This window comes from Salmo salar, chromosome ssa24 (genome assembly GCF_905237065.1).
Source record: "Salmo salar chromosome ssa24, Ssal_v3.1, whole genome shotgun sequence".
NCBI classification, from domain to species: Eukaryota; Metazoa; Chordata; class Actinopteri; order Salmoniformes; family Salmonidae; genus Salmo; species Salmo salar.
The window spans coordinates 48,026,041-48,170,219 of record NC_059465.1 but is presented as its reverse complement, the minus strand read 5'-3'; the positions used below and the strand labels follow the sequence as shown (position 1 = coordinate 48,170,219).

Here is a 144,179-nt window from a genome sequence, read left to right as displayed (position 1 = left end):
GCATACATTTCATACATTTTTTATTTATTTTTTCTGTGCTGGCCCCCCGTGGGAATCAAACCCACAACCCTGGTGTTGCAAACACCATGCTCTACCAACTGAGCTACAGGGAAGGCCTGGTGAGAAGTAATGTAATTTAATGGCCCTGGTGAGAAGTCATGTAGTTTAATGACCCTGGTGAGAAGTCATGTAATTCTTCAAGGAATACCTGGGATAGGATAAAGTAATCCTTCTAACCCCCCCTTAAAAGATTTAGATGCACTATTGTAAAGTGGTTGTTCCACTGGATATTATAAGGTGAATGCACCAATTTGTAAGTCGCTCTGGATAAGAGCGTCTGCTAAATGACTAAAATGTAAAAAAATGTAAATGTAATTTAATGGCCCTGGTGAGAAGTCATGTAATTTAATGGCCCTGGTGAGAAGTCATGTAATTTAATGTCCCTGGTGAGAAGTCATGTAGTTTAATGGCCCTGGTGAGAAGTCATGTAGTTTAATGACCCTGGTGAGAAGTCATGTAATTTAATGGCCCTGGTGAGAAGTCATGTAGTTTAATGACCCTGGTGAGAAGTCATGTAATTTAATGGCCCTGGTGAGAAGTCATGTAATTTAATGGCCCTGGTGAGAAGTCATGTAGTTTAATGGCCCTGGTGAGAAGTCATGTAATTTAATGGCCCTGGTGAGAAGTCATGTAGTTTAATGGCCCTGGTGAGAAGTCATGTAGTTTAATGGCCCTGGTGAGAAGTCATGTAATTTAATGGCCCTGGTGAGAAGTCATGTAGTTTAATGGCCCTGGTGAGAAGTCATGTAGTTTAATGGCCCTGGTGAGAAGTCATGTAGTTTAATGGCCCTGGTGAGAAGTCATGTAGTTTAATGGCCCTGGTGAGAAGTCATGTAATTTAATGGCCCTGGTGGGAAGTCATGTAATATTAGCGTAGCAATGTCCCCCTACCTCTATCCTCAGTTGACCCTCTGGTCTCTCCTCCAGGGTAAATACGCGGTGTGTTTTGATCCTCTGGTCTCTCCTCCAGGGTAAATACGGGGTGTGTTTTGATCCTCTGGTCTCTCCTCCAGGGTAAATACGTGGTGTGTTTTGATCCTCTGGTCTCTCCTCCAGGGTAAATACGGGGTGTGTTTTGACCCTCTGGTCTCTCCTCCAGGGTAAATACGTGGTGTGTTTTGACCCTCTGGTCTCTCCTCCAGGGTAAATACGGGGTGTGTTTTGATCCTCTGGTCTCTCCTCCAGGGTAAATACGTGGTGTGTTTTGACCCTCTGGTCTCTCCTCCAGGGTAAATACGTGGTGTGTTTTGACCCTCTGGTCTCTCCTCCAGGGTAAATACGGGGTGTGTTTTGATCCTCTGGTCTCTCCTCCAGGGTAAATACGTGGTGTGTTTTGACCCTCTGGTCTCTCCTCCAGGGTAAATACGTGGTGTGTTTTGATCCTCTGGTCTCTCCTCCAGGGTAAATACGTGGTGTGTTTTGATCCTCTGGTCTCTCCTCCAGGGTAAATACGGGGTGTGTTTTGATCCTCTGGTCTCTCCTCCAGGGTAAATACGCGGTGTGTTTTGATCCTCTGGTCTCTCCTCCAGGGTAAATACGGGGTGTGTTTTGATCCTCTGGTCTCTCCTCCAGGGTAAATACGGGGTGTGTTTTGATCCTCTGATCTCTCCTCCAGGGTAAATACGGGGTGTGTTTTGATCCTCTGGTCTCTCCTCCAGGGTAAATACGCGGTGTGTTTTGATCCTCTGGTCTCTCCTCCAGGGTAAATACGGGGTGTGTTTTGATCCTCTGGTCTCTCCTCCAGGGTAAATACGTGGTGTGTTTTGATCCTCTGGTCTCTCCTCCAGGGTAAATACGCGATGTGTTTTGATCCTCTGGTCTCTCCTCCAGGGTAAATACGCGGTGTGTTTTGATCCTCTGGTCTCTCCTCCAGGGTAAATACGGGGTGTGTTTTGATCCTCTGGTCTCTCCTCCAGGGTAAATACGCGGTGTGTTTTGATCCTCTGGTCTCTCCTCCAGGGTAAATACGTGGTGTGTTTTGATCCTCTGGTCTCTCCTCCAGGGTAAATACGGGGTGTGTTTTGATCCTCTGGTCTCTCCTCCAGGGTAAATACGTGGTGTGTTTTGATCCTCTGGTCTCTCCTCCAGGGTAAATACGTGGTGTGTTTTGACCCTCTGGATGGCTCCTCTAACATCGACTGCTTGGCTTCCATCGGCACCATCTTCGCAATCTACAAAAGGGTGAGTATGTCTGTAGTACAAATACACAGCATGTCAACACGTGAAATCATTTTTAGACATTTGTGTGTTCCACTATACAGTATGGAAAGACTTTTGAAGAAACAGATATACCTGACAGAAGTGTAGAAACAGATCAAATCAAATTTTATAGGTTACATACACAGTCTGATGGCCTTGAGACAGAAGCTGTTTTTCAGTCTCTCGGTCCCAGCTTTGATGCACCTGTACTGACCTCGCCTTCTGGATGATAGCGGGGTGAACAGGCAGTGGCTCGGGTGGTTGATGTCCTTGATCTTTTTGGCCTTCCTGTGACATCGTGGGGTGTAGGTGTCCTGGAGGGCAGGTAGTTTTCCTCCGGTGATGCGTTGTGCAGACCTCACTACCCTCTGGAGAGCCTTGCAGTTGTGGGCGGTGCAGTTGCCGTACCAGGCGGCGATACAGCCCGACAGGATGCTCTCAATTGTGCATCTGTAGAAGTTTGTGAGGGTTTTAGGTGACAAGCGTACATTTTTTCAGCCTCCTGCGGTTGAAGAGGCGCTGTTGCGCCTTCTTCACCACACAGTCTGTGTGGGTGGACCATTTCAGTTTGTCCATGATGTGTGCGCCAAGTAGCAGAAGTGTAGAAACAGATATGCCTAACAGAAGTGTAGTGTAATTGTGACTTTCAATACATGCTGAGTGGCAATTTAGTGGCAATCTGTTGCTGTTCATATGCACTCTGTCTGTGTCTGTTCTCTGACGTGTGTCTTTCTCCATGTGCCTCTCCAGATTGACGAGGTAACTGCCCCACTGATCGCCAGCCTGATCATATGCACCAGCTAAGCTATGGAATTCATTTATGGAACTGTTAAAGCTAGGATTGACACATTCTTTAGACATTAGACACTAGCATGGACACATTCTTTAGACACTAGCATGGACACATTCTTTAGACGTATCAGGACTCAGGCTAAGACATAGATGCAGACACAGGAGGCGTATAGTACGAGCCTCAGAGTTTGTTACAGTACAAAGGGGCAGGCAGAAGGTAAGTCAAGGCAGGCAAAGGGTTGTAATCCAAATCAGAGTCAGGCAGGTACAGGACGGCGGGCGGGATCAGGATCAGGGTCAGGACAGGCAGAAAGGTCAGAACTGGGAAGACTAAGAAAAACAAAAACACATGAACACGCTGGTAGGACTTGACGGGACAAGACGAACTTGGAACAGACAAACAGAAAACGTTGGTATAAATACACAGGCGATAATGGGGACAAACGTTGGTATAAATACACAGGCGATAATGGGGACAAAATGGGAGACACCTGGTTGGGGGGTGGAGACAAGCACAAGACAGGTGAAACAGATCAGGCTGTGACAAGACATTAGACACGAGGATTGACTCCATTCTTTAGACATTAGACACGAGGATTGACTCCATTCTTTAGACATTAGACACGAGGATTGACTCCATTCTTTAGACATTAGACACGAGGATTGACTCCATTCTTTAGACATTAGACACGAGGATTGACTCCATTCTTTAGACATTAGACACGAGGATTGACTCCATTCTTTAGACATTAGACACGAGGATTGACTCCATTCTTTAGACATTAGACACGAGGATTGACTCCATTCTTTAGACATTAGAGACAAACAACATGATTCTCAGTGTCATATAGGACACAGAGAAATTCAGTGGTTAGGGTTAGGGTTAGGAAATTCAGTGGTTAGGGTTAGGGTTAGGAAATTCAGTGGTTAGGGTTAGGGTTAGGAAATTCAGTGGTTAGGGTTAGGGTTAGGAAATTCAGTGGTTAGGGTTAGGGTTAGGGTTAGGGTTAGGGTTAGGAAATTCAGTGGTTAGGGTTAGGGTTAGGAAATTCAGTGGTTAGGGTTAGGGTTAGGAAATTCAGTGGTTAGGGTTACGGTTAGGAAATTCAGTGGTTAGGGTTAGGGTTAGGAAATTCAGTGGTTAGGGTTAGGGTTAGGAAATTCAGTGGTTAGGGTTAGGGTTAGGAAATTCAGTGGTTAGGGTTAGGGTTAGGAAATTCAGTGGTTAGGGTTAGGGTTAGGAAATTCAGTGGTTAGGGTTAGGGTTAGGAAATTCAGTGGTTAGGGTTAGGGTTAGGAAATTCAGTGGTTAGGGTTAGGAAATTCAGTGGTTAGGGTTAGGGTTAGGAAATTCAGTGGTTAGGGTTAGGGTTAGGAAATTCTGTAGTTGAGATGAAGGATCCATCCATGCTCCAGCACCGGCAGGCTCTGAAGACTGCAGTTTCAATAACCAACAATAGAGGGTGCTGTTGTCCCACGGATCTGACATGCAACAATCATATCACGCTCAACATTTACCCAAATACTTTATTTTATGATAGGGTACAGTAGTAGATTTTATTTCACCTACTCATGTTAGCATGTTATATCCAGTGTGTATAGGTCTATTAGGGGGAATATTCAGCTGAACCATGTTAGCATATTAGCATGTTATATTCAGTGTGTAAAGCTCTATTAGGGGGAATATCCAGCTGACCCATGTTAGCATGTTAGCATGTTATATTCAGTGTCTATAGCTCTATAAGGGGGATATTCAGCTGAACCATGTTAGCATGTTAGCATGTTATATCCAGTGTGTATAGCTTGATCAGGGGGGAATATTCAGCTGACAAATGTTAGCATATTAGCATGTTATATCCAGTGTGTAAAGCTCTATTAGGGGGAATATCCAGCTGACCCATGTTAGCATGTTAGCATGTTATATTCAGTGTCTATAGCTCTATAAGGGGGATATTCAGCTGAACCATGTTAGCATGTTAGCATGTTATATCCAGTGTGTATAGCTTGATCAGGGGGGAATATTCAGCTGACAAATGTTAGCATATTAGCATGTTATATCCAGTGTGTATAGCTCTATCAGGGAGGAATATTCAGCTGAACCATGTTAGCATATTAGCATGTTATATCCAGTGTGTATAGCACTATCAGGGAGGAATATTCAGCTGACCCATGTTAGCATGTTAGCATGTTATATCCAGTGTGTATAGCTCTATCAGGGAGGAATATTCAGCTGAACCATGTTAGCATGTTAGCATGTTATATCCAGTGTGTATAGCACTATCAGGGAGGAATATTCAGCTGACCCATGTTAGCATGTTAGCATGTTATATCCAGTGTGTATAGGTCTATTAGGGGGAATATTCAGCTGAACCATGTTAGCATATTAGCATGTTATAACCAGTGTGTATAGCTCTATCAGGGAGGAATATTCAGCTGAACCATGTTAGCATATTAGCATGTTATATCCAGTGTGTATAGGTCTATCAGGGAGGAATATTCAGTTGACCCATGTTAGCATATTAGCATGTTATATCCAGTGTGTATAGCTCTATCAGGGAGGAATATTCAGCTGAACCATGTTAGCATATTAGCATGTTATATCCAGTGTGTATAGCTCTATCAGGGAGGAATATTCAGCTGAACCATGTTAGCATATTAGCATGTTATATCCAGTGTGTATAGGTCTATCAGGGAGGAATATTCAGCTGACCCATGTTAGCATATTAGCATGTTATATCCAGTGTGTATAGCTCTATCAGGGAGGAATATTCAGCTGAACCATGTTAGCATATTAGCATGTTATATCCAGTGTGTATAGGTCTATTAGGGGGAATATTCAGCTGAACCATGTTAGCATATTAGCATGTTATAACCAGTGTGTATAGGTCTATTAGGGGGAATATTCAGCTGAACCATGTTAGCATATTAGCATGTTATAACCAGTGTGTATAGGTCTATTAGGGGGAATATTCAGCTGAACCATGTTAGCATATTAGCATGTTATATCCAGTGTGTATAGGTCTATTAGGGGGAATATTCAGCTGAACCATGTTAGCATATTAGCATGTTATATCCAGTGTGTATAGCTCTATCAGGGAGGAATATTCAGATGATTTAGACTGTTCTCAGGGTAAGCCTGATTGTAGCTAGATATGTTCGAGTCGTGTCGGGGACAATTTTAGCTAACCCTAACTGTTTTCCTACCTAATTCTCCTAACCTGCCACGTTAATTCTTCTAACCTTAACATAATTATCCTAACCTGGCATGTTAATTCTCCTAACCTGACACGTTCATTCTCCTAACCTTAACCTAATTCTCCTAACCTTAACCTAATTCTCCTAACCTGCCACGTTAATTCTTCTAACCTTAACATAATTATCCTAACCTGGCATGTTAATTCTCCTAACCTGACACGTTCATTCTCCTAACCTGCTGCTAAAAGTCAGTGATCATCAAAACCGGCAGACTTGCCCTGAGAGTAGTGTGAATATCCACTAATATGATACAATGTCTATTTTTGTCAGACATCAACTAACGACGCCACAGAGAAGGATGCGCTGCAGCCTGGCAACAAGATTGTTGCCGCGGGATACGCCCTCTATGGTAGCGCCACCTTGGTGGCCCTCTCCACCGGACAGGGCGTCGACTTCTTTATGCTGGACCCTGTGAGTTTGTGGAAGTGATAGCCCCATATTCAAAGTTCATTTACAGGAGTTTACTTAGCACAGGGCAATCCACCACCCATCCTGAGCAACAGTGCTTACTCAGACTGGATGACAGACATAGAGGACAGAGACAGAGGCAGAGACAGAGGACAAGGACAGAGACAGAGGACATAGAGAGGACAGAGACAGACAGAGGTCAGAGACAGACAGAGGACATAGAGAGGACAGAGACAGACAGAGGTCAGAGACAGACAGAGGACATAGAGAGGACAGAGACAGACAGAGGTCAGAGACAGACAGAGGTCAGAGACAGACAGAGGACATAGAGAGGACAGAGACAGAAGAAAGAGGACAGAGACAGACAGAGGACATAGAGAGGACAGAGACAGAAGAAAGAGGACAGAGACAGACAGAGGACATAGAGAGGACAGAGACAGAAGAAAGAGGACAGAGGACATAGAGAGGACAGAGACAGACAGAGGTCAGAGACAGACAGAGGTCAGACAGAAGAAAGAGGACAGACAGAGGACATAGAGAGGACAGAGACAGAAGAAAGAGGACAGAGACAGACAGAGGACAGAGACAGAAGAAAGAGGACAGAGACAGAAGAGAAACAGAGTAAAAAGACAGACAGAGGACAGTGACAGAGGACAGAGACAGGAGACAGTGTCGGTAAAATAACAAGTGAATGTCCTTAACTGTGTTGTTTGGTTTTCAGGCGATTGGAGAGTTTATCCTAACAGAGAAAAATGTGAAGATCAAGCCCAAAGGAAAGATCTACAGTCTGAACGAGGGATACGCCAAATACATGCACAAATCCATCAACGAGTACCTGAAGCACAAGAAATACCCAGAGGTACACACACACACACACACCACACACACACACACACACACACACACACACACACACACACACACACACACACACACACACACACACACACACACACACACACACACACACACACACACACACACACACACACACACCACACAACACAGACACACACAGACACACACACAAACACACCACACACACACACCACACACACACTCATCACCTGACACCTTGAGTTTTGGAACCACAAATATCTTTTAGCTATCTTCCATTTGCCCATTAAACACACTAGCCTTATGGAACCCATTAAACACACTAGCCTTGTGGAACCCATTAAACACACTAGCCTTGTGGAACCCATTAAACACACTAGCCTTATGGAACCCATTAAACACACTAGCCTTGTGGAACCCATTAAACACACTAGCCTTATGGAACCCATTAAACACACAAGCCTTATGGAACCCATTAAACACACTAGCCTTATGGAACCCATTAAACACACTAGCCTTATGGAACCCATTAAACACACTAGCCTTATGGAACCCATTAAACACACTAGCCTTATGGAACCCATTAAACACACTAGCCTTATGGAACCCATTAAACACACTAGCCTTATGGAACCCATTAAACACACTAGCCTTATGGAACCCATTAAACACACTAGCCTTATGGAACCCATTAAACACACTAGCCTTGTGGAACCCATTAAACACACTAGCCTTATGGAACCCATTAAACACACTAGCCTTATGGAACCCATTAAACACACTAGCCTTGTGGAACCGATTAAACACACTAGCCTTGTGGAACCCATTAAAACACACTAGCCTTATGGAACCCATTAAACACACTAGCCTTGTGGAACCCATTAAACACACTAGCCTTGTGGAACCCATTAAATACACTAGCCTTGTGGAACCCATTAAACACACTAGCCTTGTGGAACCCATTAAATACACTAGCCTTATGGAACCCATTAAACACACCAGCCTTGTGGAACCCATTAAACACACTAGCCTTGTGGAACCCATTAAACACACTAGCCTTATGGAACCCATTAAACACACTAGCCTTGTGGAACCCATTAAACACACTAGCCTTATGTATTCTTGCTGACAGTGAGTCCAGTAGTCAGTTACTCTCACCTCGCAGTACCTCTCACTAGCTCATACTACAGGTAAAGGGGGGCTGAACACAACCCCATTCACATCGAGGAGGCTGTAGTGGAGCGGGTTGAGAGTTCAAGTTCCTTGGTGTCCACATCACCAACAAACTATCATGGTTCAAACTCACCAAGAAAGTCTTGAAGATGGCACGACAACACCTTTTCTGACTCAGGAGACTGAAAAGATTTGGCATGGGTCCCCAGATCCTCAAAAATGTTTACAGCTGCACCATTGAGAGCATCCTGACCAGTTGTATGGCAACTGCTCGGCCTCTGACCGCAAGGCACTACAGAGGGCACTACGGCCCAGTACCTCACTGGGGCCAAGCTTGCTTCCATCCTGGACCTATATACCAGGCAGTGTCAGAGGAAGGCCCAAAAAACTGTCACCCAATACTCCAGTCACCCTAGTCATAGACTGTTTTCTCTGCTACCGCACGGCAAGCGGTACCAGAGCGCCAAGTCTAGGTCCAAAAGGCTCCTCAACAGCTTCTACCCCCCAAGCCATAAGACTACTGAACAATTAATCAAATGGCCACCCAGACTATTTACATTGACCCCCTCCGCTGCTATTCTCTGTTTATTATCTATGCATAGTCACTTCACCCCTACCTACATGTACAAATTACCTCAACTAACCTGTACTCCTGCACATTGATTCGGCACCGGTACCCCCTGTATATAGCCTCATTTATATAGCCTCATTATTGTTATTTTATTGTGTTACTTTTTATTTAATTTTTTACTTTATTTTAACTCTATTTTCCTAAAACTGCATTGTTGGTTAAGGGTTTGTAAGTAAGAATTTCACGGTAAGGTCTACACCTGTTGTATTCGGCGCATGTGACAAATAACATGTGATTTGATTTGATTATATTTTATTTATCTGTGTGACTGTGGGAGGATGCATCAATCAAATGTATTTTTAAAGCCCTTTTTACATCAGCCGATGTCACAAAGTGCTATACAGAAACCCAGCCTAAAACTCCAAACAGCAAGCAATGCAGATGTAGAAGCATGGTGGCTAGGAAAAACTCCCTAGAAAGGCCAGAACCTAGGAAGAAACCTAGAGAGGAACCAGGCTATGAGGGGTGGCCAGTCCTCTTCTGGCTGTGCCGGGTGGAGATTATAACAGAACATGGCCAAGATGTTGAAACGTTCATAGATGGCCAGCATGGTCAGATAATAATAATCACAGTAGTTGTCAAGGGTGCAACAGGTCAGCACCTCAAGAGTAAATGTCAGTTGGCTTTTCATAGCCGATCATTGAGAGTATCTCTACCGCTCCTGCTGTCTCTAGAGAGTTGAAAACACCAGGTCTGGGACAGGTAGCACATCCGGTGAACAGGTCAGGGTTCCATAGCCGCAGGCAGAACAGTTGAAACTGGAGCAGCAGCACGGCCAGGTGGACTGGGGACAGCAAGGAGTCATCATGCCAGGTAGTCCTGAGGCATGGTTGTAGGGCTCAGGTCCTTTGGGAGGGAGAAGGAGAGAGAGAGAATTAGAGAGAGCATATTTAAATTCACACAGGACACCGGATAAGACAGGAGAAATACTCCAGATATAACAGACTGACCCTAGCCCCCCGACGCATAAACTATTGCAGCATAAATACTGGAGACTGAGACAAGGGGGGTCGGGAGACACTGCGGCCCTGTCCGACGATACCCCCGGACAGGGCCAAACAGGCAGGATATAACCCCACCCACTTTGCCAAAGCACAGCCCCCACACCACTAGAGGGATATCTTCAACCACCAACATACTACACTGAGACAAGGCAGAGTATAGCCCACAAAGATCTCCTCCACGGCACAAACCAGAAGGGGGCGCCGAACCCGGACAGGAAGATCACATCAGTGACTCAACCCACTCAATTGACGCACCCCTCCTTGGGTCGGGATGTAAGAGCGCCAGTAAGCCAGTGACTCAGCCCCTAGAGGCAGAGAATCCCGGTGGAGAGAGGGGAACCGGCCAGGCAGAGACAGCATGGGCTGTTCGTCGCTCCAGTGTCTTTCCGTTCACCTTCACACCCCTGGGCCAGACTACACTCATTCATAGGACCTACTGAAGATATGAGTCTTCAATAAAGACTTAAAGGTCGAGACCGAGTCTGTCTCTCTCACATGGATAGGCAGACCATTCTGTAAAAATTGAGCTCCATTGGAGAAAGTCCTGCCCCCACCTGTATTCTCAGACATTCTAGGGACAATTAGGAGGCCTGCGTCTTGTGACCGTAGCGTACGTGTAGGTATGTACGGCAGGACCAAATCGGATAGATAGGTAGGAGCAAGCCCATGTAATGCTTTGTAGGTTAGCAGTAAAACCTTGAAATCAGCCCTAGCCTTAACAGGAAGCCAGTGTAGAGAGGCTAGCACTGGAGTAATATGATAATATTTTGGTTTCTAGTCAAGATACTAGCAGCCATGTTTAGCACTAACTGAAGTTTATTTAGTGCTTCATCCAGGTAGCTGGGTAGTAGAGCATTGCAGTAGTCTAACCTAGAAGTGACAAAAGCATGGATGAACTTTTCTGCATCATTCTTGGACAGAAAGTTTCAGATTTTTACAATGTTACGAAATTGGAAAAAGCTGTCCTTGAAACAGTCTTGATATGTCCGTCAAAAGCGAGATCAGGGTCCAGAGTAATGCCGAGGTCCTTCACAGTTTTATTTGAGATGACTGTACAACCATCAAGATTAATTGTCAGATCTAACAGAATATCTCTTTGTTTCTTGGGACCTAGGACAAGCATCTCTGTTTTGTCCGAGTTTTAAAGTAAAACATTTGCCACCATCCACTTCCTTTTGTCTGAAACACAGGCTTCCAGGGAGGGCAATTTTGGGCTCCACCATGTTTCATTGAAATGTACAGCTGTGTATTGTCCGCATAGCAGTGAAAGTTAACATTATGTTTCCAAATGACATCACCAAGAGATTAAATATATAGTGAAAACAATAGTGGTCCTAAAACGGAACCTTGAGGAACACCGAAACTTGTACAGTTGATTTGTCTGAGGACAAACCATCCACAGAGACAAACTGATATCTTTCCCACAGATAAGATCTAAACCAGGCCAGAACTTGTCCATGTAGACCAATTTGGGTTTCCAATCTCTCCAAAATAATGTGGTGATAGATGGGGTCAAAAGCAACACTAAGGTCTAGGAGCACGAGGGCAGATGCAGAGCCTCGGTCTGACATCAAAGGTAATTTACCACCTTCACAAGTGCAGTCTCAGTGCTATGATGGGGTCTAAAACCAGACTGAAGCGTTGGGTATACATTGTCTTCAGGAAGGCAGTGAGTTGCTGGGCAACAAATTTTTCTAAACATTATGAGAGGCCGATAGTGTTTTATATTTTCTGGGTCAAGGTTTGGCTTTTTCAAGAGAGGCTTTATTACTGCCACATTAAGTGAGTTTGGTTCACATCCGGTGGATAGAGAGCCGTTTATTATGTTCAATATAGGAGGGCCAAGCACAGGAAGCAGCTCTTTCAGTAGTTTAGTTGGAATAGGGTCCAGTATGCAGCTTGAAGGTTTAGAGGCCATGACTATTTCCATCAATGTGTCAAGAGATGTAGTATTAAAAAACAATGTTGTCTCAATGTTGAAGTGAAAGCCGTCCTCTCTTGTTGAATGCTGCTTTTTAGTTAGCTTTGCGACAGTATCAAAAATACATTTTGGATTGCTCTTATTCTCCTCAATTAAGTTGGAAAAATAGGATGATCGAACAGCAGTGAGGGCTCTTCGATACTGCGCGGTGCTGTCTTTCCAAGCTAGTCGGAAGACTTCCAGTTTGGTGGAGCGGATTTCCGTTACAATTTTCTTGAAGCTTGCTTCAGGGCTCAGGTATTTTCTGTATACCAGGGAGCTAGTTGCTTATGACAAATGCTTTTTGTTTTTAGGGGTGCGACTGCATCTAGAGTATTATGCAAGTTTACATTTTGTTCCAGGTACAACCCTAAATCCATAACCATGGGCACCCTCATAGATGTCATCCTGACCAACTTGCCCTCTAAATACACCTCTGCTGTCTTCAACCAGGATCTCAGCGATCACTGCCTCATTGCCTGCATCCGTAATGGGTCTGCGGTCAAACGACCACCACTCATCACTGTCAAACGCTCCCTAAAACACTTCTGCGAGCAGGCCTTTCTAATCGACCTGGCCGGGGTATCCTGGAAGGATATTGACCTCATCCCGTCAGTAGAGGATGCCTGGGTATTCTTTAAAAGTGCTTTCCTCGCCATCTTAAATAAGCATGCCCCATTCAAAAAATGTAGAACTAAGAACAGATATAGGCCTTGGTTCACTCCAGAACTGACTGCCCTTGACCAGCACAAAAACATCCTGTGGCGTTCTGCATTAGCATCGAATAGCCCCCGCGATATGCAACATTTCAGGGAAGTTAGGAACCAATATACACAGGCAGTTAGGAAAGCAAAGGCTAGCTTTTTCAGAAATTTGCATCCAGTAGCACAAATTCCAAAAAGGTTCTGGGACACTGTAAAGTCCATGGAGAATAAGAACACCTCCTCCCATCTGCCCACTGCACTGAGGCTACACTGTCTCCACTGATAAACACCACGCGGCACAACGCCGCTCCCCTATTGGACCTAGATAGTTTGTGTTTATGTATTGATATGTAGGCTACGTGTACCTTTTTAAAAATGTATGTAGTTCTGTTTTTGAGCTGTTCTTGTCTAATGATGTTCTGTATTATGTCATTCTGTATTATTTTTCATGTTTTGTATGGACCCCAGGAAGAGTAGCTGCTGCAAATACCAAAATTGCATATTTCCCAGCATGCTTTTCAGGTGAATGTGAGAGATATCCACCCATGACCATGTTTTACTAGTGACAGAGACATAGTTGTTACATTAATGCATCTTCAGCACTGGATCCTTCAGCAAGTGACTGCTTAAGTGAATGTATTTCAATTGAAATTGAACCCTTTGTGACATGTACATTATACATTTCAGAAGGCTTTTAGTTATGGCCTAGTTAATCTCAATATCGTGTTCTGAAAATCCTGGCTCATGGGCCACATCAGACCTGCAAAGTCACAATACGCTGGTTTGTGAAGTGATTAGTTATTCCTATGGGAATCCAGCCAGAGGGAAGATATCCAACAATTGGAATATTTTATCCCCCACCACCTGCATTCAGCCTGACTGTTGTCGTGAAGGACTTCACAACCAATACTACCTAAACCATGTAAACTGGAATATCTCAGTAACAGGTGCAATAAATCCAACCCCTTACAGATTGGATTAGTTTAGAAACATTTAAGTTATTTATCTTTGTATAGTATAAGAGTAATGAATCAATGTGTATGCAGAAACATAGATATTAAAATTAAACAATTCTAAAAATCAACCTGCAACAAAGCATCTTGGGAAATATGATAAAGAGGTCCGTCGATTAACAACAACACCACGCAGTGTTGATCCCACTGTAATTCAAATAACACTTCATTTATTCACCGCAGGTGGTATCAATTTTAATCCCACTGGTGTTAACCCCATTAGAATCAACACTCAGATATAACACTGGTGTTAACCCCATTAGAATCAACACTCAGATATAACACTGGTGTTAACCCCATTAGAATCAACACTCAGATATAACACTGGTGTTAACCCCATTAGAATCAACACTCAGATATAACACTGGTGTTAACCCATTTAGAATCAACACTCAGATATAACACTGGTGTTAACCCCATTAGAATCAACACTCAGATATAACACTGGTGTTAACCCATTTAGAATCAACACTCAGATATAACACTGGTGTTAACCCCATTAGAATCAACACTCAGATATAACACTGGTGTTAACCCATTTAGAATCAACACTCAGATATAACACTGGTGTTAACCCATTTAGAATCAACACTCAGATATAACACTGGTGTTAACCCCATTAGAATCAACACTCAGATATAACACTGGTGTTAACCCCATTAGAATCAACACTCAGAAATAACACTGGTGTTAACCCATTTAGAATCAACACTCAGATATAACACTGGCGTTAACCCATTTAGAATCAACACTCAGATATAACACTGGTGTTAACCCATTAGAATCAACACTCAGATATAACACTGGTGTTAACCCCATTAGAATCAACACTCAGATATAACACTGGTGTTAACCCATTTAGAGTCAACACTCAGATATAACACTGGTGTTAACCCATTTAGAATCAACACTCAGATATAACACTGGTGTTAACCCCATTAGAATCAACACTCAGATATAACACTGGCGTTAACCCCATTAGAATCAACACTCAGATATAACACTGGTGTTAACCCCATTAGAATCAACACTCAGATATAACTGGTGTTAACCCCATTAGAATCAACACTCAGATATAACACTGGCGTTAACCCATTTAGAATCAACACTCAGATATAACACTGGTGTTAACCCCATTAGAATCAACACTCAGATATAACACTGGCGTTAACCCCATTAGAATCAACACTCAGATATAACACTGGCGTTAACCCAATTAGAATCAACACTCAGATATAACACTGGTGTTAACCCCATTAGAATCAACACTCAGATATAACTGGTGTTAACCCCATTAGAATCAACACTCAGATATAACACTGGCGTTAACCCATTTAGAATCAACACTCAGATATAACACTGGTGTTAACCCCATTAGAATCAACACTCAGATATAACACTGGCGTTAACCCCATTAGAATCAACACTCAGATATAACACTGGTGTTAACCCAATTAGAATCAACACTCAGATATAACACTGGTGTTAACCCCATTAGAATCAACACTCAGATATAACACTGGTGTTAACCCATTTAGAATCAACACTCAGATATAACACTGGTGTTAACCCCATTAGAATCAACACTCAGATATAACACTGGTGTTAACCCATTTAGAATCAACACTCAGATATAACACTGGTGTTAACCCATTTAGAATCAACACTCAGATATAACACTGGTGTTAACCCCATTAGAATCAACACTCAGATATAACACTGGTGTTAACCCCATTAGAATCAACACTCAGATATAACACTGGTGTTAACCCATTTAGAATCAACACTCAGATATAACACTGGCGTTAACCCATTTAGAATCAACACTCAGATATAACACTGGTGTTAACCCATTAGAATCAACACTCAGATATAACTGGTGTTAACCCCATTAGAATCAACACTCAGATATAACACTGGCGTTAACCCATTTAGAATCAACACTCAGATATAACACTGGTGTTAACCCCATTAGAATCAACACTCAGATATAACACTGGCGTTAACCCCATTAGAATCAACACTCAGATATAACACTGGCGTTAACCCAATTAGAATCAACACTCAGATATAACACTGGTGTTAACCCCATTAGAATCAACACTCAGATATAACTGGTGTTAACCCCATTAGAATCAACACTCAGATATAACACTCACAACACTTTTTACTTTAACACTGAGATTTTAACACTGCTGTGTAGCTGTGCATAGTCTTCTGTTGCTTGCTACTGTAGCTTCATCTATGGCTCTGGCAAACGAATATGGTTGTGATGGTATCAATCAAAACTGAACATCAATCAATCAGTGCATGGCGATGAGAGTGAGTTCAGTGTCTTTCTGATGACGTTGTCTCTGCCTCTATAGGACGGTAGCGCCCCCTATGGAGCAAGGTATGTGGGATCTATGGTGGCAGACGTTCATCGCACAATCGCATATGGAGGAATCTTCATGTACCCAGCCAATGAAAAGAGCCCTAAGGGAAAGGTATGTTTAGCCTTAACCCTTGACCTTTAACCCCTAACCCCTGACCTTTAGCCATAACCACTATCAACAAGAAGAGCCCCGAGGGCTAGGTAGGCAGGCCCTGACCCTAAAACTAACCCCTGACCTGTAACCCCGCCAGTGAAAAGATGAACTGAATTATACACTCTATAGATTTAACTCATCCACAGACCACAGAAAACATCTGAATTGAATTATAGACTCTATAGATTTAACTCATTACATGTTAATCATTTAGCAGACTCTCTGATCCACTACAGTAGGGAGTCATTTAGCAGACTCTCTGATCCAGAGTCATTTAGCAGACTCTCTGATCCAGAGCCACTACAGTAGTGAGTCATTTAGCAGACTCTCTGATCCAGAGCCACTACAGTAGTGAGTCATTTAGCAGACTCTCTGATCCAGAGCCACTACAGTAGTGAGTCATTTAGCAGACTCTCTGATCCAGAGCCACTACAGTAGTGAGTCATTTAGCAGACTCTCTGACCCAGAGCCACTACAGTAGTGAGTCATTTAGCAGACTCTCTGATCCAGAGTCATTTAGCAGACTCTCTGATCCAGAGCCACTACAGTAGTGAGTCATTTAGCAGACTCTCTGATCCAGAGCCACTACAGTAGTGAGTCATTTAGCAGACTCTCTGATCCAGAACCACTACAGTAGTGAGTCATTTAGCAGACTCTCTGATCCAGAGCCATTACAGCAGTGAGTCATTTAGCAGACTCTCTGATCCAGAGTCATTTAGCAGACTCTCTGACCCAGAGTCATTTAGCAGACTCTCTGATCCAGAGTCATTTAGCAGACTCTCTGACCCAGAGTCATTTAGCAGACTCTCTGATCCAGAACCATTACAGTAGTGAGTCATTTAGCAGACTCTCTGATCCAGAGTCATTTAGCAGACTCTCTGATCCAGAGTCATTTAGCAGACTCTCTGATCCAGAGTCATTTAGCAGACTCTCTCATAAGACAAGGAAAGTAAAGAAAGGTATAAACAACAGCTAATCCAGGTTGAAGCGGTGCATCACTCCTTCACATTCCCTCCCCTAATCTTGGGTGTCCGTATTCCCCTCCCTTCCCCAGCTGCGTTTGCTGTACGAGTGCAACCCCATCGCCTTCCTGATCGAGCAGTGTGGAGGCGTGGCGACTACGGGAGAAGGGCGGGTCCTAGACGTGGTTCCAACCAACATCCACCAGAGAGTTCCGTTTATTGTGGGTTCTCCTGATGACGTCAACGAGTTCCTCGACTTTGTCAAGAAGCACAAGTAGAACGACAACAAAACTTGAATAAAAGATAAATACCAACAACAACAACGACAAAAAACATGTGTAACTACATATCTGTCCATCAGCAAGAAGAGCAAATGGCACCCTATTCCTTATATAGTGCACTGCTTTGGCACCCTATTCCTTATATAGTGCACTGCTTTGGCACCCTATTCCTTATATAGTGCACTGCTTTGGCACCCTATTCCTTATATAGTGCACTGCTTTGGCACCCTATTCCTTATATAGTGCACTGCTTTGGCACCCTATTCCTTATATAGTGCACTGCTTTGGCACCCTATTCCTTATATAGTGCACTGCTTTGGCACCCTATTCCTTATATAGTGCGCTGCTTTGGCACCCTATTCCTTATATAGTGCGCTGCTTTGGCTCCCTATTCCCTATATAGTGCACTGCTTTGGCTCTGTCTTCCTTATATAGTGCACTGCTTTGGCACCCTATTCCTTATATAGTGCGCTGCTTTGGCACCCTATTCCTTATATAGTGCACTGCTTTGGCTCCCTCTTCCCTATATAGTGCACTGCTTTGGCACCCTATTCCTTATATAGTGCACTGCTTTGGCACCCTATTCCTTATATAGTGCACTGCTTTGGCACCCAATTCCTTATATAGTGCACTGCTTTGGCTCCCTCTTCCCTATATAGTGCACTGCTTTGGCACCCTATTCCTTATATAGTGCACTGCTTTGGCACCCTATTCCTTATATAGTGCACTGCTTTGGCACCCTATTCCTTATATAGTGCACTGCTTTGGCACCCTATTCCTTATATAGTGCACTGCTTTGGCACCCTATTCCTTATATAGTGCACTGCTTTGGCACCCTATTCCTTATATAGTGCACTGCTTTGGCACCCTATTCCTTATATAGTGCACTGCTTTGGCACCCTATTCCCTATATAGTGCACTGCTTTGGCACCCTATTCCTTATATAGTGCACTGCTTTGGCACCCTATTCCCTATATAGTGCACTGCTTTGGCTCCGTCTTCCTTATATAGTGCACTGCTTTGGCACCCTATTCCTTATATAGTGCACTGCTTTGGCACCCTATTCCTTATATAGTGCACTGCTTTGGCTCCCTCTTCCCTATATAGTGCACTGCTTTGGCACCCTATTCCTTATATAGTGCACTGCTTTGGCACCCTATTCCTTATATAGTGCACTGCTTTGGCACCCTATTCCTTATATAGTGCACTGCTTTGGCTCCGTCTTCCTTATATAGTGCACTGCTTTGGCACCCTATTCCTTATATAGTGCACTGCTTTGGCACCCTATTCCTTATATAGTGCACTGCTTTGGCACCCTATTCCTTATATAGTGCACTGCTTTGGCACCCTATTCCTTATATAGTGCACTGCTTTGGCACCCTATTCCTTATATAGTGCACTGCTTTGGCACCCTATTCCCTATATAGTGCACTGCTTTGGCACCCTATTCCTTATATAGTGCACTGCTTTGGCACCCTATTCCCTATATAGTGCACTGCTTTGGCTCCGTCTTCCTTATATAGTGCACTGCTTTGGCACCCTATTCCCTATATAGTGCACTGCTTTGGCTCCCTCTTCCCTATATAGTGCACTGCTTTGGCTCCCTCTTCCCTATATAGTGCACTGCTTTGGCTCCCTCTTCCCTATATAGTGCACTGCTTTGGCACCCTATTCCCTATATAGTGCACTGCTTTGGCACCCTATTCCCTATATAGTGCACTGCTTTGGCACCCTATTCCCTATATAGTGCACTGCTTTGGCACCCTATTCCTTATATAGTGCACTGCTTTGGCACCCTATTCCTTATATAGTGCACTGCTTTGGCACCCTATTCCTTATATAGTGCACTGCTTTGGCACCCTATTCCTTATATAGTGCACTGCTTTGGCACCCTATTCCTTATATAGTGCACTGCTTTGGCACCCTATTCCTTATATAGTGCACTGCTTTGGCACCCTCTTCCCTATATAGTGCACTGCTTTTGACCAGGGCCCATATTTCAGGATTCAGATATTATATGCTCACTTTATACTCTAGAGAGCAGCCTGCCGGTAGTGAGACACAGTATCTATAATATCACCCTAAAGCCAAACTAAACTGAAGTATTGAAAGACATCTTCCATGCTCAACAGACCGGGCTGGCTTCTTTGTGTTTTGTGACGTGTGCTAAAGATTAGCCTGCGCCGCCAACGGTCCACCCTGGCCATCAGAGTTTTGATCAGAGAGAGAAGGAAAGCAGGGGGAGAAGAAAATAGAGACAACGCTAAGTCGGCATAAAGCAGAGACAAGGTCCAGACAAAGTAGCAGTTACTTTCATAGGAGCTACACCGTAACACTGATGTAGGTCTGATAAACAACAAGCTCCTCTCCAATGAGGAACTACACCATAACACTGATGTAGGTCTGATAAACAACAAGCTCCTCTCCTCTCCAATGAGGAACTACACCATAACACTGATCTACAGTGAGGGGAAAAAGTATTTAATCGCCTGATGATTTTGTACGTTTGTCCACTGACAAAGAAATGATCAGTCTATTATTTTAATGGTAGGTTTATTTGAACAGTGAGAGACAGAATAACAATCAAAAAATCCAGAAAAACACATGTCAAAAATGTTATAAATTGATTTGCTTTTATAAACCTACCATTAAAATTATAGATTGATCATTTATTTGTCAGTGGGCAAACGTACAAAATCATCAGGGGATAAAATACTTTTTTCCCTCACTGTACACCATAACAGTGATCTAGGTCTGATAAACAACAAGCTCCTCTCCTCTCCAACTAGGAACTACACCATAACACTGATCTACAGTGGGGGGAAAAGTATTTAATCGCCGGCTGATTTTGTACGTTTGTCCACTGACAAAGAAATGATCAGTCTATCATTTTAATGGTAGGTTTATTTGAACAGTGAGAGACAGAATAACAATAAAAAAATCCTGAAAAACGCATGTCAAAAATGTTATAAAATGATTTGCATTTTAATGAGGGAAATAAATATTTGATCCCTCTGCAAAACATGACTTAGTACTTAGTGGCAAAACCCTTGTTGGCAATCACAGAGGTCAGACATTTCTTGTAGTTGGCCACCAGGTTTGCACACATCTCAGGAGGGATTTTGTCCCACTCCTCTTTGCAGATCTTCTCCAAGTCATTAAGGTTTCGAGGCTGATGTTTGGCAACTCGAACCTTCAGCTCCCTCCACAGATGTTCTATGGGATTAAGGTCTGGAGACTGGCTAGGCCACTCCAGGACCTTAATGTGCTTCTTCTTGAGCCACTCCTTTGTTGCCTTGGCCATGAGTTTTGGGTCATTGTCATGCAGGAATACCCATCCACGACCCATTTTCAATGCCCTAGCTGAGGGAAGGAGGTTCTCACCCAAGATTTGACGGTACATGGCCCCGTCCATCGTCCCTTTGATGCGGTGAAGTTGTCCTGTCCCCTTAGCAGAAAAACACCCCCTTAGCATAATGTTTCCACCTCCATGTTTGACGGTGGGGATGGTGTTCTTGGGGTCATAGGCAGCATTCCTCCTCCTCCAAACACAGCGAGTTGAGTTGATGCCAAAGAGCTCCATTTGTGTCTCATCTGACCACAACACTTTCACCCAGTTGTCCTCTGAATCATTCAGATGTTCATTGGCAAACTTCAGACGGGCATGTATATGTGCTTTCTTGAGCAGGAGGACCTTGCGGGCGCTGCAGGATTTCAGTCCTTCACGGCATAGTGTGTAACCAATTGTTTTCTTGGTGACTATGGTCCCAGCTGCCTTGAGATCATTGACAAGATCCTCCCGTGTAGTTCTGGGCTGATTCCTCACCGTTCTCATGATCATTGCAACTCCACGAGGTGAGATCTTGCATGGAGCCCCAGGCCGAGGGAGATTGACAGTTCTTTTGTGTTTCTTCCATTTGCAAATAATCGCACCAACTGTTGTCACCTTCTCACCAAGCTGCTTGGCGATGGTCTTGTAGCCCATTCCAGCCTTGTGTAGGTCTACAATCTTGTCCCTGATATCCTTGGAGAGCTCTTTGGTCTTGGCCATGGTGGAGAGTTTGGAATCTGATTGATTGATTGCTTCTGTGGACAGGCATCTTTTATACAGGTAACAAACTGAGATTAGGAGCACTCCCTTTAAGAGTGTGCTCCTAAACTCAATTTGTTACCTGTATAAAAGACACCTGGGAGCCAGAAATCTTTCTGATTGAGAGGGGTCAAATACTTATTTCCCCTCATTAAAATGCAAATAAATACATAACATTTTTGACGTGTTTTTCTGGATATTTTTGTTGTTATTCTGTCTCTCACTGTTCAAATAAACCTACCATTAAAATTATATATTGATCATTTATTTGTCAGTGGGCAAACGTACAAAATCATCAGGGGATCAAATACTTTTTTCCCTCACTGTACACCATAACACTGATGTAGGTCTGATAAACAACAAGCTCCTCTCCAACGATGAACTACACCATAACACTGATGTAGGTCTGATAAATAAGATGAAAGATAACCTTTCAGAGTTTGCCATGACTTCTGACCTTCTCTACCATAACACACTTTCATCCTGTCAGCTGGCTCGGAGCTCAGCGGTAAGGGAAAACACATCATATGACCACGACAGGGTCATGAAGGCACGAGGGCATGCCGGAGATATCCCACTTACATCTTCAACACTCCACAGCGTGAGAGAGTCTGGACAAGGAAAACCACCGCTTGTATATATACTGTATACATACAGACACACAATACACAAACCCAGTTCTGTTATAACACACACCCAGTTCTGTTATAACACACCCAGTTCTGTTATAACACACCCAGTTCTGTTATAACACACACCCAGTTCTGTTATAACACACACCCAGTTCTGTTATAACACACCCAGTTCTGTTATAACACACCCAGTTCTGTTATAACACACACCCAGTTCTGTTATAACACACCCAGTTCTGTTATAACACACCCAGTTATGTTATAACACACACCCAGTTCTGTTATAACACCCACCCAGTTCTGTTATAACACCCACCCAGTTCTGTTATAACACACACCCAGTTCTGTTATAACACCCACCCAGTTCTGTTATAACACACACCCAGTTCTGTTATAACACACACCCAGTTCTGTTATAACACACACCCAGTTCTGTTATAACACACCCAGTTCTGTTATAACACACCCAGTTATGTTATAACACACACCCAGTTCTGTTATAACACCCACCCAGTTCTGTTATAACACACACCCAGTTCTGTTGTTATAACACACACCCAGTTCTGTTGTTATAACACACACCCAGTTCTGTTGTTATAACACACACCCAGTTCTGTTGTTATAACACACACCCAGTTCTGTTATAACACACACCCAGTTCTGTTATAACACACCCAGTTCTGTTATAACACCCACCCAGTTCTGTTATAACACACACCCAGTTCTGTTATAACACACACCCAGTTCTGCTATAACACCCACCCAGTTCTGTTATAACACACCCAGTTCTCTTATAACACACACCCAGTTCTGTTGTTATAACACACACCCAGTTCTGTTATAACACACCCAGTCCTGTTATAACACACACCCAGTTCTGTTATAACACACCCAGTCCTGTTATAACACACACCCAGTTCTGTTATAACACCCACCCAGTTCTGTTATAACACCCACCCAGTTATGTTATAACACACCCAGTTCTGTTATAACACACACCCAGTTCTGTTATAACACACCCAGTTCTGTTATAACACACACCCAGTTCTGTTATAACACCCACCCAGTTCTGTTATAACACACACCCAGTTCTGTTATAACACCCACCCAGTTCTGTTATAACACACACCCAGCTCTGTTATAACACACCCAGTTCTGTTATAATACACACCCAGTTCTGTTATAACACACCCAGTTCTGTTATAACACACACCCAGTTCTGTTATAACACACACCCAGTTCTGTTATAACACACACCCAGTTCTGTTATAACACACACCCAGTTCTGTTATAACACACACCCAGTTCTGTTATAACACACACCCAGTTCTGTTATAACACACACCCAGTTCTGTTATTATAACACACACCCAGTTCTGTTATAACACACACCCAGCTCTGTTATAACACACCCAGTTCTGTTATAACACACACCCAGTTCTGTTATAACACACACCCATTTCTGTTATAACACACACCCAGTTCTGTTATAACACACACCCAGCTCTGTTATAACACACCCAGTTCTGTTATAACACACCCAGTTCTGTTATAACACACACCCAGTTCTGTTATAACACACCCAGTTCTGTTATAACACACACCCAGTTCTGTTATAACACACACCCAGCTCTGTTATAACACACCCAGTTCTGTTATAACACACACCCAGTTCTGTTATAACACACACCCATTTCTGTTATAACACACACCCAGTTCTGTTATAACACACACCCAGCTCTGTTATAACACACCCAGTTCTGTTATAACACACCCAGTTCTGTTATAACACACACCCAGTTCTGTTATAACACACACCCAGTTCTGTTATAATACACACCCAGTTCTGTTATAACACACACCCAGTTCTGTTATAACACATACCCAGTTCTGTTATTATAACACACACCCAGTTCTGTTATAACACACACCCAGTTCTGTTATAACACACACCCAGTTCTGTTATAATACACACCCAGTTCTGTTATAACACACACCCAGTTCTGTTATAACACACACCCAGTTCTGTTATAATACACACCCAGTTCTGTTATAACACACACCCAGTTCTGTTATAACACATACCCAGTTCTGTTGTTATAACACACACCCAGTTCTGTTATAACACACCCAGTTCTGTTATAACACACACCCAGTTCTGTTATAACACATACCCAGTTCTGTTGTTATAACACACACCCAGCTCTGTTATTATAACACACACCCAGTTCTGTTATAACACACACCCAGTTCTGTTATAACACACACCCAGTTCTGTTATAACACACACCCAGCTCTGTTATAACACACCCAGTTCTGTTATAACACACCCAGTTCTGTTATAACACACACCCAGTTCTGTTATAACACACCCAGTTCTGTTGTTATAACACCCACCCAGCTCTGTTATTATAACACACACCCAGTTCTGTTATAACACCCACCCAGTTATGTTATAACACACCCAGTTCTGTTATAACACACACCCAGTTCTGTTATAACACACACCCAGTTCTGTTATAACACACACCCAGCTCTGTTATAACACACCCCCAGCTCTGTTATAACACACCCAGTTCTGTTATAACACACCCAGTTCTGTTATAACACACACCCAGTTCTGTTATAACACCCACCCAGTTCTGTTATAACACCCACCCAGTTCTGTTATAACACACACCCAGTTCTGTTATAACACACACCCAGTTCTGTTATAACACACCCAGTTCTGTTATAACACCCACCCAGTTCTGTTATAACACACACCCAGTTCTGTTATAACACACACCCAGTTCTGTTATAACACACCCAGTTCTGTTGTTATAATACGTTTTTTCCCAGATTAAGGCAAAAGGAGCACATGTAAGCGCTAGGTTCTCCATGCTAAAGGAGGATGGATGCTCCCAGCTCCTCTTTCTTTGGTTTGGAAAGACAGAGCGGTAAAGCCAAGGGTATGCATTGTCTACGGCTATCGGATGGGCGGGTGGCTTCTGTGGTGGGGGAGATGCGAGAGCGGACTGTGGAGTTTTATATTGAGTTGTATAGGGCAGAACTGTGTGATCCTATGTGTGCTCAGGTCTTATTATCAGGACTCCCTAAGCTCTCTCTGGCACAGAGGGATGAAATGGACATTCCTCTGTTGTTCCATGAACTGGCAGAGGCCGTAACCCAGATGTCCCCTGGCCGTCCACCGGTGGTCGATGGACTCCCAGGGGAGTTTTATCAGAACTTCTGGGGAATAATTGGACTGGACTTATTTTGCGTGTTGCGTGAGCGCGTCGGGGTAGGGGAGAGTTGCCGATGAGCTTGGCAGCTCTGACTCTCCTGCCCAATAAAGGGGACTTGTGTTTACTGAAGAACTGGAGGCCTGTGGCATCGCTCTGCTGCGGAATACAGGATATTTGCCTCATTAACAGACTGATGTCCCATCTGGACTCTATAGTACACAAGGACCAGACATTTTGTTTACCGGGACGATCAATCACGGACAACTTGTTCTTACTCAGGGACATGTTGGACTTGTCGAGAGGTTCTAATGTGAACTTTGGACTGGTCTCTTTAGACCAAGAGAAGGCTTTTGATAGAGTGGACTATGAGTATATGTTTAATGTGATGTTTGGGTTTGGGGAAAGGTTTGTGGCCTGTGTGAAGATGTTATATGCTGGGGTGTCATGTATGGTTAAGGTGGGAGGGGGGCTCAGTAGGCCAGTCTGGGTGAGACGGGGAATTAGACAAGGATGCCCTCTATCGGGGCAGTTATATACACTAGCCATTGAACCTTTTCTGGGCCTTTTACGCAGGAGACTGCAGGGAGTGTGCGGACAGGTATGGGGTGTGTTGACATAGCAGTGTCGGCGTATGCAGATGATGTTTCTGTGATGGTTAGGGATGGGCAGGATATGCAGGCACTAGAGACCAGTCTGAAGGTGTACGAGGGAGCTTCGTCAGCTAAGGTGAACTGGGGCAAGAGCAAAGCTCTGTTATGTGGGGCATGGAGGGATAGGGCCCACCCCTCTTCTTCTAGGAGGTTTGCAATGGGGTTGTGAAGGGCTTAACATTTTGGAGGTGTACCTGGGCTCGAAGAGGTGGGTCAGGAAGAACTGGGAGGGGCTTTCACAGGCAGTGGTGTCAAGACTGGACAGGTGGAGGCGGCTCCTGTCCCAAGTGTCATAATCAACAAACTGGCGGCATCCTCCCTGTGGCATAAACTGGTTGTCCTCAACCCCCCCGCCGGGCGGCTCGCAGACCTGGGACATCACTGGCTGAGGGCGGCAGTGTTGTATATGTCTGTCCACGAAATAGGACAGGGCCTGGTGGAACTAGAGAGCAGGGTGGCTGCATTCCGACTAACGGCGGCAGAAAGACTGCTGTGCCATACTGTTGTCGGCAGGAAGGGGCCCAGCAGGAGAGAGCCCAGCAGGAAGGAACCAGCATGATCGCTGCTGAGGAGAGCTGGTGGATTAGGGTTGGACCGGTGACTGTTCCTCATGAGGCTGGACAGTCTGAATTCAGCAGGTCTTTCTGATTTTTATTCTGCGGTGCTGAGGGCCTGGCAGCTGCTAAGGCCCACACGAGAAGGGGGTGTGGGAGGAGCCTATCTTCCACAACCCAGCCATCCTTTTGAGATCGGTTCAGTCGGCCACCCTGCAGAGGCGACTGATGACAACGGGTTTACTAAGGCTGGTTGACCTGCGGCTGCTGGGGGAGGAGGGGTGGAAAACCCTGGAAGTCCTGGCACAACAAACAGGACCAGAGAGATTTCTGGGGGAGGTCCAGGAGGCACAGTCTGAGCCGGTAAGGGGGGTGTTTGAGCGGCCAAAGAGGGAGGGGGCACCAATGTTTCTACTACTGCAGGTGATGGCGTGGCTATAATACGGTCAGCGCAACAACCCTAGGTGTGACTGGATTATCTGGTGTGACTGGATTATCTGGTGTGACTGGATTATCTGGTGTGACTGGATTATCTGGTGTGACTGGATTATCTGGTGTGACTGGGTTGTAAAGTGTGACTGGATTATCTGGTGTGACTGGATTATCTGGTGTGACTGGGTTATCTGGTGTGACTGGATTATCTGGTGTGACTGGATTATCTGGTGTGACTGGGTTATCTGGTGTGACTGGATTATCTGGTGTGACTGGGTTGTCTGGTGTGCGCTTGCATGTGTATGTGTGTTTGTTCGTGTGAGTACCTACCTGCCTGCATTCATGTGTGTGTTTGTGTGTGACAGATGTCATCTCACGATCAAATGCCGACCGTATTACCTATATTACCTACACTGGACTTTCTGCAAACTGGAAACCACATATCCTGAGGCCGCTTTAAAAGTGTATATATAATGTTACCTTTATTTAACTAGGCAAGTCAGTTAAGAACAAATTCGTATTTACAATGATGGCCTACCCCGGCCAAACCCGTACGATGCTGGGCCAATTATGTGCCGCCCTATGGGACTCCCAATCACGGCCGGATGTGATACAGCCTGGATTCGAACCAGGGACTGTATTTACGGTAGGTGGGGACTTGAACAAAGGAAATATGAGGAAAATGCTACCGAAGTTCAATCAACACATTATCTGTAGTCAACACACGCTTCAAAAACTCTCACCCGTTGTTACTCCCTTCCGGGATGGCTATGAGGCCCTCCCCCTCCCTAACTCTAACCCCCCAACCTCCTCCCTCCCTCCTCCCTCTAACCCCCCAACCTCCCTCCCTCCCTAACTCTAACCCCCCAACCTCCCTCCCTCCCTCCCTCCCTAACTCTAACCCCCCAACCTCCCTCCCTCGCTAACTCTAACCCCCAACCTCCCTAACCTCCCTCCCTCCCTCCCTCCTCCCTCTAACCCCCCAACCTCCCTCCCTAACTCTAACCCCCCAACCTCCCTCCCTCCTCCCTCTAACCCCCCAACCTCCCTCCCTAACTCTAACCCCCCAACCTCCCTCCCTCCCTCCCTAACCTACCTCCCTTCCCTCCCTAACTCTAACCCCCAACCTCCCTCCCTCCCTCCCCCCAACCTCCCTCCCTTCCCTCCCTAACTCTAACCCCCAACCTCCCTCCCTCCCTCCCCCCAACCTCCCTCCCTAACTCTAACCCCCCAACCTCCCTCCCTCCCTCCCTAACTCTAACCCCCCAACCTCCCTCCCTCCCTCCCTCCCTAACCTCCCTAACTCTAACCCCCCTAACCCCCTCCCTCCCTAACCTCCCTAACTCTAACCCCCAACCTCCCTCCCTAACCCCCCTCCCTCCCTAACCTCCCTAACTCTAACCCCCTAACCCCCCTCCCTCCCTAACTCTAACCCCCCAACCTCCCTCCCTTCCCTCCCTAACTCTAACCCCCCAACCTCCCTCCCTCCCTCCCCCCTCCCTCCCTAACTCTAACCCCCCAACCTCCCTCCCTCCCTCCCTCCCCCTCCCTCCCCCCTCCCTCCCTAACTCTAACCCCCCAACCTCCCTCCCTTCCCTCCCTAACTCTAACCCCCCCAACCTCCCTCCCTCCCTCCCTAACTCTAACCCCCCAACCTCCCTCCCTCCCTCCCCAACCTCCCTCCCTCCCTCCCTAACCCCCTCCCTCCCTAACCCCCCTCCCTCCCTAACTCTAACCCCCCAACCTCCCTCCCTCCCTCCCCCCTCCCTCCCTAACTCTAACCCCCCAACCTCCCTCCCTTCCCTCCCTAACTCTAACCCCCCCAACCTCCCTCCCTCCCTCCCCCCTCCCTCCCTAACTCTAACCCCCCAACCTCCCTCCCTCCCTCCCTCCCCAACCTCCCTCCCTCCCTCCCTCCCTCCCTAACCCCCTCCCTCCCTAACCTCCCTAACTCTAACCCCCCTCCCTCCCTCCCTAGCCCCTAGCTGATATTTCTTAGCGGGAACATTGCTCATGAAGGAAGTTGTGTTGCCCGTTACACACCAGTTTCAAGTCCTGTGGCCCGCACATTTAATTTATGTTTTAGGAAGGCCTATAGTTTAATCTATAGGCTCCTTGTCTGAGAAGATAGCAACATGTCGCTCTACCTTACCTGACAAGCACATGGAAGTCTATTGGGTTGAGGGAGATGTTATGAGTCTCCACCAGGAAGGGTGACGCTTCGATCACACCGACGGCGTCATGGCATTTCTGTACACCAGAATTACATTCATTTCCAATGAAACGCTGCGTTTGACCTTGCAGCAGTGCGTCGCAGTGCGTTCTGTGTGGTGCAGATGTTGGATTTATCAAACCGTATGAGTCAAACTGTATGAGCAGACGGCTTGATAGAAATGGTAGCAGAAGGTGAATGCTGAACTTTTGTTGCAGACGTTTCCAGATGACGCTGTCAGCGTGTTGGAAGCAGTAGAAGCTCTCACCTTTCTGGATCAGCGTTCCTCTGAGGCTCTGCCAAGCACTGCATGCATCAAATAACTACATTTAAGAAACATTTAATACCAATAAATTATACTACAGACCTGCTAAACTACTCACAGCATAAAAAACGAACAGAAAAAAAATATGGTTTAGAAGATGGTCCAGTTGTTCATGAAGCAAACATTGGATGACTTGGTGAAGGTCGAGACAAGCTGTCTGCTTCCTTCCTCCATCCGTGGTGCTTGTTCAACACAGCATTAGGAGAGGCCTGTGGACATCAACAGTCATGAACACCAACATCTTCCTAATTGAGAACTTTGACATATTGGCACAATATGAAACCTGATGGGCGACAGAATCACCACCCGTAACCTCAATAAAGTCTAAAGATGTTTTCATTCAAGCATGTTGCCATGATGTGTAGAAGCTGTTATTGACAAAAGGGAATATTAATCATGAATATTTAAAAAACGGTGTTCCATGTACAATAGATTAAGGAATATTCATTAGAAAAGGGGTGGTGGATGGTAGTCATGGATAATGATGGATGGTAGTCATGGATAATGATGGATGGTAGTCATGGATAATGGATGGTAGTCATGGATAATGATGGACGGTAGCCATGGATAATGATGGACGGTAGCCATGGATAATGATGGATGGTAGTCATGGATAATGATGGATGGTAGCCATGGATAATGATGGACGGTTGCCATGGATAATGGATGGTAGTCATGGATAATGATGGACGGTAGCCATGGATAATGATGGACGGTAGTCATGGATAATGATGGATGGTAGCCATGGATAATGATGGATGGTAGTCATGGATAATGATGGATGGTAGTCATGGATAATGGATGGTAGTCATGGATAATGATGGATGGTAGTCATGGATAATGATGGACGGTAGCCATGGATAATGATGGATGGTAGTCATGGATAATGGATGGTAGTCATGGATAATGGACGGTAGCCATGGATAATGATGGATGGTAGCCATGGATAATGATGGATGGTAGCCATGGATAATGATGGACGGTAGCCATGGATAATGATGGACGGTAGCCATGGATAATGATGGACGGTAGTCATGGATAATGATGGATGGGAGTCATGGATAATGATGGACGGTAGTCATGGATAATGATGGATGGTAGCCATGGATAATGATGGACGGTAGCCATGGATAATGATGGACGGTAGCCATGGATAATGATGGACGGTAGCCATGGATAATGATGGACGGTAGTCATGGATAATGATGGATGGGAGTCATGGATAATGATGGACGGTAGTCATGGATAATGATGGACGGTAGCCATGGATAATAGTCATGGATAATGATGGATGGTAGCCATGGATAATGATGGATGGTAGTCATGGATAATGGATGGTAGTCATGGATAATGATGGATGGGAGTCATGGATAATGATGGATGGTAGCCATGGATCATGATGGATGGTAGTCATGGATAATGATGGATGGTAGTGAATAATTTAGATTGAAATATAGTCCACTCCGGACCAGCTAAATGTTCACATTAGCAACATAGGGATATACAACCCCAACACAACACTCACCGTTGTTCCAAATGCATTACTATTGTCTCACGTTAATCAGAAGAGCCCTGATCAACAGCAGGGGTCTGGGACAAGGTAGAACGCGCGGTGAAATCAGGCCAGGTGTCCAAAGCTGCAGTCGGATTGGCTCAGCTCCTCCGGGAGGGGAGGCACAGAGAGAAAAGGCGGGTCTTCCCTGTGGCTCAGTTGGTAGAGCATGGTGTGCGCAATGCCAGGGTTGTGGGTTCGATTCCCACGGGGGGCCAGTACAAAACAAAAAAAATGAAATGTATGTAAGTCGCTCTGGATAAGAGCGTCTGCCAAATGACTAAAATGTAAATGTAGTGTCAGGTCCCACCAGTCAATATAATTTGCTTCATTATGATGTAAAAGTAAAGACTGATCCTAGATCAGCACTCCTACTCTAAGACGCTTTGCGAATACGGGTCCGGATAAGACAAGCTTGTCACTAGCCCACCGGCACGTAAGCTATTGCAGAATAATTACTGGGGACTGAGACAGGGGTTGGGAGACACTATGGCCTAGTCCAATGTCACCCCTGGACAGAGCCAGCCAGGAAGTAGTTTACAGTACAAATAGATTAAAACAAGGTTTGGATGTAACACCGATACAGATGATGTGCATGAGGTAAAAGTAATACAGATAACTAGCTCTATCCATGCTTGACTTAAAAATATCTGATGTTCTAGCTAGCTAGTTGATGCTCTAGCTAGCTAGTTGATGTTCTAGCTAGCTCACCCAAAGCAGGCATTTCTCCTCCTCGCTGCTCTGCAGGACTACATGATCATGATGTTGTGGCTGTAACATTTAATGTACACTAGAACTAGCTAGCTATATCAGATAGACATTTTCAGGAAAAGCAGCTCATTGGTTCGACATTGACATCTAGCCATCAACACAGGGCTTCTACTAATAGGGTTCTGCACAGCTTCCATTTCCTTTATCAATAAACCAACCAAACTTTACAAGAGTGGTGCTATTTTGGACAGGGCCGGTGATAGGACAATGGATAACAAAACCAAACTAATGTAAGAAATATTTTATTTTTTACGTTTTCAAAATTGCATTACATATTTACAATTCTTTGATGTCATGAAAACGGTTGTTCCTACAGTTGACAGCAGTGAACTCCACTTGTTACAGTAATGTAAAACTTACGGTCACTTTCTGGTTTCCCTTTGTAATGTAAACCAATGAGGAGAAAGAGGCAAAGTGGTATAAATCAATTTAAAGTAGAGGTCATCCCTTGTAACAGTTCTACAAGCAGATCATCAACAGTATCATGAGTTTCACAGATTACAAGAGAGGACATTGGAGGTTCCATTGAAAGAATCGTGATTGCTTTATAATGTTTTATCAAAACGTTAAACGAATTAGAATGCGATTTCAAAAAGCCCCCCCCCAAAAAAACCTGTTTATTAAGAAATGCGGACAGAGATGCGTAGTCAAGTTAAGTAAAAGACAGGCCGAGCGAGTGAGTTGCCTCTAAGGACTCGGGAGTTCTGCACTTTCGGTTTGACTCAAAGTTGAACCAGTGAAAAAAGTTGAAATCCTCGATGAGATGCGGTTCACTGAACAGGACCGTCCGAGTGGTATCAGAATTCCTCCTCTGCGTTGCGGCTGCGTGAGGCCTTCAGCTGTTGGAGACGCTTCATACACTCATGGACGCAGCGCTCGCCGTGCACCTTGTTGTCACGCGTGCGCACGTTCACCGTCTCACTGGTCTTCTCCTTCTCTCCCACAACTGGACAGAAAAGAAAGAGAATTTCGTTATCATTTAAAATGTCTTGACTGTTTAGTGATAAACAAAACTGTAAATTGCTTCTCTGTTACGCTTTCAAGTATGGATCTCTGAGATGACCAGTCGATTCCAGCTGTCTATTTAACACATCTGTAGTTTTCTGATCATATTGAAACTCCCTGCTGCATGTTGCTCTGGTTGTCGTCGTCTAATAACATGTGAAAATATATTAAATAGACGCTCAAAAACCTATAGAATGAGATTTAATGGTCAGCTTAACATTTTTTTTTTATGTTGTTCAAGGCTCAAACTCCCATGATTCCATTTGGAAAAACCACTCCCACTATCATCGACCGAAGGTGCAGCTCCGGCAGCCATTGTGCACTTTCTAAACAGCCTAAATTAAACTAAATCTAAACATTTTCACGTCGAATTACTTTTAAACATTCATACATTTTATTAGTTCCAATAGGCCTCCAGTGTTGTTGGATGGCTGCTTGGACAGTTGAGGCTGTATTTGCCAGTTATCGTTGAACACACCATTTCAGATGCAGCAGGTTTAGCTAGCTAGCATTGCTAACGTCACGTTAGCACCAAAGAGAGGCTGAGAGACTACGATTCCGTAATGATTTGCCTGTAAATTTCATAATAAATGTGTTCTTCTAACAGGCCGACGTGTAGTTAGACAGTCGCTAAGATGTAACTCCGCTGTTATTGTTGCAAACACATTTCAGATCTAGCAGTCGGGCTAGCTAGCTTGTTAACTAGTTAGTTAGCAGCTACATACAAATCATTTGAGTGTATTGCAGTTGATTGGTGACAATGACATGAACATAACTTGTTTGGAATGTGGTTTAAAACCTCAAGGAGCCGCCCCTTTTTGCCCTAAAATGACATACCCAAATCTAACTGCCTGTAACTCAGGCCCTGAAGCAAGGATATGCATATTCTTGATACCATTTGAAAGGAAACATATTTTACCACTGTGGAAATGTGAAAGAAATGTAGGAGAACACAATAGATCTGGTAAAAGATAATACAAAGATCCAACCGTTTGGTATTGTTTTTGTACCATCATCTTTCAAATGCAAGAGAAAAGGCTATAACGTATTATTCAAGCACAGCTGCAATTTAGATGTTGGCCACTAGAGGGCAGCAGTGTACATTCAACGTTTTAGACTGATCCAATGAACCACTGCATTTCTGTTCAAAAAGTATCAAGACTGCCCAAATGTACCTAATTGGTTTATTAATACATTTTCAAGTTCATAACTGTGCACTCTCCTCAAACAATAGCATGGTATTATTTCACTGTAATAGCTACTGTAAATTGGACAGTGCAGTTAGAATAACAAGAATTTAAGCTTTCTGCCAATATCAGATATGTCTATGTCCTGGGAAATGTTCTTGTTACTTAAAACCTCATGCTAATCACATTAGCCTACGTTAGCTCAACCGGGACACCGATCCCAAATAAGACATTCGGTTAGATACCCGGACTGTCTGCATTGACCCCCGTTTTCACTAAGAGTTTGCAACTAACCGTTTCATCTTAGCGACTGTCTTAACAATTTTCAATGACGGCCTACCGGGGAACAGTGGGTTAACTGCCTTGTTCAGGGGCAGAACGACAGATTTTTACCTTGTCAGCTCAGGGATTCGATCATGCAATCTTTCGGTTACTAGGCCACCCGCGCCTCCAACCACCCGCGCCTCCAACCACCTAGACCACCCGCGCCTCCAACCACCTAGACCACCCGCGCCGCCAACCAGGCCACCCGCGCCGCCAACCACCCGCGCCGCCAACCACCTAGACCACCCAGGCCACCCGCGCCGCCAACCACCCGCGCCGCCAACCACCTAAACCACCCGCGCCGCCAACCACCTAAACCACCCGGCGCCTCCAACCACCCGGCGCCGCCAACCACCTAAACCACCCGCGCGCCAACCACCTAAACCACCGCGCCGCCAACCACCGCGCCGCCAACCACCCGCGCCGCCAACCACCTAAACCACCCGCGCCGCCAACCACCTAAACCACCCGCGCCGCCAACCACCTAAACCACCCCCGCCTCCAACCACCCGCGCCTCCAACCACCCGCGCCTCCAACCACCCGCGCCTCCAACCACCTAAACCACCCGCGCCTCCAACCACCCGCGCCTCCAAGGGTCTGAATACTTATAAAAAGGTACCCTTTTTTATTATTTTTAATACATTTGTTTTCGCTTTGTCATTATGGTGTATTGTGATGTCATTATGGGGTATTGTGATGTCATTATGGGGTATTGTGATGTCATTATGGGGTATTGTGATGTCATTATGGGGTATTGTGATGTCATTATGGGGTATTGTGTGTAGATTGATGAGGAAAATGTTTTATTTCATCCATTTTAGAATAAGGCCGTAACAAAATGTGGAAAAAGTCACAGGCTCTGAATATATTTCATTCAGGACAATATATTATTTCTAATGATGTACATTTGGGTTGCACAGTACGCTGTGATCAATTGCTGGTAGTTAAAACCAGGAACTGAAAGCGTCCCATTGTTTCCTATAGGAGAAATAGGGGGCATGACTGTCTATTTCACCAAATATCTCACAATGTGTATATTTAGATTTTTTTCCCAAGTTGGTCACCATTTTACAAAAATCAGGAGAATCTCCTTTTGTAATGATGTAAATCTGGCCAGCTGTCATCCATCACTAGACCAGAAACTCAGAAGTGAATATTTATTCCTTACTTCCTCATTACAGTTGACGCCGTCGAGTTGCAGATGTTCACTTTCTACACAGTTTCTCCAGTTGTTTTGTCCTAAGAACAGATTGTAGTGGTAAAATAAAAAGGGATACATTTGTTGGTGCCATTTAGGGGAAATGGAGTTGTAAGCAGCACTCTGGTCAGAAGAGGCTCAGCGAAGTTTCAATTCATTTGGGTTCGCGCTAATGTTCCGGGTTCGCGCTAATGTTCCGGGTTCGCGCTAATGTTCCGGGTTCGCGCTAATGTTCCGGGTCCGCGCTAATGTTCCGGGTTCGCGCTAATGTTCCGGGTTCGCGCTAATGTTCCGGGTTCGCGCTAATGTTCCAGCTTAGCCAACGTTCTTTGGCCGTTTTTCAGCCTTGGGTGAATTTTGACTCGTTCTATTGTCCAGCCTACTTGTGTTATCTTTTTGTTTTTCCCAGGGCCCGTAAGTAAACATTTCTTGTTAGTCTAAACAGGATGTTTACGACGCATGTGACGAATACAATTTTATTAATAAATTTAAAAAAATTATTGAGTGTTTTGCAGTTAGTGACAACGACATTAACATACACTGAGTGAACAAAACATTAGGAACACCTTCCTAATATTGAGTTGCACACCCTTTTGCCCTCAGAACAGCCTTAATTCATCAGGGTAATGGACTCTACAAAGTATCGAAAGCGTTCCACAGGGATGCTGGCCCACCTTGACAAAATCTTCCCAGAGTTGTGTCCAGTTGGCTGGATGTCCTTTGGGAGGTGGACCATTGTTGATACACACAGGAAACTGTTGAACGTGAAAATCCGAGCAGTCAAACCGGTAGGCCTGGCACCTACTACCATAAGCCGTTCAGAGGCACCTAAATATTTTGTCTTGCCCGTTCACCCTCTGAATGGCACACACACACACACACACACACCCCATGTCTCAATTGTCTCAAGGATTAAAAATCCTTCTATAACCCGTCTCTCCCCCTTCATCAACACTGATTGAAGTGGATTTAGCAAGTCACATCAATAAGGGATCATATCTTTCACCTGGTCAGTCTGTCATATTCTGTACACTGTATATTCAGCATCACATTCACGCAAGCATTATAATAGATTTACAACCCAAAAGTAAAGGGAAATGACCTCAACTTATGACATAAGCAATATATTTAGACTAAGCTTCATCTGGGCTTGAGAGCCAGCTAGCTAATATAAACGCAGGCTAACTAGGTGGATCATTGCTTCCTGCGAGATGAAATGCACCCTGGGAATCGTAGTATGTTGCAGATGAGGGCAATACAGAAGCTTCAAAATGACAAAAACGAGGAATCGTCCAGTATGACTAACAAAAACAAAATATGTATTAAATATTTCAGTAGTGTATATACTGTACACTAACAGCATAATAATTGGTTATAAAAAGGTTTAAACTAAAAGGTTTAAGCTAATTAATAGCCACCGGGCTAATTAATAGCCACCGGGCTAATTAATAGCCACCGGGCTAATTAATAGCCAGAGTCCTTGAGCTACCTAGCTAGCCATCTGACTATCTGCCACTATTTACCACTGGTACACTCCTTCCCGAGAGTCAGGGGGGTTGTCTGGGGATGTCTGTTGACACGGCAGGAGTCGAGGAATGTTAAAATAATTTTCACTGTCAGGGGCGTCTCTCTGCTACTTGCCACTGTAGGTCTGGGCTGAGGTAGTTCATTTCACCTCTCAGCCTGTGTCGTGGGCGGAGTTTCTCGTTAAGAGTGTTTAATGACTTGCGCTGTTAACGCGGCAAATACAGGGGAGGATAAGGAGCACACATGAATCATTCATGATTCCACTCGTTCAGCGGTAGAGGCACGATTAGAACGCCGATCAAGAAGTCTTTTGAGCGATGATCAACGCGGGGAAAGAAAGTGGGTAAATTATAAAAAAGCTAACTGGTGTTTTAGTGTGTTTATCCTCCGCTACATCCCTGGCTGGGTCTGGAAAAACACATTCATAAAACATCAATATCCTGCCAGGCAGGATTGAATCTACATTTTTCCGATATTTCAAGTACCAACTTGAGAAAATGTCTGATTTTCAAGGTATTCCAGTACTTGAATTTCAGAGTGTCATAGCGTTTTGCCAGTAACCGAAAGGTTGCTGGATTAAATCCCCGAGCTGACAAGGTAAAAACATGTAATTCTGCCCCAGAGCAAGGCAGCCCCCCGCATTTCTCTGATTCAGAGGGGTTGGGTTAAATGTGGAAGACACATTTCAGTTGAAGGCATTTAGTTGTACAAATGACCAGGTATCCCCCCTTTCCTTATACAAATGACCAGGTATCCCCCCTTTCCCTATACAACTGACCAGGTATCCCCCCCTTTCCTTATACAAATGACCAGGTATCCCCCCCTTTCCTTATACAAATGACCAGGTATCCCCCCTTTCCCTATACAACTGACCAGGTATCCCCCCCTTTCCTTATACAAATGACCAGGTATTCCCCCTTTCCTTATACAACTGACCAGGTATCCCCCCCTTTCCCTATACAACTGACCAGGTATCCCCCCTTTCCTTATACAACTGACCAGGTATCCCCCCTTTCCCTATACAACTGACTACCCTAGACCCCACCACCCAGCCCAAAGCCCATACCCTAGATCCCCCACCACCACTCAGCCCATACCCTAGACCCCCCACCACCACTCAGCCCATACCCTAGACCCCGCCACCACCACTCAGCCCAAAGCCCATACCCTAGACCCCGCCACTCAGCCCAAAGCCCATACCCTAGACCCCCCACCACCACCCAGCCCAAAGCCCATACTCTAGACCCCACCACCACTCAGCCCAAAGCCCATACCCTAGACCCCGCCACCCAGCCCAAAGCCCTTACCCTAGACCCACCACCACCACTCAGCCCAAAGCCCATACCCTAGACCCCCCACCACCCCTCAGCCCATACCCTAGACCCCACCACCCGGCCCAAAGCCCATACCCTAGACCCCGCCACCCCACTCAGCCCAAAGCCCATACCCTAGACCCCCCCACCACTCAGCCCAAAGCCCATACCCTAGACCCCACCATCTAGCCCAAAGCCCATACCCCACAGCCCATACCCTAGACCCCGCCACTCAGCCCATACCCTAGACCCCACCACCACCACCCAGCCCAAAGCCCATACCCTAGACCCCACCACCACCCAGCCCAAAGCCCATACCCTAGACCCCACCACCCAGCCCAAAGCCCATACCCTAGACCCCACCACCACCACTCAGCCCAAAGCCCATACCCTAGACCCCACCACCACCCAGCCCAAAGCCCATACCCTAGACCCCACCACTCAGCCCAAAGCCCATACCCTAGACCCCCCCACCACCACTCAGCCCATACCCTAGACCCCCCCACCCAGCCCAAAGTCCATACCCTAGACCCCGCCACCCCCACTCAGCCCAAAGCCCATACCCCACCACCACCACCACTCAGCCCATACCCTAGACCCCACCACCCCCCCTCAGCCCAAAGCCCATACCCTAGACCCCACCACCACCACTCAGCTCATACCCTAGACCCCACCACCACCACCCAGCCCATACCCTAGACCCCACCACCCCCACTCAGCCCAAAGCCCATACCCTAGACCCCACCACTCAGCCCAAAGCCCATACCCTAGACCCCCCCACCACCACCCAGCACAAAGCCCATACCCTAGACCCCACCACCCAGCCCAAAGCCCATACCCTAGACCCCCCCACCACCACTCAGCCCATACCCTAGACCCCCCCACCACCACTCAGCCCATACCCTAGACCCCGCCACCACCACTCAGCCCAAAGCCCATACCCTAGACCCCGCCACTCGAGCCCATACCCTAGACCCCCCACCACCACCCAGCCCAAAGCCCATACTCTAGACCCCACCACCACTCAGCCCAAAGCCCATACCCTAGACCCCACCACCCAGCCCAAAGCCCATACCCTAGACCCCACCACCACTCAGCCCATACCCTAGACCCCGCCACCCAGCCCAAAGCCCTTACCCTAGACCCCCCACCACCCCTCAGCCCAAAGCCCATACCCTAGACCCCCCACCACCCCTCAGCCCATACCCTAGACCCCCCCACCCAGCCCAAAGCCCATACCCTAGACCCCGCCACCCCCACTCAGCCCAAAGCCCATACCCTAGACCCCGCCACCACTTAGCCCAAAGCCCATACCCTAGACCCCACCACTCAGCCCAAAGCCCATACCCTAGACCCCACCATCTAGCCCAAAGCCCATACCCTAGACCCCACCATCTAGCCCAAAGCCCATACCCTAGACCCCACCATCCAGCCCAAAGCCCATACCCCACAGCCTATACCCTAGACCCCGCCACTCAGCCCATACCCTAGACCCCGCCACTCAGCCCATACCCTAGACCCCACCACCACCACCCAGCCCAAAGCCCATACCCTAGACCCCACCACCACCACCCAGCCCAAAGCCCATACCCTAGACCCCAACACCACCACCCAGCCCAAAGCCCATACCCTAGACCCCACCACCACCACCCAGCCCAAAGCCCATACCCTAGACCCCACCACCACCACCCAGCCCATACCCTAGACCCCACCACCCAGCCCATACCCTAGACCCCACCACCCAGCCCATACCCTAGACCCCACCACTCAGCCCATACCCTAGACCCCACCACTCAGCCCATACCCTAGACCCCACCACCCAGCCCATACCCTAGACCCCACCACCCAGCCCATACCCTAGACCCCACCACCCAGCCCATACCCTAGACCCCACCACCCAGCCCATACCCTAGACCCCACCACTCAGCCCATACCCTAGACCCCACCACTCAGCCCATACCCTAGACCCCACCACTCAGCCCATACCCTAGACCCCACCACCCAGCCCATACCCTAGACCCCACCACCCAGCCCAAAGCCCATACCCTAGACCCCCCACCCAGCCCAAAGCCCATACCCTAGACCCCCCCACCACCACCTAGCACAAAGCCCATACCCTAGACCCCACCACCCAGCCCAAAGCCCATACCCTAGATCCCCCCACCACCACTCAGCCCATACCCTAGACCCCCCCACCACCACTCAGCCCATACCCTAGACCCCGCCACCACCACTCAGCCCAAAGCCCATACCCTAGACCCCGCCACTCAGCCCAAAGCCCATACCCTAGACCCCCCACCACCACCCAGCCCAAAGCCCATACTCTAGACCCCACCACCACTCAGCCCAAAGCCCATACCCTAGACCCCGCCACCCAGCCCAAAGCCCTTACCCTAGACCCCACCACCACTCAGCCCAAAGCCCATACCCTAGACCCCCCACCACCCCTCAGCCCATACCCTAGACCCCCCACCCGGCCCAAAGCCCATACCCTAGACCCCGCCACCCCCACTCAGCCCAAAGCCCATACCCTAGACCCCCCACCACTCAGCCCAAAGCCCATACCCTAGACCCCACCACTCAGCCCAAAGCCCATACCCTAGACCCCACCACCACCACTCAGCCCAAAGCCCATACCCTAGACCCCACCATCTAGCCCAAAGCCCATACCCCACAGCCCATACCCTAGACCCCGCCACTCAGCCCATACCCTAGACCCCACCACCACCACCCAGCCCAAAGCCCATACCCTAGACCCCACCACCACCCAGCCCAAAGCCCATACCCTAGACCCCACCACCCAGCCCAAAGCCCATACCCTAGACCCCACCACCACCACTCAGCCCAAAGCCCATACCCTAGACCCCACCACCACCCAGCCCAAAGCCCATACCCTAGACCCCACCACTCAGCCCAAAGCCCATACCCTAGACCCCCCACCACCACTCAGCCCATACCCTAGACCCCCCACCCAGCCCAAAGTCCATACCCTAGACCCCGCCACCCCCACTCAGCCCAAAGCCCATACCCCACCACCACCACCACTCAGCCCATACCCTAGACCCCACCACCCCCACTCAGCCCAAAGCCCATACCCTAGACCCCACCACCACCACTCAGCTCATACCCTAGACCCCACCACCACCACCCAGCCCATACCCTAGACCCCACCACCCCCACTCAGCCCAAAGCCCATACCCTAGACCCCACCACTCAGCCCAAAGCCCATACCCTAGACCCCCCCACCACCACCCAGCACAAAGCCCATACCCTAGACCCCACCACCCAGCCCAAAGCCCATACCCTAGACCCCCCACCACCACTCAGCCCATACCCTAGACCCCCCACCACCACTCAGCCCATACCCTAGACCCCGCCACCACCACTCAGCCCAAAGCCCATACCCTAGACCCCGCCACTCAGCCCAAAGCCCATACCCTAGACCCCCCCACCACCACCCAGCCCAAAGCCCATACTCTAGACCCCACCACCACTCAGCCCAAAGCCCATACCCTAGACCCCACCACCCAGCCCAAAGCCCATACCCTAGACCCCACCACCACTCAGCCCATACCCTAGACCCCGCCACCCAGCCCAAAGCCCTTACCCTAGACCCCCCACCACCCCTCAGCCCAAAGCCCATACCCTAGACCCCCCACCACCCCTCAGCCCATACCCTAGACCCCCCACCCAGCCCAAAGCCCATACCCTAGACCCCGCCACCCCCACTCAGCCCAAAGCCCATACCCTAGACCCCCCCACCACTTAGCCCAAAGCCCATACCCTAGACCCCACCACTCAGCCCAAAGCCCATACCCTAGACCCCACCATCTAGCCCAAAGCCCATACCCTAGACCCCACCATCTAGCCCAAAGCCCATACCCTAGACCCCACCATCCAGCCCAAAGCCCATACCCCACAGCCTATACCCTAGACCCCGCCACTCAGCCCATACCCTAGACCCCGCCACTCAGCCCATACCCTAGACCCCACCACCACCACCCAGCCCAAAGCCCATACCCTAGACCCCACCACCACCACCCAGCCCAAAGCCCATACCCTAGACCCCACCACCACCACCCAGCCCAAAGCCCATACCCTAGACCCCACCACCACCACCCAGCCCAAAGCCCATACCCTAGACCCCACCACCACCACCCAGCCCAAAGCCCATACCCTAGACCCCACCACCACCACCCAGCCCAAAGCCCATACCCTAGACCCCACCACCACCACCCAGCCCATACCCTAGACCCCACCACTCAGCCCATACCCTAGACCCCACCACTCAGCCCATACCCTAGACCCCACCACCCAGCCCTAGACCCCACCACCCAGCCCTAGACCCCACCACCCAGCCCTAGACCCCACCACCCAGCCCTAGACCCCACCACCCAGCCCTAGACCCCACCACCCAGCCCATACCCTAGACCCCACCACCCAGCCCATACCCTAGACCCCACCACCCAGCCCATACCCTAGACCCCACCACCCAGCCCATACCCTAGACCCCACCACCCAGCCCATACCCTAGACCCCACCACCCAGCCCATACCCTAGACCCCACCACCCAGCCCATACCCTAGACCCCACCACTCAGCCCATACCCTAGACCCCACCACTCAGCCCATACCCTAGACCCCACCACTCAGCCCATACCCTAGACCCCACCACTCAGCCCAAACCCTAGACCCCACCACTCAGCCCATACCCTAGACCCCACCACCCAGCCCATACCCTAGACCCCACCACCCAGCCCAAAGCCCATACCCTAGACCCCCCCCCCAGCCCAAAGCCCATACCCTAGACCCCACCACCCAGCCCATACCTTAGACCCCACCACCCAGCCCATACCCTAGACCCCACCACCACTCACCCAGGATGAAGTTGTACTGTGCCAGTTGCGCGTTGCGTATCTTCTTGTTCAGGGTGCAGCTGGCATCACAGTCTACGTCAGTCATCAAACCTCCACGGTGGAAATCATCACGGATCTTCTGAGCATAGTCATCCAGGGTGGGTCCTACAGGTACCACCATCACCTGACGAGGAGACAGCCACAGCGGCCTGGGGAGGAGAGGAAGGTATCGACGTCTTATTACCACGTTTTTATGCTGTTAAAACTCTCTTAGCAGCTGCTTTGGACCCGGTACCAGCTCCTGCGATTTGTTTTGGGTGAACCCATGCATTTTCTTTTCAAGTGACAATTAAATTTGAAAGCTACAGCCGTCGTCGTTTTGGAAATCAAACTCAAAATCTTACTGATGGAAATGTCATTTTTCAGATTTCTCCTGTAAAATTCTGCATACAGCAGAACTCGGCTAAACAAACGGATGTACTCGCATACTCCCTAAAGATCTTCTCTTGAAAAACAATATTACGGCTGTTTGTCCCTCTCAGTACTAGTATTACCAGCTACAGTAGATTATATATTAGTAGAGTCAGTATTACCAGCTACAGTAGAGTCAGTATTACCAGCTACAGTAGATCAGATAGTAGTCAGATCAGATAGTATCAGTATTAATACAGCCCCTCACCATTTCCCTCCGTAGTTCAGTGAGGATAGTAGTATTAATACAGCCCCTCACCATTTCCCTCCGTAGTTCAGTGAGGATAGTAGTATTAATACAGCTCCTCACCATTTCCCTCCGTAGTTCAGTGAGGATAGTAGTATTAATACAGCCCCTCACCATTTCCCTCCGTAGTTCAGTGAGGATAGTAGTATTAATACAGCCCCTCACCATTTCCCTCCGTAGTTCAGTGAGGATAGTAGTATTAATACAGCCCCTCACCATTTCCCTCCGTAGTTCAGTGAGGATAGTAGTATTAATACAGCCCCTCACCATTTCCCTCCGTAGTTCTCAGTGAGGATAGTAGTATTAATACAGCCCCTCACCATTTCCCTCCGTAGTTCTCAGTGAGGATAGTAGTATTAATACAGCCCCTCACCATTTCCCTCCGTAGTTCAGTGAGGATAGTAGTATTAATACAGCCCCTCACCATTTCCCTCCGTAGTTCAGTGAGGATAGTAGTATTAATACAGCCCCTCACCATTTCCCTCCGTAGTTCTCAGTGAGGATAGTAGTATTAATACAGTCCCTCACCATTTCCCTCCGTAGTTCAGTGAGGATAGTAGTATTAATACAGCCCCTCACCATTTCCCTCCGTAGTTCAGTGAGGATAGTAGTATTAATACAGTCCCTCACCATTTCCCTCCGTAGTTCAGTGAGGATAGTAGTATTAATACAGCCCCTCACCATTTCCCTCCGTAGTTCTCAGTGAGGATAGCGATCATCCTCTCTACTGATCCCAGGATGGCTCTGTGGATGATGACTGGCCTCTGCTTATCGTCTCCGTCATGGCTCACACACACACACACACACACACATATTTCCATCAGACACATCTAGCATAAAAATAAAGTCCTCAAAATGATCTTCAGTTCCACACAGTGACCCTGTTCTCCCCATTTCTAGCCAGTTGACCGACCAACCACAGAGCACCTTTAGAAATAATGCGACCAATCACGATGCTGCTCTGTCAACAAACTCCTGTCTAGCAACCAATCGCAAACTGTGTTACAGAGATGTCAGAGGAAGTGTTACCTGACAAAGGTGAGGTTGAAGCGGATTGGTAGCTGGAAGTCCAGCTGGATGGTGGCACACTGGTGGTATCGACCAATAGCATCCTTGATCTGGATGTCAATCTACAACCAGGAAATAACACACAGCACGGGGTCACGACAGCACGGGGTCAAGACAGCACGGGGTCACGACAGCACGGGGTCACGACAGCACAGGGTCACGACAGCACGGGGTATAAGTACTGTTTCCATTCCTCCATGATGAGTTAGTTTGACAGAGTTGAGACACCATACTCCCCTGTTGATCCTTTATCCAACATGATAACATTGGTAGGTCTTACCTTCGGCCCGTAGAAGGCCCCGTCCCCAGGGTTGAGGACCCACTTCTCGCCAAACTCATTCAGACTGTTCTCCAGTTGCTGCAAATCACACAGGAGAACAGAGTTGAGGTTGGAGCAGGTCTGCTATTTTCACGAGTGATCTTTGAAAGACATGGTCCTGAAAAAGGGATGTTTCTTTTTTTGCTGAGTTTAATATGGTATTAACCTGACCCTGTATATAGTGCGGTATTAACCTGACCCTGTATATAGTGCGGTATTAACCTGACCCTGTATATAGTGCGGTATTAACCTGACCCTGTATATAGTGCGGTATTAACCTGACCCTGTATATAGTGCGGTATTAACCTGACCCTGTATATAGTGCGGTATTAACCTGACCCTGTATATAGTGCGGTATTAACCTGACCCTGTATATAGTGCGGTATTAACCTGACCCTGTATATAGTGCGGTATTAACCTGACCCTGTATATAGTGCGGTATTAACCTGACCCTGTATATAGTGCGGTATTAACCTGACCCTGTATATAGTATGGTATTAACCTGACCCTGTATATAGTATGGTATTAACCTGACCCTGTATATAGTATGGTATTAACCTGACCCTGTATATAGTATGGTATTAACTGACCCTGTATAAAGTATGGTATTAACTGACCCTGTATATAGTATGGTATTAACTGTATATAGTATGGTATTAACTGACCCTGTATATAGTGCGGTATTAACCTGACCCTGTATATAGTGCGGTATTAACCTGACCCTGTATATAGTGCGGAATTAACTGTATATAGTATGGTATTAACTGTATATAGTATGGTATTAACTGTATATAGTATGGTATTAACTGTATATAGTATGGTATTAACTGTATATAGTATGGTATTAACTGTATATAGTATGGTATTAACTGACCCTGTATATAGTATGGTATTAACTGTATATAGTATGGTATTAACTGACCCTGTATATAGTATGGTATTAACTGTATATAGTATGGTATTAACCTGACCCTGTATATAGTATGGTATTAACTGTATATAGTATGGTATTAACCTGACCCTGTATATAGTATGGTATTAACTGACCCTGTATATAGTATGGTATTAACTGTATATAGTATGGTATTAACCTGACCCTGTATATAGTATGGTATTAACTGACCCTGTATATAGTATGGTATTAACTGTATATAGTATGGTATTAACCTGACCCTGTATATAGTATGGTATTAACTGTATATAGTATGGTATTAACTGACCCTGTATATAGTGTGGTATTAACTGACCCTGTATATAGTATGGTATTAACTGACCCTGTATATAGTATGGTATTAACTGACCCTGTATATAGTATGGTATTAACTGTATATAGTATGGTATTAACTGACCCTGTATATAGTATGGTATTAACTGTATATAGTATGGTATTAACCTGACCCTGTATATAGTATGGTATTAACTGACCCTGTATATAGTGCGGTATTAACCTGACCCTGTATATAGTATGGTATTAACTGTATATAGTATGGTATTAACTGTATATAGTATGGTATTAACTGTATATAGTATGGTATTAACCTGACCCTGTATATAGTATGGTATTAACCTGACCCTGTATATAGTATGGTATTAACTGTATATAGTATGGTATTAACTGACCCTGTATATAGTATGGTATTAACTGTATATAGTATGGTATTAACCTGACCCTGTATATAGTATGGTATTAACCTGACCCTGTATATAGTATGGTATTAACTGAATATAGTGTGGTATTAACTGACCCTGTATATAGTATGGTATTAACTGTATATAGTATGGTATTAACTGTATATAGTATGGTATTAACTGTATATAGTATGGTATTAACTGTATATAGTATGGTATTAACTGTATATAGTATGGTATTAACTGTATATAGTATGGTATTAACTGTATATAGTATGGTATTAACTGTATATAGTATGGTATTAACCTGACCCTGTATATAGTATGGTATTAACTGTATATAGTATATATAGTATGGTATTAACTGTATATAGTATGGTATTTAGTATATATAGTATGGTATTTAGTATATATAGTATGGTATTAACTGTATATAGTATGGTATTAACTGTATATAGTATGGTATTAACTGTATATAGTATGGTATTAACTGTATATAGTATGGTATTAACTGTATATAGTATGGTATTAACTGTATATAGTATGGTATTAACTGTATATAGTATGGTATTAACTGACCCTGTATATAGTATGGTATTAACTGTATATAGTATGGTATTAACTGACCCTGTATATAGTATGGTATTAACTGACCCTGTATATAGTATGGTATTAAAACTGACCCTGTATATAGTATGGTATTAAAACTGACCCTGTATATAGCATGGTATTAACCTGCCCCTGTATATAGCTACTGACCCTGTATATAGTATGGTATTAACTGTACATAGTATGGTATTAACTGTACATAGTATGGTATTAACTGTACATAGTATGGTATTAACTGTACATAGTATGGTATTAACTGTACATAGTATGGTATTACCTGTACATAGTATGGTATTACCTGTATATAGTATGGTATTAACTGTATATAGTATGGTATTAACTGACCCTGTATATAGTATGGTATTAAAACTGACCCTGTATATAGTATGGTATTAAAACTGACCCTGTATATAGTATGGTATTAAAACTGACCCTGTATATAGTATGGTATTAACTGTATATAGTATGGTGTTAACCTGACCCTGTATATAGTATGGTATTAACTGTATATAGTATGGTATTAACTGACCCTGTATATAGTATGGTATTAACTGTATATAGTGTGGTATTAACCTGACCCTGTATATAGTATGGTATTAACTGTATATAGTATGGTATTAACCTGACCCTGTATATAGTATGGTATTAACTGACCCTGTATATAGTATGGTATTAACTGTATATAGTATGCTATTAACCTGACCCTGTATATAGTATGGTATTAACTGACCCTGTATATAGTATGGTATTAACTGTATATAGTATGGTATTAACTGTATATAGTATGGTATTAACTGACCCTGTATATAGTATGGTATTAACCTGACCCTGTATATAGTATGGTATTAACCTGACCCTGTATATAGTATGGTATTAACTGTATATAGTATGGTATTAACTGTATATAGTATGGTGTTAACCTGACCCTGTATATAGTATGGTATTAACTGTATATAGTATGGTATTAACTGACCCTGTATATAGTATGGTATTAACTGTATATAGTATGGTATTAACCTGACCCTGTATATAGTATGGTATTAACTGACCCTGTATATAGTATGGTATTAACTGTATATAGTATGGTATTAACCTGACCCTGTATATAGTATGGTATTAAAACTGACCCTGTATATAGTATGGTATTAACTGTATATAGTATGGTATTAACTGTATATAGTATGGTATTAACTGACCCTGTATATAGTATGGTATTAACTGACCCTGTATATAGTATGGTATTAACCTGACCCTGTATATAGTATGGTATTAACTGTATATAGTATGGTATTAACTGTATATAGTATGGTGTTAACCTGACCCTGTATATAGTATGGTATTAACTGTATATAGTATGGTATTAACTGACCCTGTATATAGTATGGTATTAACTGTATATAGTATGGTATTAACCTGACCCTGTATATAGTATGGTATTAACTGACCCTGTATATAGTATGGTATTAACTGTATATAGTATGGTATTAACCTGACCCTGTATATAGTATGGTATTAAAACTGACCCTGTATATAGTATGGTATTAACTGTATATAGTATGGTATTAACTGTATATAGTATGGTATTAACTGACCCTGTATATAGTATGGTATTAACCTGACCCTGTATATAGTATGGTATTAACTGTATATAGTATGGTATTAACTGTATATAGTATGGTATTAACTGTATATAGTATGGTATTAACTGTATATAGTATGGTATTAACTGTATATAGTATGGTATTAACTGTATATAGTATGGTATTAACCTGACCCTGTATATAGTATGGTATTAACTGTATATAGTATGGTATTACCTGACCCTGTATATAGTATGGTATTACCTGACCCTGTATATAGTATGGTATTAACTGTATATAGTATGGTATTAACTGACCCTGTATATAGTATGGTATTAACTGTATATAGTATGGTATTAACTGACCCTGTATATAGTATGGTATTAACTGTATATAGTATGGTATTAACTGACCCTGTATATAGTATGGTATTAACTGTATATAGTATGGTATTAACTGACCCTGTATATAGTATGGTATTAAAACTGACCCTGTATATAGTATGGTATTAACTGTATATAGTATGGTATTAACTGACCCTGTATATAGTATGGTATTAACCTGCCCCTGTATATAGCTACTGACCCTGTATATAGTATGGTATTAACCTGCCCCTGTATATAGCTACTGACCCTGTATATAGTATGGTATTAACTGTATATAGTATGGTATTAACTGTACATAGTATGGTATTAACTGTACATAGTATGGTATTAACTGTACATAGTATGGTATTAACTGTACATAGTATGGTATTAACTGTACATAGTATGGTATTAACTGTACATAGTATGGTATTAACTGTACATAGTATGGTATTAACTGTACATAGTATGGTATTAACTGTACCCTGTATATAGTATGGTATTAACTGTATCCTGTATATAGTATGGTATTAACCTGACCCTGTATATAGTATGGTATTAACTGACCCTGTATATAGTATGGTATTAACTGACCCTGTATATAGTATGGTATTAACTGTATATAGTATGGTATTAACTGACCCTGTATATAGTATGGTATTAACTGTATATAGTATGGTATTAACTGACCCTGTATATAGTATGGTATTAACTGTATATAGTATGGTATTAACTGACCCTGTATATAGTATGGTATTAACTGTATATAGTATGGTGTTAACCTGACCCTGTATATAGTATGGTATTAACTGTATATAGTATGGTATTAACTGACCCTGTATATAGTATGGTATTAACTGTATATAGTGTGGTATTAACCTGACCCTGTATATAGTATGGTATTAACTGTATATAGTATGGTATTAACCTGACCCTGTATATAGTATGGTATTAACTGACCCTGTATATAGTATGGTATTAACTGTATATAGTATGGTATTAACCTGACCCTGTATATAGTATGGTATTAACTGACCCTGTATATAGTATGGTATTAAAACTGACCCTGTATATAGTATGGTATTAACTGTATATAGTATGGTATTAACTGTATATAGTATGGTATTAACCTGACCCTGTATATAGTATGGTATTAACTGACCCTGTATATAGTATGGTATTAACTGACCCTGTATATAGTATGGTATTAACCTGACCCTGTATATAGTATGGTATTAACCTGACCCTGTATATAGTATGGTATTAACTGTATATAGTATGGTATTAACTGTATATAGTATGGTATTAACCTGACCCTGTATATAGTATGGTATTAACTGTATATAGTATGGTATTACCTGACCCTGTATATAGTATGGTATTACCTGACCCTGTATATAGTATGGTATTAACTGTATATAGTATGGTATTAACTGACCCTGTATATAGTATGGTATTAACTGTATATAGTATGGTATTAACTGACCCTGTATATAGTATGGTATTAACTGTATATAGTATGGTATTAACTGTATATAGTATGGTATTAACCTGACCCTGTATATAGTATGGTATTAACTGACCCTGTATATAGTATGGTATTAACTGTATATAGTATGGTATTAACCTGACCCTGTATATAGTATGGTATTAAAACTGACCCTGTATATAGTATGGTATTAACTGTATATAGTATGGTATTAACTGTATATAGTATGGTATTAACTGACCCTGTATATAGTATGGTATTAACCTGACCCTGTATATAGTATGGTATTAACTGTATATAGTATGGTATTAACTGTATATAGTATGGTATTAACTGTATATAGTATGGTATTAACTGTATATAGTATGGTATTAACTGTATATAGTATGGTATTAACCTGACCCTGTATATAGTATGGTATTAACTGTATATAGTATGGTATTACCTGACCCTGTATATAGTATGGTATTACCTGACCCTGTATATAGTATGGTATTAACTGTATATAGTATGGTATTAACTGACCCTGTATATAGTATGGTATTAACTGTATATAGTATGGTATTAACTGACCCTGTATATAGTATGGTATTAACTGTATATAGTATGGTATTAACTGACCCTGTATATAGTATGGTATTAACTGTATATAGTATGGTATTAACTGACCCTGTATATAGTATGGTATTAAAACTGACCCTGTATATAGTATGGTATTAACTGTATATAGTATGGTATTAACTGACCCTGTATATAGTATGGTATTAACCTGCCCCTGTATATAGCTACTGACCCTGTATATAGTATGGTATTAACCTGCCCCTGTATATAGCTACTGACCCTGTATATAGTATGGTATTAACTGTACATAGTATGGTATTAACTGTACATAGTATGGTATTAACTGTACATAGTATGGTATTAACTGTACATAGTATGGTATTAACTGTACATAGTATGGTATTAACTGTACATAGTATGGTATTAACTGTACATAGTATGGTATTAACTGTACATAGTATGTTATTAACTGTACATAGTATGGTATTAACTGTACCCTGTATATAGTATGGTATTAACTGTATCCTGTATATAGTATGGTATTAACCTGACCCTGTATATAGTATGGTATTAACTGACCCTGTATATAGTATGGTATTAACTGACCCTGTATATAGTATGGTATTAACTGTATATAGTATGGTATTAACTGACCCTGTATATAGTATGGTATTAACTGTATATAGTATGGTATTAACCTGACCCTGTATATAGTATGGTATTAAAACTGACCCTGTATATAGTATGGTATTAACTGTATATAGTATGGTATTAACTGTATATAGTATGGTATTAACTGACCCTGTATATAGTATGGTATTAACCTGACCCTGTATATAGTATGGTATTAACTGTATATAGTATGGTATTAACTGTATATAGTATGGTATTAACTGTATATAGTATGGTATTAACTGTATATAGTATGGTATTAACTGTATATAGTATGGTATTAACCTGACCCTGTATATAGTATGGTATTAACTGTATATAGTATGGTATTACCTGACCCTGTATATAGTATGGTATTACCTGACCCTGTATATAGTATGGTATTAACTGTATATAGTATGGTATTAACTGACCCTGTATATAGTATGGTATTAACTGTATATAGTATGGTATTAACTGACCCTGTATATAGTATGGTATTAACTGTATATAGTATGGTATTAACTGACCCTGTATATAGTATGGTATTAACTGTATATAGTATGGTATTAACTGACCCTGTATATAGTATGGTATTAAAACTGACCCTGTATATAGTATGGTATTAACTGTATATAGTATGGTATTAACTGACCCTGTATATAGTATGGTATTAACCTGCCCCTGTATATAGCTACTGACCCTGTATATAGTATGGTATTAACCTGCCCCTGTATATAGCTACTGACCCTGTATATAGTATGGTATTAACTGTACATAGTATGGTATTAACTGTACATAGTATGGTATTAACTGTACATAGTATGGTATTAACTGTACATAGTATGGTATTAACTGTACATAGTATGGTATTAACTGTACATAGTATGGTATTAACTGTACATAGTATGGTATTAACTGTACATAGTATGGTATTAACTGTACATAGTATGGTATTAACTGTACCCTGTATATAGTATGGTATTAACTGTATCCTGTATATAGTATGGTATTAACCTGACCCTGTATATAGTATGGTATTAACTGACCCTGTATATAGTATGGTATTAACTGACCCTGTATATAGTATGGTATTAACTGTATATAGTATGGTATTAACTGACCCTGTATATAGTATGGTATTAACTGTATATAGTATGGTATTAACTGACCCTGTATATAGTATGGTATTAACTGTATATAGTATGGTATTAACTGACCCTGTATATAGTATGGTATTAACTGTATATAGTATGGTGTTAACCTGACCCTGTATATAGTATGGTATTAACTGTATATAGTATGGTATTAACTGACCCTGTATATAGTATGGTATTAACTGTATATAGTGTGGTATTAACCTGACCCTGTATATAGTATGGTATTAACTGTATATAGTATGGTATTAACCTGACCCTGTATATAGTATGGTATTAACTGACCCTGTATATAGTATGGTATTAACTGTATATAGTATGGTATTAACCTGACCCTGTATATAGTATGGTATTAACTGACCCTGTATATAGTATGGTATTAAAACTGACCCTGTATATAGTATGGTATTAACTGTATATAGTATGGTATTAACTGTATATAGTATGGTATTAACCTGACCCTGTATATAGTATGGTATTAACTGACCCTGTATATAGTATGGTATTAACTGACCCTGTATATAGTATGGTATTAACCTGACCCTGTATATAGTATGGTATTAACCTGACCCTGTATATAGTATGGTATTAACTGTATATAGTATGGTATTAACTGTATATAGTATGGTATTAACCTGACCCTGTATATAGTATGGTATTAACTGTATATAGTATGGTATTACCTGACCCTGTATATAGTATGGTATTACCTGACCCTGTATATAGTATGGTATTAACTGTATATAGTATGGTATTAACTGACCCTGTATATAGTATGGTATTAACTGTATATAGTATGGTATTAACTGACCCTGTATATAGTATGGTATTAACCTGCCCCTGTATATAGCTACTGACCCTGTATATAGTATGGTATTAACCTGCCCCTGTATATAGCTACTGACCCTGTACATAGTATGGTATTAACTGTACATAGTATGGTATTAACTGTACATAGTATGGTATTAACTGTACATAGTATGGTATTAACTGTACATAGTATGGTATTAACTGTACATAGTATGGTATTAACTGTACATAGTATGGTATTAACTGTACATAGTATGGTATTAACTGTACATAGTATGGTATTAACTGTACCCTGTATATAGTATGGTATTAACTGTATCCTGTATATAGTATGGTATTAACCTGACCCTGTATATAGTATGGTATTAACTGACCCTGTATATAGTATGGTATTAACTGACCCTGTATATAGTATGGTATTAACTGTATATAGTATGGTATTAACTGACCCTGTATATAGTATGGTATTAACTGTATATAGTATGGTATTAACCTGACCCTGTATATAGTATGGTATTAAAACTGACCCTGTATATAGTATGGTATTAACTGTATATAGTATGGTATTAACTGTATATAGTATGGTATTAACTGACCCTGTATATAGTATGGTATTAACCTGACCCTGTATATAGTATGGTATTAACTGTATATAGTATGGTATTAACTGTATATAGTATGGTATTAACTGTATATAGTATGGTATTAACTGTATATAGTATGGTATTAACTGTATATAGTATGGTATTAACTGTATATAGTATGGTATTAACCTGACCCTGTATATAGTATGGTATTAACTGTATATAGTATGGTATTACCTGACCCTGTATATAGTATGGTATTACCTGACCCTGTATATAGTATGGTATTAACTGTATATAGTATGGTATTAACTGACCCTGTATATAGTATGGTATTAACTGTATATAGTATGGTATTAACTGACCCTGTATATAGTATGGTATTAACTGTATATAGTATGGTATTAACTGACCCTGTATATAGTATGGTATTAACTGTATATAGTATGGTTTTAACTGACCCTGTATATAGTATGGTATTAACTGTATATAGTATGGTATTAAAACTGACCCTGTATATAGTATGGTATTAAAACTGACCCTGTATATAGTATGGTATTAACCTGCCCCTGTATATAGCTACTGACCCTGTATATAGTATGGTATTAACTGTATATAGTATGGTATTAACTGTACATAGTATGGTATTAACTGTACATAGTATGGTATTAACTGTACATAGTATGGTATTAACTGTACATAGTATGGTATTAACTGTACATAGTATGGTATTAACTGTACATAGTATGGTATTAACTGTACATAGTATGGTATTAACTGTATATAGTATGGTATTAACTGACCCTGTATATAGTATGGTATTAACTGTATATAGTATGGTATTACCTGACCCTGTATATAGTATGGTATTACCTGACCCTGTATATAGTATGGTATTAACTGTATATAGTATGGTATTAAAACTGACCCTGTATATAGTATGGTGTTAACTGTATATAGTATGGTGTTAACTGTATATAGTATGGTGTTAACTGTATATAGTATGGTATTAACTGTATATAGTATGGTATTAACTGTATATAGTATGGTATTAACTGTATATAGTATGGTATTAACTGTATATAGTATGGTATTAACTGTATATATTATGGTATTAACTGTATATAGTATGGTATTAACTGTATATAGTATTGTATTAACTGTATATAGTATGGTATTAACTGTATATAGTATGGTATTAACTGACCCTGTATATAGTATTTTATTAACTGTATATAGTATGGTATTAACTGTATATAGTATGGTATTAACTGTATATAGTATGGTATTAACTGTATATAGTATGGTATTAACTGTATATAGTATGGTATTAACCTGACCCTGTATATAGTATGGTATTAACCTGACCCTGTATATAGTATGGTATTAACCTGACCCTGTATATAGTATGGTATTAACTGTATATAGTATTGTATTAACTGTATATAGTATTGTATTAACTGTATATAGTATGGTATTAACCTGACCCTGTATATACTATGGTATTAACTGTATATATTATGGTATTAACTGTATATATTATGGTATTAACTGTATATATTATGGTATTAACTGTATATATTATGGTATTAACTGTATATAGTATGGTATTAACTGTATATAGTATGGTATTAACTGTATATAGTATGGTATTAACTGTATATATTATGGTATTAACTGTATATATTATGGTATTAACTGTATATAGTATGGTATTAACTGTATATAGTATGGTATTAACTGTATATATTATGGTATTAACTGTATCCTTGTTTACTTTGTGTTTTTGTTCTCCCTTGTTAATCATAGTATTAGATTGTTATTGATTATGGCCTTGTTTGGTTAGAGCTGCAAGAGATGCATTTCACTGTACTTGGGCCTGTGACAGTGAAACTTAATAAACCCTTTATAAAGTCTACGTTACCTTCTCAGCCTGATCCCAGACCGCAGGCTCTCCCAGGAACTTCTCAGGCCGGGTGGACAGGTTGAGTTTGAAGGAGAAACCAAAACAGTCGTAGACCGTACGCAGGAAGTCCAGACAACCCTTAATCTCCTCCTCAATCTGGAGGTTGGGGAAAAGACAAAAACACAAAATGTTCCTACAGCTTTAGTCAAGGCCTCATGGTGTCTTATATAGCGTGACAGCTGAAACGGTTCACTGGAAGAGTCTTGGGGATTATCCCAGGAGGTCAACTCGCTAACTGACCCCTGCCGTGTGGCGCTACATGGAGAAGAGGAGTGACCCGCAGGAGGGTTAAGGTCTGACCCGGTCCAGTCCCCATAACGCTAACCTGGTCCAGTCCCCATAACCTGGTCCAGTCCCCATAACGCTAACCTGGTCCAGTCCCCATAACCTGGTCCAGTCCCCATAACGCTAACCTGGTCCAGTCCCCATAACCTGGTCCAGTCCCCATAACGCTAACCTGGTCCAGTCCCCATAACCTGGTCCAGTCCCCATAACCTGGTCCAGTCCCCATAACCTGGCCCAGTCCCCATAACCTGGCCCAGTCCCCATAACGCTAACCTGGTCCAGTCCCCATAACGCTAACCTGGTCCAGTCCCCATAACGCTAACCTGGTCCAGTCCCCATAACGCTAACCTGGTCCAGTCCCCATAACGCTAACCTGGTCCAGTCCCCATAACGCTAACCTGGTCCAGTCCCCATAACGCTAACCTGGTCCAGTCCCCATAACGCTAACCTGGTCCAGTCCCCATAACGCTAACCTGGTCCAGTCCCCATAACGCTAACCTGGTCCAGTCCCCATAACGCTAACCTGGTCCAGTCCCCATAACGCTAACCTGGTCCAGTCCCCATAACGCTAACCTGGTCCAGTCCCCATAACGCTAACCTGGTCCAGTCCCCATAACGCTAACCTGGTCCAGTCCCCATAACGCTAACCTGGTCCAGTCCCCATAACGCTAACCTGGTCCAGTCCCCATAACGCTAACCTGGTCCAGTCCCCATAACGCTAACCTGGTCCAGTCCCCATAACGCTAACCTGGTCCATGGTGCAGAAGATGTGGGCGTCGTCCTGCTGGAAGCGTCGTACACGGGTCAGACCAGTCAGAGCGCCAGACAGCTCGTTACGATGCAGCACGCCGAAGTCAGCCATTCGCAGAGGCAGCTCCCTCCAGGACCGCGGCCGGTGGTCAAACATCAGACTAGAGATGGGGGAGGGGGGGAAGAGAGTCACCGTGAGAGAAAGCGACAGACAGGGCGAGCGACGGACAGGGCGAGCGACAGACAGGGCGAGCGACAGACAGGGCGAGCGACAGACAGGGCGAGCGACAGACAGGGCGAGCGACAGACAGGGCGAGCGACAGACAGGGCGAGCGACAGACAGGGCGAGCGACAGACAGGGCGAGCGACAGACAGGGCGAGCGACAGACAGGGCGAGCGACAGACAGGGCGAGCGACAGACAGGGCGAGCGACAGACAGGGCGAGCGACAGACAGGGCGAGCGACAGACAGGGCGAGCGACAGACAGGGGCGAGCGACAGACAGGGCGAGCGACAGACAGGGCGAGCGACAGACAGGGCGAGCGACAGACAGGGCGAGCGACAGACAGGGCGAGCGACAGACAGGGCGAGCGACAGACAGGGCGAGCGACAGACAGGGCGAGCGACAGACAGGGCGAGCGACAGACAGGGCGAGCGACAGACAGGGCGAGCGACAGACAGGGCGAGCGACAGACAGGGCGAGCGACAGACAGGGCGAGCGACAGACAGGGCGAGCGACAGACAGGGCGAGATAGTTTTTTGCGTCACCTGAACCAAACTGTGCTGCCGCTGATATCTTCTTCTAGGTAGATTGGTAACCAGGGTAATTATGAAAAGCCCCCAAGCTGTACTCACCAGTAGCATGAAAAGCCCCCAAGCTGTACTCACCAGTAGCATGAAAAGCCCCCAAGCTGTACTCACCAGTAGCATGAAAAGCCCCCAAGCTGTACTCACCAGTAGCATGAAAAGCCCCCAAGCTGTACTCACCAGTAGCATGAAAAGCCCCCAAGCTGTACTCACCAGTAGCATGAAAAGCCCCCAAGCTGTACTCACCAGTAGCATGAAAAGCCCCCAAGCTGTACTCACCAGTAGCATGAAAAGCCCCCAAGCTGTACTCACCAGTAGCATGAAAAGCCCCCCAAGCTGTACTCACCAGTAGCATGAAAAGCCCCCAAGCTGTACTCACCAGTAGCATGAAAAGCCCCCAAGCTGTACTCACCAGTAGCATGAAAAGCCCCCAAGCTGTACTCACCAGTAGCATGAAAAGCCCCCAAGCTGTACTCACCAGTAGCATGAAAAGCCCCCCAAGCTGTACTCACCAGTAGCATGAAAAGCCCCCCAAGCTGTACTCACCAGTAGCATGAAAAGCCCCCAAGCTGTACTCACCAGTAGCATGAAAAGCCCCCAAGCTGTACTCACCAGTAGCATGAAAAGCCCCCAAGCTGTACTCACCAGTAGCATGAAAAGCCCCCAAGCTGTACTCACCAGTAGCATGAAAAGCCCCCAAGCTGTACTCACCAGTAGCATGAAAAGCCCCCCAAGCTGTACTCACCAGTAGCATGAAAAGCCCCCAAGCTGTACTCACCAGTGTCCCGGGCAGTTCATGGGTTTGAGGGCGAACACCTCCTTCTCCACTTCGAAGGAGAACATGTTGTCGCTGTAGTGTTGCCAGTGGCCTGATGTCTGCCACAGCTTACTGTTATAGATGTTAGGAGTTACCACTTCCTGGAAGCCTCGCTTACGGTACTCAGTCTGGAGAGACAGAGACGTATAGGATTACACAATGTATATACACGCTACATACACTACGTGACTAAAAGTATGTGGACACCTGCTTGTCGAACATCTCATTCCAAAATCATGGGCTTTAATATGGAGTTGGTCCCCCCCTTTGCTGCTATAACAGCCTCCACTCTACTGGGAAGTCATTAATATGGAGTTGGTCCCCCCTTTGCTGCTATAACAGCCTCTCCACTTGGAAGTCATTAATATGGTGTTGGTCCCCCTTTTACTGCTATAACAGCCTCCACTCTTCTGGGAAGTCATTAATATGGAGTTGGTCCCCCCCCTTTGCTGCTATAACAGCCTCCACTCTACTGGGAAGTCATTAATATGGAGTTGGTCCCCCCCTTTGCTGCTATAACAGCCTCCACTCTACTGGGAAGTCATTAATATGGAGTTGGTCCCCCCCTTTGCTGCTATAACAGCCTCCACTCTACTGGGAAGTCATTAATATGGAGTTGGTCCCCCTTTGCTGCTATAACAGCCTCCACTCTACTGGGAAGTCATAATATGGTGTTGGTCCCCCCCTTTGCTGCTATAACAGCCTCCACTCTACTGGGAAGTCATTAATATGGAGTTGGTCCCCCCTTTGCTGCTATAACAGCCTCCACTCTACTGGGAAGTCATTAATATGGAGTTGGTCCCCCCTTTGCTGCTATAATTTTTGTCTACTGTATCATTGATTGTATGTTGTTTTATTCCATGTGTAACTCTGTGTTGTTGTATGTTGTCGAACTGCTTTGCTTTATCTTGGCCAGGTCGCAATTGTAAATGAGAACTTGTTCTCAACTGGCCTACCTGGTTAAATAAAGGACTTGTTCTCAACTAGCCTACCTGGTTAAATAAAGGACTTGTTCTCAACTAGCCTACCTGGTTAAATAAAGGACCTGTTCTCAACTAGCCTACCTGGTTAAATAAAGGACTTGTTCTCAACTAGCCTACCTGGTTAAATAAAGTGTGAAATAAAAATAAACAAATAAAATAACAGCCTCCTCTCTTCTGGGAAGGCTTTCCACTAGATGTTGGAACATTGCTGCTATAACAGCCTCCTCTCTTCTGGGAAGGCTTTCCACTAGATGTTGGAACATTGCTGCTATAACAGCCTCCACCCTTCTGGGAAGGCTTTCCACTAGATGTTGGAACATTGTTGCAGGGACTTCCTTCCATTCAGCCACAAGAGCATTAGTGAGGTCGGGCGCACTTATGTTGGGCGATTAGTCCTGGCTCGCAGTCGGCGTTCCAATTCATCCCAAAGGTGTTCGATTGGGTTGAGGTCAGGGCTCTGTGCAGGCCAGTCAAGTTCTGCCACCCCGTTCAACCAACCACTTCTGTATGGACTTCACTTTGTCCACGAGGGCATTGTCATTCTGAAACAGGAAAGGGCCTTCCCCAAACTTTTGCTACATAGTTGGAAGCACAGAATCATCTAGAATGTCATTGTATGCTGTAGCATTAAGATTTTCCTTCACTGGAACTAAGGGGCCTGAACCATGAAAAACAGCCCCAGACCATAATTCCTCCTCCACCAAACTTTAAAGTTGGCACTATGCATTCGGGAAGGTAGTGTTCTCCTGGAATTTGCCAAACCCAGATTCGTCCGTCAGACTGCCAGATGGTGAAGCGTGATTCATCACTCCAGAGAACGTGTTTCCACTTCTCCAGAGTCCAATGGTGGCGAGCTTTACACCACTCCAAGCCAACGCTTGGCATTGCGCATGGTGATCTTAGGCTTGTGTGAGGCTGCTCGGCCGTGAAAACCCATTTCATGAAGCTCCCGACGAACAGTTCTTGTGCTGACGTTGCTTCTCGAAGACGTTTCCACTTCACAATAACAGCACTTCCAGTTGACTGGGGGACAGCTCTAGCAGGGCAGAACAATGACTAACTGACTTGTTGGAAAGGTGGCATCCTATGATGGTGCCACGTTGAAAGTCACTGAGCTTTTCAGTACGGGCCATTCTACTGCCAATGTTTGTCTATGGAGATTGCGTGGCTGTGTGCTCGATTTTATACAACCATCAGCAACGGGTGTGGCTGAGATAGCCGAATCCACGAATTTGAATGAGGTGTCCACAAATAGTGTATACAGTGCCTTCAGAAAGTATTCAGACCCCTTGACCTGTACCACATTGTTACAATACAGCCGTATCCTAAAATGTACTCAATTACGCTCCCCCCCAATCTACACACAATACCCCATAACGACAAAGTGAAAACAGGTTCAGAAATGTTTGCAAATACATTTTAAAAAAACACAGAAATACCTTATTTACATAAGTATTCAGACCATTTGCTATGAGACTCGAAATTGAGCTCAGGTGCATCCTGTTTCCATTGATCATCCTTGAGATGTTTCTACAACTTGACTGGAGTCCATCTGTGGTAAATTCAATTGATTGGACATGATTTGGAAAGGCACACACCTGTCTATATAAGGTCCCACAGTTGACAGTGCATGTCAGAGCAAAAACCAAGCCATTAAGTCGAAGGAATTGTCCGTAGAGCTCCGAGACAGGATTGTGTCGAGGCACAGATCTGGGGAAGGGTACCAAAAAATATCTGCAGCATTGAAGGTCCCCAAGAACACAGTGGCCTCCATCATTCTTAAATGGAAGAAGTTTAGACCCGCCAAGACTCTTCCTAGAGCTGGCCGTCCGGCCAAACTGAGCGAGAAGGACCTTGGTCAGGGATGTGACCAAGAAATCGATGCTCATTCTCACAGAGCGCTAGAGTTCCTCTGTGGAGATAGGAGAAACTTCTAGAAGGACAACCATCTCTGCAGCACTCCACCAATCAGACCTTTATGGTAGAGTGGCAGACGGAAGCCACTCCTCAGTTAAAGGCACATGACAGCCCACTTGGAGTTTTTGCCAAAAAGCACCTAAAGGACTCTCAGACCATGAGAAACAAGATTCTCTGGTCTGATGAAACCAAGATTGAACTCTTTGACCTGAATGTCAAGCGTCACGTCTGGAGGAAACCTGGCACCATCCCTACAGTGAAGCATGGTGGTGGTGACAGCATCATGCTGTGGGGATGTTTTTCAGCGTCAGGTATTGGGAGACTAGTCAGGATCGAGGGAAAGATGAACAGAGCAAAGTACTGAGATCTTTGATGTAAACCTGCTCCAGAGCGCTCAGGACCTCAGACTGGGGTGAAGGTTCACCTCCCAACAGGACAACAACCCTAAGCACACAGCCAAGACAACGCAGGAGTGGCTTTGGGACAAGTCTCTGAATGTCCTTGAGTGGCCCAGCCAGAGCCCGGACTTGAACCCAATCAAACATCTCTGGAGAGACCTGAAAATAACTGTGCAGTGATGCTCCCCATCCAACCTGACAGAGCTTGAAAGGATCTGCAGAGAAGAATGGGAGAAACTCCCCAAATACAGGTATGCCAAGCTTGTAGCGTCATACCCATGAAGACTCCAGGCTGTAATCGCTGCCAAAAGTACCGAGTAAAGGGTCTGAATATTTATGTAAATGTGATATTTCTAAAAACGTGTTTTTGCTTAGTCATTGTGGGGTATTGAAGGGTCAACACTGCAAATATTGACTCTTTGCATCAACTTCATGTAATAGGCAATAAAAGCCTATGAAATGCTCATAAGTGTCAAAGGATTTTATTGACAATTACATGAAGTTGATGCTAAGAGTCAATATTTGCAGCGTTGACCCTTGTTTTTCAAGACCTCTGCAATCCGCCCTGGCATGCTGTCAATTAACTTCTGGGCCACATCCTGACTGATGGCAGCCCATTCTTGCATAATCAATGCTTGGAGTTTGTCAGAATTTGTGGGGTTTTGTTTGTCCACCCGCCTCTTGAGGGTTGACCACAAGTTCTCAATGGGATTAAGGTCTGGGGAGTTTCCTGGCCAAGGACCCAAAATATCGATGTTTTGTTCCCCGAGCCACTTAGTTATCACTTTTGCCTTATGGCAAGGTGCTCCATCATGCTGGAAAAGGCATTGTTCGTCACCAAACTGTTCCTGGATGGTTGGGAGAAGTTGCTCTCGGGGGATGTGTTGGTACCATTCTTTATTCATGGCTGTGTTCTTAGGCAGATTGTGAGTGAGCCCACTCCCTTGGCTGAGAAGCAACCCCACACATGAATGGTCTCAGGATGCTTTACTGTTGGCATGACACAGGACTGATGGTAGCGCTCACCTTGTCTTCTCCGGACAAGCTTTTTTCCAGATGCCCCAAACAATCGGAAAGGAGATTCATCAGAGAAAATGACTTTACTTCAGTCCTCAGCAGTCCAATCTCTGTACCTTTTGCAGAATATCAGTCTGTCCCCAATGTTTTTCCTGGAGAGAAGTGGCTTCTTTGCTGCCCTTCTTGACACCAGGCCATCCTCCAAAAGTCTTTGCCTCACTGTGCATGCAGATGCACTCACACCTGTCTGTTGCCATTCCTGAGCAAGCTCTGTACTGGTGGTGCCCCGATCCCGCAGCTGAATCAACTTTAGGAGACGGTCCTTGTGCTTGCTGGACTTTCTTGGGCGCCCTGAAGCCTTCTTCACAACAATTGAACCGCTCTCCTTGAAGTTCTTGATGATCCGATAAATGGTTGATTTAGGTGCAATCTTACTGGCAGCAATATCCTTGCCTGTGAAGCCCTTTTTGTGCAAAGCAATGATGACGGCAGGTGTTTCCTTGTAGGTAGCCATGGTTGACAGAGGGAGAACAATGATTCCAAGCACCACCCTCCTTTTGAAGCTTCCAGTCTGTTATTCAAACTCAATCAGCATGACAGAGTGATCTCCAGCCTTGTCCTCGTCAACACTCACACCTGTGTTAACGAGAGAATCACCGACATGATGTCAGCTGGTCCTTTTGTGGCAGAGCTGAAATGCAGTGGAAATGTTTTTTGGGGGGGGATTTAGTTCATTTGCATGGCAAAGAGGGACTTTGGAATTAATTGCAATTCATCTAATCACTCTTCATAACATTCTGGAGTATACACAAATTGCCATCATACAAACTGAGGCAGCAGACTTAGTGAAAATTAATAATTTGTGTCATTCTCAAAATATTTGGCCACGACTGTAGACAACCGCCATAGTGCTTGTCATTTCGGCACTGAACAGAGGATTTTTATTCATGTTCAGAAAGGGCCAGTGTAAATGAATAAGCGGCCGTATCTGGCCCGCGGGCCGCCAGTTTAATAGCCCTGGTCCAAATGTACTGTTACCGCCACCTGAAAGCCTCACAGTTCTCGATATGGGGGGGGGTAGGGATATACTGCACCGAACCTATAAGGATATAATTACAGTGCTCACTCTACAGAGAGACAGGGCAGGCTATCAGACATAGAACAGACAAGAGTTTACATTCGATAGGGGTTGTCTATCTTATGGCAATGACTACTCACCCTGATAAAGTCCACCAGACTGTTGTAGATGTAGGATCCTTTAGGCAGGAAGAAACAACTGCCTGGAGACAGATCATGGAAGAAGAATAGATCCTGTTCCTGTAGGAGGGAGAGCAGAGCAGAGGAGAGAGAGAGAGAGAGCAGGGGTAGAGGAGAGCAGAGGTAGAGGAGAGAGAGAGAGCAGGGGTAGAGGAGAGAGAGAGAGCAGGGGTAGAGGAGAGAGCAGAGGTAGAGGAGAGAGCAGAGGTAGAGGAGAGAGCAGAGGTAGAGGAGAGAGAGAGAGCAGAGGAGAGCAGAGAGAGAGCGAGGAGAGAGAGAGCAGAGGAGAGAGAGAGAGCAGAGGAGAGAGAGAGAGAGGAGAGAGCAGAGGAGAGAGAGAGAGCAGAGGAGAGAGAGAGAGCAGAGGAGAGAGAGAGAGCAGAGGAGAGAGAGAGAGCAGAGGAGAGAGAGAGAGAGCAGAGGAGAGAGAGAGAGCAGAGGAGAGAGCAGAGGAGAGAGAGAGAGCAGAGGAGAGAGAGAGAGCAGAGGAGAGAGAGAGAGCAGAGGAGAGAGAGAGAGCAGAGGAGAGAGAGCAGAGAGAGAGAGAGAGAGCAGAGAGAGAGAGAGAGAGAGAGAGCGATTGTATGATCAGTGTTACCCTACAGCAGATGTTAACCAGGAGGACATCTGATCAGTCCCCCATAGCCCTCTAAAGACAGAGGACCCAGTAATGTCCTGCTGTTCTCTGACCATACTTCCACAATGTTGTTTGTAAAAACCTCGGTATAAATCACATTTGATTGATCGACTGTAGTGGAGCGGGTCGAGAGCTTCAAGCTCCTCAGTGTCCACATCACCAAGGACCTCCAAAAACCCTCAACGCAGTCGTGAAGAGGCCGGGGTAGAAAGTCATCGTAAATAAGAATTTGAATATAACTGACTTGCCTAGTTTAATAAAAGGTTAAATTGTCAAATGGTCAAAGGCTTGAGTCACCCAGACTGTTCTCTCTGCTACCACATGGCAAGCAGTACCGATGTAGCAAGTCTGGAACAAACAGGACCTTCAATAGCTTCTATCACCAAGCCTGCTAAATGGTTTGTTAAGTAATAAACCAAATAGCTACCCGGACTAGGTGCATTGACCCCTCTTTTCACCAACCCTTCACCAAACACTGTTGGTATTGTTTACCATCCATCCTGTAGTCCACCTCTACCCATCAAACGTTTAGACACCGACTCATTCAAAGCCTTTATTTTGTACTATTTTCTACATTGTAGAATAGTGGTGAAGACGTCACAACTATGAAATAACACGTATGGAATCATGTAGTAACCAAAAAAAAAAGAGTGTTAAATCAAAATACGTAAGTAGCCACCTTTTGCCAAATAACCCTTGAATTAGTAGGTGCTGACTGGTACCGTGAGCACATAGAGCACCTACCTCCTTTACCTGGTACATAGAGCACCTACCTCCTTTACCTGGTACATACAGCATCTACCTCCATTACCTGGTACCGTGAGTACATAGAGCACCTACCTCCTTTACCTGGTACATACAGCATCTACCTCCATTACCTGGTACCGTGAGCACATAGAGCACCTACCTCCTTTACCTGGTACATAGAGCACCTACCCCACTTTACCTGGTACATAGAGCACCTAACCCACTTTACCTGGTACCGTGAGTACATAGAGCACCTAACCCACTTTACCTGGTACATAGAGCACCTAACCCACTTTACCTGGTACCGTGAGCACATAGAGCACCTACCTCCATTACCTGGTACATAGAGCACCTACCCCACTTTACCTGGTACATAGAGCACCTAACCCACTTTACCTGGTACATAGAGCACCTACCCCACTTTACCTGGTACATAGAGCACCTAACCCACTTTACCTGGTACATAGAGCACCTACCCCACTTTACCTGGTACATAGAGCACCTAACCCACTTTACCTGGTACATAGAGCACCTAACCCACTTTACCTGGTAACCCCCAGTGTACATAGCCATGTTACTACCTGGTAACCCAGTGTACATAGCCATGTTACTACCTGGTAACCCCCAGTGTACATAGCCATGTTACTACCTGGTAACCCCCAGTGTACATAGCCATGTTACTACCTGGTAACCCCCAGTGTACATAGCCATGTTACTACCTGGTAACCCCCAGTGTACATAGCCATGTTACTACCTGGTAACCCCCAGTGTACATAGCCATGTTACTACCTGGTAACCCCCAGTGTACATAGCCATGTTACTACCTGGTAACCCCCAGTGTACATAGCCATGTTACTACCTGGTAACCCCCAGTGTACATAGCCATGTTACTACCTGGTAACCCCCAGTGTACATAGCCATGTTACTACCTGGTAACCCCCAGTGTACATAGCCATGTTACTACCTGGTAACCCCCAGTGTACATAGCCATGTTACTACCTGGTAACCCAGTGTATATAGCCATGTTATTGTTCCTCATTGTGTATTTATTCCTTGTGTTATCATCTTTATATTACATTATTCTCTCTACATTGTTGGGAAGGGCCTGTAAGTCAGCATTTCACTGTTAGTCTACACCTGTTGTTCATGAAGCATTTCACTGCTAGTCTACACCTGTTGTTAATGAAGCATTTCACTGCTAGTCTACACCTGTTGTTAATGAAGCATTTCACTGCTAGTCTACACCTGTTGTTCATGAAGCATTTCACTGTCCGTCTACACCTGTCGTTCATGAAGCATTTCACTGTCTGTCTACACCTGTTGTTCATGAAGCATTTCACTGCTATTCTACACCTGTTGTTCATGAAGCATGTGAGTGATTGAATAACAGTCCCGTACCCGTCCCAGTTTGCGGTGGTCCCTGTTCTTGGCCTCTTCCTGGAAGCGTTCCCACTCCTTGAGCATCTTGGGATCAGGGAAGGAAATCCCGTAGATCCTCTGAAGAGTCTCCATGTCAGCCTTTCCTTCCCAGTAGGTAGAGGAGTTCTGGAGGTTAGAAACAGGAGGAGAGGGAGAGGAGGTCTGGAGGTTAGAAACAGGAGGAGCTCTGGAGGTTAGAAACAGGAGGAGCTCTGGAGGTTAGAAACAGGAGGAGAGAGGAGGAGCTCTGGAGGTTAGAAACAGGAGGAGCTCTGGAGGTTAGAAACAGGAGGAGCTCTGGAGGTTAGAAACAGGAGGAGCTCTGGAGGTTAGAAACAGGAGGAGCTCTGGAGGTTAGAAACAGGAGGAGAGAGGAGCTCTGGAGGTTAGAAACAGGAGGAGAGAGCTCAGAAACAGGAGGAGAGAGAGGAGCTCTGGAGGTTAGAAACAGGAGGAGAGAGGAGCTCTGGAGGTTAGAAACAGGAGGAGAGAGGAGCTCTGGAGGTTAGAAACAGGAGGAGAGAGGAGTTCTGGAGGTTAGAAACAGGAGGAGAGAGGAGCTCTGGAGGTTAGAAACAGGAGGAGAGAGGAGCTCTGGAGGTTAGAAACAGGAGGAGAGGGAGGAGGTCTGGAGGTTAGAAACAGGAGGAGAGAGGAGCTCTGGAGGTTAGAAACAGGAGGAGAGAGGAGCTCTGGAGGTTAGAAACAGGAGGAGTTCTGGAGGTTAGAAACAGGAGGAGAGAGGAGCTCTGGAGGTTAGAAACAGGAGGAGAGGGAGGAGGTCTGGAGGTTAGAAACAGGAGGAGAGAGGAGCTCTGGAGGTTAGAAACAGGAGGAGAGAGGAGCTCTGGAGGTTAGAAACAGGAGGAGGTCTGGAGGTTAGAAACAGGAGGAGAGGGAGGAGGTCTGGAGGTTAGAAACAGGAGAAGAGGGAGGAGTTCTGGAGGTTAGAAACAGGAGGAGAGAGGAGCTCTGGAGGTTAGAAACAGGAGGAGAGAGGAGTTCTGGAGGTTAGAAACAGGAGGAGAGAGGAGTTCTGGAGGTTAGAAACAGGAGGAGAGAGGAGTTCTGGAGGTTAGAAACAGGAGGAGAGAGGAGCTCTGGAGGTTAGAAACAGGAGGAGAGAGGAGCTCTGGAGGTTAGAAACAGGAGGAGAGAGAGGAGCTCTGGAGGTTAGAAACAGGAGGAGAGAGGAGTTCTGGAGGTTAGAAACAGGAGGAGAGAGAGGAGCTCTGGAGGTTAGAAACAGGAGGAGAGAGGAGCATACTGGGAGTGGAATCTTCTTCAGCTCTCTCATAACTGGGAAAAGAGCTAGTTCAGGGTATTGTAAAAAGGGATATGATGTTTGTACGAGACAACTTCAAGATAGAATAGTTGAATCCTGAATAATAACGGGATGTTGGGAGTGTAAACGTGGTCAAGGAAACAGAGTGGAAGGACATTTAAAACTGGGACGACTTCAGAGAATTCAAATAGAGATCCTTCAGAAGTAAATACGAGCATCAAAACCGAGCGGAGACAAACCCCCCCCAGAAAAAAGAGCGGCGACAAACCCCAGAAAACAGAGCGGAGACAAACCCCCCAGAAAACAGAGCGGAGACAAACCCCCCAGAAAACAGAGCGCGACAAAACCCCCCCAGAAAACAGAGCGGCGACAAAACCCCCCAGAAAACAGAGCGGCGACAAACCCCCCCCAGAAAACAGAGCGGCGACAAACCCCCCAGAAAACAGAGCGGCGACAAAAACCCCCCAGAAAACAGAGCGCGACAAACCCCCCCAGAAAACAGAGCGGCGACAAACCCCAGAAAACAGAGCGGCGACAAAACCCCCCAGAAATCAGAGCGGCGACAAAACCCCCCAGAAAACAGAGCGGCGACAAAACCCCCAGAAAACAGAGCGGCGACAAAACCCCCCAGAAAACAGAGCGGCGACAAACCCCCAGAAAACAGAGCGGAGACAAACCCCCCAGAAAACAGAGCGGAGACAAACCCCCCAGAAAACAGAGCGGCGACAAAACCCCCCAGAAAACCGAGCGGCGACAAAACCCCCCAGAAAACAGAGCGCGACAAACCCCCAGAAAACAGAGCGGCGACAAACCCCCAGAAAACAGAGCGGCGACAAACCCCCAGAAAACAGAGCGGAGACAAACCCCCCCAGTAAACAGAGCGGCGACAAACCCCCAGAAAACAGAGCGGCGACAAACCCCCAGAAAACAGAGCGGCGACAAAACCCCCCAGAAAACAGAGCGGCGACAAAACCCCCCAGAAATCAGAGCGCGACAAAACCCCCCAGAAAACAGAGCGGCGACAAAACCCCCCCAGAAAACAGAGCGGCGACAAAACCCCCCAGAAAACAGAGCGGCGACAAACCCCCAGAAAACAGAGCGGCGACAAACCCCAGAAAACAGAGCGGAGACAAACCCCCCAGAAAACAGAGCGGCGACAAAACCCCCCAGAAAACCGAGCGGCGACAAAACCCCCCAGAAAACAGAGCGGCGACAAACTCCCCAGAAAACAGAGCGGCGACAAACCCCCCAGAAAACAGAGCGGCGACAAAACCCCCAGAAAACAGAGCGGAGACAAACCCCCAGAAAACAGAGCGGCGACAAACCCCCCAGAAAACAGAGCGGCGACAAAACCCCCAGAAAACAGAGCGGAGACAAACCCCCCAGAAAACAGAGCGGCGACAAACCCCCAGAAAACAGAGCGGCGACAAAACTCCCCCAGAAAACAGAGCGGCGACAAACCCCCAGAAAACAGAGCGGCGACAAACCCCCCAGAAAAACCGAGCGGCGACAAAACCCCCAGAAAACAGAGCGGCGACAAAACCCCCCAGAAAACAGAGCGCGACAAAACCCCCCAGAAAACAGAGCGCGACAAAACCCCCAGAAAACAGAGCGGCGACAAACCCCCAGAAAACAGAGCGGCGACAAACCCCCCAGAAAACAGAGCGGCGACAAACCCCCAGAAAACAGAGCGGCGACAAACCCCCCAGAAAACAGAGCGGAGACAAACCCCCCAGAAAACAGAGCGGAGACAAACCCCCCCAGAAAACAGAGCGGCGACAAACCCCCCAGAAAACAGAGCGGCGACAAACCCCCCCAGAAAACAGAGCGGCGACAAACCCCCAGAAAACAGAGCGGCGACAAAACCCCCCAGAAATCAGAGCGGCGACAAAACCCCCCAGAAAACAGAGCGGCGACAAAACCCCCCAGAAAACAGAGCGGCGACAAAACCCCCCCAGAAAACAGAGCGGCGACAAAACCCCCCAGAAAACAGAGCGGCGACAAACCCCCAGAAAACAGAGCGGCGACAAACCCCCAGAAAACAGAGCGGAGACAAACCCCCCCAGAAAACAGAGCGGCGACAAAACCCCCCAGAAAACCGAGCGGCGACAAAACCCCCCAGAAAACAGAGCGGCGACAAACCCCCAGAAAACAGAGCGGCGACAAACCCCCAGAAAACAGAGCGGCGACAAACCCCCAGAAAACAGAGCGGCGACAAACCCCCAGAAAACAGAGCGGAGACAAACCCCCCCAGAAAACAGAGCGGCGACAAACCCCCCAGAAAACAGAGCGGCGACAAACCCCAGAAAACAGAGCGGCGACAAAACCCCCCAGAAAACAGAGCGGCGACAAAACCCCCCAGAAATCAGAGCGGCGACAAAACCCCCCAGAAAACAGAGCGGCGACAAAACCCCCCAGAAAACAGAGCGGCGACAAAACCCCCCAGAAAACAGAGCGGCGACAAACCCCCAGAAAACAGAGCGGCGACAAACCCCCAGAAAACAGAGCGGAGACAAACCCCCCCAGAAAACAGAGCGGCGACAAAACCCCCCAGAAAACCGAGCGGCGACAAAACCCCCCAGAAAACAGAGCGGCGACAAACTCCCCAGAAAACAGAGCGGCGACAAACCCCCCAGAAAACAGAGCGGCGACAAAACCCCAGAAAACAGAGCGGAGACAAACCCCCAGAAAACAGAGCGGCGACAAACCCCCCAGAAAACAGAGCGGCGACAAAACCCCCAGAAAACAGAGCGGAGACAAACCCCCAGAAAACAGAGCGGCGACAAACCCCCCAGAAAACAGAGCGGCGACAAAACTCCCCCAGAAAACAGAGCGGCGACAAACCCCCCAGAAAACAGAGCGGCGACAAAACCCCCCCAGAAAACAGAGCGGAGACAAAACCAGAAGTGTGAGTGAGGCTTTACCTTGTGGATCTTCAGGGCCTTGATCTTTCCAGTGTGTCGGACATGGGGTCCTCGGCACAGGTCAATCAGCGGACCACACCTAGTCAGCACAGACAGGATAAATACACAGGGATCCTGGATCGGCCCAAACACCCATTCCATAACGACCGGGTCGGGATGCAACTCACCTGTACACTGTAGTGGTTGGAGTGGTCACCTTCTCATTCAGGATCCGGCACTTAAATTTGTTGTACTGCAGAGAGAGAGAGATGTTCAGATCAGTAGTGGAACAGCAGAAATAAATCACACCAGACAGACAGGAACACAGACAGGAACAGAGCGAGAGAGAGACACCAGAGAGAGCGAGAGAGACACCAGAGAGAGCGAGAGAGACACCAGAGAGAGCGAGAGAGACACCAGAGAGAGCGAGAGAGACACCAGAGAGAGCGAGAGAGACACCAGAGAGAGCGAGAGAGACACCAGAGAGAGCGAGAGAGACACCAGAGAGACACCAGCGAGAGAGACACCAGCGAGACACCAGAGAGACACCAGAGAGACACCAGAGAGACACCAGAGAGACACCAGAGAGACACCAGAGAGACACCAGAGAGACACCAGAGAGAGAGAGAGAGAGAGAGAGAGAGAGAGAGAGAGAGAGACCAGACAGGAACACAGAGAGCGAGCGATAGCGAGCGAGAGCGAGCGAGAGCGAGACACCAGACAGGAACAGAGCGAGAGAGAGCGAGAGAGAGCGAGAGAGAGCGAGAGAGAGCGAGAGAGAGCGAGAGAGAGCGAGAGAGAGCGAGAGAGAGCGAGAGAGAGCGAGAGAGACACCAGACAGGAACAGAGCGAGAGAGAGCGAGAGAGAGCGAGAGAGAGAGAGAGCGAGAGAGAGAGAGACACCAGACAGGAACAGAGCGAGAGAGAGCGAGAGACACCAGACAGGAACAGAGCGAGAGAGAGCGAGAGACACCAGACAGGAACAGAGCGAGAGAGAGCGAGAGACACCAGACAGGAACAGAGAGAGAGAGACACCAGACAGGAACAGAGCGAGAGAGAGCGAGAGACACCAGACAGGAACAGAGCGAGAGAGAGCGAGAGACACCAGACAGGAACAGAGAGAGAGAGACACCAGACAGGAACAGAGAGAGAGAGAGAGAGAGACACCAGACAGGAACAGAGCGAGAGAGAGCGAGAGACACCAGACAGGAACAGAGCGAGAGAGAGCGAGAGACACCAGACAGGAACAGAGCGAGAGAGAGCGAGAGACACCAGACAGGAACAGAGCGAGAGAGAGAGCGAGAGCGAGAGACCAGACAGGAACAGAGAGAGAGAGAGAGACACCAGACAGGAACACAGAGAGCGAGACACCAGACAGGAACAGAGCGAGAGAGAGAGAGAGCGAGAGAGAGCGAGCGAGAGCGAGAGAGACACCAGACAGGAACAGAGCGAGCGAGAGAGAGAGAGACACCAGACAGGAACAGAGAGAGAGAGAGAGAGAGAGCGAGAGAGAGCGAGCGAGAGCGACACCAGACAGGAACAGAGAGAGAGAGAGAGAGAGCGAGAGAGAGCGAGAGAGAGCGACACCAGACAGGAACAGAGAGAGACAGAGAGAGACAGAGCGAGAGCGAGAGCGAGAGCGAGAGACACCAGACAGGAACAGAGAGAGACAGAGAGAGACAGAGCGAGAGCGAGAGAGAGAGACACCAGACAGGAACAGAGAGAGACAGAGCGAGAGCGAGAGCGAGAGACACCAGACAGGAACAGAGAGAGACAGAGCGAGAGACAGAGCGAGAGCGAGAGACACCAGACAGGAACAGAGAGAGACAGAGCGAGAGCGAGAGCGAGAGACACCAGACAGGAACAGAGAGAGACAGAGCGAGAGCGAGAGCGAGAGAGAGAGACACCAGACAGGAACAGAGAGAGAGCGAGAGCGAGAGCGAGAGAGACACCAGACAGGAACAGAGAGAGAGCGAGAGCGAGAGACACCAGACAGGAACAGAGAGAGAGCGAGAGAGAGAGACACCAGACAGGAACAGAGAGAGAGCGAGAGCGAGAGAGAGAGACACCAGACAGGAACAGAGAGAGAGCGAGAGCGAGAGCGAGAGCGAGAGAGACACCAGACAGGAACAGAGAGAGAGCGAGAGCGAGAGCGAGAGCGAGAGACACCAGACAGGAACAGAGAGAGAGCGAGAGCGAGAGCGAGAGACACCAGACAGGAACAGAGAGAGAGCGAGAGCGAGAGCGAGAGCGAGAGACACCAGACAGGAACAGAGAGAGAGCGAGAGACACCAGACAGGAACAGAGAGAGAGCGAGAGCGAGAGCGAGAGCGAGAGACACCAGACAGGAACAGAGCGAGAGCGAGAGACACCAGACAGGAACAGAGCGAGAGCGAGAGACACCAGACAGGAACAGAGCGAGAGCGAGAGCGAGAGACACCAGACAGGAACAGAGCGAGAGCGAGACACCAGACAGGAACAGAGCGAGAGCGAGAGCGAGACACCAGACAGGAACAGAGCGAGAGCGAGACACCAGACAGGAACAGAGCGAGAGAGCGAGAGAGCGAGAGAGAGAGAGCGCGAGAGCGCGAGAGCGAGAGAGAGAGACACCAGACAGGAACAGAGAGAGAGCGAGAGCGAGAGCGAGAGAGACACCAGACAGGAACAGAGAGAGAGCGAGAGCGAGAGCGAGAGCGAGAGAGAGAGACACCAGACAGGAACAGAGAGAGAGCGAGAGCGAGAGACACCAGACAGGAACAGAGCGAGAGAGCGAGACACCAGACAGGAACAGAGCGAGAGAGCGAGACACCAGACAGGAACAGAGCGAGAGAGCGAGACACCAGACAGGAACAGAGCGAGAGAGCGAGACACCAGACAGGAACAGAGCGAGAGAGCGAGACACCAGACAGGAACAGAGCGAGAGAGCGAGACACCAGACAGGAACAGAGCGAGAGAGCGAGACACCAGACAGGAACAGAGCGAGAGAGCGAGACACCAGACAGGAACGAGAGCGAGAGAGAGCGAGAGAGAGCGAGAGAGAGCGAGAGAGAGCGAGAGAGAGCGAGAGAGAGCGAGAGAGAGCGAGAGAGAGCGAGAGAGAGCGAGAGAGAGCGAGAGAGAGCGAGAGAGAGCGAGAGAGACACCAGACAGGAACAGAGAGCGAGAGCGAGAGCTAATGATGGTAGTTGTAGTAGTACTGATGTAAAGGTTAGGATGACAGTTTCTTATTCCATGTTTAGCATACTTATATTTCTACCATTTCATTGTTATTTAAAAAAAATATATTATTTACTACCATTTTATATTATTATACTTCATTTTATTACAAGGTATATTATATAAATTTTTGCTTCAGCAATATTGATCATGTTTTTCATGCCAATAAAGCAGCTTGCATTTCAATTTGAGAAAGAAAGATTCTCAAATTACATTTACACTGGATTCTCCAATTACATTGAATGAACTACAGGACAAAATACAAACCCTCCAACCCAAAAAGGCCTGTGGTGTTGATGGTATCCTCAATGAAATGATCAAATATACAGACAACAAATTCCTATTGGCTATACTAAAACTCTTTAGGGATAGGGGGCAGCAAACTGCCTGTTACTCAGGTCCAGAAGCCAGAATATGCATATAATTAGTAGATTTGGATAGAAAACACTCTAAAGTTTCCAAAACTGTCAAAATAATGTCTGTGTGTATAACAGAACTCATACGGCAGGCGAAAACCTGAGGAAGAAATCCCACTTCCTGGTTGGATTTGAGGTTTGTAGTTCAAGTGAATGCCTATCAAATATCCATTGTCTGTGGGGTCAGATTGCACTTCCTAAGGCTTCCACTAGATGTCAACAGTCTTTAGAAGTTGTTTCAGGCTTCTATTGTGAAAGGGGAGCGAATAAGAGCACTCTAAGCAGATGGCCCAGGTGAAAGCCTTTAGTTTAGTCACGCGCGTGGCCGTGAGCGCAAGCTCCATTCCTTTTCCTTTCTAATGAAAACATTATTGTCCGGTTGAAACATTATTGAATATTTATGATAAAAACACCCTAAGGATTGATTAGAAACATTATTTGACATGTTTCTACGAACTCAAATGGAACTTTTTTGACTTTTTGTCTAGACTTTGTGCATTTGGATTACTGGACTAAACGCGCAAACAAAAAGGAGGTATTTGGACATAAAGATGAACTTTATCGAACAAAACAAACATTTATTTTCTAACATGGAGACCTGGGAGTGCCATCAGATGAAGATCAAAGGTTAGGGATTCATTTTAATGCCATTTGACTTTTGTGAGTCCTCTCCTTGGTGGGAAAATGTCTGTATGGTTCTCTGTGGCTAGGCGCTGACCTAACATAATCACATGGTGTGCTTTCACCGTAAATCCTTTTTGAAATCGGACACTGTGGTTGGCTTAACAAGAAGTTTATCTTTAAAATGGTGTATAATACTTGTATGTTTGAGGAATTTTAATTATGGAGATTTCTGTTGTTTGAATTTGGCGCCCTGCAATTTCACTGGCTGTAGGCCAGGCGTTCCGCTAGCAGAACCCCCTTCACAGAAAGGTTAAAACTCGTTTTCAACCACTCCACAAATGTATTGTGAACAAACTATAGTTTTGGAAAGTCGGTTAGGACATCTACTTTGTGCATGACACAAGTACATTTCAAACAATTGTTTACAGACAGATTATTTCTCTTATCATTCACTGACGGCAATAATGACCGTGGGATATGCGTCAACAGCAACATTGGGAAAATCCTCTGCATTATCCTTAACAGCAGACTCGTACATTTCCTCAGTGAAAACAATGTACTGAGCAAATGTCAAATTGGCTTTTACCAAATTACCGTACGACAGACCACGTATTCACCCTGCACACCCTAATTGACAAACAAACAAAACCAAAACAAGGGCAAAGTCTTCTCATGTGTTGTTGATTTCAAAAAAGCTTTTGACTCAATTTGGCCTGAGGGTCTGAGGGTCTGCTATACAAAGTGGTGTTGGGGGGAAAACCTATGGCATAAAATTAATTTACACAAACAACAAGTGCACGGTTAAAATTGCCAACAAAAATTATATTTCCACAGGGCCGTGGGGTGAGACAAGGATGCAGCTTAAGCCCCACCCTCTTCAACATTCATACATACATACGAATTCGCAAGGGCACTAGAACCATCTTCAGCGTCTGGCTAAAAATACTTGAATCGGTTATATAACTCATTGCCCTTTATGGTTGTGAGGTCTGGGGTCCGCTCACCAACCAAGAATTCACCAAATGGGACAAACACCAAATTGAGACTGTAAGCTGAATTCTGCAAAAATATCCTCCGTGTACAACGTAAAACACCAAATAATGCAGAGCAGAATTAGGCCGATACTCGCTAATTATCAAAATACAGAAAAGAGCCGTTAACCTCTTACGACACCAATCGCATAGGGGGCAGTATTTTCACTTTCGGATGAAATACGTGCCCATATTAAACTGCCTCCTACTCAAACTCAGAAGCTAGGATATGCATATTATTAGTAGATTTGGATAGAAAACACTGAAGTTTTTAAAACTGTTTGAATGATGTCTGAGTATAACAGAACTCATATGGCAGGAAAAAACCTGAGAAGAATCCTACCAGGAAGTGGAAATCTGATGCGTGGAATCTTTCCAAGTCATTGCCCATCTGACACACAGTGACTAAGGATTCATTTAGCACTTCCTAAGGCTTCCACTAGATGTCAACAGTCTTTAGAACCTTGTTTCAGGCTTTTGCAGTGAACAGAGAGCGAACAAGAAGGCTGGGAAGTTGTCGACTCAGGGAAGGACATCAGTGCATTGGTGCGCATTCACATGAGGTAGCTGTGTTCCATAACGTTTTTCTTGACATTGGAATCGTCCGGTTGGAATATTATTTAAGTTTGACGTTAAAAAGGCCCTAAAGATTGATGCTTTATAACGTTTGACATGTTTGAACGAACATAAATATAACTTTTGACTTTTCGTCGTGACATTTTCCGCACGCTTCCTACATTTGGAGTAGCTGACTGAACGCGCAAACAACAAGGAGGTATTTGGACATAAATTATGGACTTTATCGAACAAAACAACATTTATTGTGGACCTGGGATTCCTGGAAGTGCCTTCTGATGAAGATCATCAAAGGTAAGTGAATATTTATAATGCTATTTATGATTTTAGATGACTCCAAAATGGCGGGTATCTGTATTGCCTGATGTTGTTTTCTGAGCGCAGGACTCAGATTATTGCAAAGTGTGCTTTCCCCGTGAAGCTTTTTTGAAATCTGTCACAGCGGTTGCATTAAGGAGATGTTTATCTATAATTCTTTGAATAACAGTTTAATATTTTATCAACGTTTATGATGAGTATTTTTGTAAATTGTTGTGCTGATTCACCGGCAGTATTGGAGGGAAAATATTTTCTGAACGTCACGCGCCAATGTAAAAATGCCGTTTTTGGATACAAATATTAACTTTATCGAACAAAAAAATGCATGTATTGTGTATCATGATGTCCTAGGAGTGTCATCTGATGAAGATCGTCAAAGGTGTGTGCTGCATTTGCTTTCGCTGTAAAGCCTTTTTGAAAATCGGACAACGTGGTTCGATTCAGGAGAAGTGTATCTTTAAAATAGTGTAAAATAGTCGTATGTTTGAGAAATTGAAATTATTAGATTTGTGGTTTTGAATTTGGCGCGCTGATTTTTCACTGGCTATTGTCAAACTCAATCCCGGTGTCGTATAAAGTTAAATTCTACAACAAAGCCATCACCTACAGAGAGATGAACCTGGAGAAGAGTCCCCTCAGCAAGCTGGTCCTGGGGCTCTGTTCACAAACACAAACAGACCCCACAGAGCCCCAGGACAGCAACACAATTAGACCCAACCAAATCATGAGAAAACAAAAAGATAATACTTTCCAATGTGTCAAGTAATTAACAAAAAAACAGAGCAAACTAGAATGCTATTTGTCCCTAAACAGAGAGGACACAGTGGCAGAATACCTGACCCCTGTGACTGACCCAAACTTAAGGAAAGCTTTGACTATGTACAGACTCAGTGAGCATAGCCTTGCTATTGAGAAAGGTCGCCGTAGGCAGACCTGGCTCTCAAGAGAAGACAGGCTATGTGCAACACTACCCACAAAATGAGGTGGAAACTGAGCTGCACTTCCTAACCTCCTGCCAAATGTATGACCATATTAGAGACACATATTTTCCTCGGATTACACAGATACCCAAAGAATTTGAAAACAAACCCAATTTTGATAAACTCCCATATCTACTGGGTGAAATACCACAGTGTTCCATCACAGCAGCAAGATGTGTGACCTGTTGCCACAAGAAAAGGTCAACCAGTGAAGAACAAACACCATTGTAAATACAACCCATATTTATGCTTATTTATTTTCCCTTTTGTACTTTAACTATCTGCACATATGACATTTGAAATGTCTTCATTCTTTGTAACTTTTGTGAGTGTAATGTTAACTTTTAAAATTATATTGTTTATTTTCTAGTTCACTGGCTTGGGCAATGTAAACATGTTTCCCAATAAAGCCCCTTAAGTGTGAGTGTGAGTGTGAGAGTGAGAGAGAGTGAGATCTACCTTGAACATCTCCAGGAGAGTCTCCTTCTTGATCTCCAGCCTCTCGAAGGGCTGCTTCTCCTTGATGATCTTCTTACACAAGTTCTCCAAGCAGGGGAAGTCATTACTGGACACTCCCCCTGGAAAAGGGGAAGAAGAGGAGGCAGAGGAAGAGACTGAGTGAGTAATGGGAGTGAAGAAATGGAGTGCTGGCTGGAACAGAGAGAACTAGTGGTAGACTTGGGGACTTTTGTCCCACAAACCTCCAGGTGCCCTAACTTGTTGTCTTGTAAAACGGAGTTCGTTAATGGGACTGTGTCTGAAAGAGTTTCTAATAAAAGGTCAAAATCAATTAAATAACTTCCTCCATAATTACCAAAATGGTGCCTGGCCTACCAGTTCCTGTCTAAACCAGCCTCTCTATACCATTACCACATGATTCATCTCCCCAGACCGGTGATTCATTAAAATCAGCCTCTCTATACCATTACCAAACGATTCATTAAAACCAGCCTCTCTATACCATTACCAAACGATTCATCTCCCCAGACCGGTGATTCATTAAAACCAGCCTCTCTATACCATTACCAAACGATTCATTAAAACCAGCCTCTCTATACCATTACCAAACGATTCATCTCCCCAGACCGGTGATTCATTAAAACCAGCCTCTCTATACCATTACCAAACGATTCATCTCCCCACACTGGTGATTCATTAAAATCAGCCTCTCTATACCATTACCAAACGATTCATCTCCCCAGACTGGTGATTCATTAAAACCAGCCTCTCTATACCATTACCAAACGATTCATCTCCCCAGACTGGTGATTCATTAAAACCAGCCTCGTCGGGTGTTCTGTCTTGTCCCAAAGTACTCTGCTATCTATCGAGAGAACAGGGTGCCATTTGGGACACACATTAGTCTGTGTGGCAGAGAAGGTGACAAATACCAGCTTGGTTCAAACTGAAGTCAAATGGAGATTATTTAAAGGTAAGAAATATTCAACTCTGAAATGGTCTTTGAATGCAGAGCGCTGAGCGCAGAGTTTGGAATTGAACTGGATTTAGTCATTAATGTCACAGTAATATTATATAATCATCTCCGTGGTGACAGTCTGGAAAGACAACCTATGAGACTGGAGACAACTGATGCCACGGCAACCTGGGTCCCACGGCAACCTGGGTCCGCCGGGGTCCCACGGCAACCTGGGTCCATCAAATTAAACTTTGTCACATGCGCCGAATACAACAGGTGTAGATCTTACAGTGAAATGCTTACTTACAAGCCCTTAACCAACAATGCAGTTTCAGAAATAGAGAAAATATGTAATAAATACACTAAAGTAATAAAAAAAAATTTAAATCTATGTAAATAGTCCTTACTTACAAGCCCTTAACCAACAATGCAGTTAAGAAAATACATTAAAAAGTAAGAGACAATAACAATTAATTAAAGAGTCGCAGTAAATAACAATAGCAGGGCTATATACAGGGGGTACCGGTACAGAGTCAATGTGGAGGCTATATACAGGGGGTACCGGTACAGAGTCAATGTGGAGGCTATATACAGGGGGGTACCGGTACAGAGTCAATGTGGAGGCTATATACAGGGGGTACCGGTACAGAGTCAATGTGGAGGCTATATACAGGGGGTACCGGTACAGAGTCAATGTGGAGGCTATATACAGGGGGTACCGGTACAGAGTCAATGTGGAGGCTATATACAGGGGGTACCGGTACAGAGTCAATGTGGAGGCTATATACAGGGTGTTACGGTACAGAGTCAATGTGGAGGCTATATACAGGGGGTACCGGTACAGAGTCAATGTGGAGGCTATATACAGGGGGTACCGGTACAGAGTCAATGTGGAGGCTATATACAGGGGGTACCGGTACAGAGTCAATGTGGAGGCTATATACAGGGGGTACCGGTACAAAGTCAATGTGGAGGCTATATACAGGGGGTACCGGTACAGAGTCAATGTGGAGGCTATATACAGGGGGTACCGGTACAGAGTCAATGTGGAGGCTATATACAGGGGGTACCGGTACAGAGTCAATGTGGTGGCTATATACAGGGGGTACCGGTACAGAGTCAATGTGGAGGCTATATACAGGGGGTACCGGTACAGAGTCAATGTGGAGGCTATATACAGGGGGTACCGGTACAGAGTCAATGTGGAGGCTATATACAGGGGGTACCGGTACAGAGTCAATGTGGAGGCTATATACAGGGGGTACCGGTACAGAGTCAATGTGGAGGCTATATACAGGGGGTACCGGTACAGAGTCAATGTGGAGGCTATATACAGGGGGGTACCGGTACAGAGTCAATGTGGAGGCTATATACAGGGGGTACCGGTACAGAGTCAATGTGGAGGCTATATACAGGGGGTACCGGTACAGAGTCAATGTGGAGGCTATATACAGGGGGTACCGGTACAGAGTCAATGTGGAGGCTATATACAGGGGGTACCGGTACAGAGTCAATGTGGAGGCTATATACAGGGGGTACCGGTACAGAGTCAATGTGGAGGCTATATACAGGGGGTACAGGTACAGAGTCAATGTGGAGGCTATATACAGGGGGTACCGGTACAGAGTCAATGTGGAGGCTATATACAGGGGGTACCGGTACAGAGTCAATGTGGAGGCTATATACAGGGGGTACCGGTACAGAGTCAATGTGGAGGCTATATACAGGGGGTACCGGTACAGAGTCAATGTGGAGGCTATATACAGGAGGTACCGGTACAGAGTCAATGTGGAGGCCATATACAGGTGGTACCGGTACAGAGTCAATGTGGAGGCTATATACAGGGGGGTACCGGTACAGAGTCAATGTGGAGGCTATATACAGGGGGTACCGGTACAGAGTCAATGTGGAGGCTATATACAGGGGGTACCGGTACAGAGTCAATGTGGAGGCTATATACAGGGGGTACCGGTACAGAGTCAATGTGGAGGCTATATACAGGGGGTACCGGTACAGAGTCAATGTGGAGGCTATATACAGGGGGTACCGGTACAGAGTCAATGTGGAGGCTATATACAGGGGGTACCGGTACAGAGTCAATGTGGAGGCTATATACAGGGGGGTACCGGTACAGAGTCAATGTGGAGGCTATATACAGGGGGTACCGGTACAGAGTCAATGTGGAGGCTATATACAGGGGGTACCGGTACAGAGTCAATGTGGAGGCTATATACAGGGGGTACCGGTACAGAGTCAATGTGGAGGCTATATACAGGGGGGTACCGGTACAGAGTCAATGTGGAGGCTATATACAGGGGGTACCGGTACAGAGTCAATGTGGAGGCTATATACAGGGGGTACCGGTACAGAGTCAATGTGGAGGCTATATACAGGGGTACCGGTACAGAGTCAATGTGGAGGCTATATACAGGGGGTACCGGTACAGAGTCAATGTGGAGGCTATATACAGGGGGGTACCGGTACAGAGTCAATGTGGAGGCTATATACAGGGGGTACCGGTACAGAGTCAATGTGGAGGCTATATACAGGGGGTACCGGTACAGAGTCAATGTGGAGGCTATATACAGGGGGTACCGGTACAGAGTCAATGTGGAGGCTATATACAGGGGGTACCGGTACAGAGTCAATGTGGTGGCTATATACAGGGGGTACCGGTACAGAGTCAATGTGGAGGCTATATACAGGGGGTACCGGTACAGAGTCAATGTGGAGGCTATATACAGGGGGTACCGGTACAGAGTCAATGTGGAGGCTATATACAGGGGGTACCGGTACAGAGTCAATGTGGAGGCTATATACAGGGGGTACCGGTACAGAGTCAATGTGGAGGCTATATACAGGGGGTACCGGTACAGAGTCAATGTGGAGGCTATATACAGGGGGTACCGGTACAGAGTCAATGTGGAGGCTATATACAGGGGGTACCGGTACAGAGTCAATGTGGAGGCTATATACAGGGGGGTACCGGTACAGAGTCAATGTGGAGGCTATATACAGGGGGGTACCGGTACAGAGTCAATGTGGAGGCTATATACAGGGGGTACCGGTACAGAGTCAATGTGGAGGCTATATACAGGGGGTACCGGTACAGAGTCAATGTGGAGGCTATATACAGGGGGTACCGGTACAGAGTCAATGTGGAGGCTATATACAGGGGGTACCGGTACAGAGTCAATGTGGAGGCTATATACAGGGGGTACCGGTACAGAGTCAATGTGGAGGCTATATACAGGGGGTACCGGTACAGAGTCAATGTGGAGGCTATATACAGGGGGTACCCGGTACAGAGTCAATGTGGAGGCTATATACAGGAGGTACCGGTACAGAGTCAATGTGGAGGCCATATACAGGTGGTACCGGTACAGAGTCAATGTGGAGGCCATATACAGGGGGGTACCGGTACAGAGTCAGTGTGGAGGCTATATACAGGGGGTACCGGTACAGAGTCAGTGTGGAGCCTATATACAGGGTGTTACGGTACAGAGTCAATGTGGAGGCTATATACAGGGGGTACCGGTACAGAGTCAATGTGGAGGCTATATACAGGGGGTACCGGTACAGAGTCAATGTGGAGGCTATATACAGGGGTACCGGTACAGAGTCAATGTGGAGGCTATATACAGGGGGTACCGGTACAGAGTCAATGTGGAGGCTATATACAGGGGGTACCGGTACAGAGTCAATGTGGAGGCTATATACAGGGGGTACCGGTACAGAGTCAATGTGGAGGCTATATACAGGGGGTACCGGTACAGAGTCAATGTGGAGGCTATATACAGGGGGTACCGGTACAGAGTCAATGTGGAGGCTATATACAGGGGGTACCGGTACAGAGTCAATGTGGAGGCTATATACAGGGGGTACCGGTACAGAGTCAATGTGGAGGCTATATACAGGGGGTACCGGTACAGAGTCAATGTGGAGGCTATATACAGGGGGTACCGGTACAGAGTCAATGTGGAGGCTATATACAGGGGGTACAGGTACAGAGTCAATGTGGAGGCTATATACAGGGGGTACCGGTACAGAGTCAATGTGGAGGCTATATACAGGGGTACCGGTACAGAGTCAATGTGGAGGCTATATACAGGGGGTACCGGTACAGAGTCAATGTGGAGGCTATATACAGGGGGTACCGGTACAGAGTCAATGTGGAGGCTATATACAGGGGGTACCGGTACAGAGTCAATGTGGAGGCTATATACAGGGGGTACCGGTACAGAGTCAATGTGGAGGCTATATACAGGGGGTACCGGTACAGAGTCAATGTGGAGGCTATATACAGGGGGTACCGGTACAGAGTCAATGTGGAGGCTATATACAGGGGGTACAGGTACAGAGTCAATGTGGAGGCTATATACAGGGGGTACCGGTACAGAGTCAATGTGGAGGCTATATACAGGGGGTACCGGTACAGAGTCAATGTGGAGGCTATATACAGGGGGTACCGGTACAGAGTCAATGTGGAGGCTATATACAGGGGGTACCGGTACAGAGTCAATGTGGAGGCTATATACAGGGGGTACCGGTACAGAGTCAATGTGGAGGCTATATACAGGGGGTACCGGTACAGAGTCAATGTGGAGGCTATATACAGGGGGTACCGGTACAGAGTCAATGTGGAGGCTGTATACAGGGTGTTACGGTACAGAGTCAATGTGGAGGCTGTATACAGGGGGTACCGGTACAGAGTCAATGTGGAGGCTATATACAGGGGGTACCGGTACAGAGTCAATGTGGAGGCTATATACAGGGGGTACCGGTACAGAGTCAATGTGGAGGCTATATACAGGGGGTACCGGTACAGAGTCAATGTGGAGGCTATATACAGGGGGTACCGGTACAGAGTCAATGTGGAGGCTATATACAGGGGGTACCGGTACAGAGTCAATGTGGAGCCTATATACAGGGGGGTACCGGTACAGAGTCAATGTGGAGGCTATATACAGGGGGTACCGGTACAGAGTCAATGTGGAGGCTATATACAGGGGGTACCGGTACAGAGTCAATGTGGAGGCTATATACAGGGGGTACCGGTACAGAGTCAATGTGGAGGCTATATACAGGGGGTACCGGTACAGAGACAATGTGGAGGCTATATACAGGGGGGGTACCGGTACAGAGTCAATGTGGAGGCTATATACAGGGGGTACCGGTACAGAGTCAATGTGGAGGCTATATACAGGGGGTACCGGTACAGAGTCAATGTGGAGGCTATATACAGGGGGTACCGGTACAGAGTCAATGTGGAGGCTATATACAGGGGGTACCGGTACAGAGTCAATGTGGAGGCTATATACAGGGGGTACCGGTACAGAGTCAATGTGGAGGCTATATACAGGGGGTACCGGTACAGAGTCAATGTGGAGGCTATATACAGGGGGTACCGGTACAGAGTCAATGTGGAGGCTATATACAGGGGGGTACCGGTACAGAGTCAATGTGGAGGCTATATACAGGGGGTACCGGTACAGAGTCAATGTGGAGGCTATATACAGGGGGTACCGGTACAGAGTCAATGTGGAGGCTATATACAGGGGGTACCGGTACAGAGTCAATGTGGAGGCTATATACAGGGGGTACCGGTACAGAGTCAATGTGGAGGCTATATACAGGGGGTACCGGTACAGAGTCAATGTGGAGGCTATATACAGGGGGTACCGGTACAGAGTCAATGTGGAGGCTATATACAGGGGGTACCGGTACAGAGTCAATGTGGAGGCTATATACAGGGGGTACCGGTACAGAGTCAATGTGGAGGCTATATACAGGGGGTACCGGTACAGAGTCAATGTGGAGGCTATATACAGGGGGTACAGGTACAGAGTCAATGTGGAGGCTATATACAGGGGGTACCGGTACAGAGTCAATGTGGAGGCTATATACAGGGGGTACCGGTACAGAGTCAATGTGGAGGCTATATACAGGGGGTACCGGTACAGAGTCAATGTGGAGGCTATATACAGGGGTACCGGTACAGAGTCAATGTGGAGGCTATATACAGGGGGTACCGGTACAGAGTCAATGTGGAGGCTATATACAGGGGGGTACCGGTACAGAGTCAATGTGGAGGCTATATACAGGGGGTACCGGTACAGAGTCAATGTGGAGGCTATATACAGGGGGTACAGGTACAGAGTCAATGTGGAGGCTATATACAGGGGGTACCGGTACAGAGTCAATGTGGAGGCTATATACAGGGGGTACCGGTACAGAGTCAATGTGGAGGCTATATACAGGGGGTACCGGTACAGAGTCAATGTGGAGGCTATATACAGGGGGTACCGGTACAGAGTCAATGTGGAGGCTATATACAGGGGGTACCGGTACAGAGTCAATGTGGAGGCTATATACAGGGGGTACCGGTACAGAGTCAATGTGGAGGCTATATACAGGGGGTACCGGTACAGAGTCAATGTGGAGGCTATATACAGGGGGTACCGGTACAGAGTCAATGTGGAGGCTATATACAGGGGGTACAGGTACAGAGTCAATGTGGAGGCTATATACAGGGGGTACCGGTACAGAGTCAATGTGGAGGCTATATACAGGGGGGTACCGGTACAGAGTCAATGTGGAGGCTATATACAGGGGGTACCGGTACAGAGTCAATGTGGAGGCTATATACAGGGGGTACCGGTACAGAGTCAATGTGGAGGCTATATACAGGGGGTACCGGTACAGAGTCAATGTGGAGGCTATATACAGGGGGTACCGGTACAGAGTCAATGTGGAGGCTATATACAGGGGGTACCGGTACAGAGTCAATGTGGAGGCTGTATACAGGGTGTTACGGTACAGAGTCAATGTGGAGGCTGTATACAGGGGGTACCGGTACAGAGTCAATGTGGAGGCTATATACAGGGGGTACCGGTACAGAGTCAATGTGGAGGCTATATACAGGGGGTACCGGTACAGAGTCAATGTGGAGGCTATATACAGGGGGTACCGGTACAGAGTCAATGTGGAGGCTATATACAGGGGGTACCGGTACAGAGTCAATGTGGAGGCTATATACAGGGGGTACCGGTACAGAGTCAATGTGGAGGCTATATACAGGGGGTACCGGTACAGAGTCAATGTGGAGGCTATATACAGGGGGTACCGGTACAGAGTCAATGTGGAGGCTATATACAGGGGGTACCGGTACAGAGTCAATGTGGAGGCTATATACAGGGGGTACCGGTACAGAGACAATGTGGAGGCTATATACAGGGGGTACCGGTACAGAGACAATGTGGAGGCTATATACAGGGGGGTACCGGTACAGAGTCAATGTGGAGGCTATATACAGGGGGGTACCGGTACAGAGTCAATGTGGAGGCTATATACAGGGGGGTACCGGTACAGAGTCAATGTGGAGGCTATATACAGGGGGTACCGGTACAGAGTCAATGTGGAGGCTATATACAGGGGGTACCGGTACAGAGTCAATGTGGAGGCTATATACAGGGGGTACCGGTACAGAGTCAATGTGGAGGCTATATACAGGGGGTACCGGTACAGAGTCAATGTGGAGGCTATATACAGGGGGTACCGGTACAGAGTCAATGTGGAGGCTATATACAGGGGGTACCGGTACAGAGTCAATGTGGAGGCTATATACAGGGGGTACCGGTACAGAGTCAATGTGGAGGCTATATACAGGGGGTACCGGTACAGAGTCAATGTGGAGGCTATATACAGGGGGGTACCGGTACAGAGTCAATGTGGAGGCTATATACAGGGGGTACCGGTACAGAGTCAATGTGGAGGCTATATACAGGGGGTACCGGTACAGAGTCAATGTGGAGGCTATATACAGGGGGTACCGGTACAGAGACAATGTGGAGGCTATATACAGGGGGTACCGGTACAGAGTCAATGTGGAGGCTATATACAGGGGGTACCGGTACAGAGTCAATGTGGAGGCTATATACAGGGGGTACCGGTACAGAGTCAATGTGGAGGCTATATACAGGGGGTACCGGTACAGAGTCAATGTGGAGGCTATATACAGGGGGTACCGGTACAGAGTCAATGTGGAGGCTATATACAGGGGGTACCGGTACAGAGACAATGTGGAGGCTATATACAGGGGGTACCGGTACAGAGTCAATGTGGAGGCTATATACAGGGGGTACCGGTACAGAGTCAATGTGGAGGCTATATACAGGGGGTACCGGTACAGAGTCAATGTGGAGGCTATATACAGGGGGTACCGGTACAGAGTCAATGTGGAGGCTATATACAGGGGGTACCGGTACAGAGTCAATGTGGAGGCTATATACAGGGGGTACCGGTACAGAGTCAATGTGGAGGCTATATAAAGGGGGTACCGGTACAGAGTCAATGTGGAGGCTATATACAGGGAGTACCGGTACAGAGTCAATGTGGAGGCTATATTCAGGGGGTACCGGTACAGAGTCAATGTGTGGGGGGCACCGTTGTTGAGGTAATTATGTACATGTAGGTAGAGTTATTAAAGCAACTATGCATAGATAAGACAGTAGCAGCCGCATTCCAGGGGGGGGGGCAATGCAAATAGTCTGGGTGGCCATTAGATTAGATGTTCAGGAGTCTTATGGCTTGGGGGGGTAGAAGCTGTTTAGAAGCCTCTTGGACCTAGATTTGGCGCTCCGGTACCGCTTGCCGTGTGGTAGGAGAGAAAACAGTCTATGACTATGGTGGATGGAGTCTGACAATTTTTAGGTCCTTCCTGACACCGCCTGGTACAGAGGTCCTGGATGGCAGGAAGCTTGACCCCGGTGATGTACTGGGCCGTACGCACTACCCTCTGTAGTGCCTTGCGGTCGGAGGCCGAGCAGTTGCCATACAAGGCAGTGATGCAACCCGTCAGGATGCTCTCGATGGTGCAGCTGTAGAACCTTTTGAGGATCTGAGTCTCCTGAGGGGGATTAGGTTTTGTCGTGCCCTCTTCACAACTGTCTTGATGTGCTTTGACCATGTTACTTTGTTGATGTGGAAACCAAGGAACTTGAAGCTCTCAACCTGCTCCACTACAGCCCCATCGATGAGAACGGGGCATGCTCAGTCCTTTTCCAGTAGTCCACAATCATCTACTTTGTCTTGATCACATTGAGGGAAAGGTTGTTGTCCTGGCACCTCACGGCCAGGTCTCTGACCTCCTCCCTATAGGCCGTCTCGTTGTTGGTGATCAGGCCTAGCACTGTTGTGTCGTCGGTAAACTTAATGGTGTTGGAGTCGTGCCTGGCCATGCAGTCATGGGTGAACAGGGAGTACAGGAGGGGACTGAGCACGCACCCCTGAGGGATGCCTACCCTTACCACCTGGGTGCGGCCCATCAGGAAGTCTAGGATCCAGTTGCAGAGGGAGGTGTTTAGTCCCAGGGTCCTTAGCTTAGTGATGAGCTTTGTGGACACTATGGTGTTGAACGCTGAGCTGTAGTCAATGAACAGCATTCTCACATAGGTCTTCCTTTTGTGCAGTGTGGAGTGCAATAGAGATTGCATCATCTGTGGATCTGTTTGGGCGGTATGCAAATTGGAGTGGGTCTAGGGTTTCTGGGATAATGGTGTTGATGTGAGCCATGACCAGCCTTTCAAAGCACTTCATGGCTACAGATGTGAGTGCTACGGGTCTGTAGTAATTTAGTCAGGTTATCTTAGTGCTCATGGGCACAGTGACTATGGTGGTCTGCTTGAAGCATGTTGGTATTACAGGGACATGTTGAAAATGTCAGTGAAGACACTTGGCAGTGGGTCAATGCATGCTCGGAGTACACGTCCTGGTAATCCGTCTGGCCCCGCGGCCTTGTGAATGTTGACCTGTTTAAAAGGTCTTACTCACATCGGCTACTGAGAGCGTGATCACACAGTCGTCCGGAACAGCTGATGCTCTCATGCATGCCTCAGTGTTGCTTTCCTCAAAGCGAGTATAGAAGTTATTTAGCTCGTCTGGTAGGCTCGTGTCTCTGGGCAGCTCTCGACTGTGCTTCCCTTTGTAGTCTAAAAGTTTGCAAGCCCTGCCACATCCAACGAGCGTCAGAGCCGGTATAGTATGATTTGATCTTAGCCCCGTATTGATGCTTTGCCTGTTTGATGGTTCATCGGAGGGCATAGCGGGATTTCTTGTAAGCTTCCGGATTAAAGTCCCACTCCTTGAAAGCAGCAGCTCTACCCTTTAGCTCAGTGCGAATGTTGCCTGTAATCCATGGCTTCTGGTTGGGGTATGTACGTACAGTCACTGTGGGGACGACGTCCTCGATGCACTAGCAAAACAGTCCTGTAGTTTAGCATCTGCTTCATCTGACCACTTTTTTTACAGACAGAGGTTTTACGCCCCTAGTTACAGTCTTGTCCCATCACTGCAACTTCCGTACGGACTGGGGAGAGGCGAACGTCGAGAGCCATGCGTCCTCCGAAACACGACCACGCCAAGCTACACTGCTTCTTGACACTAATGTGTCGGAGGAAACACCATACAGCTGGTGCCCGTGTTAGCGTGCGTGCAACCGGCCTGCCACAAGGAATCGCTAGAGCGCGATGGGACAAGGACCTCCCGGGCCGGCCAAACCCAGACGACGCTGGGCCAATTGTGCATCGCCTCATGGTCTCCCGGTTGCGGCCGGCAGCGACACAGCCGGGATCGAACCCGGAACTGTAGTGACGCCTCAAGCACTGCTGCGCCACTCGGGGTCTACATTACATCTTCCAATAATATCGTGCCTGCTTGCCAAGCCAACTGGCATCAACATAACCCGAGTGAAGAGTCAGTTCTGTCAATTCAGGAAGTTACATTTAAATTGGATTTCTAGGAATTGGTTTTCTATTAATTTCTTTTCAATGAATATCCTGAATTGACCCCAACACTGTGTCAACTTAGATGTTGAAAGTACATTGGTGTTGGATGAACATATATCATCTAAACACTGGAACATTCTTCCTGGTCTGCTCACGCTTACTACTCATTCCCTGTCTTATTGGTTTAGCTGGCTGACAAGTCTTTACCCGGCTGAAACTGGCCAATGAGACGAGGCGTTACTCACTCTTGGTCCAGGAACATGTCGTAGTAGAAGCCGTTCTCGATGGGCGGACCGTAACACAAACAGCCTCCGTAGACCCTCTCCATCGCCTCACCCATTATGTGGGCACTGGAGTGCCAGTACACCTGACGAGGAGGAGGAAAGGATGGCGAGGGAAGAGAGCAGGGGGAGGATGGCGAGGGGAGAGAGCGGGGGAGGATGGCGAGGGGAGAGAGCGGGGGAGGATGGCGAGGGGAGAGAGCGGGGGAGGATGGCGAGGGAAGATATAACCAAAAGTTAGCGTCTTTATCTAGAAGGTTTAATCCAAATAGCATTACTTTAAAAAGACTTATAGGGCCAGTTTCCCAGACATGGATTAAACCCAGGAGAAACTGGCGCTGAAAGTCTGTACTTACAGCTTTAGCCTCGTCGTCATCAAACTTGAGTAGCTGCAGACTACAGCTTTCCTCTAGAGGTCGGTCCAGGTCCCACACAGAGCTGTTCACCTTGGCTATCACTGTGGCATCAGCTAGACCCTGACTATATACATTTTAAAAAGAAAGAGACACACACATAACTATTAAAATGTATCATCCCTGTAGCTCAGTTGGTAGAGCATGGTGTTTGCAACACCAGGGTTGTGGGTTCGATTCCCACGGGTGGCCAGTACAACAACAAAAAAAATACATGAAATGTATGCATTCACTACTGTAAGTCGCTCTGGATAAGAGCGTCTGCTAAATGACAAAAATGTAAAATGTATCTGTTATAATAGAGGCCTGTCCAGGTTGTCTGCGAGAGCCTAAATACAGGGATAGCTTTGTGTTATTACAGTCATCACTAGAATACAGGGACAGTTTAGTGTTATTACAGAGTCATCACTAGAATACAGGGACAGTTTAGTGGTTCTTCAGGATCGGTGGGTCCCCCACGGGATGGTTGAGCTAACGTAGGCTAATGTGATTAGCGTGAGGTTGTTAGTAACAAGAACATTTCCCAGGACATAGACATATCTGATATGGGCAGAAAGCTTAAATTCTTGTTATTCTAACTGCACTGTCCAATTTACAGTAGCTATTACAGTGAAATAATACCATGCTATTGTTTGAGGAGAGTGCACAGTTATGAACTTAGTTATTAATAAACAAATTAGGAACATTTGGGCAGTATTGATACAAAATGTTGAACAGAAATGCAATGGTTCATTGGATCAGTCTAAAAATGTGCATGTACACTGCTGCCATCTAGTGGCCAAAATCTAAATTGCACCTAGGCTGGAATAATACATTATGGCCTATCTCTTGCATTTCAAAGATGTCATTATGGGGTGTGGTGTGTAGACTGATGAGAGAAAAATATAATCTAATCCGTTTTAAATTAAGGCTGTAACGTAACAAAATATGTAATAAGGGGTCTGAATACTTTCCGAATGCACCGTATACCCAAGAAAGAAGATTACAATATTGGCATATTGGCCAAATAAATCTAATAAGAAACGTTTTGGATGTTACATGAAATGAACAGCTTTTTAGGGAGACCGAACACAGTCATTTCTATTATTACTTGAGACCGTTCCGGGCGCCCTCCACAGAGACCGTTCCGGGCGCCCTCCACAGAGACCGTTCCGGGCGCCCTCCACAGAGACCGTTCCGGGAGCCCTCCACAGAGACCGTTCCGGGCGCCATATTGGCCAAATAAATCTAATAAGAAACGTTTTGGATGTTACATGAAATGAACAGCGTTTTAGGGAGACCGAACACATTAGGAAAAGTATGCGAGTTTGTCAAAACATGGATAACCATTTGAAAGGAAATGATTGGCTGAACACAGTCATTTCTATTATTACTTTAGACCGCTCCTGACGCCACGCCCTCCATAGATCTTAAAGATTTGAATATTTCATGATCACAATATTTCATAACATGTAATTTGGAATGTCTTAAAGGTCCGTATAGAAGGCATAGTCCTTCAGGACAACACCAGGTGAACAGTAGTGGTCAGTATACCGTATATAGGGTATTTGAAAAAAGCCACGGTATGGTTTTTCGATACCGTCAAAACTACTTCGTTGAAGTTTCCCCCCCCCCCAATACATTTGAATATTTGACCTACCTTTTAAGTTAATACCTGTAGTCAACTCGTGCAATCCATTAGGAGATAATACGTTAGGAGATTGTGTTCATTTCCTCTGTTACATTATGAAGCTTACCATAGTTCCCCAGAACAGTTGAGCCAGTCACGTATTTGCAAATAGTAGAGGTGGACCGATTAATCGGAATGGCCGATTTCAAGTTTTCATAACAAATCGGTATTTAAATTGATTTGCCGATTAAAAAAACAAAAACAAATGTACACCTTTATTTAACTAGGCGAGCCCAGGTAGGAGCGAGGAGAGGGACGGAAGCTATACTGTTACACTGGCAATAGTAAAGTGCCTATAAGAACATCCAATAGTCAAAAGTCCTATAATAACTACAACCTAAAACTTCTTACCTGGGAATATTGAAGACTCATGTTAAAAGGAACCACCAGCTTTCATATGTTCTCATGTTCTGAGCAAGGAACTTAAACGTTAGCTTTCTTACATGGCACATATTGCACTTTTAATTTCTTCTCCAACACTTTGTTTTGCATTATTTAAACCAAATTGAACATGTTTCATTATTTATTTGAGGCTAAATTGATTTTATTGATGTATTATATTAAGTTAAAATAAGTGTTCATTCAGTATTGTTGTAATTGTCATTATTACAAAAAATAAAATTAAAAAAACGGCCGATTAATCGGCATCGAAAAATCATAATCGGCCAACTTCTAGTAAATAGCACAACGGGAGACAGCTGGAGCTGGTGAGACCATAGCGTTCTAGATCTATCAGCAAGGCTCTGTTGTAAGGTGCAATTGAGGTGATGACTAAGATGTTTACCATCAGATATCTTATAATGGCTTTCTGCCAGAAGAAACATCTGTGGATGAGTTCTGTACAGCTGCCATTTCTCCCCCTGTGCTTTCTGCTAGCTTTTATTTCCCCCCTCTGCTCGGTTCTTCTCCCATCTGTTCCATGTACACATGCTGCTCTTCCTTCAGAAAAGCATCCATCACAACTTTGTTCATTTGCACAATTTCTCTTGTTCACTTTCGCTTGTAAATGTCCAGACTCACCGAAAATGACATTCGGTAGCTACTAGCTAATGCTCTATAACTTTATAAAAGCTGGATTTGCCTCTTCACAATTAATTGTTTTGTTTTCGATCTTTAGCATTTCGCTAAGAGTGTGTGATTTCTCTATTAAATTGTGCTAATTTTATTAGCATTCTTATAATAGAGGCCCAACAGGCTTTTTTGCACTCCTTGTGCACCATGCCGGTAAAACCAGAAATCCCAGGACGAAAAGGACGGTATGAACATCTGGGTACAGCCCATCCTACTGAATTGCATACCAGGCCAGTCACCACACCCAATATTTTTTTCACAATATATCCAAATGAACTTTTACCAGTTGAATGTAGACAAACATAATATTTTTCTATTATAAAACAACTTTGCTGATTTTTGGGGTTTAAACAAAATATTAAAATGAGTCATGTTGCATAATAAAGTATGTTGGGTAATGTCGCTCAACTGATTACAGATAGAAGTAGGCCCGGGCTACCTGGCCTGGGCTACCTGGCCTGGGCTACCTGGCCTGGGCTGGCTGGGCTACCTGGCCTGGGCTGGCTGGGCTACCTGGCCTGGGCTGGCTGGGCTACCTGGCCTGGGGGCTGGGCTACCTGGCCTGGGCTGGGCTACCTGGCCTGGGCTGGGCTACCTGGCCTGGGCTGGGCTACCTGGCCTGGGCTGGGCTACCTGGCCTGGGCTGGGCTACCTGGCCTGGGCTACCTGGCCTGGGCGCAAATGTAGAAAATGTGTCAATTTGGGATGGCTGATAGTTAAGAAATCAAATACTCACCACCACTAATGAACTATGGAGCTTCTCAAAGTATGTTTCTCCTTCACCTCAAATCAAGTAAACAAAAAAAAGTCTCTTTTTACATCCAATGAGAATGACAAGTGTTACTCAATGAACTTGAAAAATTGTTCGGGCTTTCTCCCTTTTGATAACCACCGAGGCTCATAAAATACCCGACGAATTTTTATCCCTTGTGAAAATACAGCCGTTTCTGTGCAGAGCTCACTGGTGCCTGACGGGCCAGAACAGTCGGTACAATGCTGCAAGTTTGTTGGCAAGTTTAATTTGTTAGCTATAATGTGGGCTATTTTTTTACCTAGTTGGCAATAGAACAAAAGCACGTTATAATTTAAATGAAAATCATAACTGGCACGGAGATCGGTAGAAATGGTAAGACATTGTAAATTGGCAGTCCACATGTAAAAGGTTGCAGACCCTGATTACGGGCAACTTCAGGAGCTTCAGAACAGAATCGGCATTAGGCAAGCTCAGTGCATATAGCGGATTTTATTCAAACACATTCATTCATTAAAGATGTTTTATCAGGATGTTCCAAATACCTGTATTGCAAGAATCAAGTTTAAAAGACAGACAGGCCCCAAGCCCCTCCTCCTGTCACTCACACACAGACAGACAGGCCCCAAGCCCCTCCTCCTGTCACTCACACACACAGACAGGCCCCAAGCCCCTCCTCCTGCCACTCACACACACAGACAGGCCCCAAGCCCCTCCTCCTGCCACTCACACACACAGACAGGCCCCAAGCCCCTCCTCCTGCCACTCACACACACAGACAGACCCCAAGCCCCTCCTCCTGCCACTCACACACACAGACAGGCCCCAAGCCCCTCCTCCTGCCACTCACACACAGACAGACAGGCCCCAAGCCCCTCCTCCTGCCACTCACACACACAGACAGGCCCCAAGCCCCTCCTCCTGTCACTCACACACACAGACAGGCCCCAAGCCCCTCCTCCTGCCACTACACACACACAGACGGACCCCAAGCCCCTCCTCCTGCCACTCACACACGACAGACAGGCCCCAAGCCCCTCCTCCTGCCACTCACACACACAGACAGGCCCCAAGCCCCTCCTCCTGCCACTCACACAGACAGGCCCCAAGCCCCTCCTCCTGCCACTCACACACACAGACAGGCCCCAAGCCCCTCCTCCTGCCACTCACACACAGACACAGACCCCAAGCCCCTCCTCCTGCCACTCACACACAGACAGGCCCCAAGCCCCCTCCTCCTGCCACTCACACACACAGACAGGCCCCAAGCCCCTCCTCCTGCCACTCACACACACAGACAGGCCCCAAGCCCCTCCTCCTGCCACTCACACACAGACAGACCCCAAGCCCCTCCTCCTGTCACTCACACACACAGACAGGCCCCAAGCCCCTCCTCCTGCCACTCACACACACAGACAGGCCCCAAGCCCCTCCTCCTGCCACTCACACACAGACAGGCCCCAAGCCCCTCCTCCTGCCACTCACACACAGACAGACCCCAAGCCCCTCCTCCTGCCACTCACACACACAGACAGGCCCCAAGCCCCTCCTCCTGCCACTCCACACACAGACAGACCCCAAGCCCCTCCTCCTGCCACTCACACACACAGACAGGCCCCAAGCCCCTCCTCCTGCCACTCACACACAGACAGACCCCAAGCCCCTCCTCCTGCCACTCACACACACAGACAGACCCCAAGCCCCTCCTCCTGCCACTCACACACAGACAGACCCCAAGCCCCTCCTCCTGCCACTCACAGACAGACCCCAAGCCCCTCCTCCTGCCACTCACACACAGACAGGCCCCAAGCCCCTCCTCCTGCCACTCACACACAGACAGACAGGCCCCAAGCCCCTCCTCCTGCCACTCACACACAGACAGACAGGCCCCAAGCCCCTCCTCCTGCCACTCACACACAGACAGACAGGCCCCAAGCCCCTCCTCCTGCCACTCACACACAGACAGGCCCCAAGCCCCTCCTCCTGCCACTCACACACAGACAGGCCCCAAGCCCCTCCTCCTGCCACTCACACACAGACAGACCCCAAGCCCCTCCTCCTGCCACTCACACACAGACAGACCCCAAGCCCCTCCTCCTGCCACTCACACACAGACAGACCCCAAGCCCCTCCTCCTGCCACTCACACACAGACGGGCCCCAAGCCCCTCCTCCTGCCACTCACACACAGACGGACCCCAAGCCCCTCCTCCTGCCACTCACACACAGACAGACCCCAAGCCCCTCCTCCTGCCACTCACACACAGACAGACCCCAAGCCCCTCCTCCTGCCACTCACACACAGACAGGCCCCAAGCCCCTCCTCCTGCCACTCACACACAGACAGGCCCCAAGCCCCTCCTCCTGCCACTCACACACAGACAGACAGGCCCCAAGCCCCTCCTCCTGCCACTCACAGACAGACAGGCCCCAAGCCCCTCATCCTGCCACTCACTCACAGACAGACAGGCCCCAAGCCCCTCCTCCTGCCACTCACACACAGACAGACAGACCCCAAGCCCCTCCTCCTGCCACTCACACACAGACAGACCCCAAGCCCCTCCTCCTGCCACTCACACACAGACAGACCCCAAGCCCCTCCTCCTGCCACTAACACAGACAGACCCCAAGCCCCTCCTCCTGCCACTACACACAGACAGACCCCAAGCCCCTCCTCCTGCCACACACACACAGACAGACCCCAAGCCCCTCCTCCTGCCACTCACACACAGACAGACCCCAAGCCCCTCCTCCTGCCACTCAACACAGACAGACCCCAAGCCCCTCCTCCTGCCACTAACACAGACAGACCCCAAGCCCCTCCTCCTGCCACTCACACACAGACAGACCCCAAGCCCCTCCTCCTGCCACTCACAGACAGACAGACCCCAAGCCCCTCCTCCTGCCACTCACAGACAGACAGACCCCCAAGCCCCTCCTCCTGCCACTCACAGACAGACCCCAAGCCCCTCCTCCTGCCACTCACAGACAGACCCCAAGCCCCTCCTCCTGCCACTCCAGACAGACCCCAAGCCCCTCCTCCTGCCACTCACAGACAGACCCCAAGCCCCTCCTCCTGCCACTCACAGACAGACCCCAAGCCCCTCCTCCTGCCACTCACAGACAGACCCCAAGCCCCTCCTCCTGCCACTCACAGACAGACCCCAAGCCCCTCCTCCTGCCACTCACAGACAGACCCCAAGCCCCTCCTCCTGCCACTCACAGACAGACCCCAAGCCCCTCCTCCTGCCACTCACAGACAGACCCCAAGCCCCTCCTCCTGCCACTCACAGAGACTAAATATCACTTCTTCCTCTCTGACAGGAAGCAGTTTCAACTCGCTTTATGCAGTTGCGGTTTGAACCAACAGAATCAGTGGTACATTTGAATCAGAAAAGAGCATTTTGATATACAGACTAGAAAACCAGATCAGCGACCGCAAAAATACAGGTCAACTTTTTTGATAAAATAATGACATTATTTACGGGTCTTATGGTTGTGGAAGGTTAATATTTATACTAGGTATGAATACAAGCGCTCAACTCATTGGATTATTTGTAACGCAGTGTATTGATCTTTAATTGTGCAACAAAATGTATTTAGAGAACTTTTCAAAAATCGAGATATATAGCAAGAATAGCCCATAGGTTTGAAGAAATGGAGATATAATTTTTAGGCCATATAGCCCTGCCCTATGGTAGGGTTAAGGTAGGTAAGGGGACTAGCCCTATGGTAGGGTTAAGGTAGGTAAAGGGACTGTCTCACCTGATGCCAGCAGCCACCTGGTAGGGTGTGGTCTTCCAGGACTCAGCCTCCACCACCTTCCCATCTGGCAGAGTCACCTTGATGGGTTTACTGTCCTTCTCTGCCCTCTCTGCCATCAGAGCATCATGCTCCTCCTTCAGTTTGGTGTACAGGGACAGACGCTCCTCCACGTACCCAGGAGGAGGGGACAGCTAGAGGGGGAAGAACGGAGAGAGTGAATCCTTCAGTCTGGTGAATAGAGAGTGAGAATGGACAGGGGGGTGGAGAGAAGTGAGAGACCGTAAGTGAACGGACGGGCGCGGGGGAGAGAGAGTAAGTGAACCGACGGGCGCGGGGGAGAGAGAGTAAGTGAACCGACGGGCGCGGGGAGAGAGAAGTGAACACGCGCGGGGAGAGAGAGTGAACCGACGGGCGTGGGGAGAGAGAGTGAACCGACGGGCGTGGGGGAGAGAGAGTGAACCGACGGGCGTGGGGGAGAGAGAGTAAGTGAACCGACGGGCGTGGGGGAGAGAGTGAGTGAGTGAACCGACGGGCGTGGGGGAGAGAGTGAGTGAGTGAACCGACGGGCGTGGGGGAGAGAGTGAGTGAGTGAACCGACGGGCGTGGGGGAGAGAGTGAGTGAGTGAACCGACGGGCGTGGGGGAGAGAGAGAGTGAGTGAACCGACGGGCGTGGGGGAGAGAGAGAGTGAGTGAACCGACGGGCGTGGGGGAGAGAGAGAGTGAGTGAACCGACGGGCGTGGGGGAGAGAGTGGAAGTGAGTGAATAGACAGCTAGAGGAGAAAGGAGAGAAGTCTTGAGCTGTGTGGACCAAGACAGCCCCTTAATCTACAGTGGAGGGGACCGCTAGAGGAGAGACGGACAGAAGGAGAGATTGAGACAGTGACTGCCTTCTACTCCTCCACTTACCTCTGTCTTCCCACCAGCGTCTCCCGCTGCAGCCTTCTTCTCTTCTTCTCTCCATCTTTACCTCCTCCTCCTCCCTGAACAAAAGTCAGATAATGGGTGTGGTTAGCTCCTTTTAGTCATAACTAACTATTTATTTTATTTTATTTCACCTTTATTTAACCAGGTAGGCTAGTTGAGAACAAGTTCTCATTTGCGACCTGGCCAAGATAAAGCAAAGCAGTGCGACAGAAACACAGAGTTACAGTGCATTTAATTACATTAGCTAGGCCACACAGAGCAGTCAAACCTGCTGTGCAAACAAGGTGGAGACTGATGTTGACACAACCAGTTAGTTTGGCGAGAATTAAAGAACATAACGCCCAAACTACGAGTCATTCTAACAGAGGTACGTTCATTATGAACGTGGCCAAAGGCATGGAATCTAGCTCCGACTACAACGATAAGTCAAAGGTCTATACTATAAAACATTTGTGTTTGTCCTTTGTAGTTGCGTGTCTTTCTTTGCTGAAATGTCTAGTTTTTCAATAAACGTTAATGAAATACAACGACCGACCGCATGTGCTCATTTCATTCAACAAGGAAATTCGGTAGTGGTATTTCATCAACGTTTACTGAATAACTATGTTTCAGCAAGAGAAGAGAGTATTAAATAGCTAACTGGAATGTTTAAGATAAGGAATAATTATTTGAAAAACCGTGATACTATATATATATATATATATATAGGAGTAAAGCCCTTGCTAACGATAGCTAGCTGTCATATGTATCAGCTTGGCTAACAGTTAGCTAGTTAGCTTAGCTTCAGGTCAACAATGACTACATACGTGATGGTACGCAAAGAAACTTAGCAAATAGCCACGCTACCTGTTTCCCTTCGTCAACTTTCAACTCCTTCATTTGCTCCGCCATACTCTTTTCAGCCATTATACGATGACTATACCGGTAAATATATATATTTCTATATGGCGTTAACTGAACCGGTTCACCGGATAGATCTCGTACCGGATATTGGGCGGAAGTTTCGTCACTAACTGATGCAATCGTTGCAGATTTGATTGACAGCAGCGTTGAGCCAATGATGGCTCGCGTCGTCAGTAGTTCAGCACAGCCACAAAGTCATACACCCCGCCTATTTCTACCATATTTCTACCATTTCGCTTCTCTAAAATCTGTTTCTAAACCTAAACACACTGCAAACATTATTAAAGGTTCGGGTTAGGCATAAAGACCAAAAAACACATTTTGTGTTCATTAATTTTTTTTACCATAAATTCCATTTTGACGTTGTGGCTGTGGTAACTAATGGAAACAGTTTGTGGTTGCATTAATATTATGCTGTGGGTAGGGGGAATAATTTTTTTGGGTTCCTGTAAAACATGATTCACAAATTTCACAAGAAATTTGAATGCTGTTCATAGACTAAGGCTCAGCATTTAACACCATAATGCCCTCAAAGCTAAGGGTCCCTAAGGACTGAACACCTCCATCTGTAACTGGATCCTGGACTTCCTGACGGGCCGCCCCAGATGGTGAGGGCAGGCAACAACACATCCGCCACGCTGACCCTCAACACTGGAGTCCCTCAAATATTTTTAAATAATGCACAATTTCTTCCAGAAAACTGTTGAAATTTTAAAAATATTTTGGTATACACATATGTATGTCTCAGAGTGGCGCAGCGGTCCAAGGCACTGCATCTCAGTGCTAGAGGCGTCACTACAGACCCTGGTTCAGCGGCTGGAGGCGACACTACAGTCCCTGGTTCAGCGGTCCAAGGCACTGCATCTCAGTGTAAGAGGCGTCACTACAGTCCCTGGTTCGTATCCAGGCTGCGTCATATCCGGCCGTGATTGGGGGTCCCATAGAGCGGCGCACAATTGGCCCAGTGTCAGCCGGGCTAGGCCGTCATTATAAATAAAAAGTTGCTCTTAACTGAATTGCCTAGTTAAATAAAAGGTTACATTAAAAATAAATGTCTTCAGTGTACCGTTAAACAAAAAAATCTGAATAATTTACTAAATGTTAGCTTATTCCACACAGAAATCCTAAAATGGCCTGGATGATATTATTGGCACCTTCTAGAAGTAGTTAGAAATAATTAGATTTTAAGCAGGTGATTTTCCTTTACTTTGGATTCGAACTCACCTGTGGTGAGTTGCAGGTGCCTGCAATATAAAAAAATCACTAATTCAACCAGTTTGAATAGAGAAAATGACTCATTGTCCCTCACGACGCCAGGACAGCGGAGTCAATCACCACCTTCCGGAGACACCTGAAACCCCACCTCTTTAAGGAATACCTGGGATAGGATAAAGTAATCCTCGATAAACTGCCACACAGATTCAAACTGACCTTCAGTCACAAGGTACGACAGTTTCAACTCGCACCATCCATCGCCAACCCAATGGAAGGGGGTTATATGGTAGGAGACCCAGGAGGACCCCACTGCTGAGAGACATAAGGAAGCCTGACTGTAATATGCCAAAACACACCTGAACATGCCAAAAATCCTTCTAGTAGAATGTCCTGTGGACAAATGATACCAAATTAGAGCTATTTTGGTAAAGCACACCATCTCTATGTTTACAGAAAACAAAATGAAGCCTTCAAAGAAAATAAACACCTTCCCTACAGTCAAACATGGAGGTTCAGAGATGTTTTGAGGTTGTTTTGCTACCTCTGACACTGGGTGGCTTGAACCCTGTGTGCATGACATAATGAAACCAGGAGAATGCCAAGGCATTACGGAGACCCAGTGTCAAAAAGCTGGGTCTCCATCGAAAGTCATGTGTCTTCCAACAGGACAATGACCCCAAACACACTTCAAAAAAAGCACCCAGGAATGGTACAAGACAAAACGCTGGATTGTTCTGAAGTGGCCAGCAATAAGTCCAGATCTAAATTCCATTGAAAACTTGTGGAGAAATCTGAAAACAGCTGTTAGAACTGGAGCAGTGTGCAGTGTGAGAGACAGAGGCCACCTTTATTGCGAAATGATAAAGCACCGTTTTTTAAAAATATTCAGAATTGCCGGATCAGAATCTGCCTCCTGGCGATCTGTCCTACTGGACTCAGAGAGCTACTCTCTCAAGGTATCTTGTTGGGGCGAGTGACTCTGAACGTACAATGGCCCCAAGTCATTATATTCCTTTATTGTGCTTTGTGCTTTTTTGCCTCATGACGTGTGTGTGCTTTGTTGACTATTTCTTCCCACACTCGGGACTCTGACTCTTTATTGGTTACATGGACTCTTGGCCTCCGATCCTATTCTAACCACCTCTCACCGGCTTTGTATTCATGTTACCTGATGAAATTGCTGTAAAATATGGTATTTTTTATTTCACCTTTATTTAATCAAGTAGGCTAGTTGAGAACAAGTTCTCATTTACAACTGCGACCTGGCCAAGATAAAGCAAAGCAGTGCGACAAAAACAACAACACAGAGTTACACATGGAATAAACAAACATACAGTCAATAATGCAGTAGAAAAAAAGAAAGTCTATATACAGTGTGCGCAAATGGCGTGAGGAGGCAAGGCAATAAATAGGCCATAGTAGCGAAGTAATTGCACTTTAGCAGATTAACACTGGAGTTATAGATGAGCAGATGATGATGTGCAAGTAGAAATACTGGTGTGCAAAAGAGCAGAAAGTAAATAAAAACAATATGGGGATGAGGTAGGTAGATTGGGTGGGCTATTTACAGATGGGCCATGTACAGCTGATGTTTAAAGTTAGTGAGGGAAATATAAGTCTCCAGCTTCAGCGATTTTTGAAATTCGTTCCAGTCATTGGCAGCAGAGAATTGGAAGGAAAGGCAGCCAAAGGAGGAATTGGCTTTGGGGGTGACCAGAGAGATATACCTGCTGGACCGCGTGCTACGGGTGGGTGTTGTTATCGTGACCAGTGAACTGAGATAAGGGGGAACTTTACCTAGCAGGGTCTTGTAGATGACCTGGAACCAGTGGGTTTGGCGACGAGTATGAAGCGAGGGCCAGCCAACGAGAGCATACAGGTCGCAGTGGTGGGTAGTATATGGGGCTTTGGTGACAAAACGGATGGCACTGTGATAGACTGCATCCAATTTATTGAGTTGGGTATTGGAGGCTATTTTGTAAATGACATTGCCGAAGTCGAGGATCGATAGGATGGTCAGTTTTACGAGGGTATGTTTGGCAGCATGAGTGAAAGATGCTTTGTTGCGAAATAGGAAGCCAATTCTAGATTTAACTTTGGATTGGAGATGTTTGATGTGAGTTTGGAAGGAGAGTTTACAGTCTAACCAGACACCTAGGTATTTGTAGTTGTCCACATATTCTAAGTCAGAACCGTCCAGAGTAGTGATCCTGGACGGGCGGGCAGGTGCAGGCAGCGATCGGTTGAAGAGCATGCATTTAGTTTTACTTGTATTTAAGAGCAGTTGGAGGCCACGGAAGGAGAGTTGTATTACATTGAAGCTCGTCTGGAGGGTAGTTAACACAGTGTCCAAAGAAGGGCCAGAAGTATACAGAATGGTGTCGTCTGCGTAGAGGGGGATCAGAGACTCACCAGCAGCAAGAGCGACATCATTGATGTATACAGAGAAAAGAGTCGGCCCAAGAATTGAACCCTGTGGCACCCCCATAGAGACTGTCAGAGGTCCGGACAACAGGCCCTCCGATTTGACACACTGAACTCTATCAGAGAAGTAGTTGGTGAACCAGGCGAGGCAATCATTTGAGAAACCAAGGCTGTTGAGTCTGCCGATGAGGATGTGGTGATTGACAGAGTCGAAAGCCTTGGCCAGGTCAATGAATACGGCGGTTTCTTATCGATGGCGGTTAAGATATCGTTTAGGACCTTGAGTGTGGCTGAGGTGCACCCATGACCAGCTCTGAAACCAGATTGCATAGCGGAGAAGGTGCGGTGGGATTCGAAATGGTTGGTAATCTGTTTGTTGACTTGGCTTTCGAAGACTTTAAAGAGGCAGGGTTGGATTGATATAGGTCTGTAGCAGTTTGGGTCAAGAGTGTCCCCCCCTTTGAAGAGGGGGATGACTGCAGCTGCTTTCCAATCTTTGGGAATATCAGACGACACGAAAGAGAGGTTGAACAGGCTAGTAATAGGGGTTGCAACAATTTCGGCAGATAATTTTAGAAAGGGTCCAGATTGTCTAGCCCGGCTGATTTGTAGGGGTCCAGATTTTGCCGCTCTTTCAGAACATCAGCTGACTGGATTTGGGAGAAGGAGAAATGGGTAAGGTTTGGGCGAGTTGCTGTGGGGGGTGCAGTGCTGTTGACCGAGTAGTGGTAGCCAGGTGGAAAGCATGGCCAGCCGTAGAGAAATGCTTATTGAAATTCTCAATTATAGTGGATTTATCGGTGGTAACAGTGTTACCTAGCCTCAGTGCAGTGGGCAGCTGGGAGGAGGTGCTCTTGTATGACTCCCAACACCCAGAAAAGGCTACTCTCCTTGATGTTATCCTCACAAATAATCCTGATAGGTATCAGTCTGGTGTTTTCTGTAATGACCTTAGTGATCACTGTTTCATAGCCTGTGTTTGTAATGGCTGCTCAGTGACATGACCTGTCCTGACTTGTCTTAGACGCTTGCTAAAAAACTTTACGCTTGGACTGAACTCTGTTGTGGAAATTCTGACACGGGACACTTTTTTTCAGTGGTTTTGTTAATGAACACGCCCCCATAAAGAAAATGAGAATTAAAAACAGCTTCAGCCCCTGGCTTGACCATGATCTGGCTGTTAGTCCACCTCAAGAATTCCATTTGGTGAAAGGCTCGGCACATGCATACTCAGGCTGACTGGCTCTCGTTCAGGCAAATGAAAAATAAGTGCACTCAGGTTATCCGGAAGGCCAAAGTTTAAGGAGCAGTTCTCTGTTTGGGTCTAACCCCAACAAGTTCTGGAAAACGGTTAAAGACCTGGAGAATTAACCCTCCTCCTCACAGCTGCTCATGTCCATTAAAGTTGATGATGTGGTTGTTACTGACAAGAAGCACATGGCTGAGCTCTTTAATCACCACTTCATTAAGTCAGGATTCCTATTTCACTCAGCCATGCCTCCTTGCCTGTCGAACATTTCCTCATCCTCCCACCCCTTCCAATGTGACTATACCAGATGCTCCTCCCTCTTTTTCCCCTGCCCCGCTACAAAGTTTCTCCCTGCAGGCAGTCACTGAGTCCGAGGTGCTAAAGGAGCTCCTTAAAATGTACCCCCCCCCCCAAAAACCCTTTACTGTCATGATAAGAGAATTATATAATAAAGGTAAATGAATAAAGAATCTGACCCTGTCACGTAACCAATTAGTAATTAGTAGTTATGTAGCATGTGTAATGAATAATGAAAGTACTGAACGTAAGTCCCATAAGGTCTAGTAGAGACCCGGAAGGGGGAGAAATGTGTCTGTGTGTATGTGTGTGTGTGTTAGTGGGCCTAAGGGAACTGTAGACATGTGTGTGACCCCGACCTGAAGAGGCTTGGAACAAACAGGGAGTAACCTTCAAGGTTCCCCTAATCTCGGGGGAAAGGAATAGGCAGCGCTGGGTAGTGATTAACAGTGGTGAGAAGTCCGGGGAGGGATACAATTCACCTACTGTTCGTGTGTATGGATGTGCGTAGGATATCTACTGTTTGTGTGGAGGTATGTGCGTAAGCGGGGAGTGAGCATAAAATTAACTTCTTTGTGTAATGTACTTCAGAACGTTCTCTGAATAAACTGTACAGACCTTTTGCAGAAAGCCGAGTCCTTGCCTAATTATTATTATTAACCCAGTGTCTTACAAACCTTGGGGATTAGTCAAGGCTTATTGATTGTTCATTATTATCATGGGGGATTCGAAAATTCCCATGACAGCTTGGTCCTTCGAGCCGGAACTCAATACCTGCTCCTGTCGTTCCGTGGCGACACCGAAACGGGCGGCTGAGGGTTCATAGATTAAAGATCTGGCCCCTTACAGGCCGCTGGCGAACTGGCGAACGACAGAAGCGGTGACGAGATCCTACCAACATTGAAACCTCAGCTACAAAAAAAATAAGGTCAGTGCTCTTTATTCACGGATTTGGGGGATAGCACCTGTATGATTGCATTAAATGTTGAATTGAGTGACGTGAGAGTGAAAGGCGGGAGTGTTTATAAAGGATTTTAATGTACTCTGGGTGTTAGACGCTGGTATATCCGAAGGAGTTTATATCTGGTGACCTGTCTTTAGGATTTTGTGTGGGGAAAAAAAATGTTTTAAAGGGAACCAAGTATTCTGTGCAAATGGAAGATAGGAATCGGGTATAAATCCAAACAGGAAGAGGAGGGGTCCGAAATGATTCCACGGTATCTGTGGCCACTACCAATATAAACTAGCTAAATGTTGAGTACCTAAAACGTAAAATTGGTGGAAAGACATCGGCAGGAAACGTAAATTGGAAGGCGAAATATAGTAATGTAATTATGAGGGAGGAGGTCAGAGACATGATTACATTAATATAGATCGCCTGTCTAAATACATCTAGGAGGGGATGGTCAGATCTTCCGGAGGCGCAAAGATAGGTATGATTATCCATGGGAGAAGAGAGACCTAAAATAGCGGAGTGAGATACGTGATATTAACGAGTCAATAATTGCAAGGAACGACAGAAAAATCGGCTGTTAACTAGGGTTTTACGACCCCTGGAAAATAGCTTGTAGACGTAGACGTATGCAACCTAATGTCCGATCAAAAGTCACCTCTATAGATAAAGTTTCAAGAAAGAGATACACATAGCAACACATAGAGGTTACACATTGGGAAATTTCCACAGGGGTAAGAGGATGATTGCGTGTGAGATGGATAAGAGGGTCAAAAACCATACATGTGAGACCTAATAAAATCTATCAAAAGTCATAAAAGTAATTATTCTAAGATCCTAGAGGAAATGAACAGTAGGTAGAAGAAGACACATAGACACATTGGGACATTTCCACAGGGGTAAGAGGATAATTGCGTGTGAGATAGATATATTGACCAGTCAAAAGCCATAAGTAACAACGCAAAAATGGGCTGTTGACCAGGGCCTTAAAACCTCTGGGTAATATCTTATTGTTGGATACATGCGAGACCCAATAATCTATCAAAAAGTCATAAAAGTAATTATTCTGTGATCCAAGAGGAAATTACCAGTAGGTAAGAGATCCACCATAGAAGTAATTAAATCAGAGTTTTAAAAAGCACATAGAATAAGAAGATAATTATTTGTGTGTGAAATAGATATATTAACCAGTCAAAAGTCGCAAGGAATGTCATAAAAATAAATATTATTCATGGTCGTATAAGTGTCAGATATAAATAATGTATCAGGATTCATACAAATAATTATTCTGAAATTCTAGGAAAGATTAACGGTGGGTATTTTCAAAAGAGGTTAAGGATAATAACGGTAGAAAGCACACACATTGAAGTTAATAGCAAGGTATATATATTTTGTGAGAAGAAGCATAATAACTGCGATAGTAATTAAACGAACATGGGTAGTAAATCCTCTAAGGGGATCCCGGTATTAACCGGAGATGAGCGTTTTATGCTGGGAAAAGATAAAAGAAACATCTATTTTGGCCCGAAATGGAGGAAGAAGTACGAATTTGATGGATGTTTAAATATAGAAAAACTGGAATCAATGATTAAACAAATAAAGAGGGTCTGTGGGGATAACATAGAGAAGCAACGAACAGAAGGCCTCCGATACCGCTCGTGTTTGGCTGGCTGAAGCTAGAAAAACAGCGGAGGGGGCCAAGAGAAAGGGAGCTACTAAGGAGGAAGAATTAGGTTGCCAGGAGAGGACTCCCACGGCTCCCACAGAGACACCACCTAAGCCCAAATTATACCCCTCCCTGGCAGACCAGGGGTGGCGGGAAAACCTAGATAACGAGGTGGTGGTAGTGAGACGGAGGCAATCACACCGCCCGTCCCGTTACCCCCTTCCCCCCATATGCTGGTCCTCAGAGAGCCGAGGGAGGTAGAGAGGAAGAGACACAGAAAGGAGGACAGGATTTAGCAACTTTATTGAGAAAGTGGATAGAAACAGACGAAGGGAGAAAGATGGGAACTAAGGGAAGAGAGCGTGTTAGTGGTGCTGCACGACCCAGAGTCCTCAGTAGACTCGTTTCCCATAACCAAAGTCCGGATAGGGATAGACAAGAGGAAAGTGGGGATGATTCTGAATGGATAGAGGAGAAGGAGAGAGCAGTCAGACAGTACCCTCTGATAGCCTTACCTAACCCCCGAGCTGGGGACGAAGGACAGGGGCCGACACTAGAGGTATATAGAGCATGGACTCAGAGGGATGTCGCCAGGGCAGTAGAAGGGGTAGGACATCCCAAGGCAGGAATGGATGGGTTCAAGAGAGTTTTGGAGGCTCTGGCAGCCAGCTTTAAATTTAACACGGGTGAAGTAGAGAGAGCAGTTAGACAGCTGGTGGGAAAAGATTGGGCAGCAGTTCGGGGAAATTGGGTACCAGGAAATGGTGATTTGGTAGTAGTGCCCTGGGCGAGAGATGGACAATATGTCGAGAAAATCACACAGCTGTGTAATAATCTGAGGGACCACTATCACCGACATGCAGATTTCTCCAAGGTCCACGAGTGTAAACAAGCAGACAGTGAGACTATAAGCCAATACCTAGAGAGATTAAAGGACGTGTCCAACGCCAATAGTGGGTTAATAGAACCCCCGGTAGTGGATGGATTTGATGCTCCGTATTATCAGCAATTAAAAAATTGCTTTCCTCAGTGGAATGCGTCCCGAGATAAGCCGTGGCATCAAACAGAACCTCGTAGGGAGGGGGCTAGCAGATCTGAGGGAAGTAAAGAGATATGCAGTCCACTATGAGCAGCACGGGAAAAGTGAGAGAGAAAAGAAGGAACGGAAGAGAGCGGAGTATTTGATGGCCACTCTAGGAGAGATTGCAGGGAAGGGTAGAGGTGACAGGGAAAGAAAGAATAGCAAGGCAGGAGAGAAAGGGGGAAATAGATGTTACAATTGTGGCGAGACAAGACATTTCGCTAGAGAATGTGAGGAGCCGTGTAAACACTGCAATAAAGTAGGCCATAATCACAGAGACTGTAAAAATAACAAAGACAGGAGAGGCAAGAGAGGGGGTGTTGGCAAATACAGAGAGAAGAAGGTCAGGCGCCCACAGCCAGACTCAGAGGAGGAGGAGGAAGAGGAGGCATGACTAAGTAAGGGGAGCAGGGGAGTAGACTCTAGTGAAGGGAAGGAGGATTTCCAGGATTTGGTTAAAAAAACAGTGATTGTGAAGTTCTTGAATTGGCTACGATTGATTTGGCATTATAACAGGAGCAGAAACCCTATTTGACACTAACAGTAATGGGAAAGAGAATCACATTTCTGTGTGATACTGAGGCTTGTCGCACAGCAATCTGTGCAGACGAAGGCTCCCAAAGGGATAAAAAGTAATGAGGAACAGATAATAGTACGATCAGCATCAGGACATCAATTCATAGAACAGTTATCCGCTCCTATAACCCTGAAACATGAGTCATCTGGGGGAGAAGCCACAGTCCCTGTTCTAATATCTAAACATTTAACATTTTAGTCATTTAGCAGACGCTCTTATCCAGAGCGACTTACAGTAGTGAATGGATACATTTCATACATTTTTTTTTCTTTTTCGTACTGGTCCCCCCGTGGGAATCGAACCCACAACCCTGGCGTTGCAAACACCATGCTCTACCAACTGAGCCACACGGGATCACGTAAACTTGTTGGGTTGAGATGTAATGACTAAACTGAATGTGGCCGTCACTCCCACTGAGAGGGGAATGAAGGCAAACGCCGTCAGAGACAATATGATCGTCTGTGGGGATGGGGAACCATTTTATTGGTACAGTCAGGATTTGCTGAAGGGGGGGGGGTTGGGGTGTAATGGATATTCCTAAAACCATGATGGAACTCTCAGACAAATTACATCATAATCATAATTGTGTAGGATACTTAACAACAGGCTGTCACGTCCTGACCAGTATAAGGGTTATTTGTTATTGTAGTTTGGTCAGGACGTGGCAGAGGGTATTTTGTTTATGTGTTTCGGGGTGGTGGTTTATGTAGTAGGGTGTTTGATTTATTATTTCCGGCTTTTGGTCTATGTTCTAAGTTTTGTATTTCTATGTTCTTTCTGGTTTGTGGTATTTCTATGTGTAGGTTAATGGGGGGTTGGACTCTCAATTGGAGGCAGGTGCTTTCTCGTTGCCTCTGATTGAGAGTCCTATATATGGGTAATTGTTTGGTGTAGTGTTGTGGGAGATTGTTTCTTGTTTTGCCTGTGTGAGCATGACAAGACTGTTTTATTGTTCGTGAGTTCTTCGTTTTTGTTATTTTGGTGTTCTCTTTATTTTAAAATAAATAACAAGATGAGCATCCACATTCCTGCTGCGTTTTGGTCCTCTATTCCCGACGACAACCGTTACACAGGCCTAGTTTACAACACTTCCCTTCTGTAAATCTGGTAGGATACTTAACAACAGGCCTAGTTTACAACACTTCCCTTCTGTAAATCTGGTAGGATACTTAATAACAACAGGCCTAGTTTACAACACTTCCCTTCTGTAAATCTGGTAGGATACTTAACAACAGGCCTAGTTTACAACACTTCCCTTCTGTAAATCTGGTAGGATACTTAACAGGCCTAGTTTACAACACTTCCCTTCTGTAAATCTGGTAGGATACTTAACAACAGGCCTAGTTTACAACACTTCCCTTCTGTAAATCTGGTAGGATACTTAATAACAACAGGCCTAGTTTACAACACTTCCCTTCTGTAAAGCTGGTAGGATACTTTAGAACAGGCCTCGTTTACAACACTTCCCTTCTGTAAATCTGGTAGGATACTTAACAACAGACCTAGGTTACAACACTTCCCTTCTGTAAATCTGGTAGGATACTTAACAACAGGCCTAGTTTACAACACTTCCCTTCTGTAAATCTGGTAGGATACTTAACAACAGGTCTAGTTTACAACACTTCCCTTCTGTAAATCTGGTAGGATACTTAACAACAGGCCTAGTTTACAACACTTCCCTTCTGTAAATCTGGTAGGATACTTAACAACAGGCCTAGTTTACAACACTTCCCTTCTGTAAATCTGGTAGGATACTTAACAACAGGCCTAGTTTACAACACTTCCCTTCTGTAAATCTGGTAGGATACTTAACAACAGGCCTAGTTTACAACACTTCCCTTCTGTAAATCTGGTAGGATACTTAACAACAGGCCTAGTTTACAACACTTCCCTTCTGTAAATCTGGTAGGATACTTAACAACAGGCCTAGTTTACAACACTTCCCTTCTGTAAATATGCTGTTATTTCCAGATTTAGATTGATAACAGAACACCTGTGGTGGTGGTATGTCCTTCCTAGTTCCGTACGGTAAGGGCTGTAGACAACTCTTCTGTCTTTGTAGGGAATGTAAATCATAACAGTTGGTTTCAGCCTATACAGTATGGAACTATCATGTCCCCACCCAAGTTAAGCTGCTCCCCTTGTCTCTTTTCAGGTCTGGGTGTGGCGGAGGCCAGGGTGACTCTAGTAACAGACCTCCCCTGAGTTACTGGTCTATGTCTAGTTCCTAATCCAGGAGGAGCAGGCTGACAAGGCCCTGATCAGAGACAGAGGTCATCGGAAACAGGAAGGAGCCCTCAACGCTTTAAAAACAGCTTTTGTAATGGATTAGGTTTAAACGCTTTCTTGTTTATCAATAAACCCACGTTCAGAGCTGACTGCTGTCACTAGACTCATTATCATAGACAACACATATTTTAACGTTTGACCTTTACCCATGATCCTCAGGTACATCGACGTGTTCCCGAGTAGGACGAGTGAGGTCGGAGGGAGGCGGAGTCTGTTGCACTGGAGGCTCCTCAGAGGAGAAAGGGGAGGACCATCCTCCTCAGTGAATTACAGAATAATAAATATACTATACAAAATACTCACATCACCAAATAATTTATTAAAATAAACTGTTTTGCAATGAAGGTCTACAGTAGCCTCAACAGCACTCTGTAGGGTAGCACCATGGTGTAGCTGGAGGACAGCTAGCTTCCATCCTCCTCTGGCTACATTGACTTCTACACAAAACCTAGGAGGCTTATGGTTCTCACCCCCTTCCATAGACTTACACAGTAATTATGACAACTTCCGGAGGTTGTCCTCCAACCTATCAGAGCTCTTGCAGCATGAACTGACATGTTGTCCACCCAATCAAAGGATCAGAGAATTAATCTAGTACTGAAAGCATAAGCTACAGCGAGCTAGCACTGCAGTGAATAAAATGTGGTGAGTAGTTGGCTCAAAGAGAGAGAAAGACAATAGCTTAACAGTTTTGAACAAATTTATTTATTTAAAAAATGAAGGAGAAGCAAAAAGAGAGAGCTAGCTATATTTTGTAGTATCTTTTTCCACTTAGCTAGACAATGCAGCTAGCTAGTTTAGCCTAGTCAAACAGAGAGGGATGCTATGTTAGCTAGTTGGCTATGGCGTTCCAACACTGGAACTCTTCCAAGTCAAGGTAAGCTTTATTCATTTATTGCCACCGGGGCCCGCCGGTGTAACTATGCTACACTGCTTGTTAACTGTATACTGTACTGCACGATTGTATCAGGTTTACTAACTCGTTAGTTCTAGTAGCTGTGTTGACTATGACGCTAGCTATATGGCGACAACGATAGTGTCCAATTCTGATCCTAAATCAGTGTAGCGGTTAGCGTTTATGTTGGAAAGGTTTTTTCACCTGGTCACAGACAGCTGATGTGTTGTGCACTGAAGTCCTCAAGCGAAGGGAAAAGGTGAGAGGAGAGCAGGTAGTTGCGAGAAGGAATTATCCAATGATCACGTTGTTTGTACGTGGCTGCTACTAAAGTGAACTGTGATTGGGGGTGTATTCATTCCGCCGATTCTGTTGAAAAACGTTTCTTAAATGGAAACAAACAGAATGAAACGGGGATAAACATACCTGCATTTGTCCAATCTCGATTCCAACTGTTGGACTAATGATTACACCCTAGATCAGATAGATGTGTGCAAGGAGGTATTGAATGTGTTGCTTCTACATCTGCATTGCTTGCTGTTTGGGGTTTTAGGCTGGGTTTCTGTTCAGCACTTTGAGATATCAGCTTATCTAAGAAGGGCTTTATAAATACATTTGATTTAGATTTGATGTGTCACTGTCTGTCACCTTGATTAGTCTAATTGTTCTCTTGACCTGTGTGCACCTACGTTATAAACTTTCATTCTTAGACTAGGTTGTAGCAACCTCATGATGGGTACAGGGAACAGAGTATCATGTAGGAGCCTGAACCTACTGCTGCTGCTGTTGAGGAGGGCAATCTCTAGACAGACAACCAGACAGACCTGCAGCACAGCCCCCCAGACAGACAGACAGACAGACAGACAGACAGACAGACAGACAGGCAGGCAGGCAGGCAGACAGACAGACCTGCAGCACAGCCCCCCCCCCCAGACATGGTGAGACAGACTGTTTTCTGTGTCATGTCCTTTAGCATTGATTGGACTGCTGTGATGAAAATGCACGGAGGGCAAACCTATCAATGGACGTTCCATGGTAGTTTGTTTCAGGGTCGTCAGGTGTCTTCTCTGCCACGACACTTTGGTCATGACAGGACTGCCCTTCCAAGCCACAGGAGATGACATCGTTCAGGTACTATTATCATGGCTTCCACCACCGTGCCGTCTCAGAGCGAGACCGTGCTCACTAGCGTCAGAGAACTTTGAACAAATGATGACTTTCTGTAAAACCCACACTCAAGATCCAGGCTGTATCACATCCGGCTGTGATTGGGAGTCCCATAGGGCGGTGCACAATTGGCCCAGCGTCGTCTGGGTTTGGCCGGTGTAGGCTGTCATTGTAAATAAGAATTTGTTCTTAACTGACTTGAGTAGTTAAATATATATAATTAAATGTAAAAAAAAAAATGTAAAAAAAAAAGATTCTGAACTTTGATTCTGATTCTGCCTTCTGTCACTTCTTCTGTCCTCTAACGCCGTCTAGGATTCTGGTTGAGTTCAGGCCAGACTGGAGGACCAGTGGAGAGGCTGATGTTTTCTTCCCATCACACCAAGACGCTGTCTCAGCCATAATCCGGGACAAGGCATACATGCGTACGTCTGTCCATATAAACTCAGCAAAAAAAAGAAACGTCCTCTCACTGTCAACTGCGTTTATTTTCAGCAAATTTAACGTGTAAATATTTGTATGACCATAACAAGATTCAACAACAGACATAAACTGAACAAGTTCCACAGACATGTGACTAACAGAACTGGAATAATGTGTCCCTGAACAAAGGGGGGGGGGGGTCAAAATCAAAAGTAACAGTCAGTATCTGGTGTGGCCACCAGCTGCGTTAAGTACTGCAGTGCATCTCCTCCTCATGGACTGCACCAGATTTGCCAGTTCTTGCTGTGAGATGTTACCCCACTCTTCCACCAAGGCACCTGCAAGTTCCCGGACATTTCTGGGGGGAACGGCCCTAGCCCTCACCCTCCGATCCAGCAGGTCCCAGACGTGCTCAATGGGATTGAGATCTGGGCTCTTCGCTGGCCATGGCAGAACACTGACGTTCCTGTCTTGCAGGAAATCACACACAGATCGATCAGTTTGGCTGGATGTCAGGATCAGCCTGCAGGAAGGGTACCACATGAGGGAGGAGGATGTCTTCCCTGTAACGCACAGCGTTGAGATTGCCTGCAATGACGACAAGCTCAGTCCGATGATGCTGTGACACACCGCCCCAGACCATGATGGACCCTCCACCTCCAAATCGATCCCGCTCCAGAGTACAGGCCTCGGTGTAACGCTCATTCCTTCGACGATAAAAGCAAATCCGACCATCACCCCTGGTGAGACAAAACCGCGACTCGTCAGTGAAGAGCACTTTTTGCCATTCCTGTCTGGTCCAGTGACGGTGGGTTTGTGCCCATAAGCGACGTTGTTGCCGGTGATGTCTGGTGAGGACCTGCCTTACAACAGGCCTACAAGCCCTCAGTCCAGCCTCTCTCAGCCTATTGAAGACAGTCTGAGCACTGATGGAGGGATTGTGCATTCCTGGTGTAACTCGGGCAGTTGTTACCATCCTGTACCTGTCGCGCAGGTGTGATGTTCGGATGTACCGATCCTGTACAGGTGTTGTTACACGTGGTCTGCCACTGCGAGGATGATCAGCTGTCCGTCCTGTCTCGCTGTAGCGCTGTCTTAGGCGTCTCACAGTATGGACATTGCAATTTATTGCCCTGGCCACATCTGCAGTCCTCATGCCTCCTTGCAGCATGCCTAAGGCACGTTCACACAGATGAGCAGGGACCCTGGGCATCTTTATTTTGGTGTTTTTCAGAATCAGTAGAAGGCCTCTTTAGTGTCCTAAGTTTTCATAACTGTGACCTTAATTGCCTACCGTCTGTAAGCTGTTAGTGTCTTAACGACCGTTCCACAGGTGCATGTTCATTAATTGTTTATGGTTCATTGAACAAGCATGGGAAACAGTGTTTAAACCCTTTACAATGAAGATCTGTGAAGTTATTTGGATTTTTGGAACAGGTTTATAATAAGGAGTGGAGCTATGTCACTATGGAACAGGTTTATAATAAGGAGTGGAGCTATGTCACTATGGAACAGGTTTATAATAAGGAGTGGAGCTATGTCACTATGGAACAGGTTTATAATGAGGAGTGGAGCTATGTCACTATGGAACAGGTTTATAATGAGGAGTGGAGCTATGTCACTATGGAACAGGTTTATAATGAGGAGTGGAGCTATGTCACTATGGAACAGGTTTATTATAAGGAGTGGAGCTATGTCACTATGGAACAGGTTTATAATGAGGAGTGGAGCTATGTCACTATGGAACAGGTTTATAATGAAGAGTGGAGCTATGTCACTATGGAACAGGTTTATAATGAGGAGTGGAGCTATGTCACTATGGAACAGGTTTATTATAAGGAGTGGAGCTATGTCACTATGGAACAGGTTTATAATGAGGAGTGGAGCTATGTCACTATGGAACAGGTTTATAATGAGGAGTGGAGCTATGTCACTATGGAACAGGTTTATTATAAGGAGTGGAGCTATGTCACTATGGAACAGGTTTATAATAAGGAGTGGGGCTATGTCACTATGGAACAGGTTTATGATAAGGAGTGGAGCTATGTCACTATGGAACAGGTTTATAATAAGGAGTGGGGCTATGTCACTATGGAACAGGTTTATAATAAGGAGTGGAGCTATGTCACTATGGAACAGGTTTATAATAAGGAGTGGGGCTATGTCACTATGGAACAGGTTTATTATAAGGAGTGGAGCTATGTCACTATGGAACAGGTTTATTATAAGGAGTGGAGCTATGTCACTATGGAACAGGTTTATAATAAGGAGTGGAGCTATGTCACTATGGAACATAGTTATAATAAGGTGTGGGGCTATGTCACTATGGAACAGGTTTATTATAAGGAGTGGAGCTATGTCACTATGGAACAGGTTTATTATAAGGAGTGGGGCTATGTCACTATGGAACAGGTTATAATGAGTGGAGCTATGTCACTATGGAACAGGGTTATAATAAGGAGTGGGGCTATGTCACTATGGAACAGGTTTATTATAAGGAGTGGAGCTATGTCACTATGGAACAGGTTTATTATAAGGAGTGGAGCTATGTCACTATGGAACAGGGTTATAATAAGGAGTGGAGCTATGTCACTATGGAACAGGTTTATTATAAGGAGTGGAGCTATGTCACTATGGAACATGGTTAAAATAAGGTGTGGGGCTATGTCACTATGGAACAGGTTTATTATAAGGAGTGGAGCTATGTCACTATGGACCAGGTTTATTATAAGGAGTGGGGCTATGTCACTATGGAACAGGTTATAATGAGTGGAGCTATGTCACTATGGAACAGGGTTATAATAAGGAGTGGGGCTATGTCACTATGGAACAGGTTTATTATAAGGAGTGGAGCTATGTCACTATGGAACAGGTTTATTATAAGGAGTGGAGCTATGTCACTATGGAACAGGTTTATAATAAGGAGTGGAGCTATGTCACTATGGAACAGGTTTATAATAAGGAGTGGGGCTATGTCACTATGGAACAGGTTTATTATAAGGAGTGGGGCTATGTCACTATGGAACAGGTTTATTATAAGGAGTGGAGCTATGTCACTATGGAACAGGGTTATTATAAGGAGTGGGGCTATGTCACTATGGAACAGGGTTCGAATAAGGTGTGGGGCTATGTCACTATGGAACAGGTTTATAATAAGGAGTGGGGCTATGCCACTTTGGAACAGGTTTATAATAAGGAGTGGGGCTATGTCACTATGGAACAGGTTTATAATAAGGAGTGGGGCTATGTCACTATGGAACAGGGTTATAATAAGGAGTGGGGCTATGTCACTATGGAACAGGTTTATAATAAGGTGTGGGGCTATGTCACTATGGAACAGGTTTATAATAATGAGTGGAGCTATGTCACTATGGAACAGGTTTATTATAAGGAGTGGAGCTATGTCACTATGGAACAGCTTTATTATGAGTGGAGCTATGTCACAATGGAACAGGTTTATTATAAGGAGTGGGGCTATGTCACTATGGAACAGGGTTAGAATAAGGAGTGGGGCTATGTCACTATGGAACAGGTTTATAATAAGGAGTGGGGCTATGTCAATATGGAACAGGGTTATAATAAGGAGTGGGGCTATGTCACTATGGAACAGGTTTATTATAAGGAGTGGAGCTATGTCACTATGGAACAGGGTTAGAATAAGGAGTGGGGCTATGTCACTATGGAACAGGTTTATAATAAGGAGTGTGGCTATGTCACTATGGAACAGGTTTATAATGAGTGGAGCTATGTCACTATGGAACAGGTTTATAATAAGGAGTGGAGCTATGTCACTATGGAACAGGGTTATAATGAGTGGAGCTATGTCACTATGGAAAAGGGTTATTATAAGGAGTGGGGCTATGTCACTATGGAACAGGTTTATAATGAGTGGAGCTATGTCACTATGGAACAGGTTTATTATAAGGAGTGGGGCTATGTCACTATGGAACAGGTTTATTATAAGGAGTGGAGCTATGTCACTATGGAACAGGTTTATTATCAGGAGTGGAGCTATGTCACTATGGAACAGGTTTATAATAAGGAGTGGGGCTATGTCACTATGGAACAGGTTTATAATAAGGAGTGGAGCTATGTCACTATGGAACAGGTTTATAATAAGGAGTGGGGCTATGTCACTATGGAACAGGTTTAGAATAAGGTGTGGGGCTATGTCACTATGGAACAGGTTTATTATAAGGAGTGGGGCTATGTCACTATGGAACAGGTTTATTATAAGGAGTGGAGCTATGTCACTATGGAACAGGGTTATTATAAGGAGTGGGGCTATGTCACTATGGAACAGGGTTAGAATAAGGAGTGGGGCTATGTCACTATGGAACAGGTTTATAATAAGGAGTGGGGCTATGCCACTTTGGAACAGGTTTATAATAAGGAGTGGGGCTATGTCACTATGGAACAGGTTTATAATAAGGAGTGGGGCTATGTCACTATGGAACAGGGTTATAATAAGGAGTGGGGCTATGTCACTATGGAACAGGTTTATAATAAGGTGTGGGGCTATGTCACTATGGAACAGGTTTATAATAATGAGTGGAGCTATGTCACTATGGAACAGGTTTATTATAAGGAGTGGAGCTATGTCACTATGGAACAGGTTTATTATGAGTGGAGCTATGTCACAATGGAACAGGTTTATTATAAGGAGTGGGGCTATGTCACTATGGAACAGGGTTAGAATAAGGAGTGGGGCTATGTCACTATGGAACAGGTTTATAATAAGGAGTGGGGCTATGTCACTATGGAACAGGGTTATAATAAGGAGTGGGGCTATGTCACTATGGAACAGGTTTATTATAAGGAGTGGAGCTATGTCACTATGGAACAGGGTTAGAATAAGGAGTGGGGCTATGTCACTATGGAACAGGTTTATAATAAGGAGTGGGGCTATGTCACTATGGAACAGGTTTATAATAAGGAGTGGGACTATGTCACTATGGAACAGGTTTAGAATAAGGAGTGGGGCTATGTCACTATGGAACAGGTTTATAATGAGTGGAGCTATGTCACTATGGAACAGGTTTATAATAAGGAGTGGAGCTATGTCACTATGGAACAGGGTTATAATGAGTGGAGCTATGTCACTATGGAAAAGGGTTATTATAAGGAGTGGGGCTATGTCACTATGGAACAGGTTTATAATGAGTGGAGCTATGTCACTATGGAACAGGTTTATTATAAGGAGTGGGGCTATGTCACTATGGAACAGGTTTATTATAAGGAGTGGAGCTATGTCACTATGGAACAGGTTTATAATCAGGAGTGGAGCTATGTCACTATGGAACAGGTTTATAATAAGGAGTGGGGCTATGTCACTATGTCACAGGTTTATAATAAGGAGTGGAGCTATGTCACTATGGAACAGGTTTATAATAAGGAGTGGGGCTATGTCACTATGGAACAGGTTTATTATAAGGAGTGGAGCTATGTCACTATGGAACAGGGTTATTATAAGGAGTTGAGCTATGTCACTATGGAACAGGTTTATTATAAGGAGTGGAGCTATGTCACTATGGAACAGGGTTATTATAAGGAGTTGAGCTATGTCACTACGGAACAGGTTTAGAATAAGGAGTGGGGCTATGTCACTATGGAACAGGTTTATTATAAGGAGTGGAGCTATGTCACTATGGAACAGGTTTATTATAAGGAGTGGGGCTATGTCACTATGGAACAGGTTTATTATAAGGAGTGGAGCTATGTCACTATGGAACAGGTTTATTATAAGGAGTGGAGCTATGTCACTATGGAACAGGGTTATAATAAGGTGTGGGGTATGTCACTATGGAACAAGTTTATAATAAGGAGTGGGGCTATGTCACTATGGAACAGGTTTATAATAAGGAGTGGGGCTATGTCACTATGGAACAGGTTTATTATAAGGAGTGGAGCTATGTCACTATGGAACAGGGTTATTATAAGGAGTGGAGCTATGTCACTACGGAACAGGGTTAGAATAAGGAGTGGGGCTATGTCACTATGGAACAGGTTTATTATAAGGAGTGGAGCTATGTCACTATGGAACAGGTTTATTATAAGGAGTGGGGCTATGTCACTATGGAACAGGTTTAGAATAAGGAGTGGGGCTATGTCACTATGGAACAGGGTTATTATAAGGAGTGGGGCTATGTCACTATGGAACAGGTTTATTATAAGGAGTGGGGCTATGTCACTATGGAACAGGTTTATAATAAGGAGTGGGGCTATGTCACTATGGAACAGGTTTATAATAAGGAGTGGGGCTTGTCACTATGGAACAGGTTTATAATAAGGAGTAGAGCTATGTCACTATGGAACAGGTTTATTATCAGGAGTGGAGCTATGTCACTATGGAACAGGTTTATTATAAGGAGTGGAGCTATGTCACTATGGAACAGGGTTATAATAAGGTGTGGGGCCATGTCACTACAGGTAGTGAAGTGTTGTAATTGTGTCACTGAGTTGAAAAGGGATCCCAATAGTGAGATGAAGAAGCGAGTCGTTGAGGGTACAGAACAGAAACTAACACTAACAGTAGATCCCATTCCACCATTAATAAAACCAGGACAGGAACTAACAGTAGATCCCATTCCACCATTAATAAAACCAGGACAGGAACTAACAGTAGATCCCATTCCACCATTAATAAAACCAGGACAGGAACTAACAGTAGATCCCATTCCACCATTAATAAAACCAGGACAGGAACTAACAGTAGATCCCATTCCACCATTAATAAAACCAGGACAGGAACTAACAGTAGATCCCATTCCACCATTAATAAAACCAGGACAGGAACTAACAGTAGATCCCATTCCACCATTAATAAAACCAGGACAGGAACCCAACACGCGAGGACGTAGAACCCAACACGTGAGGACGTAGAACCCAACACGCGAGGACGTAGAACCCAACCTGTCTGGCCTTGATCTCTATGAGCTGCCATATCAATAGTAAAAATGTATATTCAATGCTGCTTTTTGTTGACCTCTAGGTTTTATCAATCAATCAATCAATCACATTTATTTTTATATAGCCCTTCGTACATCAGCTGATATCTCAAAGTGCTGTACAGAAACCTAGCCTAAAACCCCAAACAGCAAGCAAAGCATGTGAAAGAAGCACGGTGGCTAGGAAAAACTCCCTAGGAAAAACTCCCTAGAAAGGCCAAAAACCTAGGAAGAAACCTAGAGAGGAACCAGGCTATGAGGGGTGGCCAGTCCTCTTCTGGCTGTGCAGGGTGGATATTATAACAGAACATGGTCAAGATGTTAAAATGTTAAAATGTTCATAAATGACCAGCATGGTCAAATAATAATAATCATAGTAGTTGTCGAGGGTGCAACAAGCACGTCCGGTGAACAGGTCAGGGTTCCATAGCCGCAGGCAGAACAGTTGAAACTGGAGCAGCAGCACGGCCAGGTGGACTGGGGACAGCAAGGAGTCATCATACCAGGTAATCCTGAGGCATGGTCCTAGGGCTCAGGTCCTCCGAGAGAAAGACAGAAAGAGAGAAAGAGAGAATTAGAGAGAGCATATTTAAATTCACACAGGACACCGGATAAGACAAGAGAAATACTCCAGATGTAACAGACTGACCCTAGCCCCCGACACATAAACTACTGCAGCATAAATACTGGAGGCTGAGACAGGAGGGATCAGAAGACACTGTGGCCCCATCCGATGATACCCCGGACAGGGCCAAACAGGCAGGATATAACCCCACCCACTTTGCCAAAGCACAGCCCCCACACCACTAGAGGGATGTCTCCAACCACCAACTTACCGTCCTAAGACAAGGCCGAGTATAGCCCACAACGATCTCCGCCATGGCACAACCCAAGGGGGGGCGCCAACCCAGACAGGAAGACCACGTCAGTGACTCAACCCACTCAAGTGACGCACCCCTCCCATGGACGGCATGGAAGAACACCAGTAAGCCAGTGACTCAGCCCCTGTAAAAGGGTTAGAGGCAGAGAATCCCAGTGGAAAGAGGGGAACCGGCAAGGCAGAGACAGCAAGGGCGGTTCGTTGCTCCAGCGTTTCCGTTCACCTTCACACTCCTGGGCCAGACTATACTTAATCATAGGACCTACTGAAGAGGTAAGTCTTCAGTAAAGACTTAAAGGTTGAGACTGAGTCTGCGTCTCTCACATTGGTAGGCAGACCATTCCATAAAAATGGAGCTCTATAGGAGAAAGCCCTACCTCCAGCCGTTTGCTTAGAAATTCTAGGGACAATTAGGAGGCCTGCGTCTTGTGACCGTAGCGTACGTGTAGGTATGTACGGCAGGACCAAATCGGAAAGATAGGAGCAAGCCCATGTAATGCTTTGTAGGTTAGCAGTAAAACCTTGAAATCAGCCCTTGCCTTAACAGGAAGCCAGTGTAGGGAGGCTAGCACTGGAGTAATACGATCAAATTTGTTGGTTCTAGTCAGGATTCTAGCAGCCGTATTTAGCACTAACTGAAGTTTATTTAGTGCTTTATCCGGGTAGCCGGAAAGTAGAGCATTGCAGTAGTCCAGCCTAGAAGTAACAAAAGCATGGATTAATTTTTCTGCGTCATTTGTGGACAGAAAATGTCTGATTTTTGCAATGTTACGTAGATGGAAAAAAGCTGTCCTTGAAACAGTCTTGATATGTTCTTCAAAAGAGAGATCAGGGTCCAGAGTAACGCCGAGGTCTTTCACAGTTTTATTTGAGACGACTGTACAACCATCCAGATTAATTGTCAGATTCAACAGAAGATCTCTTTGTTTCTTGGGACCTAGAACAAGCATCTCTGTTTTGTCCGAGTTTAAAAGTAGAAACTTTGCAGCCATCCACTTCTTTATGTCTGAAACACAGGCTTCTAGCGAGGGCAATTTTGGGGCTTCACCATGTTTCATTGAAATGTACAGCTGTGTGTCGTCCGCATAGCAGTGAAATTTAACATTATGTTTTCGAATGACATCCCCAAGAGGTAAAATATATAGTGAAAACAATAGTGGTCCTAAAACGGAACCTTGAGGAACAGCGAAATTTACAATTGATTTGTCAGAGGACAAACCATTCACAGAGACAAACTGATATCTTTCCGACAGATAAGATCTAAACCAGGCCAGAACTTGTCCGTGTAGACCAATTTGGGTTTCCAATCTCTCCAAAAGAATGTGGTGATCGATGGTATCAAAAGCGGCACTAAGATCTAGGAGCACGAGGACAGATGCAGAGCCTCGGTCTGACGTCATTAAAAGGTCATTTACCACCTTCACAAGTGCAGTCTCAGTGCTATGATGAGGTCTAAAACCAGACTGAAGCGTTTCGTATACATTGTTTGTCTTCAGGAAGGCAGTGAGTTGCTGTGCAACAGCTTTTTCTAAAATTTTTGAGAGGAATGGAAGATTCGATATAGGCCGATAGTTTTTTATAATTTCTGGATCAAGATTCGGCTTTTTCAAGAGAGGCTTTATTACTGCCACTTTTAGTGAGCTTGGTACACATCCGGTGGATAGAGAGCCGTTTATTATGTTCAACATAGGAGGGCCAAGCACAGGAAGCAGCTCTTTCAGTAGTTTAGTTGGAATAGGGTCCAGTATGCAGCTTGAGGGTTTGGAGGCCATGATTATTTTCATCATTGTGTCAAGAAATATAGTACTAAAACACTTTAGTATCTCCCTTGATCCTAGGTCCTGGCAGAGTTGTGCAGACTCAGGACAATGGAGCTTCGGAGGAATACCCAGATTTAAAGAGGAGTCTGTAATTTGCTTTCTAATGATCATGATCTTTTCCTCAAAGAAGTTCATACATTTATTACTGCTGAAGTGAAAGCCATCCTCCATTTGCGAAGGCTGCTTTTTAGTTAGCTTTGCGACAGTATCAAAAAGAAATTTCGGATTGTTCTTATTTTCCTCAATTAAGTTGGAAAAATAGGATGATCGAGCAGCAGTGAGGGCTCTTCGATACTGCACGGTACTGTCTTTCCAAGCTAGTCGGAAGACTTCCAGTTTGGTGTGGCGCCATTTCCGTTCCAATTTTCTGGAAGCTTGCTTCAGAGCTCATGTATTTTCTGTATACCAGGGAGCTAGTTTCTTATGACAGATGTTTTTAGTTTTTAGGGGTGCAACTGCATCTAGGGTATTGCGCAAGGTTAAATTGAGTTCCTCGGTTAGGTGGTTAACTGATTTTTGTCCTCTGACGTCCTTGGGTAGGCAGAGGCAGTCTGGAAGGGCATCAAGGAATCTTTGGGTTGTCTGAGAATTTATAGCACGACTTTTAATGCTCCTCGGTTGGGGTCTGAGCAGATTATTTGTTGCAATTGCAAACGTATGCCTCACAATGTGGTACTCTATAGAATCTCTGTGGGCCTCGGTGTTAAGATTTATCATTTCACTTTTATTGTGGCATAAACATAACCAGTCATGATGTTTTCACCCCACTGTCAAATAATTACTTCCAAAGGGCCCCTTTACTAGGCTACCCGCACACGTTCATCCACTTGCGACACATACCACCCGTTTCCAAGTAGTCTATACCACCCGTTTCCAAGTAGACTATACCACCCGTTTCCAAGTAGACTATACCACCCATTTCCAAGTAGACTATACCACCCGTTTCCAAGTAGCCTATACCACCCGTTTCCAAGTAGACTATACCACCCGTTTCCAAGTAGACTATACCACCCGTTTCCAAGTAGACTATACCACCCGTTTCCAAGTAGCCTATATCACCCGTTTCCAAGTAGACTATATCACCCGTTTCCAAGTAGGCTATACCACCCGTTTCCAAGTAGACTATACCACCCGTTTCCAAGTAGACTATACCACCCGTTTCCAAGTAGCCTATATCACCCGTTTCCAAGTAGACTATATCACCCGTTTCCAAGTAGACTATACCACCCGTTTCCAAGTAGCCTATATCACCCGTTTCCAAGTAGACTATCACCCGTTTCCAAGTAGGCTATACCACCCGTTTCCAAGTAGACAATACCACCCGTTTCCAAGTAGACTATACCATGTTTTTTTTTTTTTACATGCCTCTGACATGTGGTAATGACAAATAATGCTGTTATAGCCTACATTTTTTTCATTATTGAAAAAAATTATTGCGATGGATTACTGGTATTTCTTTTGCCGGGACGCCGTATAAAAATATACCCTTTTACCAACCCCACCTTACAGATCTGGGACCAGGCTGTGAAAATATACCTTTTACCAAACCCTCCTTACAGATCTGGGACCAGGCTCTGAAAATATACCTTTTACCAAACCCTCCTTACAGATCTGGGACCAGGCTGTGAAAATATACCTTTTACCAACCCCCTCTTTTTACCAAACCCTCCTTACAGATCTGGGACCAGGCCCTGAAAATATATATTTTACCAACTCCACCTTACAGATCTGGGACCAGGCTGTGAAAATATACCCTTTTACCAAGCCCCTCTTTTTACCAAACCCTCCTTACAGATCTGGGACCAGGCCCTGAAAATATATATTTTACCAACTCCACCTTACAGATCTGGCACCAGGCTGTGAAAATATACCTTTTTACCAAACCCTCCTTACAGATCTGGGACCAGGCTCTGAAAATATACCCTTTACCAAACCCTCCTTACAGATCTGGGACCAGGCTCTGAAAATATACCCTTTACCAAACCCTCCTTACAGATCTGGGACCAGGCTCTGAAAATATACCCTTTACCAAACCCTCCTTACAGATCTGGGACCAGGCTGTGAAAATATACCTTTTACCAACCAGATCTGGGATCAGCTCTGAAAGTCTACCTTTCTACCAACCCTGCTAACAGTTGAATTGTTCCCAAGTTAGTTTTTCATGTTGTCATCAAGTCGCCTGATCCTTTAGATATTTTAGCAGTGAATGACACTGCACTGCAGGCAGAGCCAGTGTCTCTCAGGCAGGGCCAGTGTCTCTCAGGCAGGGCCAGTCTCTCTCTCAGGCAGGGCCAGTCTCTCTCTCAGGCAGGGCCAGTGTCTCTCAGGCAGGGCCAGTCTCTCTCAGGCAGGGCCAGTGTCTCTCAGGCAGGGCCAGTGTCTCTCAGGCAGGGCCAGTGTCTCTCTCTCTCAGGCAGGGCCAGTGTCTCTCTCTCTCAGGCAGGGCCAGTGTCTCTCTCTCTCAGGCAGGGCCAGTGTCTCTCTCTCTCAGGCAGGGCCAGTGTCTCTCAGGCAGGGCCAGTGTCTCTCAGGCAGGGCCAGTGTCTCTCAGGCAGGGCCAGTGTCTCTCTCTCTCAGGCAGGGCCAGTGTCTCTCTCTCTCAGGCAGGGCCAGTGTCTCTCTCTCTCAGGCAGGGCCAGTGTCTCTCAGGCAGGGCCAGTGTCTCTCAGGCAGGGCCAGTGTCTCTCAGGCAGGGCCAGTGTCTCTCAGGCAGGGCCAGTGTCACTCTCAGGCAGAGCCAGTGTCACTCTCAGGCAGAGCCAGTGTCACTCTCAGGCAGAGCCAGTGTCACTCTCAGGCAGAGCCAGTGTCTCTCTCTCAGGCAGGGCCAGTGTCTCTCTCTCAGGCAGGGCCAGTGTCTCTCTCTCAGGCAGGGCCAGTGTCTCTCTCTCAGGCAGGGCCAGTGTCTCTCTCAGGCAGGGCCAGTGTCTCTCTCAGGCAGGGCCAGTGTCTCTCTCAGGCAGGGCCAGTGTCTCTCTCAGGCAGGGCCAGTGTCTCTCTCTCAGGCAGGGCCAGTGTCTCTCTCTCAGGCAGGGCCAGTGTCTCTCTCTCAGGCAGGGCCAGTGTCTCTCTCTCAGGCAGGGCCAGTGTCTCTCTCAGGCAGGGCCAGTGTCTCTCTCAGGCAGGGCCAGTGTCTCTCTCTCAGGCAGGGCCAGTGTCTCTCTCAGGCAGGGCCAGTGTCTCTCTCAGGCAGGGCCAGTGTCTCTCTCAGGCAGGGCCAGTGTCTCTCTCAGGCAGGGCCAGTGTCTCTCTCAGGCAGGGCCAGTCTCTCTCTCATGCAGGGCCAGTGTCTCTCTCAGGCAGGGCCAGTGTCTCTCTCAGGCAGGGCCAGTGTCTCTCTCAGGCAGGGCCAGTGTCCCTCAGGCAGGGCCAGTCTCTCTCTCAGGCAGGGCCAGTCTCTCTCTCAGGCAGGGCCAGTCTCTCTCTCAGGCAGGGCCAGTCTCTCTCTCAGGCAGGGCCAGTCTCTCTCTCAGGCAGGGCCAGTCTCTCTCTCAGGCAGGGCCAGTCTCTCTCTCAGGCAGGGCCAGTCTCTCTCTCAGGCAGGGCCAGTGTCTCTCTCAGGCAGGGCCAGTGTCTCTCTCAGGCAGGGCCAGTGTCTCTCTCAGGCGGGGCCAGTGTCTCTCTCAGGCAGGGCCAGTCTCTCTCTCAGGCAGGGCCAGTCTCTCTCTCAGGCAGGGCCAGTCTCTCTCTCAGGCAGGGCCAGTCTCTCTCTCAGGCAGGGCCAGTCTCTCTCTCAGGCAGGGCCAGTCTCTCTCTCAGGCAGGGCCAGTCTCTCTCTCAGGCAGGGCCAGTCTCTCTCTCAGGCAGGGCCAGTCTCTCTCTCAGGCAGGGCCAGTGTCCCTCAGGCAGGGCCAGTCTCTCTCTCAGGCAGGGCCAGTCTCTCTCTCAGGCAGGGCCAGTCTCTCTCTCAGGCAGGGCCAGTCTCTCTCTCAGGCAGGGCCAGTCTCTCTCTCAGGCAGGGCCAGTGTCCCTCAGGCAGGGCCAGTGTCCCTCAGGCAGGGCCAGTCTCTCTCTCAGGCAGGGCCAGTCTCTCTCTCAGGCAGGGCCAGTCTCTCTCTCAGGCAGGGCCAGTCTCTCTCTCAGGCAGGGCCAGTCTCTCTCTCAGGCAGGGCCAGTCTCTCTCTCAGGCAGGGCCAGTCTCTCTCTCAGGCAGGGCCAGTGTCCCTCAGGCAGGGCCAGTCTCTCTCTCAGGCAGGGCCAGTCTCTCTCTCAGGCAGGGCCAGTCTCTCTCTCAGGCAGGGCCAGTCTCTCTTTCAGGCAGGGCCAGTCTCTCTCAGGCCTGGTCAGTTTAACCCTTCAGTTTGAGGAAGATCCTAGACAGTATAACAGACATCCTGGACAGTGTAACCCTTCAGTTTGAGGGCTGATCTCAAGACGACGACTCCTGGAAAGGAGAAGGCAACATCTAATAGTTCGTAAACAGCAATAACGGCAGATCCTATGTAGATGTATAGATCCTATGTAGATGTATAACACTGAGTATAGATCCTATGTAGATGTATAACACTGAGTATAGATCCTATGTAGATGTATAGATCCTATGTAAATCCTATGTAGATGTATAGATCCTATGTAGATGTATAGATCCTATGTAGATGTATAGATCCTATGTAGATGTATAGATCCTATGTAGATCCTATGTAGATGTATAGATCCTATGTAGATCCTATGTAGATGTATAGATCCTATGTAGATCCTATGTAGATGTATAGATCCTATGTAGATGTATAGATCCTATGTAGATGTATAGATCTGAGTATATACTGGAACAAAAGTATGAATCAGTTTAAAATAATCTGCTCATCCTCATTCTGTGACATTGACCTTCGAGACGAGAGAGAGAGAGGTATGTTAAACTGTTAATGAGCAAGGCTATGAGACTTTTATACTGATTAAACTGTTAATGAGCAAGGCTATGAGACTTTTATACTGTTAATGAGCAAGGCTATGAGACTTTTATACTGTTAATGAGCAAGGCTATGAGACTTTTACACTGATTAAACTGTTAATGAGCAAGGCTATGAGACTTTTACACTGATTAAACTGTTAATGAGCAAGGCTATGAGACTTTTACACTGATTAAACTGTTAATGAGCAAGGCTATGAGACTTTTACACTGATTAAACTGTTAATGAGCAAGGCTATGAGACTTTTATACTGTTAATGAGCAAGGCTATGAGACTTTTACACTGATTAAACTGTTAATGAGCAAGGCTATGAGACTTTTACACTGATTAAACTGTTAATGAGCAAGGCTATGAGACTTTTACACTGTTAATGAGCAAGGCTATGAGACTTTTATACTGTTAATGAGCAAGGCTATGAGACTTTTATACTGTTAATGAGCAAGGCTATGAGACTTTTACACTGTTAATGAGCAAGGCTATGAGACTTTTATACTGTTAATGAGCAAGGCTATGAGACTTTTACACTGATTAAACTGTTAATGAGCAAGGCTATGAGACTTTTATACTGTTAATGAGCAAGGCTATGAGACTTTTATACTGTTAATGAGCAAGGCTATGAGACTTTTACACTGTTAATGAGCAAGGCTATGAGACTTTTATACTGTTAATGAGCAAGGCTATGAGACTTTTATACTGTTAATGAGCAAGGCTATGAGACTTTTATACTGTTAATGAGCAAGGCTATGAGACTTTTATACTGATTAAACTGTTAATGAGCAAGGCTATGAGACTTTTATACTGTTAATGAGCAAGGCTATGAGACTTTTATACTGTTAATGAGCAAGGCTATGAGACTTTTATACTGTTAATGAGCAAGGCTATGAGACTTTTACACTGATTCAACTGTTAATGAGCAAGGCAATACATTGTACAAGTTACACCTAACTAAAGCTTTACCTACATGTTCGACCCTGGTACATCGTTGATGATTCTCCTTCTTCACTGCCTCCAGTTCCTATAACAAACATCATCATTATCAGATGAGCTTGAAAACATGAATGTTCAAGATTTAAATTCCCTGTGAAGGAGCTGGGAGCAGGGTGCTGTACCTGGAGGATGTCGCCCAGGTGTTTCAGGTCTCTCCGGGGGGCTGAGGCCATCTTCTCCCCAGACACAGGGTCTGTGTACTGGCTACCTCCACCCTTCCCTCTCCTCAGCTCCAAACATGACCTGACAGCACACACGATAAGAGAGTTGCTATAGCGATAGCCTGGAGGATGCAGAGCATCCCCTCCAATCATCCAGGAGAACAGACCCTCCCCTCCAATCATCCAGGAGAACAGACCCTCCCCTCCAATCATCCAGGAGATGACAGACCCTCCCCTCCAATCATCCAGGATAACAGACCCTCCCCTCCAATCATCCAGGAGAACAGACCCTCCCCTCCAATCATCCAGGAGATGACAGACCCTCCCCTCCAATCATCCAGGATAACAGACCCTCCCCTCCAATCATCCAGGAGAACAGACCCTCCCCTCCAATCATCCAGGAGAACAGACCCTCCCCTCCAATCATCCAGGATAACAGACCCTCCCCTCCAATCATCCAGGAGAACAGACCCCCCCTCCAATCATCCAGGAGAACAGACCCTCCCCTCCAATCATCCAGGAGAACAGACCCTCCCCTCCAATCATCCAGGAGAACAGACCCTCCCCTCCAATCATCCAGGATAACAGACCCTCCCCTCCAATCATCCAGGAGAACAGACCCCCCCCTCCAATCATCCAGGAGAACAGACCCTCCCCTCCAATCATCCAGGAGAACAGACCCTCCCCTCCAATCATCCAGGAGAACAGACCCTCCCCTCCAATCATCCAGGAGAACAGACCCTCCCCTCCAATCATCCAGGAGAACAGACCCTCCCCTCCAATCATCCAGGAGAACAGACCCTCCCCTCCAATCATCCAGGAGAACAGACCCTCCAATCATCCAGGAGAACAGACCCTCCCCCTCCAATCATCCAGGAGAACAGACCCTCCAATCATCCAGGAGAACAGACCCTCCCCCTCCAATCATCCAGGAGAACAGACCCTCCAATCATCCAGGAGAACAGACCCTCCCCTCCAATCATCCAGGAGAACAGACCCTCCCCTCCAATCATCCAGGAGAACAGACCCTCCCCTCCAATCATCCAGGAGAACAGACCCTCCCCTCCAATCATCCAGGAGATGACAGACCCTCCCCTCCAATCATCCAGGAGAACAGACCCTCCCCTCCAATCATCCAGGAGAACAGACCCTCCCCTCCAATCATCCAGGAGAACAGACCCCTCCAATCATCCAGGAGAACAGACCCTCCCCTCCAATCATCCAGGAGAACAGACCCTCCCCTCCAATCATCCAGGAGAACAGACCCTCCCCTCCAATCATCCAGGAGAACAGACCCTCCCCTCCAATCATCCAGGAGAACAGACCCTCCCCTCCAATCATCCAGGAGAACAGACTCCCCTCCAATCATCCAGGAGAACAGACCCTCCCCTCCAATCATCCAGGAGAACAGACCCTCCAATCATCCAGGAGATGACAGACCCTCCCCTCCAATCATCCAGGAGAACAGACCCTCCAATCATCCAGGAGAACAGACCCTCCCCCTCCAATCATCCAGGAGAACAGACCCTCCCCTCCAATCATCCAGGAGAACAGACCCTCCCCTCCAATCATCCAGGAGAACAGACCCTCCCCTCCAATCATCCAGGAGATGACAGACCCTCCAATCATCCAGGAGAACAGACCCCCTCCAATCATCCAGGAGAACAGACCCTCCCCTCCAATCATCCAGGAGAACAGACCCTCCCCTCCAATCATCCAGGAGAACAGACCCTCCCCTCCAATCATCCAGGAGAACAGACCCTCCCCTCCAATCATCCAGGAGAACAGACCCTCCCCTCCAATCATCCAGGAGATGACAGACCCTCCCCTCCAATCATCCAGGAGAACAGACCCTCCCTCCAATCATCCAGGAGATGACAGACCCTCCCCTCCAATCATCCAGGAGAACAGACCCTCCCCTCCAATCATCCAGGAGATACAGACCCTCCCCTCCAATCATCCAGGAGAACAGACCCTCCCCTCCAATCATCCAGGAGAACAGACCCTCCCCTCCAATCATCCAGGAGAACAGACCCTCCCCTCCAATCATCCAGGAGAACAGACCCTCCCCTCCAATCATCCAGGAGATGACAGACCCTCCCCCTCCAATCATCCAGGAGAAGCAGACCAGTAGAAGCAGTTTGATTGAATGGTTTTTATTATGCTAGTATTGACTACAGGTGACGTCCACAGACACATCATGTCATTTAGCCTTGCTGTGCTCGGAGACTGCTTTATTGTCATGCTGACCTGGACTGACCCTTCACATTTTCAGTAAGAAGCTTCTAAACATCATCTCACATTTCTTTTAAACTACTTATTGGTTTTCAACAGCGGAGATTTATATAAACCTTGCTGTCCGTCTCTCTGACATTTGCAACATTGCTTCAATATTGAAATTCCATCTCCAGCTGTCCCATTGTAATGAATGTGTAGGGGTCGGGACTCAGCCAGTCCAAGTCATGAATCAGCATACTTTTTATGGATATATACAAACAAAATGTTAATATAAAAAAGGGTCAAACGAAGTGCAGCTAGGTCGCAGGTCGCAGTCTTTCTAGCTTCAGTTTGAAGTGATTATGTTAGCTGTGTTTTTGGCTAACTCCTCTGAACAACAGTGTCCTGACGAGTGAGCACATTTTCCTTGCCAGGCAAAAATCACGCTTCTTTTGCTCATTCTTATGAATGTATCCAAATAAATGTCACTAGAAAACAGCTTAAACAAATGCAAATACAGCTACTTTGCTGTTATCTGGCTGCACTTTTTATGACGTGACTAAGTTAGCCGTAGTTGGCTAGCTAGCAAGCATGGGATAAGAACGTTACCTGCCAGTATGGCACCGAACCAATAGAACGAACGACTGGGTCGCGTCTCTGGTAACCGAACCAATAGAACGAACGACTGGGTCGCGTCTCTGGTAACCGAACCAATAGAACGAACGACTGGGTCGCGTCTCTGGTAACCGAACCAATAGAACGAACGACTGGGTCGCGTCTCTGGTAACCGAACCAATAGAACGAACGACTGGGTCGCGTCTCTGGTAACCGAACCAATAGAACGAACGACTGGGTCGCGTCTCTGGTAACCGAACCAATAGAACGAACGACTGGGTCGCGTCTCTGGTAACCGAACCAATAGAACGAACGACTGGGTCGCGTCTCTGGTAACCGAACCAATAGAACGAACGACTGGGTCGCGTCTCTGGTAACCGAACCAATAGAACGAACGACTGGGTCGCGTCTCTGGTAACCGAACCAATAGAACGAACGACTGGGTCGCGTCTCTGGTAACCGAACCAATAGAACGAACGACTGGGTCGCGTCTCTGGTAACCGAACCAATAGAACGAACGACTGGGTCGCGTCTCTGGTAACCGAACCAATAGAACGAACGACTGGGTCGCGTCTCTGGTAACCGAACCAATAGAACGAACGACTGGGTCGCGTCTCTGGTAACCGAACCATTGGGCTGGTCTAAGGACAGGCTGTACGTAGCATTGGGCTGGTCTAAGGACAGGCTGTACGTAGCATTGGGCTGGTCTAAGGACAGGCTGTACGTAGCATTGGGCTGGTCTAAGGACAGGCTGTTCGTAGCATTGGGCTGTTCTAAGGACCTACGGTATGCCACTGTAGGGGGCGTCTGGGTGTGTCGATGTACAAGAAATAACAGCATCCATTTAGATTTTTCAGAACAGTAACCTCTCTCTTACTAAAATGGCAGACATCCCAAACCTCTTATCAGGGAACATTCATTACAACTGTGGGTCTGATATCTTTATTAACACAGAAAGATGTAGTACTGTGAGTGGAGTCACCCTGCACTGCTAGTCCAACGGAAAGACAGGCTCGAGGGCGCCAGAGAGAGACTGTCTCAGTACAACAGAAAGACAGGCTAGAGGGCGCCAGAGAGACTGTCTCAGTCCAACGGAAAGACAGAAAGACAGTCTCTCTCTGGCACCCTCTAGCCTGTCTCAGTCCAACAGAAAGACAGTCTCTCTCTGGCACCCTCTAGCCTGTCTCAGTCCAACAGAAAGACAGTCTGGTCTCAGTACAACAGAAAGACAGTCTCAGTCCAACAGAAAGACAGTCTCTCTCTGGCACCCTCTAGCCCGTCTCAGTCCACCAGAAAGACAGTCTCTCTCTGGCACCCTCTAGCCGTCTCAGTCCATGCTGCTAATCAAAGTAATGCTGTCTGGAAAGCAAGCTGTTTAGTTTTAGGAAACAAAAGATTGTTTAACAGTTAGAAATGAAAGGTTTAACCACAACAGATATAATAGCAAAATAAATACCCAGGTTTAGTCATTTCTATGTTATGCAAAGGTTGGTTTTATGTTTCGATTGGGAATCAGATTTCTGAAACTATGATGTGGGTGTCATTGTGGGGAGCGAACGGGAAGAGAGGACAGTCCTATAGTTGCTTCCGAAGCAGCTTCCCTGCGTTGGAACTCAAGCTTCTGGCCTGCTTCACACAGTCTTCCTCACTGACAGGAAGAGAACCAAGAAATGAAAGAAATGGAGAGATAAAAGGACAGAAAGAAGAGGAAGAAGACAGTAGTTATTGCAGGGTTGGTAGCTGGCTGTAACTCCCTGTGAAGAGAACCTTATTAAACAGTGAAACACACTGGTCTGAGGTTAGACCTGATAAACACACTGGTCTGAGGTTAGACCTGATAAACACACTGGTCTGAGGTTAGACCTGATAAACACACTGGTCTGAGGTTTATTAGACAGACTAGACCTAATAAACACACTGGTCTGAGGTTAGACCTGATAAACACACTGGTCTGAGGTTAGACCTGATAAACACACTGGTCTGAGGTTTATTAGACAGACTAGACCTGATAAACACACTGGTCTGAGGTTAGACCTGATAAACACACTGGTCTGAGGTTTATTAGACAGACTAGACCTGATAAACACACTGGTCTGAGGCTGTCAAGAGCTTTGTTTCAGTGGGATCTAAAACAGAACACAGCCAGAAAGCCTAATTCACTCAGGGCCGGGTTTCTGGGACTCAGATAAAAAATTAAGACTGACAAAAAAAGCATTAAAAAGTAGATGAAGAATCCCAATGACAGAGCTGCTTTTAAGTCCTGGAAAGTAGTTCTGAAAAGGTAAACTCATGTGTCCTGTTCTAATCTACCGAGGAAGAGGCGGTTTCTTGATGTGTATAGACAGGTTAGCTTTACAACGTCCGGAAAACGATGCGCACACTTCAATGGGGCAGAAGTGTGTGTGTGTTGTTGTGATTCTGGGTAGTCAGATAGCTAGCAACAACGACAGGAAGCTGCCATGTGAGGAATCGTAGGTGGTTCGTTTCATCTTGGTCTTGTTTTGACAGGATGTCACGTCTATGCTAATGTGGGCAAAATTTGCTAGCTAGCAAACCAACAATTGTAACGATGTATTTGAGGGACAAGTGCTCATTGTGCAAATGTATTTATGTTTTTAACAAACATTGGCGGCGAAATAGTTTTACATGTTGTCAACAATCTAAGCCTATCCTGTCTGTTTGGCGCACGCGTCTGTTTTGTTGCTAAACAACGAACCCATCTATAGGCTCCGCCCCGGTCAAATCCCTAGTCAGACACATAGTCACTTCCTGGTTTGCGTGGATATAGGAAGAAAAAATGGCTCCGACGAACAGGGCTGCTGTGCTTCTAGCTCTCAGGAAACATTGCAGTATTTTTTATGTGTTATTTCTTACATTATTAGCCCAGATTTCTTTGGGGTGTTATTACATACAGCCGGGAATAACTTTTGGATATCAGAGCGGTGGTAAATCACCAGCATTACGACCAGGAATACGACTTTCCCGAATTGGATCCTTTGCCCCTCCAGGGAGCAAACTCAGGAGGCTGAAGAAATTCGACTTGGCACCTCAAACCCTCACAAACTTTTACAGATGCACAATTGAGAGCATCCTGTCGGGCTGTATCACAGCCTGGTACGGCAACTGCTCCGCCCACAACCATAAGGCTCTCCAGAGGGGGGGTGCGGTCTGCACAACGCATCACCGGGTGCAAACTACCTGCCCCCCCAGGGCACCTACAGCACCCGATGTCACAGGAAGGCCAAAAAGATCATCAAGGACAACAACCACCCGAGCCACTGCCTGTTCACCCCGCTATCATCCAGAAGGCGAGGTCAGTACAGGTGCATCAAAGCTGGGACCGAGAGACTGAAAAACAACTTCTATCTCAAGGCCATCAGACTGTTAAATAGCCATCATTAGCACATTAGAGGCTGCTGCCTATATACATAGACTTGTAATCACTGGCCACTTTATTAAATGGAACACTAGTCACTTTAATAATGTTTACATATCTGGCATTACTCATCTCATTTGTAAAACTATATTCTATCCTATTCTCAGTCTATGCCGCTCTGACATTGTTTGTCCAAATATTCATATATTCTAATTCTTGCTAAAACACGTGTATGTGACAAATAAAAATGGATTTGTTAAGTAAAAGGGGGGCATTTTGACTGCATAGAGCATAACAGGGTATTTTAACTGTTAAAGGCGCTGCACGGTCAATCCGACGTCTCCACTGACCGTTCCGCATTTACGGTGATATGGCCTCTGCAGAAGTCAGGGCATTCAGACTTATTGTGCTTCGCCGAGCAGTGCTGTTGTCAAGGAAGTGAGTTTGTGTTTATACAGGACCTGCTGCTCTCACCTACCGTCAACCAATCATGTCAATAAGGAGGGTATATGGGAGTCCTCCGCATTGTTACAAAATTTGCGGCACACGGCGATGCGGTACTGGGCTTAATTTGGCCTCTGTGTTCCTCCGGAGGCTCAGCAATTGAGTCACACCGTCCATACGGCGCCTCACAACCACATTATCGTCTCTTACTGTACGAGGACTGGAGCCTGCTGGTACTCTGTTCCACATGATAATGAATTACAAACACCTGGTGTCCCAGGTCTAAATCAGTCCTTAAACAAAACACAGTGGAACTGGCTTTGTGGTCCAGAGTTTAGTTTGAGGGGCATAGAGGTTGGAGAAAATGTTTGGTGACTTGGAAACTATTGTTAGTTTGAAGGCATACTTTTCTTTCGTGCTGTACAGGTGAGACTTGTGTAGGAGCATTCAGAAGAGGTTTCTATTTGTGGATTGTCTGACTCCGGTAAAGTAACAGGAAGGCTATTTATATGGAATATTTCTACTTAGTTTATTTGCTTTGTGGGTTACATTACTGAACTGGTCAGATCTCCTCATTTGGATTAATTGGTCTTTGTTTATTTTGGGGATATCTTACTTGGATTCAGTACTGAATTGAGCATTGGCTCTCCTTGAAAAAGAGAGACTTGGCTGTTCAAAGCATTTTGCTATTTTTAACTTCTGTTTTAGAGCCTTACATTTGAGTTGAGTTGGGGGTTTGAATTGTATGCCATCTGACTTGACTTGTGAAATGACATGCGTTCCCTTCCTTGTGAAATGACATGAGTCCCTCATCCCTACCTGTTCTCCAGGTGTTTTATAATCCCTCCCTCCTACCTGTTCTCCAGGTGTTTTATAGTCCCTCCCTCCTACCTGTTCTCCAGGTGTTTTATAGGCCCTCCCTCCTACCTGTTCTCCAGGTGTTTTATAGTCCCTCTCTCCTACCTGTTCTCCAGGTGTTTTATAGGCCCTCCCTCCTACCTGTTCTCCAGGTGTTTTATAGTCCCTCTCTCCTACCTGTTCTCCAGGTGTTTTATAGTCCCTCCCTCCTACCTGTTCTCCAGGTGTTTTATAATCCCTCCCTCCTACCTGTTCTCCAGGTGTTTTATAGTCCCTCCCTCCTACCTGTTCTCCAGGTGTTTTATAGGCCCTCCCTCCTACCTGTTCTCCAGGTGTTTTATAGTCCCTCTCTCCTACCTGCTCTCCAGGTGTTTTATAGTCCCTCCCCCCTACCTGTTCCCCAGGTGTTTTATAGTCCCTCTCTCCTACCTGCTCTCCAGGTGTTTTATAGTCCCTACCTCCTACCTGTTCTCCAGGTGTTATATAGTCCCCCCCTCCTACCTGTTCTCCAGGTGTTTTATAGTCCCTCCCTCCTACCTGTTCTCCAGGTGTTTTATAGTCCCTCCCTCCTACCTGTTCTCCAGGTGTTTTATAGGCCCTCCCTCCTACCTGTTCTCCAGGTGTTTTATAGTCCCTCATCCCTACCTGTTCTCCAGGTGTTTTATAGTCCCTCCCTCCTACCTGTTCTCCAGGTGTTTTATAGTCCCTCCCTCCTACCTGTTCTCCAGGTGTTTTATAGTCCCTCTCTCCTACCTGTTCTCCAGGTGTTTTATAGGCCCTCCCTCCTACCTGCTCTCCAGGTGTTTTATAGTCCCTCATCCCTACCTGCTCTCCAGGTGTTTTATAGTCCCTCCCTCCTACCTGTTCTCCAGGTGTTTTATAGTCCCTCTCTCCTACCTGCTCTCCAGGTGTTTTATAGTCCCTCCCTCCTACCTGTTCTCCAGGTGTTTCATAGTCCCTCCCTCCTACCTGTTCTCCAGGTGTTTTATAGTCCCTCCCTCCTACCTGTTCTCCAATTGTTTTATAGGCCCTCCCTCCTACCTGCTCTCCAGGTGTTTTATAGTCCCTCCCTTCTACCTGCTCTCCAGGTGTTTTATAGTCCCTCATCCCTACCTGCTCTCCAGGTGTTTTATAGTCCCTCCCTCCTACCTGTTCTCCAGGTGTTTTATAGTCCCTTCCTCCTACCTGTTCTCCAGGTGTTTTATAGTCCCTACCTCCTACCTGTTATCCAGGTGTTATATAGTCCCCCCCTCCTACCTGTTCTCCAGGTGTTTTATAGTCCCTCCCTCCTACCTGTTCTCCAGGTGTTTTATAGTCCCTCCCTCCTACCTGTTCTCCAGGTGTTTTATAGTCCCTCCCTCCTACCTGTTCTCCAGGTGTTTTATAGTCCCTCCCTCCTACCTGTTCTCCAGGTGTTTTATAGTCCCTCCCTCCTACCTGCTCTCCAGGTGTTTTATAGTCCCTCCCTCCTACCTGTTCTACAGGTGTTTTATAGTCCCTACCTCCTACCTGTTCTCCAGGTGTTTTATAGTCCCTCCCTCCTACCTGTTCTCCAGGTGTTTTATAGTCCCTCCCTCCTACCTGCTCTCCAGGTGTTTTATAGTCCCTCCCTCCTACCTGTTCTCCATGTGTTTTATAGTCCCTCCCTCCTACCTGTTCTCCAGGTGTTTTATAGTCCCTCTCTCCTACCTGTTCTCCAGGTGTTATATAGTCCCTCCCTCCTACCTGTTCTCCAGGTGTTTTATAGTCCCTCCCTCCTACCCCTTCTCCAGGTGTTTTATAGTCCCTCCCTCCTACCCGTTCTCCAGGTGTTTTATAGTCCCTCCCTCCTACCTGCTCTCCAGGTGTTTTATAGTCCCTCATCCCTACCCGCTCTCCAGGTGTTTTATAGTCCCTCACTCCTACCTGTTCTCCAGGTGTTTTATAGTCCCTCACTCCTACCTGTTCTCCAGGTGTTTTATAGTCCCTCCCTCCCTACCTGTTATCCAGGTGTTTTATAGTCCCTCCCTCCTACCTGCTCTCCAGGTGTTTTATAGTCCCTCCCTCCTACCTGTTCTCCATGTGTTTTATAGTCCCTCACTCCTACCTGTTCTCCAGGTGTTTTATAGTCCCTCCCTCCTACCTGTTCTCCAGGTGTTTTATAGTCCCTCATCCCTACCTGCTCTCCAGGTGTTTTATAGTCCCTCATCCCTACCTGCTCTCCAGGTGTTTTATAGTCCATCCCTTCTACCTGTTCTCCAGGTGTTTTATAGGCCCTCCCTCCTACCTGCTCTCCAGGTGTTTTATAGTCCCTCCATCCTACCTGCTATCCAGGTGTTTTATAGTCCCTCATCCCTAACTGCTCTCCAGGTGTTTTATAGTCCCTCCCTCCTACCTGTTCTCCAGGTGTTTTATAGTCCCTCCCTCCTACCTGTTCTCCAGGTGTTTTATAGTCCCTCCCTCCTACCTCTTCTCCAGGTGTTTTATAGTCCCTCCCTCCTACCTGTTCTCCAGGTGTTTTATAGTCCCTCCCTCCTACCTGTTCTCCAGGTGTTTTATAGTCCCTCATCCCTACCTGCACTCCAGGTGTTTTATAGGCCCTCCCTCCTACCTGTTCTCCAGGTGTTTTATAGTCCCTCATCCCTACCTGTTCTCCAGGTGTTTTATAATCCCTCCCTCCTACCTGCTCTCCAGGTGTTTTATAGTCCCTCCCTCCTACCTGTTCTGCAGGTGTTTTATAGTCCCTCCCTCCTACCTGTTCTCCAGGTGTTTTATAGTCCCTCCCTCCTACCTGTTCTCCAGGTGTTTTATAGTCCCTCCCCCCTACCTGCTCTCCAGGTGTTTTATAGTCCCTCTCTCCTACCTGTTCTCCAGGTGTTTTATAGTCCCTCATCCCTACCTGCTCTCCAGGTGTTTTATAGTCCCTCCCTCCCTACCTGTTCTCCAGGTGTTTTATAGTCCCTCCCTCCTACCTGTTCTCCAGGTGTTTTATATTCCCTCCCTCCCTATCTGTTCTCCAGGTGTTTTATAGTCCCTCCCTCCTACCTGTTCTCCAGGTGTTTTATAGTCCCTCCCTCCTACCTGTTCCCCAGGTGTTTTATAGTCCCTCCCTCCTACCTGTTCTCCAGGTGTTTTATAGTCCCTCCCTCCTACCTGTAACCCAGGTGTTTTATAGTCCCTCCCTCCTACCTGTTCTCCAGGTGTTTTATAGTCCCTCCCACCTACCTGCTCTCCAGGTGTTTTATAGTCCCTCTCTCCTACCTGCTCTCCAGGTGTTATATAGTCCCTCCCTCCTACCTGTTCTCCAGGTGTTTCATAGTCCCTCCCTCCTACCTGTTCTCCAGGTGTTTTATAGTCCCTCCCTCCTACCTGTTCTCCAGGTGTTTTATAGGCCCTCCCTCCTACCTGCTCTCCAGGTGTTTTATAGTCCCTCCCTCCTACCTGCTCTCCAGGTGTTTTATAGTCCCTCATCCCTACCTGCTCTCCAGGTGTTTTATAGTCCCTCCCTCCTACCTGTTCTCCAGGTGTTTTATAGTCCCTCCCTCCTACCTGCTCTCCAGGTGTTTTATAGTCCCTCATCCCTACCTGCTCTCCAGGTGTTTTATAGTCCCTACCTCCTACCTGTTATCCAGGTGTTATATAGTCCCCCCCTCCTACCTGTTCTCCAGGTGTTTTATAGTCCCTCCCTCCTACCTGTTCTCCAGGTGTTTTATAGTCCCTCCCTCCTACCTGTTCTCCAGGTGTTTTATAGTCCCTCCCTCCTACCTGTTCTCCAGGTGTTTTATAGTCCCTCATCCCTACCTGCTCTCCAGGTGTTTTATAGGCCCTCCCTCCTACCTGTTCTCCAGGTGTTTTATAGTCCCTCATCCCTACCTGTTCTCCAGGTGTTTTATAATCCCTCCCTCCTACCTGCTCTCCAGGTGTTTTATAGTCCCTCCCTCCTACCTGCTCTCCAGGTGTTTTATAGTCCCTCCCTCCTACCTGTTCTCCAGGTGTTTTATAGTCCCTCCCTCCTACCTGTTCTCCAGGTGTTTTATAGTCCCTCCCCCCTACCTGCTCTCCAGGTGTTTTATAGTCCCTCTCTCCTACCTGTTCTCCAGGTGTTTTATAGTCCCTCATCCCTACCTGCTCTCCAGGTGTTTTATAGTCCCTCCCTCCCTACCTGTTCTCCAGGTGTTTTATAGTCCCTCCCTCCTACCTGTTCTCCAGGTGTTTTATATTCCCTCCCTCCCTATCTGTTCTCCAGGTGTTTTATAGTCCCTCCCTCCTACCTGTTCTCCAGGTGTTTTATAGTCTCTCCCTCCTACCTGTTCCCCAGGTGTTTTATAGTCCCTCCCTCCTACCTGTTCTCCAGGTGTTTTATAGTCCCTCCCTCCTACCTGTTACCCAGGTGTTTTATAGTCCCTCCCTCCTACCTGTTCTCCAGGTGTTTTATAGTCCCTCCCCCCTACCTGCTCTCCAGGTGTTTTATGGTCCCTCCCTCCTACCTGTTCTCCAGGTGTTATATAGTCCCTCCCTCCTACCTGTTCTCCAGGTGTTATATAGTCCCTCCCTCCTACCTGTTCTCCAGGTGTTATATAGTCCCTCCCCCCTACCTGCTCTCCAGGTGTTTTATAGTCCCTCCCTCCTACCTGTTCTCCAGGTGTTATATAGTCCCTCCCTCCTACCTGTTCTCCAGGTGTTATATAGTCCCTCTCTGCTACCTGCTCTCCAGGTGTTTTATAGTCCCTCCCTCCTACCTGTTCTCCAGGTGTTATATAGTCCCTCTCTGCTACCTGCTCTCCAGGTGTTTTATAGTCCCTCCCTCCTACCTGTTCTCCAGGTGTTTTATAGTCCCTCCCTCCTACCTGTTCTCCAGGAGTCTTATAGTTCCAGCCATCTGATCAGTCTTCTCCTCCAGGCGACTGATGACCTCACTCTTCTGCTCCTCCTCCAAGTTCTGTGGACACATATCAAACCAAGACCCTTCAGCTGTGTGTCCGCAAGCTGTGTGTTTACAGCTATTTACTGTCAAATGCACTACAGTGAAATAACTGTCTAGCTTGTACCACTACCACCACCACCACTACTACTACTACCAGCACTACTACTACCAGCAGCACTACACTAGCACCACCACCACTATTACCACAACCACTACTACCACTACCAGCAGCACTACACTACCAGCAGCAACTACCACCCCCACCACCACTACTACTACAACCACTACTACTACCACCAC

The 144,179-nt window shown here is 46.1% G+C and overlaps 3 protein-coding genes across 4 annotated transcripts in view; 1 reads left to right on the top strand and 2 right to left on the bottom strand.

The window, feature by feature from the left end:
• fbp2 (fructose-1,6-bisphosphatase 2) overlaps nt 1–17,846 on the top strand; it is a 32,937-nt gene extending 15,091 nt beyond the window's left edge. Inside the window, 6 exon segments of the mRNA NM_001139704.1 lie at nt 2,149–2,241; nt 3,010–3,018; nt 6,577–6,717; nt 7,436–7,573; nt 16,403–16,522; nt 17,619–17,846. Of these exon segments, the coding sequence (NP_001133176.1) occupies nt 2,149–2,241; nt 3,010–3,018; nt 6,577–6,717; nt 7,436–7,573; nt 16,403–16,522; nt 17,619–17,804 (687 nt within the window). The 3' untranslated portion in view covers nt 17,805–17,846.
• A 14,632-nt stretch (nt 17,847–32,478) lies between these two features.
• LOC106585996 (threonine--tRNA ligase 1, cytoplasmic) lies at nt 32,479–101,631 on the bottom strand. Its single transcript, XM_045706835.1, has 18 exons — nt 101,468–101,631; nt 100,609–100,663; nt 99,701–99,891; nt 92,389–92,512; nt 91,997–92,118; nt 80,010–80,127; nt 72,578–72,642; nt 72,411–72,489; nt 68,181–68,327; nt 65,360–65,458; nt 59,788–59,954; nt 58,202–58,364; nt 57,127–57,264; nt 45,729–45,806; nt 45,410–45,510; nt 45,062–45,166; nt 43,684–43,871; nt 32,479–33,198 (listed from the first exon to the last, which is right to left on the bottom strand). Exons 1-18 carry the CDS (start codon nt 101,530–101,532, stop codon nt 33,050–33,052), a joined length of 2,154 nt encoding a protein of 717 aa, XP_045562791.1. The 5' UTR covers nt 101,533–101,631; the 3' UTR covers nt 32,479–33,049.
• A 27,888-nt stretch (nt 101,632–129,519) lies between these two features.
• The window catches only part of LOC106585993 (protein RUFY3), an 85,223-nt gene continuing 70,563 nt past the window's right edge, over nt 129,520–144,179 (bottom strand). Inside the window, exons 10-13 of one of the 2 annotated variants that reach the window (XM_045706788.1) lie at nt 143,803–143,894; nt 131,428–131,548; nt 131,280–131,333; nt 129,520–129,795 (exon numbers count right to left, since the gene is read on the bottom strand). In XM_045706788.1, coding sequence (XP_045562744.1) covers nt 129,781–129,795; nt 131,280–131,333; nt 131,428–131,548; nt 143,803–143,894 — 282 coding nt within the window. In that variant the 3' untranslated portion in view covers nt 129,520–129,780. Of the gene's footprint in view, nt 129,796–131,279; nt 131,334–131,427; nt 131,549–134,798; nt 135,947–143,802; nt 143,895–144,179 lie in introns of those variants that run through there. The other variant, XM_045706789.1, reaches the window with a different exon arrangement.

Bases quoted from the DNA above. Each gene is read 5' to 3' on its own strand.
- LOC106585996 (XM_045706835.1), bottom strand. From the start codon at position 101,532: ATGGCTGAAAAGAGTATGGCGGAGCAAATGAAGGAGTTGAAAGTTGAC. The intron at 99,892-100,608 runs GTAAGTGGAGGA...TTCCCCCTCTAG, and splicing joins ACGCTGGTGGGAAGACAGAG to CTGTCCCCTCCTCCTGGGTA. The intron at 72,490-72,577 runs GTGAGTTGCATC...TGTGCTGACTAG, and splicing joins CCAACCACTACAGTGTACAG to GTGTGGTCCGCTGATTGACC.